Genomic DNA, 137,211 nt, shown 5'->3' with positions numbered 1-137,211 from the left:
AAGTGGCCGAATTTAAAGAATTTGAGCGGCGGTTTAAATTTAAGCCGCGGCTTAAATATGGTTGGTTCCACTTAAAATTGTATCAAATGTTTCAAGATTTAAGCCGGCGCTTAATTTAAACCGGGTTTTGGCAGATTTAAACCGCGGTTCAAATTCTTTAAATTCCATCTCCGGATAATTATTTGTTCCGACTGATTGGATTTACCTAATTCTAGCAATCATATCAACAGATAAACTTCGAGATTCTGGACTATCAAAATTATCGGTCCTATAAAAATATGACGTTTTAAAAAAGAACTTAAAAATTTTAAAATCCAAATAATGCTTCTTGTTACTCTAAATGAGTTTAGAAAGGTTGAGACAAATTTATGAATTGCTGTAGTATAATAAAGGCTTAACATTTTTTTTCTCAACAAAATTTAAACATTTTTTATGACGCAAACCAATTCGAAATTTAGATTTGAAGGAAAGAAGAAGATGGTTAAGAGATGGAGTTAGAAAACATAACAAAATATTCTCGATTCTTTCTGATTTTTAACTTAATTAAGATTATTAATTTCTTTAGTATTTGACGGTAATGATTAAACTATCTTACACATTATTGAAGATTATCTTGTTCAACTTAATCTCTACTTCACTGTTTTCACCACTTAAGCGGGAAAGAACCTAAAAAACAAAATACAATAATTAAATCGACATTTTGATTAAATAATCAGTTTTTTGTTACTATCGACCAAGGTTCCAATGCAAAGAAAGGTAATTGCAGTTGCGTATTCTCTGCGTACATATTGAAACCAGTTTTTTGAAAATTTTGATAATACACATGATAGTTTCCTATGACCAGAATAATAATTAAAAGATTTTTTATGTAAAAGATGGATCCCATGTCAGACTGTGACATCCGTCTTGTGTTTACATTACCGCCCAGAGACAGTACACTGCAGTACAAAAGATGAAATAACTTTCCTTGCATTATAACCTTGCCTTCGACATTTGTAAAAGATAAAATTCCAAATCTACTTAATAATTTCCATTTTCGGCGGAATTTGTTTGTCTAAACATAAGACACAACGGCGTTTATAATTAATTACCGATACAAACAAGTCTAAAAAAAGTAAATTTATTTGAGATATATATACAGATTCAACTGGGCGTTTGAGCAGAAAATTGTACTTCACAAAAAAACCGTTACGAGTATAGCAACGCTTTAAAACACTACCTAATCTAATATAAACATCAACAAACCTGATTATGGCTTCAAATGTAATACATGGTGACCAAAAGGTATCCCCCCCCCATAAGATGCCTCTGGTGACTCTGATACAAGGGTTTGTAAAAACAAATCACATAAATTTCTGAACTAAACTTGGATTAAGACGACATTTTAGGAGTTCTTTAAAGAAAAACAATTATCAATATGTACCTGGTTCTGTATTCTTGCTCGGAGAAGATTCCATGAAGCTGAATTTTGGTTTTCATAAACTTGAAGCCAAGGTTCATCGACGTCAAACTTGAGACGAACTGTCACATTTTCAACTAGAAAAAACAGGGTTTATTATAAAGAGATGTCTTACATTGTACTTTCAGTACCAAGTGAATATAAGTAAGGTATCATATACGAGATATAATTATCGATGCTGAACAAAATATTAAAATTTCCAAATATACACACTTCAAATTTGCACCTGAACATTTATTTCCAAACTATTATAAATGAGAGTAAGTCCATTCAACCATTAGGGATCAGTAACATTTTGTATAGTACATTTTCGTATAGTAACATTTTGTATAGGTAACATCTCGTATAGTACACTTTGTATAGGTAACATTTCGTATAGGTTACATTTCGTCTAGATAACATTTGGTATAGATAACATTTCGTATAGGTAACACTTAGGGTAATTTTTCGTATAAATGTAAAAATAAAGATGAAAAATGAAACACCAAATATCAGCTATTTTTGTATTCATATTTAATGTTACATGTTCATTTTTTTACAGTTTAATTAATTATCAGATTTTTGAAGTTCATGAGCCACCAGCTGCAGATATTCTTTGTCAGGTAGAACGCCAAACTGTTCAGCAAGTAACTTAAGACGTTGATGATTGGCCATAGTTCTCTCCTTCCTTCCTGTATTTTGATGCAGATCCTGTCCAGTTGCATTTGAAAACAGGATTCTTCTAGACTCTGACTCTGTCTTGATAAAGGCATCTATTACTTTCCAAACATTTGGATGCGGACCAACCTGACTATTCCAAACTCGATTAAAACACTCGAGGCTGTTGTTTGTGGCTGTTCCATCTGCAGAAACAGTTGACCATTGATTCCACGATTTTATTGCAAACAATGGCCGCCGACGACTCTTATTTCCACTCCTGGTTGTAGACTTATTTCATATCCAGGTTCTGGTGAAGTAGTCTCCAAACACTTCTAGTTCCTGGGAAACTTCCAACCATTCTTCATCCCCAACCTCCTCATCTAGGTTGTTCTCCACAGAGGTCAATATTTGTTCTTCATAGAACCTGATCACTTGTTCAACAGGAACATATGACAAGGCATACATTTTGTACAGAATCTCCTGAAACTTGGCATTCTGACAAAAGAAACTTTGAAGACCCTTGTCTTTGATCTGATTCCATATTGCTGCACGAAAGTGAAATTGGCAACCAATAGTTAACATTTTTTCCAGTACTATTAAAGGTATATTTATGATAGTTGTTATCGATTATTGCATCCTTTCCACGAGTAGACTTAGTCAGTCATATCAGAGACATGGTTGAGGTTTTTGTAATTTTGCGGATTTTCTTTAAATGGTTCGCAGTTTTCTTAGTGAAATATTCATGATTTTCTTACAAAAATATCTCGACGTTCTTTAATTTTTACATTTATACGAAAAATTACTATGGATGTTACCTATACAAAATGTTACCTATACGAAATGTTACCTATACGAAATGTTACCTATACAAAATGTTACCTATACAAAATGTTAATATACGAAAATGTACTATACGAAAGGTTACTGGTCCACAATAGCATCAGATAACCAGATTTACATAGCACCAGATAATTGCATCTCATGGTTTTGGTAAATTAAATGATACCTGAACCAAGTATTGATAAAACCAAATATTATAACCCCTCCCCCCCCCAAATAAAAAATGGAAAAAAAATGCCTTTTATAAATTGTTTTTCACTTCCAATGAAATCTGCATGTAACTGTTATAATTTTGACATATGATTAAGTACATTTGAACTTGTTGACAATTTGTGTAAAATTGTACATTTTGTAAACATTTTTGCTACAAAATTTTATATTTCAAAGTTATAACAAAAATCTAAAATATTTTTAAGAAGTTAATCTTAAATGTCGTCTTAATTTTCAACATCACCTTTTAACAGTTATAGGACCTCATCTAAAACGACAGAAATGCAATATGTCTAAATTGACAAAACGAACACGCATTAAACATGGGTCTAAACTTCAATATCCATGTGTAAACATGAATATAAAATCTAAACTAGAGAACTAGCATTAGTCTAAACTAACCTGGAGAATTCGAACCGTCAACATCAATGAAAGGCCCTGGAAGGGGTCTAAACTTGTAAGACGGGAGTTTCATTGATGGGTCTTGTTCATCCATCTTAGCATTATCAAAGTTAGTGTCGTCAATTAATGGCTCTTGAATCATAGAATCCTCGATCATAAGATCCTCAATCATAGGCACAGTGACAGGTTCAAGTTCATCTTTAGTGTAGTTATCAAACTTGAGTTTCTGTAGAATACATTCATGTAGAAGATCCCGAGCATGATCAGCCTTCTCTCCAAGGCTCTCAACAATATCCAAGATAACCTTCTGGTAAGGATCAGGATCAGACAAGTTTCCAGAGTTGAGAATACTGCCTAGGCTATTAAAGCATCCCAGAAGAAACTGATGATGCTGAGGTGAGATCTCCTGTAGAGTCGTGGACTCCAAATTAAGAAGCATAGATTTAAGTTCGGTTTTTCGCTCCAGATTCAATTTTCCAACGGATGCAAGAGATAAATAAATCTTTTGAATAATATCCGTTTTCCAGGACGTGTATGAGTTGTGAGTGAACTCCAGGATCTCCTGGACGTGCTCTTGGTTGTTTTCCAGGCTGAGGAACAAGGAGCTACAGAGCTCCAGATATTCCCCCGAACCCTTTAAATTAAATAAAAGTTTAAAAATTCCAGAAAGTTTATGTTAGTTAGCTACCAAGATTAAATATGTTCTTTATTAAAAAGCCATTGGTTATAAAAGAAAAAAACTTGTATTTATAAACACTTCACTATACCTTGAATTTGTCGACCCCTTGATCTACTAAGTTAAGCAGTCCAATGATATTCTGGAATACGGAGTCCAAAGCAGAGTTACACATCTCCTTGTGTCTTCCTGCAACCTAAAGGAAAGAGCAGTTTAGTTCTCTAAAATTAACAGTTAGATCTAGAAGATTTTTACATCTATTTTTAAAATAATTATCCAGTAATACAATGAGCTTTCATTAAAAAGGGGCTTCAGTTATGAAATTGATAACTGAAAAAAATATTTGTTGCTTAGAGATAGTCACAAAAAAAAGTAAAAATACCATTTCTTGCAATAAGAAGTCCAAAAATCTGAGCAGTTAAGAAACCATTTTACTGCTTTAATTACTGTATTTACCTGAAGCATTCTCTCCCGAGCCTCTTCTCTTCCCATCTCTAGCTGAAATCCTGAAGATTGTCCGAGGACGGATCGGAGATGATCTAACTCTGGCCTAAGACTATACTCAAGAGTGTGAAAGCAGTTCAGCTGGGTTGAAACTACAATATTCTCCAACTCCTTAATATCGGCCTCCAGGTTATTGTACATGCTGGTCAATCCATCCTTCATCTGCTTTTTAACCATAGCTCCAGTCTTATTACTGCCAACTGGAAAATAGGGTATGTACAATATACATGTTTATGAAAACAGTCTTTAAAAATTTATCTGATCAAAAATATGGAAGATATCGTCGTTTTTTATTGCTTGAAGTGATAAATACTCACAACTTTTTCCATTGTATTTGGAGCAAGAAACCTACAAGTCCCTTTTATACTATAACTTCAATTGATAATGATCAATTTGTAGCAAGAAAGGGATAAGTCATTAATTTTTCTTAGACAAAGCTTTCAAGGGAACCCTACCAATGTGTAATGTGTATTGAACATAAATGGAGGGTCACTTAAAATATTGCTTAAGTCTCTGAATTGATTCAAATCGAGAATATACCTAGCCTTCAATTCACTACCTGAACGATTATGGGCTACGGCAAAGAAAACGACATTTGTCTAATTTCAAGTGAAAAAAAAAATCTATTCTTAGGTGAAGTAATTTGAGGGTTTTTTAATTTCAAAATTTTACAACAAGAAGGGTCAGTGAAAAATATGTTATCAATTTTACAGTTAATTTATTTTTTTTATCTATATATTAAGGAAAACAATAATTTTGTGCAAATTCTGAACATTTCCTTGAATTTTTTTTTATTTCTTACTAGATAAAATTTACATTATCAAGTAATCAGATGCCTCAGCTGTTAACTTTAGAAACTACAAGTTTATTTAATTACTGGCCATTCAAAATATCTTTTCTCTGATCGAACTTTCATTGTAAAATAAAAATCAAATAAGTTAAATCAAAACAGCAAGATACTAAAAATAAAGAAGTGACCTGTATCAACAGAGAAAACCGGTTTCTCCATCACCTCTTCCTCCTCCAACCTCTGACACTGCTCCTTGAAGGAGTTGAGAACCTTGTCTCCTGTCTCCTCTACCTCGTTCAAGGACAACAAAACCTTCTCCTCAAACCTTTTCGTATCCACTACGGAGCCATTGGAAAACAAAGAATAGGGGGGTCTTTAAGGAAACATATACTCCTAAGAACATCTCCAGAACATAAAGACATGTTTACCTGAGGATTGTGTTTCATTTACATCAAATGCTTTCATTCCTGAAGATGGTCCAGTTGATACTTCTGAGAACTTATAAGAAGCTTCTGAAGTTGAGGTTAAGTATTCCACTTTCTTTCTCATAGTGGGGGAAAGTTCAAGGATTCTAGCCAGAGTAGTTGTTGGGGCTAATGTTGTTGTTGATCTTACAGTGGTGGAAGGTTCATGAGATGGTGTGCCAAGAGTTGTTGAAATTACTAATGGGGAAGCTGGGCTAGATGTTGTGCCAAGAGTTGTTGTTGATATAACATCAGTGGAGGTTGGACTATTTGTTTGTGCAATGGTTGAAGGAATTGCAGAAGTAGTTTTATGATTTAGAAAAACTGTTGGGACTACAGTCATAGAATCTGTTGACGTCAGAGCTTGACTGAGTGTTATTGTTTCTGATCCACTGAGTTTTGAAGCAAGAGTTGAGACTGAGTTTGTGGATATTGAGCCTTTAGCACCTATCCTCATCAATCCAAAGCTGCGACGAAAGGTTGGTATGAAGTTTTGACTGCGCATGCTCAATATTCCTGAAGGTAAGTTCTATCATTTCCAATGCATGAGCTTTTGTATTATTATACCGAGTTGATATAAAAGTGAGTAGAGCTTCTAATTGGGCTTGATTGTGCTCAAGTTCTAGGTTTAAACTTTTGCAACTGAAAAAGAGTTCTCCTGAGTTTCTGACCTGCTCCAGCTGCTCCCCGGCCTGCTTCAGCAGTTCAATCTTCTCCAGGTACAGGGGCTCAACAGCAAGATTACAGGACTCCTTAGTGTTGAAGAGATACTGCTCTATTTCTGGTATAAAAATATCAACTTCGGCTTTAAACTGATTGTAGTCTTCTGTCTCAAGGATAAAGTTAAGGTCTAGTATTGACTCCTCTATAAGTGAGTGAATGGATGTGAAGCAAGTCTCTAGGGAGTTGAAGACAGAGTCCTGGATCTTCTCTAGTTCTTCCTCCAACAGGTTCAGTAAATTATCTGTTCCTTCTTCCATACTTTTCATTATCTTTTTAGCCTTAGTCATATCAATCTTCAAGTCAGGAACGCCAGCAGGGTCTAAAATAATAAAATAATTTTTCACAGAATCTATCCAAAAGCAAACTAAAAAGTTAAGAATAAGATTTCGATGGAATCACTCACTTCTAAAAAGTTCATAAATCAAAAACTGAAAAGTAAAAAGAAAACAAGGACATTCAGAATTTGCTTTCGAGAATTCGAAGAAGCTTTAGAAGAAAAACAAACTGGGACTTTCTTACCCTATACTTAACTTTCCCATTGTTTCTGATCCACTGAGTTTTGAAGCAAGAGTTGAGACTGAGTTTGTGGATATTGAGCCTTTAGTACCTACATTAGCTGTTTCATTAGTTGTTGGGGCTAATGTTGTTGTTGATTTTACAGTAGTGGAAGGTTCATGTGATGGTTTTCCAAGAGTTGTTGATATCAATAATGGGAAAGATGGGCTAGATGTTGTGCCAAGAGTTGTTGTTGACATAACATCAGTGGAGGTTGGACTATTTGTTTGTGCAATGGTTGAAGGAATTGGAGGAGTAGTTTCAGGATATAGAAAAACTGTTGGGACTACAGTCATAGAATCTGTTGATGTCAGAGCTTGACTGAGTGTTGTTGTTTCTGATCCACTGAGTTCTGAAGCAAGAGTTGAGACTGAGTTTGTGGATATTGAGCCTTTAGTACCTACATTAGCTGTTTCTTTAATTGTTGACTCTGTGCTTGTCAAAACTTCAACAAAAGATGTTGTAGTTGCTGAAGCTTCACTTTTTAAATCAAAGATTGTAGAAGCTTCAGTTACTGGATCAGCACCAGAATTGTGGTTATTTGTAGGTACATATGTTGTTGATTGAGCGGCCTTAGCTATTGAATAAGTGCCTAAAGGAACTTCTGTTCCTGCATTAACTAGAAGATCCCCATTTACTAAATCAGTGGCTGCTGTAACCACAGTTGCTGAATCAGCTGCTTTAGCTTCAATAGCTGCTGTGGTGATAGAAGTAGAGTGAGGTATCAAAGGACCTAGATTAGGCAAATTAGTGGCTTCAGCAACCATTATTGCAGAATCAGCAGTTGAAGCTGCTATATCTTCAGAAGTGGAATCAGTGCCAACACTGCCTCTTGTTGATAAATCAGTGGCTTCTGTATCATCCACTGCTAAATTAGTGGCTGCTGTAGCATCAGCTGCTGGGCCAGTGGTTGATGTAGCTTCAAATACTGCATCTTTGGCTGCTCTAGATTTAAAAGTAAAATCAGTGTTTTCAGTTGCAAATTTAATATCTTTTGTATCATCAGCTTCTGGAGCAGTGGTTGCTGTAGCTTCAATTGCTGCACCAGTGACTACTGTAGATTTAACGGAAGGATTAGTAACTACTGAAAGATTAGATACTAAATCAGTGGTTTCTGAAGCCTTAGTAGCTATATTCATTGCTCCTAGAGCTAAAGTTACTGAATCAGTGACTGCTGGATCAACAGATACTGGATCATTAGTGGTCATATCTTCAGGTATAGAATCCCTCGTTGATGAATCAGTGGCTTCTGTATTCTCAGTTGTTATATCAGTTGCTGCTGTATTCTCAGTTCCTGAATCAATTGCTGATAGAGCATCAGTTGCCAAATCAGTGGCTACTGCAGTATCAGCTGCTGAAAAAGCTTCAATTGCTGCATCAGTGACTGTTGTAGCTTTTCTAGTAGTAGCAAGAACTGCTGAAATTTCTCCTCCAGAATCAGTGGTTTGTGAAACGTTAGTTGCTGTATCAGTATCTGCCGGAGCAACAGTTTCAGTTGCAGCAAGAGCTACAGTTACCGAGTCATTAGTTTTCATGGCGTCAGGTTTAAAATCTCTGGTTGTTGTAGCTTCATATGCCAAATCACTGTCTGATGTAGCTTTGGGAGTAAAATCAGTCCCTTCTGTGCCTCTAGTTACTGAATTATCTACAGTTGCCAAATCAGTGACTGCAGAATCATCAGTTGCTGCTTTATCCTTGGTTGCTGGATCAGTAGTTGTTAATGCATCAGATGTTAAATCAGTGGCTGCTTCAGCATTAGTTACTGAAAATGTGGTTGATGAATCTTTAATTTCAGCATCAGTAGCTGTTGCAGATTCGCTAGAGGAGACAATAATTGCTGAAAATTCAGCTGCAGAATCAGTGCTTCCAGTAACCTTGGCTGCTAAATCATAGATTTCTGTGGCCTTGGTAGCTTTAATTATTGAATCTTTAGCTCTCATATAAGTAGATGTAGAATGGGTGGTTGTTGAACCTTTAATTCCAAACCATGATGTGGATGTAGTTTTAAGTGCTGCATCTGTGGAGGTTAAGTCAGTCCACACAGTGCCTCCAGTTGCCAAATCAGTGGTTGCTGTATCCTCAGTTGTTGATGTGCCAAAGGTTGCTAATTCAGTGGAAACAGTATCCTCAGTTGCTGAATCAGTGGTGGCTATATCCTCAGCTGGTGAATCAGTGGCTGCTGTTTCCTCAGTTGCTGAATCAGTGGCTGCTGTCTCTTCAGTTGCTGAATCAGTGACAGCTTTATATTCAGCATCTGAATCTGTTGCTACTTTACCCTCAGTTGCTAAATCAGTCAACGATGAAGCATCAGTGGCTGCTGCAACCTCAGCTGCTGAAAAAGTGGTTGATGTAGCTATAATTTCTGAATAAGTGGCTTTGCTAATAGAATCAGTAGTTTCTGCAGCCTTGGTTGCTATATCAGAAGTTTCTGTAACCATGGTTACTAAGCCAGAGGTTTCTGTAGCCAAGGTAAATAAATCAGTGGCTGTTGGAGCTATAGTTGCTGAATCAATAGCTCTTGTAGCATTAGATGTGAAATCTGTGGATGTTGAAACTATCACCGAATCAGTAGCTGATGATTCATCTGTTGAAGTCACATCTGTGAAAGTAAAATCAGTGCCCTCATCGCCTCCAGTGGCCAAATCAGTGGCTGCTGTAGCATCAGTTGGTATATCTATGATTCTAGTGGCATCAGTTGGTAAATCTATGGTTCTAGTAGCTTCAGTTGATGTTGAGGTTTCAATTTCTGAACCAGTGGTTTTTGTATGTTTTGTAGCTGAAACAAGGATTGTGAAAGCTTCCAATTCTGAAGGGGTTAATAACCTTTCGGTTTCTGACTCAAGTGTTGTTAAATCTTTATTTACTGAATCAGTGGTTGGAAACTCTTCAGTTTCTGAATCAATAGTTATTGAAGCCTCAGTTTCTGAATCAATAGTTATTGAAGCCTCAGTTACTGAATCCAAAACTGAAGAAGCATCAGTTGTAGAATAAGTTGCTGTAGTTTCAGATGCCAAATCAGTTTTAGTGTAAGACCCAGTTGCCAAATCAGAGGTTGTTAAAGTTTCAGTGGTTTTAGTTTCAGAGTTGGCAGTTAATGGCGTCTCACTGAATAAATCTGGTGTTGAAGTTTCAGTTATTGACTCAGCTGCTATTAGTTTCAAACTTTCTGAATCTGTTGTAATTTCAGCTAATGTGGTGTTCTCTTTTAATGATTTGGTACTTGTCTGAACTTCAGTTTCTAAATTTGATATAGGTGATGAAGATGTATGAATATGTACATATACCAAAGAAGATCTTTCCTTACTAGTAGTTGTAAAAGCATTCAGTGAATCTGAGGATTCAGTTGTAGATGCTGTATCAGATTCAGTTCCATCCAGGTTTGTATTAATTTCAGTTTCTGGAGTAGTGTCAGAGTTTGTTTCCCAGGTTGTATCAGATTCAGTCTCAATATTAGTACCAGGGCTAATTCTTAAGGTTGTATCAAAGGTTGTATCAAAATCAGTTTCAATAGTTGGTTCAGAAATAGGTAAGTTCACCACTGATACAACTTCAATGGTTGATTCTGAAGCTGTTAATGCTACATCAGCAGCTACCAGAATTACAGAAGATTTGGGGGAAAGTAGAATTTTATTGGATGCTAAATTATTAATTATAGTATCAGAGGGATTTGTTAAGCTTAATGGAGGAAGAGCTACATCAGACAAAAGTGCATCCTGTTGTGGTGGTACTGGTGGAAGAGATACATCAGACAAAACTGCATCCTGTTGTGGTGTTAATAGAGGAAGAGCTACATCAGACAAAAGTGCATCCTGTTGTGGTGGTATTGAAGGAAGAGATACATCAGGCATAAATGCATCCTGTTGTGGTGTTAATAGAGGAAGAGCTACATCAGATAAAACTGCATCCTGTTGTGGTGGTAATGGAGGAAGAGCTAAATCAGATAAAACTGCATCCTGTTGTGGTGGTACTGGAGGAAGAGATACATCATGCATAACTGCATTCTGTTGAGGTGGTAATGGAGGAAGAGCTACATCAGATAAAACTGCATCCTGTTGTGGTAGTACTGGAGGAAGAAGTACATCAGGCATAAATGCATCCTGTTGTGGCATTAATAGAGGAAGAGCTACATCAGACATGACTGCATCCTGTTGAGGTGGCAATGGAGGAAGACCTACATCAGACAAAACTGCATCCTGTTGTGGTGGTACTGGAGGAAGAAGTACATCAGGCATAAATGCATCCTGTTGTGGCATTAATAGAGGAAAAGCTACATCAGACATAACTGCATCCTGTTGTGGTGGTATTGAAGGAAGAGATACATCAGGCATAACTGCATCCTGTTGTGGCTTTAATAGAGGAAGAGCTACATCAGGCATAACTGCATCCTGTTGTGGTGGTACTGGAGGAACATCAGACATAAATGCATCCTGTTGGGGTGGTAATGGAGGAAGAGATAAATCAGACGTAATTGCATCCTGTTGAGGTAATGGAGGTAGAGCTTTATTAGACATAACTGCATCCTGTTGTGGTGGTGATGTAGGAAGAGCTACATCAGACACAACTGCATCCTGTAGCGGTAATGGAGGAGGATCTCGATAAACTTCATGAACATCCATGGATCGTGCAAAGCTATCAGGGATTATAGATCCTAAATATTAAATGATATGATTTTAAATTAATCAAATTGACCATTTAATGACTTAAAACAATGTTTATAATTTTTATAAATTAACAGCAAAAAAACTAAATATGTTCAATTTCAAGATGCATCCAACAAGACAATTTTACTTTGTTAAGTCCTAAAATCTTAGATAAGTGAAGTATAATTATTCATATGGCCTTTTTTGTCATCTATAAATAAATTTTTTATTGGATTCAGAGGTCACTGACATTGAAGCCCAGAAAAAGGTGCTAAAAGTCAAACTTCAAAATGAAGGTCCATGACTTCTTATCCATATAGATAAACTGAAGGTGACCACATGTCTATATTTCTAGGCTGAAGCCAAAAAATGATCTATCAAAAAAGGACAAATAATACTTAAACTGTTACTACAATTTTGGCTCTTTTTACATTTTCTGTAATACCTTTCTTGAAGCTTTTTTCTATTCTAACTAGGGAATGGGGAAAATAAAGAGGCATAATTGTTTTTGTTTGTCGCTTTTGCCGAAGCCTTGTGCAGTATAGAAGAACATATTGGATGAAAAATTATTAAAATTTAACTTGGGATAGGCACGATTAACAGATTCTTTAGTTTTTGCAATAAATGCACAGAATTTAATGTGAACTAACCCAGGGACAATGTGGAAAATGTATACAAAAAAACAACAGCAAAAAAAACATTCAAACAACAACAAAAACTTCCAATTTACTTCCAATTTAGACTTTTTTAAATGGCCAGAGCAAGCACTTACAAAAATCAAAAATCACTTTAAAATGTCGATTTTTTATTTCGAAGAAACATGTCATTGTGGGTAATTGGAGTAAGGCCTCAAACTGCTGAATATTGCCCACATGCAGGGTGGCCAAAACTTTAAGAAAAATCCGTACATTTATGATGAAAACGAATCAATAAATCTGTACATAAAATCTGTCCAGTCTCTACATTTTTTTTGAAAAATCTGTACAATCTGTACATATAAGGAAAAAATCCGTGCAAACAAAAAACATTCAAAATCAAAAAAACATAAAAATCTTGACAATTAATTTCTCATTTCTATTAACATTAATTTTTCTTTGTGTTCGTATACGAGCAAAGACATTGCTTTATAATTATTATGTAAGCTATTCTTTTTATTTTCTGAATTGGGATGAGTTTCCTTATTTGTCTAGGCTTAAAACTCATTATTTAGAAATAATGAATAACCCTATGTATTAATTCAGTAATCCTTGACCTTAAAATTTGATAAGATTTAAAGTTAGGATTATATTTATGAAATCTTTTGTTTATGAACACTTGACACTCTAGAGCCCAATAAACATGGAAATCAAGTGACGACCTCAACGAAGGCAGACCACATTTCGGAAAGCTTAAAAATGTACAAGTAAATGATGACGAATAATTAATTCCCATGTTTATTGGGACGTGTATAACTTGACAAGAAGACCAGCATTGGTTGGTTTTAACTTTTTAAAGTCCGACTCTTTGTACTTTTTTCCGGTAATTGATCAACTTCAGATATATCTGAATTTTAATTATTAAAAATAAAGAAATTTTATAATGTTTGATATTAATTTGATTTTTTTACGGTCTAAGTCGTATGTTCCAACTTCCTCAATTTGTATGGGCGCTACGCTCTTCGGTATGAGACGTCTTTATCAATTTTATCCTTATAGACACAAAAGATAGAAGTAAGATTAGTAGCGATCAAAAGCGCTTTTTTATCGCATTAAGCCTATACCCCCTTTCATTTTTCGCGAACACTCCCTTTAAGTATGCACTCTTCTTTCTGGGCCTCACAATTTGATGTTACAATTATTTCTTTGAGTATATTTGAGTGATTTCAAGTTTTTAATTTTTCACGTTTTATTTTCAATTGCTCTTAAATTATGAAAAAATTTAACCAATTTTTTTAATTAAAAAACTAATAATCAGAGGTTTCATTTAAGCTTAAATTTTGGATAATCGATAATAACCCAAAATCCAAAAAATTGAAAGAAAAAATTTACGTCTGGAAGTAACTAAAGTTTTTAAGGTTTCAATGACACCTTGATTGTGAAAATTACAAAAATTGTTCCCTCAGTTCCAAATATCCCCAAATGCAAAGTTTTTTTTGTGGAACATCATGTATTTCTGGAAAAAATTCTCTAAAAGATGAAAGAATGAATTTTAATTGTCAATAAAAATATTAATCAACCATTTATAATTCGGAATGAAGATAATAAGCTGCACTTAATTTTGTCGAGACTTTTTTTTCATTCACAATTTTCATGCAAAAATTAGCTTTTGTTGAGTCAAAATCAAAAAAAAAATATATGTTTTCCGGGCTTAAAATCGGAATCCTGAAAATCCGGACAGTTGGAGACAATAAACATCCAATCCGTACAATTTGTTAATAAAAATAAAAAAGTCTGTACAATCCATTCAATCCGTACAATTTGGACACCCTGCAGTTAATAGTTTTTATTCGGAAAATTCATTGATCTCCCACCAGACAAATAGTTGCCCCAACTCAATATCAAAATTTCATAATTAATCCAATTTGAATTGAATGTTTCAAAAAAAATTTACACAAATTGTTAATTTGAATAAATTTGAAAGTTTAATTCTTAAATCGTTCTGAAAGGTACTGAACATGGGCCCACCCCTTATGTGAACGACCAAATTGTTCTCCACAGTTTGGATCAATCTTTATCAAACTGGACGATCATATATAAAACAACTTTGAACTAACAGGTTTCCCATATTAATACATGACCTTTATAATTTCTAGAAGAAAGGTTAAAACTGAACTTGTTAATTTTTTAGAATTACGTTCTCTTCAACAGCTTATTATTGAACCCCCTCTCTCCCCATAATTAGTATTTAAATATTTTAACATTGTCTTTATTCAGCAGAGATATTGCAAAAGATGCCGCAATATTTTAAGAGGCAAATTTTGCAATATTTTGTACTCCAATTTTTGCAACAAATATTACCTTGCACCATAATGGTTTAGTGCAATGTGAACGCCAATGTTAATTTGCAAGCAGAAAAGTGCCAAAAAAACGTATGTCTCAAAGATTTTAGAATTCTGATAATAATACTCAACATTAAGAACATGATTAAGCTTACCTATTGATTTAGTAGTTTTTTTAACTTTAGCTCCTGCTGTGACATTAAGTGATGATCCAATTCTATCAGTAGCCCCGACATCTTAAAAAAACAGAATTTTTGTTAGCTTGAACTTCAATGCTAGAACATGCCAAGGACAAAAAATGTGAAGTTACCATGTCAAACCCCAAATAAATAGTGTAATTTATTATTATTGCGCGTAATTCCTGAGGAAAGAGTTTGAACGTGTCAAGGTCTTATTACTTTTTATTTGAACATTGAAGGGGGTCCTTACATGATTATACTATTCCAGGTCATGTGAGGTTAAGAAAGATTGCCAATGAATATGAGGGATGAACGACTTGGATTGTTCAGAGAAATAATAAACGATTTTTTAAAATGAACGAAAAAAGCTAATGATATAAATCATTTGAATGAACTTGAAAAACGATTAAATTTTTCTTAATGACCGAATTTTTCAGAAGATCGTTTTTTTTACTAGCCAAACAATATTTCCAACAATTGTTTTTTGCTGAACAAAGGATTTTATTGAACAAACAAGTTTTACTAACGAGCGATTTTACTAAACAAGCGATTTTACTGAACGAACGATATTAATGGAAAACAATTTTAATGAAAAAGCATTAACTGAAAAAACGAACGAAATAGATGAAAATTGAACAATATCTTTAAAATGCACGAAATCAAAAACATTAAACATATGAAATGGGAAAAAGCCTGAAACGCCCATCTTTAGTTACCCAATAGAATTTAACTTAAATGACTTGGTGGGAAATTTACATTTTTTTAAACTTTTGATGTTAAAAATAATTTCAATGAGTGAGAAGGAAAATATTTAATGTAATTTAAAGTAAATAATGTAAAAATGAATGAGTCCAGAAAATTTTACTGATATGAATTTCCATCCTGAATGAAGTATAGAAGAGCTAAACACCTGAACCTTTGGAAACAAGATCAGCATGTGTTCTCTCCACTTCGCTTTTAGCTTCTGAAGCATTGACAGCAGCAAAAGTACCCGACTCATTTATTCCAGCAACTGTTGCATCACTGATGCCTTGATTATCAGCAAATTTGATAGATTTTGACTTGACATCACTTGATTGATGATGATATGTAGATCTAGTTATTGAAGGTTCTTTAATATGCTTACTTGACAAAGATTCTGTTGATGTAGAAACACTGTTGTCGAGAGGGTTCTTTACTTGCACAGCAGTAACAGGCAAAAACGAAAAACTGGTATTTGATTCTTTCATTTTATTGGTTTTGTTAGGTGGAGCATCCCGGTTAAACAAATCTACAGTTTTTGCAGGACCAGATGAGAGTTCTGGGGATATGATTTTGGGCTCAATTTCCTCAAGGAATCTTTTATTAGGTGCATCAACAGGGAACCGATCAATGATTACTTTAACTCGTTCCATAGATTTAGTGCGAACAGCATTTTCTAGGTTTAACCTTGCGCTCGGAAAATGTTTATAGGGTGACAATGACATTGGAATAAGTCTATTTGCAAATGTATCTTGAAACCAAGATTTTGCAGGAAGTTCAGCACCCCCGGTTTTCAGTGGTTCATCTTTGTAAATTGTGAATGTTTTGATTTGATTTTCTTCAGCTTTCATGGGTATTGTGGGCTTAGTGTTTTTTTGGGTTATGGCTCCAGTGGTTAACAGTAGTTCATCCTCAGTGGTTGTTTGGAGTGAAGCTTTAATGTTTGCTAGAGTTAAAGCATCAATGAATGATGGGGGCTGAGCTCCAATGGTTGATGGGGGCTGAGCTTCAGTGGTTGTTGGGAGATTTTCAGTGGTTGTTACAAGAACTTTAGTATTTGATGGTGGCTGAGCTTCAGAGGTTGAAAGGGATTCAACTTCAATGGTTGTAAGCGTTTCCACTTCCATTGTTACTAGTGGTTTGGCTTCAGTCATTATCAAGGATATAGCTTCAGTTATTGTTAGGGATTTGGCTCCAGTTGTTGATAAAGCAATGGATAAAAGGGATTGAGCTTCTGTGAGTGAAAGGGAATCACCTTCATTGGTTGTTAGAAGCTCACCTTTAGTTGTTAGAGCTTTGTCTTTGCTTTTTAGGAGTTCAGCTTCTGTGGTGGTTACAAGTTCACCTTCAGTTGTTTGAGGATCAGCTTCAGTTGTTGTTAGAGGCTCAGCTTCAGTGGTTGTTATAGATTCAACTTTTGTGGTATTTAGTAGTTCACCTTCAGTTTTTTGAGGGTAAGCGCCAGTTATTATTAGAGGCTCAGCTTTAGTGGTTGTTAGGGTTTTGGATTTAGTAGTTGTTAGGAATTGAAATTGAGCTTCAATGGTTGATGGGGGCTGAGCTTCAATGGTTAATTGAGGTGGAGCGTCAGTGGTTGTTGGGGGTAAAGCTTTAATGGTTGAAGCTTTGGTGGTATTTAAGGGGTCAACTTCAGTTATTAGTGAGGATTCAGCTTTAGTTATCTCTAGGTATTCAGCTCCATTTGTTTTAATGGTTATTACCATGGGTTCAGCTTCAGTTGTTAGATGAGCTTCAGTGGATATTATGGGTTCAGCATCAGTGATTGTTACTGGTTTGGCTTTAGTGGTCATTTCTATTGGTCCAACTTCAGTTATTCCTAAAAGTTCACCTTTAGTTGATGTTAATGACTCAGCTTCAGTTGTTTTTATTGGTTCAGCTTCATTGGTTGTCAGGGTTTCAGCTGTAGTGGTTGTTTGGATTTCAGATACTGTGGTTGTTAGGCTTTCAGATTCAGTGGTTGTTAGAGTTTCAGATTCAGTGGTTGTTAGAGTTTCAGTTTCAGTGATTATTAGGATCTTAGCTTCAGTTGTTACTATTGGTTCAGCTTCAGTAGTTCTTACTATGGGTTCAGCTTCAGTAGTTATTACTATAGGTTCAGCTTCAGTAGTTATTACTATAAGTTCAGTTTGATTAGTTTTTACTTTTTGTTCAGCTTCAGTAGTTATTACGATGGGTTCAGCTTCAGAAGTTTTTACAATGGGTTCATATTTGAGGTTTGTTAAGAGTTCAGCTTCAATGGTTATAATGGGTTTATTATTAATGGTTGTTATGGGTTCAGCTTCAGTGGTTGATGGTTGATCAGCTTCAGTGGTTGTTACAGGTTCGGCCCTAGTGGTCATCAAGATGGGTTCAGTTTCATTAGGTATAACTAAAGTTGTTGTTGAAGACTGAGAAACAGATAATTCTAGGGGTTCAGGTTCAGTTGTAGTTCCAAGTTCAGCTAACATGGTTGATGACAAAACATTTTTAGTGGGTTCAGCTTCAGTGGTTGATGGGTGATCAGCTTCAGTGGTTGTTACAGAATTGGCTCTAGTGGTCATCATGAAAGGTTCAGTTTCATTAGGTATAACTAAAGTTGTTGTTGAAGACTGAGAAACAAATGTTTCTAGGGGTTCAGGTTCAGTTGTAGTTTTAAGTTCAGCTACCATGGTTGATGAAAAAACATTTTTAGTGGATTCAGCTTCAGTGGTTGATGGGTGATCAGCTTCAGTGGTTGTTACAGAATTGGCTCTAGTGGTCATCATGATAAGTTCCGTTTCATTAGGTATAGTTGTTGTTGAAGAATGAGAAACAGATAATTCTAGGGGTTTAGGTTCAGTTGCAGTATCAAGTTCAGCTACCATGGTTGATGACAAAACATTTGTTATGGGTTCAGCTTCAGTGGTTGATAGGTGATCAGCTTCAGTGGTTGTTACAGGTTCGGCTCTAGTGGTCATCATGATGGGTTCAGTTTCATTAGGTATAACTAAAGTTGTTGTTGAAGACTGAAAAACAGATAATACTTGGGGTTCAGGTTCAGTTGTAGTTTCAAGTTCAGCTACCATGGTTGATGACAAAACTTTTGTTATGGGTTCAGCTTCAGTGGTTGATAGGTGATCAGCTTCAGTGAATGTTACAGGTTTGGCTCTAGTGGTCATCATCATGATGGGTTCAGTTTTGTTAGGTATAACTAAAGCTGTTGTTGAAGACTGAAAAACAGATAATACTTGGGGTTCAGGTTCAGTTGTAGTTTCAAGTTCAGCTAACATGGTTGATGACAACACATTTCTAGTGGATGATAATGTATCCAAATATGATAAGGAGATATTTGCCATTTTAACTGGATCTGACACTACTGCAGGTCCTGACACATAATTACAATTTTTAGTTTTCGGACATTTTGGAAAGAAACTTCAATATAAGGCATTTCAGAAATAGAAATTTGAATAAATTAGACAGGACATTTTACAGCTAGGACTTCATAGATCAGACCTTACATAGCTCAGACAGTTAAAAGATAATGACATTTCATAAATAAAAAAGACATTACTTCTATATTTGATGGAAATGGTAAATGCCCGTTTTTGTAAAAATTAAAAGTAATCTCCCAATTCTAAACTTAAAATAATTGACCTTATCCATGAATTTCATTCAATTATGAAATGTCCTGCCTATAGAATTTCCTGTCCTCTCAGATCAAAGGCTTTATTAGGATGTTAGGCACTTAATGCCAGATGATTGGGCGAGTTGCCAAGTACAACTTACAATTTGCCAGACAGAACTTTGCTTAGATGTAACAACTTTACCATGGGACACTTTACCAGTTAACAAGTTTGCCAGTAACAAGTTTGCCATGTAACAAGTTTGCCATGTAACAAGTTTGCCATGTAACAAGTTTGCCATGTAACAAGTTTGCCATGTAACAAGTTTGCCATGTAACAAGTTTGCTATGTACCAAGTATGCCACTTGACCATTTTAACAGTTGACCATTTTGCCAATTGAACATTTTGCCAGTTGAACATTTTGCCAGTTGAACATTTTGCCAGTTGAACATTTTGCCAATTGAACATTTTGCCAATTGAACATTTTGCCAATTGAACATTTTGCCAGTTGAACATTTTGCCAATTGAACATTTTGCCAGTTAATCATTTTACCATTTTGTCAGTTGACCATTTTGCCAGTTGACATATTTGCCAGTTACACATAGCCAGTTAACACTATGCCACTTATTAATTTGCCAAAAAACACTTTTCCAGGTGACAAGGGCCTCTTATAATTAACTAGCTGCAGAGCTATAAAGATACATTTCCTATAAGGTTAAATTTCCTATAAGGTTACATTTCCTACAAGGTTACATTTCTTTAATTATAAATTACGTTGAGTTAGGTAAGGTCAAGATAATTTATGGACCAAGGAGCTAGAATTGGAAAGGGGACCGAGCACTACAGTCTCCTAAAAAATATATAATAATGTGCTTATCTTGGGTTAGGTTGGGTTAATACAATTTCTGGGCCAAGTGCCGAGGCTATAACAGGCTAGTGGGCCAAGCATTGCGGCTACATGAATGTTAGATTAATACATAATTTCAGGTAATGGTAAAATTTGGCACATTTGATAATAGGAAGTGTAACTACAGAAAGTGTAATTATAAAAAGTGTAACTATAGAACGTGTAATTAAAGAAATTGTAACAATGGAAAGTTTAATTATACGAAGTGTAACTATGGAAAGTGTAATTATTGGAGGTGTAACTATAGGAAGTGTAATTATAGGAAGTGTAACTATGGAAAGTGTAATTATAGGAAGTGTAACTATGGAAAGTGTAATTATAGGAAGTGTAACTATGGAAAGTGTAATTATAGGAAGTGAAACTATGGAAAGTATAACTATAGGGGAAGTAGGAAGCATAATCCTAGCAAGTTTAATTACTTGGAGTGTATATAATGAAATGTAACTGAGCCTGTTCTATGTAATTATACAATTACATAGAACATATTTAATAATCTACACCAATTTTCAATATTCTGTTTTTGTATTTTATTTTTCATTACAGTGGAACCCCTTAAACTGTAGAATAGGGAGACGGCATTTAAGCAATCTTATGTGTATTTGATGTTAATGTTAAGTAACTATGATTACCAATACCTTAAATCAATAAAATAAGCAAAATGGGTCTGTGTACACTGTAGTGAACAGTGTACACTGCAAAAATCTTGGTTTTTTATTTCTTAGTTTGGACCATTTAATATCATAATTTTCTTTTTCCTACTGTAGATATTGATATTCTTTAATTACCGTTAATTAGTTCAAATCAAAAACCATTTGAAATTTCTAAATGGCAAAGAAGTACCAACTAGCAAATTGATAACTGGTTAAATTGTCAACTGGCAAATAGCCACCTGGCAAATTGTCAACTGGCAAATTGTAAACTAGCAAAATTGTAAACTGGCGAAGTTGTAAACTGGCGAAGTTGTAAACTGGCGAAGTTGTAAACTGGGAAGTTGTCAACTGGCAAAATTTTTCAACTGGCAAAATTGTCAAGCGGCACAATAGTCATCTGGCAAATGGTCATCTGGCAAATGGTCATCTGGCAAATGGTCAACTGGCAAAATGGTCAACTGGCAAATTGTCACCTTGAAAAGTTTACCTGACTATGGTTACCTGGCAACTATGCATATAGCATAGTGTCAACTGGCAAAGTGTTGCCTAACAACTGTGTCACTTGGCAAAGTTGTCAAATGTCAAAAAGCCACCCGGCAAGTTGATACATGGGAATCTTACGCTGTTAACTTGCCGCTGGCAATGTACCTTACAAATTTAAAGCAACTGCTATTTTTTCAAAAAAGGCGATGCTTCAAAATAATTTTTGGAAGAATGACTGAAATACTGGAACACAGGGTTGGAAACCACCAGCTTTGAGAGAGTTTAAGGCATTAAGAAAGCATAATGTAAAGAGGTCCAGGCTATTCCAAGTTCAAACCAGGCTGAGCTAAAACCCTATGAATGTTAATGTATGATGCTGAAATTTTACATACATCGTCCATTCGGCCGTTTAACATTTAGAAAAAAGAAAATTTAGGATCTGATGTTTTTGGCAATAATAACATTTTGACAAGTGTCTCTTTCCTATTTATTAATAAAAATTATAAAGGGTAGAGATCTTAAATACTGTTCGATTCACTAACTCAATTATTAAGACAAAGCACAAAAATTAGTAAAAAAATCTTAGTTGTCTAGCCCTCTCAATTATTTTGAAAACTTCCAGTTACAGAAGTACATTCAGATTTTAAGCAGAAGTCTCGTGGAAAAAAAAGGATCAACATTTTTTTTTAGGGCCCAGCCTTGCAAGAACTTCCATAACAGGTCCATATTTGTACAATCCAAATATAGGCTAATTTTAAATCTAAGTTTTTTTCGTAGCAAAAGCACTGTCAATGTGATAACAGTTTAAGTTAAGTCAAAATTATTCATGTGTCCCCTTCAGGGTTTATTGGAAAAAGAAAAAAACATACTGAAGAATTCATTTATTTTAAAATAGAAATCTTCTTGGTTGATAGAAGCATAAATGTTTAAACAGTACTGATATGAATCGGACATGCAACTCTTTCATTGGGGGGTAACTTAGAATAACATCGACTTCAGCTTTAACAAGTGTAAATAAAAAAATCTAAATAAAATTAAAATATTGTGAAAAATAAAATGGGATTGAGGATTAATCAGAATATAATTTGATTTTCATTAATTTTTGTTTCTGTTAAAGGGAGTGACCGGCAATGGTTGAACTAAGATTGCAATATTATTGACAATTTTTTAAAAATTCATTTGAGACCTATCAGACGTTTTTACGTTGAATATTTGTTTAGCAAGAGAGGAAATTCAATATTTTAAATCCTTATTGAGGAATGGGGGAATGGTTTTGAGCATCGGTTTTAAATATTATTCAAAAACGACGAAGAAAAATGTATCAAAATTTCTAAAGTAAACTGATTAAATGTTTAGGAACATATTTCTCATTAGAAATTTGTCAATAAATAAATGTTAGAATCAATGGTTTCTTTTTCATCAATATTATCATTTTCTTATTCTTTATGAATTTGTTCGCAGATTTCTTCAAATTCTTCAAATGTCGACTTTACATTAAAAATTCCCGAAAATCTACAGAAAAATGGGTTTTAATAATGAGACATTAAAGCAGTGTTTCGGATCCGGATCCGGATCCGGTCGGATCCGTATCATTTGGTCGGATCCGGATCCGTATCAGGAAACGTTGATATGGATCCGGGTAGCGCCAAAAATTAACCAAAACCATGGAATAAATAAATCAAAATGGTTCGTAAATGTAATATTTACATGACGAAAATTTTTCAAAATTATCTTTAATAATTTAATGTTTACATTTTTATAATAGTAATGACGACATTTTTAACTTTAGGATTACTATAGTTTATAAATTATAACCTTGCATAACATTTAATAGGGAAAATCCGATTCACAGAATCAAAAGTTACCTCGGATCCTTATCCGGATCCGGATCCATCATCACGGATGCGGATCCGCGGATCCGGATCCGAATCAAAATGATATGGATCCGAAACACTGCATTAAAGAAACCAATAACTGAATAAGATTACTTTTTTTCATTTATAAAAGTTAATTTTTATTTTTTCAGCCTGTTCCAAAACAACTTCTTTGTATACTGTGGATGTTTTGCTACATTTTTCGTGGAAGTCATTAAATAATTTAAATAAACGAATCTTAAAATCACCCCTCCAAAATGGACAATCTATGAGGATTGTAAAGATTGCATTTGCGGTCTTACTGAACAAATATTCACCGTAAAAACGTCTTGATAGGTCTCAAATGAACCCTAAAAAATGTTACTGCAATCTTAGTTCAACTACCATACATTGCCTGTCACTACTTTTGAACAAAGTTTTGGAAATCATATATTTAAAATATCTTAATTTTTAGAAAACATTTGTTCTCTTTGTTAATTAATAATAATGAACTGGCTTCTCATTTCTCTTTACAGAAACATCAGAGATTAAAATCATTTCTTATCGAATTCAATTATGAAAAAGCCGACTGTCTTTTATTTTTGACTCAAAATGCTACAAAAAAAGGGGGAAAAATGGTAAAACGTTTGAGAAAATTACCTATTTTCAAGCTTTGTAATTCCATAATTCTTGAATTGATTCCAATATCTCTCTTTTTAATTTCCTCCTCGAGGCAATGTTTGAGCTGTAGGCTTGTTTCATCGCATTTATTAACTAGAAGCTGAACATTATTTAGTAGCTTACCCCTTAGCTGAGGTGTGAACCCACTGCCAGCACTGATCAAACTTCCTTCAAAAATCATGGCGTACCTAAACTTCTGACCGTTTCTATCCCCTTGTTGAAGACTGCTTCTATACATACGAACCTTCATGCGTAGACTATATATCAGTGCCTGTATTCTATCCTCCACATCTTGCTGAGCAGAGTCTATTATTTTCCGCGCCATTTCCATATTTTTACGATAAATTTTTTCCAGATAAAAAGTTTGCTCCAATGCAGATTCTCTGAAGGCCACATTATTTATAAAAGTCTTGCACAAGACTTGAATTCCAGCTGAATCATAAAATGGTTGAATAAAAAGGTGTGCAGCATCAAGTAAGTCGAATATTTCATCGTAAAGTGACGTCTCCTGACTATTGCAATGATGAAGCTGACCCTTCATATATCCTTCACTCTGTCTTATCAGAAGACTAAGGCTTGACGTGCTTCCACTTGAAGAAGCAACCCTGGATAATGTTGGTCCAATCTGCATGCTAAGGAATTCAAAACAGTTTTCTTTGACTGCTAGAAGCCGTGTTTTCATTATAAATGCTTTTCTATCAATCATGTTTAGAATTTCCGAGCTCTTAGCTTCAAGATATTCAACAATATTTTCCTGTTCCGTAGTATGCATCATTTCAGACAAAGGATCTATTTCCTTCAAATCTAAACGACCGCCTATTTCTATTTTTAAAAAGACCAAAAACTGGCTAAACTTGACATAAAAAAAAATTCACACGTCTTTAGAAATTGGAGAGAAAAGGAAAGACAAAATTATATTTGAAGTTTAGATTTTTACCTTGGCGCCTTATCCGAGTTTTCAAATTCAAGTTTTCTTCCTTCATTTCAGATTTTAACAGCTTTCGGAAGTCAGCCTGACAATGAAAAATATAAATGGTAAAATGCATTTTGAAATGTTGTGGACCCATTATTAGCAACAGTCAGGATTCCCAACCGTTATCTTGCAGTTGTAAATTGGGCATGTGCCTCTATAAAGTTAGAGGCCGGATAGGCATGGTAGTTGAGCTGAAAATACAGTATTGTAGAGAAATATTGTAAAAAACATTTTAACGAGAGTAAAGCTTAGACAAATAAATAAACATAGATAGCTTATGTACGAAAAATCACCAAGAATTGTACAGTCCGCGAACTCATACTTGAAGGAGTGAAAGTGTACTTCAATGATAAGTGGGGTGGTTTGGTGTTTTAATGGATTTTATAATATAGTGTAAAATAACTCCGGGAATGGAACTATTTGAACAACAATATTTCACTGAGCAACATATCATATTGACGAGAACTGAAGAAGGACATGAGAAGGACCAAACTAACATAAATTTCTCTCTACAGAACTCATGTACACCACAAGTACACAATGACACAAGAACAGCCAATGTTCACAACCGACCTAGTTAATCTATATAATAGGAATATCTTTTAAACATCTCTGTACATTTATATCTTTCAAGATGAAAAATGTCGTCTTATGCGCAATCTATCTTTATCTATGGCGTAAAGTTGTTGAAATATTTCACCAGAGCTGAAAACTTTAGAATGGTGGATATCATAAATCTCATACTTTCATAAATTTCGAGATTAAATATTGCAGTAACTCTGCATGATTTTAAACTTCAGATTAATTATTCGACGGGATATCTGGATATTTCATTCTAAAGTTTTCAGCTCAGTTGTTTCCGACAAGAGAAGAAACGTTTCTTACCATTATTTAATAACCCGAAAAAAAACAGATAAATGATTGTAAAGACTAATTTCCTATTTAGGAAGATATTTCTAAAAGAAATTTTGGATTAAAGGCAATAGTGGAACCGTGGAATCGATTATTTCATTATCATTATTACCTTTGCTGAAATTATTTGCATAAACCTGCTAGATTTTAAAATGAATTTTAATAACTTATTTTCAAAGTTATAAGCTCATTATTTTTCTCAACCTGTTAGTTACAAGTTTTGTCCATGTTGTTTTGTCCATGTTGTTTTGTCCCTGTTGTTTTGTCCCTGTTGTTTTGTCCATGTTGTTTTGTCCATGTTGTTTTGTCCCTGTTGTTTTGTCCATGTTGTTTTGTCCATGTTGTTTTGTCCATGTTGTTTTGTCCATGTTGTTTTGTCCATGTTGTTTTGTCCATGTTGTTTTGTCCATGTTGTTTTGTCCATGTTGTTTTGTCCATGTTGTTTTGTCCATGTTGTTTTGTCCATGTTGTTTTGTCCATGTTGTTTTGTCTATGTTGTTTTGTCCATATTGTTTTGTCCATGTTGTTTTGTCCATGTTATTTAACAAATGTAAAAAAAACGTTTTTCTGAAACAACAGGTGAAATATTATAAACCACTTTCACTTTCACATGACAAATTTAGGTTTTAAGTTTCACTGATAATTTAAAGATTCGATGATTATCAACTTTTGCAGTTTTCCGTCCCCTTTTAGGCCAATATTTCAAACCTCATTTTCTCAAAAACAGCTACTCATCAAATTTGTTTAAAACATGTTTTGAAATCGTCTAATCCTATACTTTTAATATCCAAAAAGATGTTCAGGGAAATTATCAGTCCAGCCTAAAACCTAAATTTGTCATGTGTGCACTTTCCGCTCTAATTTTAAAAAATCTAAAATCATACTATCTCGGCAATTTGTAAAGCGTTTTTTTTTTAATAAGAAATGTAATCTTAAAAGAAACATTACACAAAATACAGTTAAAAAACATTAAATAAACGTACATTGCAATGTGTGCCATGTGTACAGGCCCTTTTTTTCAGAATTTTTTAGAATTATCAACGCGAAAAACTTCACCTCAAAGTTAACACTAAGATAATTGATAAGGGTTGATTACAAAAACAAGCTTTCTTTCGAGGACATGGTTCTTAAAAACCGGATCAAAACTATTTTAGCTTAATGGATCCCAAGTCATCCAGACTTAGCAAAGATATTCAGGATTCAAGTTCAACTAGACTTTACTTTATAAGAAAACATTTGAGGTAAATCCGTGGTGCTCATTTGAATCAATTATTTGGCATGAATTCAGAATATAAATAGCTAAAATGAAAACAATTAAAATTAGCGAATAAACAGAAAAATTATTTTAACTACTATACTACAAAAAAACATGCCTGTTCTGTCATGAATATCAACAATTTTTTCAAATTTTCAATAGTTCATAAGATCAGTAGTTCAAAGGACAGTCATCCAAACTTAAAACCGCTAATTTTTTATAAGTGTCGTCGTCTGATCCATGAGATTCTCTTAGCCTAGTGTTCAAAGAGTCTGGGCTACGTGATCCGGATCAGCTTTGTTTGCCAATTCGGATCTAGAGGTTAGAATCACTGAATAACTAGGAGTAGTTTATCTAATAATCGAACAAGTGCATGGCCAAGTGGGCACTCGAGAACTTGTCGAAACTAGTTCTAATACTCCTTCCTGAGTCCGAATTTAATTAATTCAAGCCGCGTCTCAAATCCCCAAAAAACCTGTTTTAATTGAGCGCCGCCTTGAATTTAGAAAAATTGAATACAATCTTAAGTGGAACCAACCATATTTGAGCCGTGCGTGGCTTAGATTCTTTAAATTCGGCCTCTGTTAATTTCATGAAACCTCAGCTATTAAAAAAGGGATTATAATTGAAAGCTAAAATCATACAGGGCGGCCACAGGGGGGGGGAAGTGCGTTGGTACCTGTTTAGCCCCCCCCCCCCTCCCACTGAAATTCTGTATCCGTTCATAATGATAATTACTGCATAGAACCCAATTATTAAAAAACGTTAGATTTGAATCCAAAAATACTTACATCTTGTTTTACTTGATCTGCAACTTTACGCTGATGAAGATCAGTTCTGTTGAAGTATTCTTCCGCGCTCATAACTCTGATAAACAAGGGTTTGTTCAAATTCTAAAATTAAAATGTTGAATCCAATAAGTTCTTTGAACTGCAAGTGAATATGGTCAAGTTAGGTTTATATATACGCTGCAACCCCAGAGTATAGAGAATATAGAAATCTGCAAAAATCAAGTACTTTTCACTTAATTGTTATTATAACAGAGGAATAAGTGTTAAACTCCAGATCCACCCATTCCCCCCCCCCCCCCCCACCCCTCTGTACTGGTACAAGATAAAAAAAATGAGTTTGAACTAGAAAACATTTTACTATCTTATTATAACCCCAACAGTCAATAATTAATAATAGTTAAAACTTGTGTGTAGAGATAATTAATCTTGAACGTTTGATCTCGATATCCAATGTGGGAACTTATAAATTAGAGGATCAATACTTAATCCCTCTAGTAAATTTGTCCCTTCAGGTTAGGCTCAGTAATATTTGTCATAAATACATTTACCACAATTACAAGTGTTACTTATGGCAAAAGTATTTATGGAAAGTGTTATAATGGCAAATGAATTTAAGGCGTAAGTATTGTGGCAAATGTAACTAAAACCATCACGGGATATCACAGAGGAATTAAATCTGCAACAGATGTCGATAAAATACTTAATCCCAAGATTAAAAACACAGAAGTTGTCAGCTCTAGTCAAATAAAGCAGTTTTGACAAGAAACGAAGATGAACAAATTGTCCCTTGTAATAGAAAACATGAATAGAAGAAATATCAATCTTCCACCCAGCTGACCGGCGCCAGTAGATATGTTGGCGCCATATAGAATCATGGCGCCACAGAATTCCTAAAAGAACATTATTAATTTTTTTTCAATCCATTTTAATTCAAATAAATAAAAAACTTCCTCAGAAAAATTGATTATTCATTCCAATGAGCAGCTAAGATTAACTATTTCATATTGTTAACTTATCCCAAAACAAATAAAAAAAATGTTTGAATTTTAATGATTTTTTAACATGTTAAACCTCCAATTTAAATTTAAAGTAAAGCGGGCTCAGGAGATCTTATCAGACAAACATCGATTAAATTTGAGGTAAAGCGGGTTCATGAGTTATGATCTGACAAACATCGATCAAAATATTGATAATAATATTGATAATAATATGGGGGGGTCCAAAAATCGTTCACTAGGACAGACCCGAGAAAATAGTCTAAAAGAGGCGCCAAAAGACATCTTAATAAAAAATATATTCATTACCTTTAATTACACCTCAAAAAGATTAAGAAGTTTTTTTACCAAACCGTCACTACACTACCGTACCAATTAACCGTGTACAGTGTACTGAAACAGATGTGTCAAATTCAAACTTGTTTGTGTACACTGTACATTTTTTATATTTGTACGCAATGTACTCTAGATAGTTAACCTCAGGGCCGCAGAGTTATCAAAATTCCAGGGGGGAGAACACATGTATCAAGGAAATTTTTTAAGGATTTAATGGGATTGGAGGCACTACACTTGCCCCCTCTACCCGGCCCATGACACATAATCTGAAGAATCTTTTCAATAAAGAGGAGAAGGAAANATGTCTATGTCTATATGTCTATGTCTATATGTCTATGTCTATATTTCTATGTCTATATGTCTATGTCTATATGTCTATGTCTATATGTCTATGTCTATATGTCTATGTCTATATGTCTATGTCTGTGTCTATATTTCTATGTCTATATGTCTATGTCTATATGTCTACGTCTATATGTCTATGTCTAAATGTCTATGTCTATATGTCTATGTTTATATGTCAATGTCTATATGTCTATGTCTATATGTCTATGTCTATATATCTATGTCTATATGTCAATGTCTATATGTCTATGTCTATATGTTTATGTCTATATGTCTATGTCTATATGTCTATGTCTATATGTCTATGTCTATATGTCTATGTATATATGTCTATGTCTATATGTCTATGTCTATATATCTATGTCTATATGTCTATGTCTAAATGTGTATGTCTATATGTCTATGTTTATATGTCTATGTTTATATGTCTATGTCTATATGTCTATGTCTATGTCTACATGTCTATGTATATATGTCTATGTCTATTTTTCTATGTCTATATGTCCATGACTATATGTCTATGTCTATATATCTATGCCTGTATGTCTATGTCTACGTATATAAGTCTATGTGTCTATGTCTATTTTTCTATGTCTATATGTCCATGACTATATGTCTATGTCTATATATCTATGCCTGTATGTCTATGTCTACGTATATATGTCTACGTGTCTATATGTCTATGTGTCTATATGTGTATGTATCTAAATGTATCACATAAATTTGCCTTACATAGTCTGTAATTGTAGTGTACAGTTTGTTCTAGCTAGTACAGTTGGCCTGGTACTTCAAATGAACCAGAGTGTCTATATGTCCATTTGTCTATATATCCATGTAATAATATGTCCATGTGTCTATATATCCATGTAATAATATGTCCATGTGTCTATATATCCATGTGTCATATGTCCATGTGTCGTATGTCCATGTGTCTATATTTCCATGTAATAATATTTCTATTTGTCTATATATCCATGTGTCATATGTCCATGTGTTTATATTTCCATGTGTTTATATATCCATGTGTCATATGTCCGTGTGTCTATATTTCCATGTGTCAATATTTTAATGATTATATATGTCCATAAGTCTATATGGCTATTTTCTGTGTCGTAGATAGAGAGCGCGGCGCTTGCAAAAAAAATGTTGTTTTTAAAAGATCAAAAAGGGTCAAAATTAATGACTTAAGACTAAAAAACTAGATTTTTAACTTATCACACATTATAGTTTTTTAAGATAGATATTTTGCATGTTTTGCATTATGTTTTTGAGAAGGTATTTTCATCAAACCAAAAACTGGAGGTATAAGATGTATAGATTTGAGTTAAAAAGTAATTAAATGTATTACTGAATATTTTTAAATCTCAATGTTACTTTTTGCTGTCCGATGGTTCATTTGAATCATTAATCTAATAAAAGAAGGGAAAAGATTAAGCTTCTCAAAATACAAAAAAAACCATTTAAACCCTATAATTTCACAAGACAGGATAGAAATAAGAATTCCCAAATAACTTATTTCAGGAAGCACCCACTTTTCCTTTAAATCCAAGAAAAAATAATCTTTTACACAAAAAATAGATTTTATGCCAATTTTCTCCCTTTTTTCCTTCTTTATTTCATTCCTGTTTCGAATTCTTAATAATTCTAATAAGTCTATATGTCTATATGTCTATATGTCTATATGTCTATATGTCTATATGTCTATATGTCTATATGTCGATATGTCAATATGTCTATATGTCGCTATGTCTAAATGTTTATATGTCTATATTTCTATATGTCTATGTGTCTGTTCGTATATATGTCTATATGTCTATGTGTATAAATGTCTATGCAGAGTGGGATGGCCTAAAATGTCTAACCGGACGTTTGATTGAAACATAACAATGGTAACATTATCTACGGGAAGGGATATTACGACAAGTCTTAGATATAAGGATCCAAAAAATGGATACTAGAAAACAATTTTCTCAGCGGATAAATAAGTAACTTGTAATAAACTAGTTTTAGCTCGTTTTCAATTTGTTATTTTTTATAATGAATTTGTCTCATTGCATATTGAATAAATAGCAAGTGTTTCAAGGGACTTTATAGAAATTAAAATTAAACCTTCAAATTAACAATTGCACCCTTAAACCTACTATACCTACTATTCCTTATGGTCGGTTTCAATTCATGAACTTTGATTGGTTTCCATTCACGAACTTTTTGTTGGTTCCATGTATGAACCTTTGGTTGGTTTTCTTTCATGAACCTTTGGTTGGTTTCCATTCATGAACCTTTGAATGGCTTACATTCATAAATCTTTGGTTGGTTTCCATTCATGAACTTTTGGTTGGTTTCCATTTATAAACCAACCTTTGGATGGCTTACATTTATGAACCTTTGATTGGTTTCCATTCATGAACCTTTGGTTGGTTTCAATTCATGATCCTTAGGTTGGCTTCCCTTCATGAACCTTTGGTTGGTTTTCATTCTTAATCCTTTGGTAAGTTTCCATTTATGAACCTTTGGATGGTATCCATTCATTAACCTTTGATTGGTTTCTTTCATGAACCTTTAGTTTTCAATCCTGAATCTTTGGTTGGTTTCCATTTTAAACCTTTAATTTGTTTCTGTTTCTGAATCTTTTTTTGATTTTCATTAATGAACTTCTGATTGGTTTCCATTCACGAACCTTTTGGTGGTTTCTTTCATGAACCTTTAGTTTATATTCCTGAACCTTTAGTTTATATTCCTGAACCTTTAGTTTATATTCCTGAACCTTTGGTTGGTTTCAATTACTGAACCTATGGTTGGTTTTCATTCCTGAACTTTTGGCTGTTTTCCATTTATAAACCTTTGAACCTTTGGTTGGTTTGCATTCCTGAACCTATGGTTGGTTTTCGTACGTGAACCTTTGGTCGGTTTCCATTCATAAACCTTTAATTGGTTTCCACTCATGAACCTTTGGTTGGTTTCTTTAATGAACCTTTGATTGGTTTCACTATTTTCCCGCGGTATTTGTTACTAAATACACCTATGTATTGTTTATTTGAGTCGGTCTCCTATTGGTTTCATCTCAAAATAAACAAAAAAGAAAAACAAAGTAATGTTTTTTCTACTTCGTGTCTCAACAGTGATAGCATACATTACATCCTGCTTTCTTGTTTTATATTCTTTTTTCAGCTAGAGCATTTTTCTGATATTTGTCTCATTTGTTGAATAAATTACATATCACAAAAAAGTTCGGTTTATATTTTTACCTTGTCAAATTGTTAGAGCTGAAAAACCTCAAATACGGTTGAACCAAATGCTTTTGCAGTTTAGCACTCAGGGTTCAATCTTAATATTGTTTTAGAAACTCTTTAAATAGAGTTAGGCATTGATATTATGCGTTTTTTAGATATTCAAGAATTTTTGGCTTTTACGAGTCTTCACAAAAAAAACTTTAAACATTTGTATTCTCTAAAACTTTTCTTTTACGAAATAAGGCAACATTTTTATTCCGGCAGAATATATATTTTTCAAAAACAACTTGATAAATTTTCAGACTTAAATCTTCTAAAATACTCAAGGTTTTGTATAGTGTAATTAAAGCAAAGGTACTGAATGTTTGTAACAAACTCTAAATTTTCTAATGATTTTATCTTTTCAACTCATTATCGTAGACCTCAAACTATGAATTTTGTTACAACAAATAATCTATATTTGAAAAATCAAAGGTTGAAAAGATATAAGGATGAGAAAATTTGAGTTTGGTGCAAAAACTTAGTTCCTTTTAGAAAATACAATTTTGAAATACGTTATTGTTAAACTTTAGAAATGTTTGTGTAATCTTCTGACTAATATCAATATTTAAAATAAATGATAACTTAAAATAAACTAGAATTTCAAAATTATTTGAAGAAAGAACAAATCTGTTTCGAAAATCTTGTTAACTGAAGAAAATTATCCTGGAGATTTTAAAATACACAATCGGCAATTCAAAACTAAAAGAATGTATAAATGTGTTAAATATGGATTTACAGTGATAACCAGAAAACTCTAAAATAGAAAGACGACTTTTAGAACCAAGATGCACCTATGAGCAGGAGACACAGTAATTGTGCAGTGTAAACAGACCTAATTCAAGTGTCTTGTATGACTATTTGCTTTGTAACAGCTTCAATCACAATTAAGAATTGCTTTGATGTCGTCTTCCTATTCAATTGTTTTCTGGTTATCACATTATAAAAACAAATACAGCGTGTATTTGTAAATATATATCTATACATATAAATATATTCCCTGTGTTTCTGCTAATGTATCTTTATACACCTAATGAACATTAATAATATACCGCGAAATATATTCGTTCATCTTTAAGTGTTTCCCCTACCCCCACCCTAGATTATTAATCTGAGCCCTCACCCTACACCCCCCTCCCCCCTCCGGCATCCAGTGCACTCAATTGCATCTCTAACTTGCACCCTATACGATCACGAAATATCAAATTAATGATCCGGATCACAGGGAGCTACAAATTATTTTTCTGTTTTCATTTTTGTTCTTACAATCGTCCTTTACGTCTTATCCTTAAAGATTAACTCTAAGTTCAAAGCTATGGTGGGCCAAACACGTTCCAGGACGGGCCGAGTAATCCTATAAATTGAATAGATTAGTATAGAGAGGAATTAACTCGAAAAATGTGTAAAACCGCCATTTTGTTTTACTGTTCCCATACTGTAACTGCAGGTTTTTGAATGCCATCTAACAATATTCTCTGCAATAATTCACATATAGAGTTTGATAAATAAAGATATTTTTGGAAATTTTACTGAATAATAAGAAACAATTTCTATAATAATTTCATATGTTTTGTTATCGAGAGCCAGTTCCAGCCGCGGCGCTCGTCCCCCTAGCCTGTCCTAGCCGCAGTGCGCGGTCCAGAAAGTGTCTTACCCTAAAATATATATTAATCTCTATCTTCTTATAATTCATTGTGGCATTCGCGACTAACGGAGTAAGGCCGCTCCCAGTTAATAAAGCAAATAGTTTTACCAGATTCTATTGTTTTTAGTTAACACAATCACTTAAATTTTAATGGCATAATGCGATATTGCTCTTTCTTCACTTATATCTTTGCGTCCAGTTAATAATTGCTCTAACGGGACTGTAAGCATAATTTGAAGTGATCCTCCATTGACAAATGACAATGCCTTATTCGCAACAGTACTCGTTAAAGCCTTGACTGATCAATTATGAATTAGATGTAAATATATGTATTATGTATAATTTGGAAAGGTAATTGTTTCACTACAAAAGTGACTGACGCATTTCTGCTGCAGGAAAACAAATAGGAATTATCAGAAATATAAACTTTGAAACCTAGAAAAACTACAACATTTTCCTCATTGATGAGAAAAAGGTAGGTTTCAATATTATCTTTCTGAATAGGGAATTGCCATTCTTTGCATTAAAAGGCCACTTGATATGACGATTACATACAGTCCCTTTCAGAGCATTTCTCTTTTCTAAACCTCAGCCCCCCCCCCCTCCATCGCTCCACTACAAAGAACAAAGAATTTCCGAAATTATCTTCCCCATTTGTGGAGGGGTTCTGTCACACCATTATTGAGAAAAATTGAGGGGTATACTTGGATATACTTGGATATATTTGGATATACTTGAATATACTTGGATATACTTGAATATACTTGGATTATGCATGCTAAGAGAGCCACATGCGTGGCCATGTAATTAAAAAGGTAAGATTAATAAGAAAAAGAAGACATGTTTTAGTCTACATGATTGTGCAGAGCAATATTTAATATGTTACAATGTTGTTCTTTTTCAAACAAGTATTTGAGGCTAACTGTTGTATCAGAGGTTTAAAGTTCTTTCGCCTAGAGAGGCTTAAAGGTCCAAGGGTGGAAAGGACCCGGCAGTTATCTCTATAGGAGATTTTAGGGTTTGGTTTGGGTGCTAAAGAGAAAATATCTTGTTCAAGAGAGAATTTCTTGTTAAAACTCAATGATCTGGAGGAACAGTTTCACGGTAATTTATTCAGATATTTAGTATCGGCGTCTATATAGCTTTATCTATCTATCTATCTATCTATCTATCTATCTATCTATCTATCTATCTATCTATCTATCTATCTATCTATCTATCTATCTATCTATCTATCTGGAAGAGTCCAGAATGACAGTGACAATTTATCCGTTTTCCAGAATTTGAATAATTTGACTTTTATCGATATATTTGATTAATGTTCTGCTAGGTCTAAATCGGCCAGTGTGACGAATATAAACTGTAAAACCATCTATACCACCACCAGATAGGGATAGATAAACCTTCATTTGGGTTAAAATTTATCTTGATTTGGAATATAGAATATAGAATATAGAAAATAGAAAACAGAATTTATAAAGATACAATAATATATATATATGTATATATTAAATATATACAGGGTAACAGGGTTTCTCACAAAGAATAATACTGTAGAGACGCCTGAACACATTTTATTAAACACTAATTCAATTGTAATTTGGTCTGCTGATGTTGTGTGGTTATTTTCTAGATCAATTAACAGCATCAAAAATATGAATGTTTAATCACGCACCTCTGACCCTTCAGTAATAGTAAATTCAACCTAAAGTCTGACCGCGTCAACCTTGTTGCACCGGCTAGTCCTATTAAGTGTCTGCTTTATTTACCCAACGTCCGGGCGATACAGTACAAACTGGGAACGGAAAGATTGACCCGGCTCGGAAATTCAAATGTACTACGGCTGCCTGTGTAATCTTTAAACGGTAAGATTAATTACAAACTGTAGCAGGCAATTATATTTGGTGAAAATGTTACTAACTGAACAAGAATATCTTTTTTGACAATAGGCTTAAATGGTTTCAATATCAGATAACCAGAGGTACATTAAAAACTAACAGTCTTTATATATGTCTTACATATAATTTTTCATTTTTTGTTGCTTTTTGTTTTTATTGATACGTGAAAAAGTCTAATTCAAATGTATTTTTCACATTTTATCTCTGCAGATCTCAGAAATTCAAATTACCTCGTTTACATTTCTCCTCAATGTGAGCTTAAGCTAATCAATTTTTGGTCAAACATAATATTGTTCTCTGTTTGTTTTGTCGCTTTTTTTTCACTGATACATGAAAAAGTCTTATTTGAATGTACGTAAAATATGTGCCTTTTTTATCATCAACCACATATACGCTTTCTGATACATAAATAAATTTCTCTATGCAAAGCTAGGGTGTCCAGCGAAAGGGAAAAATCGTTTCGCGAAAATTTCACATTTTCCGCGAAAAAAAATGTTCGCGATCATTTCCCTTCATATTCGCATATCGTTCGCGAAAAAAGTTATGCGAAAATTTCGCGAAAAAAATAATGCGAAACAAATACGTAAATTTCGCGAAAAATACAAAAATTTCAAAAACAAATTTACTAAAGAGAAATTATTTATATGACATAATAAAAATCCAATATTGAGCTATCAGAGCAGAGAATTCCACAAGTTCTTTTGAGCAATTAATTGATGCATCTATAAAATTCATGGTTTTCACAAAATTTTCGCAGTTTTTCGTAGTTTTTCGCGAAACGTTTCGTTCGATGGAAACCCTATGCCCTATGATTTTGATGATAATAAAAAATATTTCTAACCATAAATAAGTTTGGTAAGTCTGGTTCCAGGATAATTTTACACAAAAAATTTTCCGGAAAAAAGTCCTCTTATTGTGGAAAATGCATAAGAACAAAGGATGTTTCCAACCATGGAAGAAAAGGGGCTTAGCACACCCTTGGCTATTCTTTTTATGAAAAGTCCAAGACTTGGGACTTTAATTCCTGTGATCTTATTTCAGGAAAAAAGTCCCATCTATGAATCTAAAACTCATAACTTTGTTTACAGTGAAATGTTTACCTAAGATTTCAGAAAATTGGGACTTTTTTACCAGGTTTTTTTATTTTCAGGATTTTTTTCCTGCGACTTTCTTACATAGATAAGTTTAATATCATTGATTTTTTTGTTGGATTGATTTACCGTCTATAGAGGGTGGGAGGAATTAATGTGTGTGATAGAAAAGGGGGTGGGGTGGGGAAGGGCAGAAGGGGAGGAAGGCGTGGATGGGGTAGGGGAGATAAGGGGAGAAGGGGGCGTTCCCATAGATCTCATAAATTATCTGACCACTGGTACTGGAATTGACAATAAGTAGTCATTAGTTTAGTTTCACTTCTTAATATCCTCTTAACATATACTTCATTGTACTGTTTACAACTGTACTGAGCCCGAAATTTAAAAGAGTATCGTTGAACGAAACTCCCGAGTTTTCTTTTTTGGGGTCTTAACATTTGTGTAGATTTTTATTAAAGAGATTCGAAAAAAATGGAGAATGTAAAGAAACTAAATATAATAAAATTTCATAACAAAAATCTATATCCACAAAACTACCTAACCCCATTCGTAAAACCCGGGTTCTAAAACTGGTTTTCATAACGATACCCTGTCTTAAGTTTTGGGCTCTGCACTCTACCGTACTTTACTGTACTATACTGTACTGTACTGTACTGTACTGTACATAATGTTATAGATTATATCTCAAATGGCCCCAATTCACTGCCAGGCACTGAATTAACCTAATTCTAAGGTCTTATTAAGGGTTTAAGGGTCCAAGGACCCTGAGGGGAGGGGGGGGCTGCTGTAAACTTTTCTCCTTCAAAGTATCTCCAGATAATCCAAAGTTTTGGTTAAAGTGCTTTACACCTTACAGATCATCGTAAATAAATCTCATATTTTATTTGCATCATTGTTTTTTCTTGATAAAGGTTTACTTGCGCAGACTTTTCAGGCTTTTTTTAAAATGAACTCAAAATATCAATTTTTGAGAACGCCTTGTTCATTGATGTTTGGTAAGCTCCATTCATGCTCCCTCATGCTCTATTGCATTAAGTTTATTTTAAACTGCAATGATTTAGGCTGGTTTGACTGAACTTGAACCTTCGACAAGAAAAGATTTTTCTAAACATTTTTAGTTTTCATCCTCTTTTTCCGTTCACTACAAATTCCCCTTATTTCCCCTATAATACTTGAAATTCCCCCTGAGTTTCTCTTAAATATGATAAACTGCTTTCAAGCCACCTGGGCGCTCAGTTGACAAGAATGTGTTGTGTACAATGTCGTAGGACAGAAAAGAATCATATTTCATATTTTATGCTTTTCAAGATTTGGTAACAATCCCTTCCTTGTTCTGATTTATTTCTAGAATATTGACAGCTGGTAGTTTGATGACCACCAGGCCTGGATCTAAGAATTGTTCTTTTCCGGAGGAAAAAATTTGCTTGATCCATGCCGGTACAAAACGAACTGTATATGCATTCAGTCGTACCGTCCAGTCAGGCTACCTAGTGTAGAGTCGACCCACCAAATGTAACAAATGTAGCCTGGCAAGATAACATTGAATTACCAATACGATGAACTTCCCTAAAGAGAGATACATCATCCCCCAAGTAGGCTATTAACTGCCTTTTTAAATCAGAACTACCTCTGCAGATGTTCGGTTTTGAGGCTTAGAAAATAGTGGAACAAGGTAATAAGGTAAGGAAAGTTAATTGCGGTTGCGTATTCTCTGCGTACATATTGAAACTAGTTCTCTCTGGGCAGTGTTTGTAAACAAGAATAGATGCATCAGTGCTTCTCTATTATCCGAGGAGGATAAACATTTAATTTTGATAATTCACATAATAGTTTCCTATGACCAGAATATTTCATAGATTTTTTACGTGAAAGATGGATCCCATATGAGGCTGTTTGACATCCATCTTTTGTTTACTTTATAGCCCAGAGACAATACCATGCAGTACAAAAAATGCGTACACCTCTGAAATAACTATCTTTTCATTATAATTCTTTGAGTGGAACAGTTTCTCTGTTTTATTTCGGATTTATATTGCTATAACCATAAGAAAATAAATAATAATTAAAAACGTCCCTGGGAAAACTCCTGATTTTATTTCCTTCAAAATAATTGTAAATACACATATCCATGATATTTATTTCCTCAGGTCGGACTTCTTATCTGCCAGAAATTAGGGTGTTTTTTCCCAAATAATTTTTAGATGCAACTTTATTGGCAGTCATATTATAGTAAAATTGATTTCAAAGTAAAACATATTCGAGTAAAATAATTTTTTAACGAAATAAACTGCTATTAATAATACAGTATATGGAAGAAGACATTCAAAACTATTCACCAACTGTCATGTTTCGTGGGTCACCCTATAAAATAGAACTGAAATTTTCTTCCTATAACAGGAATATTATGCAACAAGGAAAGCAACATATTTTTAGAACACTAAACCTTTTGTTGTGGATTTTCCTCCTCTCCTTTTCTCTTTTTGGTTCCCNGGGGTGGGGAATTTTCTGATTTTTCCTAAACACTCATAGCCCTCCCTTTACCTATAAAACCGGGCTTTTATAAATTTGCAAGCTTTTCCTAATTCAACATCAGGTAATATTTGAAATGGTAAGGCCATGACGGCTTTTCAAAATTTTATCATTTATAATTTTTCGACCTTTTTCTGCAAACATTTTAACTATAAAACTGAATTTAGCTATAAAAAAATTTCAATCATTGCAAATTTGCAATTTTTTGCAGATTCTGGAAGTAGAGCACAAGAGCTTTCCAATGATGTTTCATTTGTCATATTTCGACATTAAAAATGGGATTTAGAACGTATACTGGTTTTCAAGTACCCAGCAGGGATAGGGTTAACCAAGGTACTAATGCAAGGAAAGTTATTTCAGAGGTGTACACATTTTGTGTACTGCAGTATACTGTCTTTGGGCGGAAAAGTAAACACAAGACGGATGTCACAGACTGACATGGAATCCATTTTCACAAAAATAATCTATGAAATATTCAGGTCAACGGAAACTACTGTGTGAATTTTTAAAATTATCAAAATTAAATGCTTTTAACCTCCACGGATACTAAACGAACAGTGATGCATCTCTTCTTGTCTACAAATTCCGCCCAGAGAGAACTGGTTTCAATATGTACGCAGAGTATACGCGACCGCAATTAGCTTCCCTTGCATTAGTACCTTGGGGTTAACAAACCGTGTTCCTTACGTTTCTCATACGTTAACATGAGTCCACATGAAAATAATAAATAAAGTGTTCACTGTTTAGATAATTTATTTATTTAGTTAATTAACTAATATTGTAAATTTAGAATACAGGCAAAAAATGAACTGTACAGAAATAAGATAAGTAATTCATTTTAATGAACTTTATGCTACAGTGGGTCCCATAATAAACAGGATAATTCAAGAACAGTTTTGGTAAACAGTATATCATCTTACAGTGGGTCCCATGATAAACAGGATAATTCAAGAACAGTTTTGGTAAACTGTATATCATCTTACAGTGGGTCCCATGATAAACAGGATAATTTAAGAACAGTTTTGATAAACAGCATATCATCTTAAATTATTGATAAGTGCACCGTTTCCGAAAAATTCTACATACGAGCTGATTTGTGTTTAGATTCTATTTTTAAAGGTGCTTAAAGGGATGTGAGACGTAATTTCAAGTGACTTTTTTATTAGTTAAAGGGGCTGTAAAGGAAAAATAAAAGGGGGTATAGGCTGAAACCTAACATTTCCCTTTTATTTTTCCTTTACAGTCCCTTTAAGTGGTTCAAACCTTCGTCTGAAATTTGTCTGAAAATCAAGTGTAGGGAAACCCAAGTACAGACAATTACTACTGGCATAAAAGAGTTCAAACTGACCACTTCAATTCTAAGCTAGAAAATTATGAATATCTAGACGAAGGTTGAAAGGGTACTGTTGTTAATCGGAAACTAAGCCACTTAGGTCTGCAGTCCATCTGAATCGGTAATTTGCTTTGTAATTTAAAAATGACTTATGCTGTAATAGCTAAATTTAAAGGGACTGTAAGCGTAACTACAAATGACCCTCAATGCAAAGACGGCAATGCGCGATTCACAACGGAAAAGCTTTGTCTGATCAAATATGGTCATTAGCTATAAATGTTTTAAATTTTGAAAACTGGTTATTTTTAGTTGCAGTTTCCCTACAAAAGGGACTTGCGCATTTCTACTCCTGGAAAACGTATATATGAGAAATAACAGAATTAATAACTTTTAAACCTAGAATAACAACACTATCTTCCACAATATTGATCAGATAAAGGTTTAAAGGGTACCGTTGTGAATTGGGGCATGTCATCTTTCACTTGAAATTACACTTACAGTCCCTTTAATTAGAGATTGGTATCACACAACTATATTATCTAATATCAAGAAATTATCATGTAATTATTGGGACACTCAGCATACAATAATATGTTAGATATAAAGCTCATGAGAGAAATTTGTTTAAATATTTTTAACAAACTTCTATATTGGTTTAACAATACAAGGATGAATGTATATTTTTGTCATATTCAGGAAATTATCAAAAAAAATCACTTTCTGTACATTGTACATCAGAAATATACTTGAGTAACTTTTACTGAACTGATGTACAGTAGATCAACTATTAATATGTTACCCAGCTCTTGACAGTTTACTGAACTGAAATACAGTAGATCAACTATTAATATGTTACCCAGCTCTTGACAGTTCAAATATTGCATTGAAAATACTTTTACTGAACTGATGTACAGTAGATCAACAGTTTACATATGAATATGTTACCCAGCTCTTGACAGTTTACTGAACTGATATACAGTAGATCAACTATTAATATGTTACCCAGCTCTTGACAGTTCAAATATTGTATTGAAAATACTTTTGTATGACTAATTATTTTGACATTGGCACATGGCAAGTATAAATACAGTGATAACCAGAAAACTCAGGAATAGGAAGTCTTTTTGACTTAAAATAAATGAGGCATAGCAAATGTGCAGTGTAAACAGACCCATTTCACTTAATAATTGATTTGATAACTTACTAGTAAAGCTTCTTGATTTGTAACAGTATTGAATGCACTTGAGTATTGCTTTAATGTCGTCTTTCTATTCTACAGTTTTCTGGTTCTCATTTTATTTATTCATTATTGGTATGTATTGCTTTGGGCTTTGAACAGGACAAAATGTTTTTGTACTGCTCCAGGCGGATTTCTTGCAAAAGTAAATTTAATTTTGGAAAAAAGTTGTAATTTTTCTCTTTAATTTGCAGAACTGAAGGGTAGAAACTTGGACTCTCCGACTACGCTGGGGCCTAAATAAAAAAAATAATAATTGTTTTCTTAAAACCAGGGGTTTATACTGTATCATATATATTTGTCAATTTGTAGATGATTCGGGGGAAAGAAGCAAAATTGGTGATTTTTCTCATACTTTTTACCCCAAACATTGATTTATTTTTCCCCAGTCAGAGAATTCAACCCTATGCTCCAAGCAAATATAACTCCTAAGGGAAAAAGTATTTTCAAAAGGGGGAAGGGGGTGAATTATTTTTAGAAAAAATATACACCCTTGCTTAAAATATAAAATAGTTACCCAAAGGTCGGATACAGGTCTGCATACTTGAGGAGTTGGACAGAGCAGGGGTGTAGGTTAGAGGAGGAGATTTAGGAGAAGGGGTGCAGTAAATTTTGGGCCCGATCGGTTCAGCCGTTTTGACGTTTATTGGATACAAACAAACAGACAGACAAACAGACAGACAAGCCAAATTTATATATAGAAGGTCTTCAGACTTGTTTGTTTCAAGATTAAGAACATTTTTGATTGGTAGCCTGGCCTGCCTGGGGGTGACATGGGATAACAAATCTAATTTATTTCCACATTAGTCGATGGTTCTATCCAACTAACCTGTTGACATGTACAGGTATTGGTACAACAATTTTACTTGTCTGCCCGGCCCGACCTCCAGGTGCTACCCCAGCCTTCACACGCTTCCACTTAGCTCGTCTATTCTGGAACCAAATCTTTACCTGCAACATTTTTCAAAACATTTTTATATCTCTAACAACTGATGTCGCACAATCTTTCATATTTAAAATTTATTTTTGAATTTTGCTAGATTTCACGATGAGCTTAATTAAATTAAATTAAATCTTATATATTTTCAATCATAACTCCTTTTCACGCACCTCGGACCTTTAGTAAAAGTAAATTCAACCTAAAGTCTAACCTTGTTGCACCGGCTGGCTTTATTTACCCAATGTCCGGGACCGGAAAGGTTGACCCGACTGGGAAATTCAAATGTACCTGAACTTCAGAAAGTCTGAGGGTGTGCGCTATCTGACTTCTCTCCGATAAACTCAGGTACTAAATTATTCATTAAATTAATCAATAAATTAATCATTAAATAAATCATTAAATTAATTAATAAATTAATCATTAAATTAATTATAAAATTAATCGTTAATTTAGTCATTAAATTAATCATTATATAAATCATTAAATTAATCGTTACATTGATTTAAATTAATAAATAAACTAATTATTCATCAAATTTATTATTAAAATTATGTTAACAAAATAAATCACTAAATTTATTATCAAATTTACAAATCCGTGAATTAATTTATCAATATGTTAATTAATCTTTAAATTAATTACGCACTAGGACTATGAATTTCTATCTTCTTTATTCACCTTTTTACTGTGAAATTCTTTTTCCAGTTCTAGCAATTGTTCACTTGTAAACGCTGTTCTTCTGATAAAAGAAATCAACCAATTATTCAATCATTCATTAGAAATATTTAACAATAAGTAAATTTTAGTTGCTATTTGGATATGGGCAGCAATATAAGCTGGGTAGTTTTTAAGTCTCCACAATGGTATATTTTATTGCACTGAAATCACAGAACACTATAAAAGTTAAATTGTTCTCACATAACTTCAAATTAACATTGATTTGCATCATTTAAAAGGTTTTAGGTCTCCATCCTAAAAAAATCAAAAAAGAAATGTTTAAAACAAAAAGAAGATGATTTTTTACCTGTAACTTTTTTAAAGAACTTTAAAGGGTGTTTTAATATCACAGGCTTTTTCCCCCATGTCTGGATTCGATAAATATCATTATCACACAATTTTTTTACCCTTCCCTAGTCCCTACTACCCCCTCCCTCCCCTATCCCTACCTTCCCCCATCTCCTCATCTTTTACAGATTTGTATACCTCCTTCTGGTTTTCCCATGTTGATGGGTATTATGAAGAAGACCCCCCTCTCCTCCTTCACCTCCCTCTAGATCACCTTCATCTCCCTCACTCTCTCCCTCATCAGGAATATCTTAATTTATTCTATCAACTTGTGCAATATTTCTAATTAACTAGGCCTCTAATAAAACAACAAAAAGTCAGAGGTTTATAACAAATGGTTTAAAAAGTATAACAAATAGTTAGAAATATATAAGAAGAAGTGTCATAAATGTATTAAAAATTGTGAGAGATTTTTAACAACTTCTTAATGACTGAGATATTCAGACAAAATTGTATAGTGCTAAAAGAGTTCCAAGCTTTGCAATAAAAAAGTATATCAATATATCTATATATATAATTTTGCTTGTCTGTTTGTTTGTTTGTATCCAATAAACGTAAAAACGGTCGAATCCATATAGATTCAAGTCTCGTCAAGTTTTTAAGGCAGAGTCGACTTTGAACTGTTGCATCGCTATAACTCACTTATACTTTTCTGTAGACCTTTACATGTACATGTTGGCAAAGTTCTCATAGATTTTTGGTTGAGAGCTTGAGACCTGTAAATCACAATGATCTGGCTCAAATTTTTTTATAATCCACGAACTTTTTGGTTTTTGTTTTACAATGTTTACAAAGAGAAAATGTTCACAATTGAAATGAAAGATGGGTGCGAAGCGCCCTAGAAGCCTAAGTTCGCTATAAATCTTTTTTACCTTGAGTGCTAGATATTTCAGGATTCTCCTGACTTAAATCTTGTTCTTCTTCTTCTTCAAACTCGGTTTTAATCTTCTCCTCTTTGATCAGACGCTTTCCTGGAACATGATTTTATAATTAACTATTTATAACACTTCTAGCTGAAGTGCCCGGCGTTGCCCGTGGAATCGAAAAATTTAATAAAGCCTTGAACGAGATAAGACTAAGTAAAAGAATGATTTTTTTGTAAGGTTCGAATGTACTATTTACCTTGTGATTCTAAGAGTTTGTTTCTATTAAACGTACTGCCAAGTGTACTACCAAGTGTACTGCAATGTTGTTGACGAGCACTCAGGGACAGCAGCATATGCGACAACATACCTAAATACGAGATCTGAAATTTTTAAAACTTAACCAAAGTGAAAGCCGGCTCTACGCCTAAGTAAAGACCAAGTGAAGACTCAAGGTTTTGCCAGACTTGGTTTTCAGTTGAACCGACTCAGATGGTTTTATCTCTTCTTAGACTTGGTCCTTTTCTTACTGAGGCGACGCTCCTCAAGTTATTTATAGTTTCTTTTAGGGATATAAATACAAAGGCGACCTTTCCTGACCTAATAATACCTTTTAAATTTCCAACTTGCATTTCTGGGTGGGGGGGTCATATCCCCTCTGCCCCAACCACCAGTTTCATTGATTTGTGCATTATAGAGCGGGGAGTGGATGTGGGGCAGGGTTTATTATTATTTCATGAAATAAATATGAATACCTGAATGTAAATTTATGGCATCGGGGTACGACATAAAACCTCCGGGAAATCCTGAATAAAAGAAATTCTGAAAAATATTTGAAGTACCGGACCTAACTTTAGGCAGCTAGCATTAAAGACAGGTCATGCTTTTGTGTGTCCTCAAGGTTCGTCCTCAATGTGCGTTCTCCATGTGCAACCTCAATGTGCGTCCTCAATGTGCGTCCTAAATATGCGGTGCATATTTTTAGAATTACCCTCCNTTCAACCTAAATGTGCGTCCCCCATGTGCAACCTCAATGTGCGTCCTCCATGTGCAACCTTAATGTGCGTACTCATTGTGTTTACGCATCTCTATTACAACAAAGCATGTTAACGGATGTTGTTCGCTAATATCAAATTTCTAGTTGATAAAGATAAATAAAAGAGAATACCTTAACATTAAATACGGCTAACATCAGAATATGAATATAGCTACCATAGACTAGATATACAAGATATGGCTGCGATCGAATAAGATTATACGAACGTTAAATAAAATATAGCTACCGGGAAATAAAAGATGGTTATCTGGAAATAAAAGATGGCTACCTGGATATGAAATATAGCGACCTATAAATAAACGATGGCTACCCGGAAAAAAAGATGGCTACTTGGAAATTGGAAATAAAAGATGGCTACTTGGAAATTGGAAATAATAGCTACCTGGAAATTTAAAATAAAAAATGACTACCTGGAAATTAGAAATAGAAAGATGGCTACCTGGAAATTAGAAATAAAAAGATGGCTATCTGGAAATTAGAAGTAGAAAAATGGCTACCTGGAAATTAGAAATAAAAAGATGACTACCTGGAAATTGGAATTAAAAATATGGCTACCTGAAAATTGGAAATAAAAAGATGGCTACCTAGAAATTAGAAATAGAAATATGGCTGCCTGGAAATTGGAAATAAAAAAATGGCTATTTGGAAATTAGAAATAAATAGATGCCTAGCTGGAAATTGGAAATAAAAAAATGGCTACCTGGAAATTGGAAACTAAAAGATAGCTACCTGGAAATCGGAAATTAAAAGATGGCTACCTGGAAATTAGAAATAAAATTATGGCTACCTAGAAATCATAAATAAAAATATGGCTACCTGGAAATTAGAAATAAAATTATGGCTACCTAGAAATTATAAATAAAAATATGGCTACCTGGAAATTAGAAATAAAAGTATGGCTACCTGGAAATTGGAAATAAAAAGATGGCTACCTAGAAATTAAAAATAGAAAGATGTTTGCCTGGAAATTGGAAATAAAAAAATGGCTACCTGGAAATTAGAAATAAAAAGATGGCTACCTGGAAATTAGAAATTAAAAGATGGCTACATGGAAAAAGAATATTTACCTGGAAAGGGTAAATCTGCAAGTTTATGACTAGATTCTATTCCTTTTCTCTCATGACTCTGATGAAATATTGGAAGATCTGCAGAGGGAAGAAAATAAGGGGGAAGAGAGGGGAATGGAAAGGGAAAGGTCGGGAAGGATGGAAGCGAAGGCGGAGAAGAGGAGATATCTCTATCTAAAAATAATTTTGCATATTTAGTTACAAATAAGTATCAATCATAAAACTGCGTTCTCAAAAAAGTTTCCCGTTTATTCGATGTTCGTAGCTATAAACAACAACACCCTTTAAACCCTGTACTAGATTGTACTACAGACAACACTGCCCTTTAAACCCTGTATTGGATTGTACTATAGACAACACCACCATTTAAACCCTGTGTTGGATTGTACTATAGAAAACACTACCCTTTAAACCCTGGATTGTACTTTAGACAACACTACCCTTTAAACCTTGTATTGAATTGTACTATAGACAACACTACCCTTTAAACCTTGTATTTAATTGTACTATAGACAACACTACCCTTTAAACCCTGTGTTGGATTGTACTATAGACAACACTACCCTTTAAACCCTGTATTGGATTGTACTATAGACAACACTACCCTTTAAATCTTGTATTGGATTGTACTATCTATAAACAACAACACCCTTTAAACCCTGTACTAGATTGTACTACAGACAACACTGCCCTTTAAACCCTGTATTGGATTGTACTATAGACAACACTACCCTTTAAACCTTGTATTGAATTGTACTATAGACAACACTACCCTTTAAACCCTGGATTGTACTTTAGACAACACTACCCTTTAAACCCTGTATTGGATTGTACTTTAGACAACACCACCCTTTAAACCCTGTGTTGAATTGTACTATAGACAACACTACCCTTTAAACCCTGTGTTGGATTGTACTATAGACAACACTACCCTTTAAACCCTGTATTGGATTGTACTATAGACAACACTACCCTTTAAATCTTGTATTGGATTGTACTACAGACAACACCACCCTTTAAACCCTGTATTGGATTGTGCTATAGACAACACTACCCTTTAAACCCTGCGTTGGATTGTGCTATAGACAACACTACCCTTTAAACTCTGTACTGGATTGTACTATAGACAACACCACCCTTTAAACCCTATGTTGGGTTGATAATATTGTATCTTGTACTCTAACTGGACAATAATATGAAACTTGAGAATATTAAAAAGAGCAAACCGGCTTTTTAGCGTTAAAAATATTACTGCTGATGTAAAAAAATTGAATTGATCTTTATATTAAAGGGACTGTAAACACAATTTCAAATTTGCCTACATTTATAGAGTGGCATGTCAGATTCCCATTTATAGAGTGGCATGTCAGATTCACATTTATAGAGTCGCATGTCAGATTCACATTATAGAGTGGCATGTCAGATTTACATTTACAGATTGGCATGTCAGATTCACATTTATAGAGTAGCATGTCAGATTCACATTNTAGCTCCCCGGCCACAAAATATATATATGTAATTGTATAGTCATTTTTATTAATATGAATATTGTTAACTTGTGGCCTAATAAATGATTTGATTTGATTTGATTTGAAATTTAGGAAAAATAATTATTTTAAATTGCGGTTTCTTTCACTGTGGTTCACCCAAACCATGCTATTGTTTCAGAAAACGCAGTGCAGCAAGCTATATAGTAGATAGATAGATTATGTTTATTGCTAAAATACATGTATCTGTGTACAGAACGAGTTTACAATTACAAATTGATGATTATATAAACAGTACAAGTATAAAGCATTTAGGTGGAAAATAGCTCTTGGCTGTTTTGTATACTTTTTCCACCTAATTTAAATAATAATAGAAAAACATTTCAATTAAATAGATTTAAGGAGAACTATGAAAGATCATGGTGCAATTTTATCTTATTCAAAATAGTTTATACATTTGTTATAAAGTACATACTGGGCTTTTCGATCATTACCCTCTTTAAATAGAGAGTGCGCGCCCCTTTCGAGAGTTATAAAGTCTTTTCTTTTTGTGCAGATTTGTCGATCAAAGAATTCAAGTTATGCTGATAAAAAAAAATGTCATGGAAATCATACATGGTAGATTGTTGGTCCTGCCTTAACTTTGAAACCCATTTTAATCCTTGGAATAAATGTATTTTGTATTTGCTATAATTTTACACTTTTTTGCGATATAAATTTTACATATTATTGTGTATAAGGTATTTTACGCCATATATTTACCATACTAAAGTGTATTAGGTATTTTACGCTATATATTTTACATATTAAAGTGTATAAGGTATTTTACGCTATATATTTTACGTATTAAAGTGTATAAAGTATTTTACGCTATATATTTTACATATTAAAGTGTATAAGGTATGAAAATATGAAGGATGACTTCGTTGTAATTAGTTTACGTGCATAATTATATAAAGTTGTAATCTCTGTTTTGTCTGTCTGTCTGTTTGTCCGATCATAACTGAGGAACCCACTGCACCGATTTGACTCAAATTTCAATTGAGGAACTCGGAAACCTACTAGAATGTTCCTAACTTTGCTTTGAGATTCTAAGTTGAGTGGATCGACTTTTATAGTGAAAATTTGGTTTCCCGATAAAATCGTTCAAGTGCGGGTAAACGGCGAGAGTAATTTTAGTAACCTTAGCAGGGCTGGTTTACATGTTAATAATTAATAAGATAATAATAATAACTAGCTGTAAGGCCAGGCTTAGTCGGTGGAATTTTAGAAACATTGGAAGAAAAAATATAAAATTTTGAAAAAATCGATTTTTTAGGGTACTCAAAGGTTCCTTCAAAAAATGTCAGTCAATTAGGTCTAGCCGTTTGTCAAGCTACAGCTAACACATATACAAATGCATAAGTATATATATATATATATGCAAGCTAAGAGCTTTATTATAAAATGTATTACTAATTACCTGAATTAAGTATTGAATCTATAGAAAACCCCCCGGATCCCCCGCTAGTCCCTCCAGAACTACATTTTTTATCATAAATTTCTTTATACTTCTCCATTCCGCTAAAATATAAAGAAACATCATTTTTAATTCTTTTTGTTCCGCTTCGATGGTATATAGATTATAGCCTCAAACATTAAGTGGATTCGTTTATTTCTATTTAAAAGTAGTAATATCGGTTTGTTTGTCTGTCCGATCATAACTTCTGAACCCCTTCAACCAATTTGCTTCAAATTCTAAAGCTAAAAATGTCCATGGTTCTACCAAGTTCTAAAATTGAAGTCTAAGGCAAAATTGATTTAAGGGATTCATGAGTTATGATCGGACATACAGATATACAGACAAACATAGATCACCACTGTAAATATATAAGTGCAATAGTTACTCTTCATGTGTTTTATTTTAAAATTGTATTTTTGTTTCAAGAAATTGTAAAACTTCTATCTTCTAACTAATCTAATCTAATCTTCTTCTACATATCTAATCTAATCTAATCTGCAGCACTTCTTCTTCTACATATCTAATCTAATCTAATCTAACCTGTAGAACTTTTATCTTCAATCTAATATAATATAATATTATATAATCTAAACTGATCTAATATAATCTAATCTACTCTAACCAAATCTAATCTAATTTACAGCACTTCTATCTTCTAACTAATCTAATATAATCTACAGCACTTCTATCTAATATAATCTAATCTACTCTAACCAAATCTAATATAATCTACAGCACTTCTATCTTCTAACTAATCTAATCTAATTTACAACACTTCTATCTTCTCTAATCAAATCTACAGAATTCTATCTTCTATTTAATCATTTAATCTAATTTAATCCAATCTAATTTAATCTGTAGAACTTTTATCTTCTTTCTAATCTAATCTAATCTATCATTGAATAATATCATTAATATCCAATCTAATCTAATATATCTTCAATGTTCAAAAGAAATCACTTGCTCTAAGTCGAATAATTCTTGTAAACTGACTCCTATCTCCGCACCAGGGGAATCCCCTGGCGCCCCCCCTCTCCCCTTGTATTTCCCCCGGTTAGCCGTGTAGCTGTTCTGTGTGAGCAGCTGATTATCTGTTCTATTGTGAGCAGCTGTTGTAGCTGTTATTCTGGGCCGCCGTGTATCTGTTCTTCTGGAGCAGCCTTGTAGCTGTTCTTCTGGAGCAGCCTTGTAGCTGTCCTGTTGTGGGTTGTGTAGCTATGTTGCTGTGTTGCTGTGTATCTGTTTGTATGAAGCTGTGAGCTGTGTGTGTAGCTGTGTAGCTGTTTGTATGAAGCAACCTTTAAAGCTCTGTTCAGTAATTATTCTTTTTTTTAAATGATCACAGGTGTGTTTATCTAGAATTTGTTATATTTTAAATTTGCTCAATAGCATATCCTATATTAGCCTTTGTTCTTCTATAATATGAATATATTCAGTTTTATCTCTTTCAAATTCTTCAAATTGTTGCATTTATATTCACGTCCCCTACAGTATACTTTACTCAATACTGTAATTACCTTAACTATATTTATTTTTAGTTTTTGTGGCTATGTATGTGGCACCGGCGGGCTGAATCAGGCAGTGCGGAGACGCAAATCAATCTACTCCATAATATGGAACCGATAAGTACTTTGGGCTCAATAAATGTTAACAATTCTCTTGATTTGTCTTCTTGTCTGGATGTCTATTTTGATTTAAATATGGACATTAATAATGATCAAGATTTACTTGATCATGACTCAATTGATTGTAAATACTATGATGAACAATCCATGATATCAAGTTTTTCATCTTCTAAAAATCCTATCGCCATTAGCATCAATATTCAGAGTTTATCCAGCAAATTTGAGAAGTTTTCTGATATGATTTCTAATTTTGAACTAAATAATTTGTTTTTTGATGTGATAGCAATACAAGAGACATGGGACATAAAAAATGTTAATTCTCTTACCCTGCCTTCTTTTCATGAATTTATTTCTAAAACTAGGTCTAGTTCTAGGGGTGGGGGGGTTGGCTTTTATATCAAGAGAGATTTGAAATTTAAGATAATTAAAGATTTTCTATCTTTAATGAACGCATCTTTGAATCGCTATGTATCGAGGTGGAATTTTCCAATAATAATTCTGCTCTGTTTATTTCTCTCTATAGACCTCCTTCCCATAACATCTTACCTCCGTCTGAACATAGCGAAGTCTTTTTGGAAACTCTCGAAAATTTGCTTTCTAACCTCTCTAGAGTAAATAAGGACGTTTATATTTTAACTGACAGTAATATTGATCTTCTCTCAATTAATTCAAATAAATTGAGTTCCGACTATTTTAATAAACTACTTTTCCATGGTTTTTGTAATACTACTTATAAAGCGACACGTTTCTCTAAAGATAACCACTCTCTCATTGATCAAATCTTATCCAAGTCTATTAATTCTAATTATAAAGCTGGAGTTCTTATTCATGATATTTCTGATCACTGCTTTCCTTTCTGTCAATTAAATATTAAGAGGAAAGTTGAAAAAAATACCCAGAAATCCTCTTGCTCGTTTTGTGAAGAAAATTTAAATAATTTTAAAAATTGTTTATCTAACCTTGAATGGAACGAAGTTCTTGATTGTAATGACCCTGATGTAGCTTTCTTAAGATTTTGGGACATTTTTTCGACTTTTTTTTATTTGAGTTTTCCATCCAGAAAAGTATCCTTTAATAAAAATTATCACAAAATTAATAAATTTATGACCGCAGGATTACTTATCTCTCGGAGACGTAAACTTGAGCTTTATAAAACTTACTTAGCTAGTCCTACTGAACTCAATTTTGCTGTGTACAAAAATTATAGAAATATTTTTAACCGGTTAATTAGAGCTAGCAAGGTCAGTTATTTTGAATCTCAACTTAAAATAAACCAGAAAGATCCTAAAACTGTTTGGAAGATTTTGAATGAATCCTTAAACAGGGTTTCCGCTAAATCTAGTATTTTGAGAGAAATTTCTGTGGACGGTAAATTGTTAACTGAACCTAATTGAAATTGCGAATTCCTTTAACACATTTTTCTCTGAAATTGCTAACAATATTCGCGCTAAAATTCCTAATACTTCTGTCAACCCAAATTCTTATACAAGGGGAAAAAACCTTGATTTTAATTTATCTAACATTGATCATTTATACGTCAAAATCAGGAAAATTTAAACAGTGCTTAAACATACCTTAGAGTTGTCGTAGAACGCTGATTTTTTGCATGTGAACTATAAATTATGCATACTGCAAAATTCAGTTTTATAAAAATCTGGGCAAAAGAGCGCGCGCACTTTTGGTGGAAAATGAACTTGAATTTGCTTTACAAACTTGCAATCCATGAACAGTTTTGCGCAAAAAAGCCTTAGGTCATGTACAGCTAAATTCTAGCTGCTTATTATAGTAGATTCAGTACTAGCACCGTAGCTTTACAGTGTAATACCTCTTTCTTCTGTGCAAGAACTTGCTCAAGCATTCCATCAAGAAACCTTACGTTGTCCTCTGTAGTTTGAGTTAGCTCTCTTAACAATAAATATAAGTCAACAGGGGTGTACAACAGGGAGTACAACAGTACAACAGGGGGTGTACAACAGTACAACAGGGGTGTACAACAGTACAACAGGGGTGTACAACAGTATAACAAAGTGTACAACAGTACAACAGGGGTGTACTCAAACCAACTTTAAACGTAATTTCCAGTGAGCCTCCATTTAAACAAAGGCATGTCAGATTCTTTACGGTCTTCTTTAAACATGTGCTAACAGTCCCTTTTATAAAGAAAATTAACTAGGAGTGGTAAAATTTTAATGATAATGAAGAAATTGACAATGATAAAATTGACAAAAATCAAAATTAAATGAATCTTAAGCACTGCTCTAAACTTTAGATTAAAGAATTGGCAACAATTTTCTGTAAGAAGTCCAACTGAGAAAAGTGATTTTCATAAATCCTTAGATCTGCACGAGTTCATTACGAACCGCCCAAATTTTTTTTTTTAATTGTGACTTTCTAATATTTTCCTGATTTCGTCCTTTAACTCCTGATCCATTTTCCGAACGTCGACCAGCATCTGAAAATTAAATGTATTAAAAGGACAGTAGACGTAATGTCAAGTGAACTTCCGTTTGATGAGCAACATTTCCGATTCACAACGGTACCTTTAATCGCTTTACTGATCAAGAATAAATGAGATTTCAATTTGGATTATGTATTGTTTTTAAATTGTGGGTTCCTCTTAAAAATGAGGGTTCACTCCTCCATTTTCCATGTATGAAAATGTCAAAGGAAAATGTCAAAATTAAAACCATTCCAAGTTAAAAAATGACATTATAAAGGTTAAAGGGTACTGTTTTATGAATTACTAGCTGAAGGGCGCGGCGTTGCCTTTGAAAAAAATTGAAAAACAATTTTTGAAAAAAAAAAAATTGAAAAATTTTTTTGGATTTTTATTTTTGCCCCTGCAGTTGCTTTCTGCTCATGGCGAGGTTCGGACCTTCCCTAAGTAGCTCATGGCTTCTCAGTTCGGAAGAGCGCTGCATAGTTGCTCATGACGATTCCTTCAGGGAAGTTGCAAAACATAGGATTTAAACGGTTAACAAGAACTCCATCTTCAGCTTATCTAGGCTCAACATCTCAGTTGAAAGAAGGAACACAGAAATACAGCCCCTGATAGGTATACAAGCCATGCACAATGATACCAGTTGTTTCCTCAGCTGGCTGTAAGGACTGTACTACTGTGGAAAATTCCACCTGATGGGACTTTAAGCCTTTCAACTTCCAATTTTGCATAGGCAGTGCATTTATGGGTTCTCCTTAATTCCGCCAAAGTCGGAAAGACTTTGAAATGGAGGAAAGCAGGGATCTTCTACTGAAACCCCTCATAACCTGCTCCTTCAAACTACATTATCTCCTTCCTTCCTGCTCAACAGGATGTCACAAGGACTACTTTGAGAGGCCTCAAAAAGTAGAAAATGCCCCAGTCAGGAAAGAGCTACTCTAAAATACTCAAAAGAGGAATTACAGAAACAAAAAGAAAAAAGAAAATTGATCAGGAAAACTGGAAGAGAACTCTCTAATGATAAGCTTTACACTGTCAACTTTTACCCTGTTAGCGAATGGAGAACCCCCTTTTCAGTTATCAAAAAATATGGGGCTGGGAAACGTTCCCCCCCCCCCATTTAACCCTGAATAGAGAATAACAGGAATATGTGTTTAAATGCTGACTCAGATATAATGTGTGCAAACAAAACAGTGTTCAGAAAAATGGGAAAGCAGGAGCCTCTCAACCTAGTTCTAAGTAGCAGCTCTGCAGCTGCTACTTAGACCCAAAAAAATATTTTTTTTTTCAAAATTAGGCGAAATATGGTGAAAGAAAGTGAAGGAACAAGAAATATAGAAAGGTAAACATTTGCAAAAAAAAATCCTCCAGAAAATGACACAACTGAAGAATAGTTCTAATACACAATAAAATAGATCAAATAAGCACAAAAGTATGTTCAAATGCATAAAAATATTCCTCAAACAAACAAAACTAGCTCAAATGCCACAAAAAATACTCTAAATGCATAAAAAATATTTAATTAACAAATGAACACACAAGTGGTTCATATTAATTCAAAAAAGGTTTAAATGAACAACAAAATAGCAAAAAATACACCAAAAAATAGTGCAAATAAAGAAAAGAAAATTTTATTGAACATAAAAATAGTTACATCGAGGTCATGGGGGGGGGGGGCATTCTTTAGAAAGACACTATGATTAAACCTGTAAAGCCGCGTTGCTTGGTTGGTCACCCTTGTCCGCTGTTCGTCTTAGAACATTTACTTCCAGATCCAGTTTGCTGGTCTAAACATTGTTTCACAATTATACTCCGGGGTAGTGCATCGAATCCGGATCCGGATTTGGGCATACTTGATCCGGATCCGCAAACATGTGCGGATCCACGGGGCAAATATTCACCAAGACCTAGTAAGCAGAATGTAAATTTCATTTCAATTTAAAAGGCGAAATGCAAACTGCAATAGAAAAATATAACAATTGCCAAAAATTGAAAAATTGCCCCAGGAAAAGCAAATCCCAGATGTAAGGAAGAAATCCATTTAGAAATAACGTATTGATCAATATTCGATAATTTAGATAATTGTTACAATTACCTTTTTCTCCAAATCATCCAGAAAGGCGGAAAATGTTTTGCAGTCTTTCAGAAATTTATTCACTGGGTCCGACATTTTTAACCAATTTCAAATCTGAAACGATAAAGTTTTCGGGCCCGTCCTAGTTTACAGACATAGTCTAACAAGACTTTGACCGTCCTGCTCTTGTGCGCCGGTACCCCCGAAAAAGTCGGGGCTGTCCTAGAGAATGATTTTTGGACCCCGCCCCCCCTCCTAACAGTTTTGTACATAACCTTTAATTTTAAGTTATTTTGTATTATTTAGGGTTAGGTTAGGTTATGACAATTTCTGGGCCGAGCCCTGCGGCTTTGACAGGCTAGGGTGCCGAGCGCTGCAGCCACGGGTTAGATTAAATTAAGACATTTCTGGGCCGAGCGCTGCGGCTGGGACAGGCTAGGGGGCCGAGCGCTGCGGCCACATGTCTTACATTTAAGATCTATGTACAAAATTGATAGGAAGGGGGGCCGGGGGGGGGGGGAGGGTCCAAAAATCGTACTCTAGGAATAAACCGGACACAAACTATCGGGCCCCGACACTTTTGGATTCCGACAAACATAAACAAGCAATGTCGGGTTCCGCCTGTCGGGCCCCAACCGGAATCCGACGCTACTATTATATTCCTGCTAGTGGCTTTGTCGGAGCTGTCCAGGAAAAGAGCCTCTCGTTTCGGCCGTCCGAATACGGGTCTCCTAGTCCTCCTAGAGCAGTTTAATTGGTCATTACTCAGAAAACATCACAATATATTTCTTAACGACTTACCAAAGATACCCCTGTCCTGTACCTTCCTCCACTATAAGATGATGACGATGATGATGATGACCCAGCGAGTAGGGTAAGCCCAACTCTAGTCAGACTCCACCTTACAAACAACTCATCCATCAATCAATCAATCAACGACTAATCCAAAAATCAATCAATCCTCTTTTTTAAATTTAACGAACCCGTTCACCTGCCTTCGGTACAACCTTAGCTAAACCAGTTTCAGACCGAACACTCCGTACACAACAGTACTAGGGGCGTCATAAGTAATTTCGATTTCTTCACTGCGCAATAATGCGCATAGAAATCGGCACAATTTTGTCGGGTTTTTGAATGCTCTCATTCCCGCGCGTTAGTTTATAAAATAGTTCAGTCGTCTTTTATATTTTCAAGGACTCTGGAAACTGACGCTTTGTCATCCGAACTACAGACACATCGGAATTAAGAAAAAAACGTAACTGCAGGCATATCGGGACTTTGGTTGGACTTTATGCAAGTTAATTTTGTTTCAAATCTAAATAAAATATTTTTTAAAAATTTAAAATTCATAATTTCAAAGCCATAATTGGACAACTTAAGAAATTGTGCTTTTACTTGTAAGCAAAAATCATCCTTTTTCGTTTTTCAGAAATACTTTAAAAGTAAAATTATTATATAGTTATATATTATTATATTATATAATCGTATTTTGATTGTATCTATCTATCTATCTATCTATCTATCTATCTATCTATCTATTTGTGTATTTGTGTCCTGCCAGAAACAGCTGACTCTGTTTTCGTCTGCGTCGCCTACATCGATTTCTTTGTGAGAATTTGGAAACTTTTTACTCAATTTCTTGCTACTTTTTTTATTTGCGGGGGTGTCCAAGAATCTGTACATGTATCTAACTTTTCCGCAGGCAAGGGGGCATCAAAAAATAATGTTCAATCTTTCTAAAATGCTTCAAAACAGCTGATTTGAATTTTTGTTGCGTAGTAGAAGATTTTGCTTTGTTCTCTTTATCTTTTATCACTTTGTTTAGTTTTTAACAGCAATAACGATAACATTTTTTATAATTGAATAAGATTAGAATTTTTTATAAAATATAATACAGATTTTTATATCTTTAGTTTTGGGTCGATTATAACCAGGCCATTTCCCATGCAATAAAGAAGAGACTTTTTTTAAAGCTTAAGGCAAAAATTTTAATATTTGATGAAAAAATTTAGTTTTTTTTTCGGTAACTTTTTGTCTGTTTTGGATTACTCCAATGTTTACAATTGTTGATGATGTTGGATGCCCCCTGCAAGGTACTGGACTGGATAATATATGTCTGGGGTGCCGAGAAAGCGAGTTCGTAGTTCAATTCTGGACGATATGCTCCAGGAGGAGGACCAATCTGCAACTTTGGAACACAGGTTTAAGATTTCATAGATTACGAGTTACGACCCCCCCCCCCCCGGGTCCGTCCTAGTATACGATTTTATAACCCCAAGCCCCCCCCCCCCTTCCTATCAATTTTGTACATAACCACTTATTTTTCAGCAAATTCATTGTTATTTATTTATTTATTATTTAGGGTTAGGTTAGGTTATGACACTTTCTGGGCCGAGCGCTGCGGCTAGGACAGGCTAGGGGGCCGAGCGCTGCGGCCACATGTCTTACATTTAAGATCCTCTTACATTTGAGATCCATGTACAAAATTGATAGGAGGAGGGGTCCAAAAATCGTATACTAGGAAATTACGTCCCCCCCCTCCTCCTCCTCCTCCTCCTCCTCCTCATCTTCATCCTCCTCATCCTCCCTTCCGCTACATTCTCTACATAGAACCAAGCCAATTTTTGCTCTTGCATTTCTTTTTCTTGGATGTTCCCAGTAGATTTAGTTCTCAATGTGAATTAACCAATATTCGGTCTAGGAAAAACATATAATAATCAGATTTTTTGTACAATTTGGAAAAATCTTAAAGACCTACTATTTGAGTAGTGAAGAAGAAACCCTTTTGTTAAAACCAAAGTAATTCCTTTCTAAAATTTGAAAATATTAATGGTTTGGTCGTTTTACCAATGTTTTTGCTGATAAAGGGACGCCACATTCAAATGAATTTTTAAATAATATCTTTAGTCCGATTAATGGAGCCTTAAGCAAGCCTTTCATTTTTTTGCGCCCCAAAGGTCCCCCCCCCCCCATTAACAGCATCTGTCTTTGGTAATGTTTTTTTCAGTATTAACCATTTTTAGTCCATTCCACTCAATTTAATTTCCTCCAAAATTTGGTGAAACAATAAGTTTTTTTAAATATTGATCGTTCAGTGCACGTAAGGCGATGAAGTTGCAGAAAGGACGAAGAACAGGGCGGGGAGGAACCCCCAGGAGCTCAACTACTTCTCCTGCTGGGATGGGGGAGTCAGGGGAGAATTCAGCAGAAGAAGGAGAGTATGTTCCAAATTCAGGTAAAAGGGGAGTTTAAATTTTAATTTTTAGGAAAAAATGCTTTTTCAACATTTAATTGTACATCCACCTCCAAATTTTGCATCCTTTTCCTAGTAATTCCCCCTACAATCATTTCCCCCTTATTTAGGGGATAATTCCCTAAAAAAGAAATCGAAGATCGGGTGGCGATGGGGGGGAATAATTTTCATGAGGAAAAAACTAATTTTTCAAGAAAATTGTCATTTCTAAATAATTATTATTTCCTGATAATTAGCATTTCCAGGTAATTGTCATTTCCAGGTAATTGTCATTTCCAGGTAATTGTCATTTCCAGGTAAATTTCATTTCAAGGTAATTGTCATTTCGAGGTAAATTTCATTTCAAGGTAATTGTCATTTCCAGGTAATTGTCGTTTCTAGATAATTGTCTTTTCCAAATTTGTGATTAAAAATAAATATAATTTCCAGATTTGGATCCGGCCTTCCTAAGGAAAATCAAGACAAGACGTGATTTATCAAAGACGGACCAAGAGGTAAAAAAGTACAAACCAGTTCATCACAAGAATGTTCCCATTGTTATATTTTTTATCATGATTATTATTGTTATTGTTATAATTATTAGGTATTAGGAATTAGGTATTAGGTATTAGGTATTAGGTATTAGGTATTAGGTATTAGGTATTAGGTATTAGGTATTAGGTATTAGGTATTAGGTATTAGGAATTAGGTATTAGGTATTAGTATTAGTATTATGTATTATGTATTATGTATTATGTATTATCATTAGTATTAGTATTGGTATTAGTATTAGTATTATGTATTATGTATTATGTATTATCATTAGTACTAGTACTAGTACTAGTATTAGTATTAGTATTAGTATTAGTATCAGTATATGTATTATGTATTATGTATTATGTATTATGTATTATGTATTATGTATTATGTATTATGTATTATGTATTATGTATTATGTATTATGTATTATGTATTATGTATTATGTATTATCATTAGTATTAGTATTAGTATTAGTATTAGTAATAAGTATTATCATTATTATGGAACCTACAGTCAAAGTCCCCCAGGCTTTATTACCTTGAGGTCCAGGGTTGAGTACATACAACTTGCAATACAAGTTTTAGAATAAATGTTTATTTCCTAAATAAGTCCGTTCCTAACAATATCAACTATAAGGGATGGTCACCCTTCTCTATCCGTCTCAACAGAGTTTTCAAGTCAATTAATTTTACCCTGGTTGTGACAAAAAATATTAAGAAATAACTGACAGTACCATTATCAGAATTTTTGTGTAATATGAACTACTAGCTAAAGGGCCCGTGAAAAAAAAATTGAAAAAAATGTGAAAAAAATTTAGATATAAATAGAAGATTAGATTTATATTTTGTTTCAAACTATTATTTTTTCCTCTTGGAGTTCTAAACCATCAATTTTATCAGGTTGTTAGACTAATTGGACAGCATCTCAGTGACTTAGGATTAAAGGTAAACATCTAATTTGTTCCAAGTCTTTTTTCTCCTAGGTTAGTAAGGATGACCATTCTATTGCGATGTATGATTTAAAATAGAGGCGATAGGATGGTTATTTTCTTAGTATAGGCAGGATTATTATTTTCAAATTAAAGTGCAAGTGATGTACTGATGAAAGAATCTAAATGTTGTCAGAATGATCATTTCTAATGTACTAAGAGTGCTAGTGATGTACTGATTGAAGAGTCTTAGTGTAGTCAGGATGATCATTGTTTCTATTAAGAGTGCTAGTGATGTACTGATTAAAGAGTCTTGGTGTTGTCAGAATGATCATTTCAAATGTCTAAGAGTGCTAGTGATGTACTGATTAAAGAGTCTTAGTGTAGTCAGGATGATCATTGTTTCTATTAAGAGTGCTAGCGATGTACTGATGAAAGAGTCTAAATGTAGTCAGGATGATCATTGTTCTTATTAAGAGTGCTAATGATGTACTGATGAAAGAGTCTGGGTGTAGTCAGGATGAGCATTGTTAATCTATTAAGAGTGCTAGTGATGTACTAATGAAAGAGTCTGGGTGTAGTCAGGATGATCATTGTTAATCTATTAAGAGTGCTAGTGATGTACTAATGAAAGAGTCTGGGTGTAGTCAGGATGATCATTTCTAATGTACTAAGAGTGCTAGTGATGTACTGATGAAAGAGTCTAAATGTAGTTAGGATGATCATTGTTAATCTATTAAGAGTGCTAGTGATGTACTAATGAAAGAGTCTGGGTGTAAACAGGATGATCATTGTTAATCTATTAAGAGTGCTAGTGATGTACTGATGAAAGAGTCTGGGTGTAGACAGGATGATCCCTCTAGTTCCACCTTCAGACACTGTATCATGAAAGGGGACTGGGCCGGAGCGGTTAACGGTAAGCTTCCAGGATTTCTATGCTATCAGTTTTAATTTGATAGCTCAGGCTTAGGTAAAATTTGCAGAATTTCTCACAAAGTTTGACATAGTTTTCCCTTAAAATAATTGGCAGATTTTTTCTAAAATGGATCATTTCCCCTCAAAATTAGCCGATTGCTGCCTTATTTTCTATTTCATTTTTGGCAAGTTTATTAATACCTTGTTTAACTACTTTTCGTTATTTAAAAATTAGCTCGGAATGAAACCCTGATGAATCAGTAAAAACAGATATTCTAAGAGTTGGGTAATTGGAATTAAAAGTACAGTTTATCACAGATATGAACGACGAATTTTTTTGTCATTAAATTAGGGTTCTTTTTCAACCATACAGTGGGTGTTTAAAAAGTGTTCAGAATTTCAATTTTGTAAAAATTAATTATTTAGTTTTGGATGATCTGAAGCATCATTTGGAGAGTCCTGACACAGTCAAGGAGATGAAATTTATCATACTAGGCATTCATTCAACAGCCATTTATTTATTATACATTCATCTTTCTGTCCTTCTGTTCAACATTTATTCACTAATTTAACATTCATTAATTATTCATTCATTTATTTATTTTTCTATTCATTTGTTCATTTGTTTATTTATTCAGTTATTCATTTATTAAATTTTTGTCATTTATTCATTTATTCATTCATTTATTTATTAATTTTTTCATTTATTCATCCTTTTATTTATTTATCCATTTATTCTACAAATATTTATTATTTATTCATTCATTTGAAAAATACTTATTCATTCATTCAACAATTATTTATTTATTTATTTATTCATTCGACACATATTTATTTATTTATTCATTCATTCAACAAATATGTATATATTTATTTGTTCATTAATTCATTAAATTATTCATTCATTCATTCATTCATTCATTCATTCATTCAACAAATATCTATTTAATTATTTATTCATTCATTTATTTATTTATTAATTCAACAAATTCATCACCTTATTCATTTATTTAACAAATATTTATTTACTTATTCATTCATTCAACTAATATTTATTTATTTATTTTTCCTAAGTTTATTGTTGATTTTTCTTATTGTTTTTCAAATGGCAACATTTATTCATTATTATTTAATAGCTAAAAAGATGTATATAACACTTCTTGCGGATTTTCAGTCTTCAATTTAAGTTATTGTCCTAACTTTGATTTGTTATAACTGTTGAATTTGTTTAATTTAGAACAAAAATATATTGAATATTTACGCGATGGGAAAACATTTGAGGCTCTGAAGGTAAACTATTAATATCTACTATTTAGATAAATAAGTTAACCAAAACTAAAAACCATGTGGTTAGTTTTCAACTAGTACAGAGGAAACGAGTTTCTAAAGCCCAGCAGTCACAGTTAAAGAGACTGTAAGCGTAACTCCAATTTTCCCTTCATGCAAAGATGACAATGCCCGATATACAACGGCCCCTCTAAATACTCTGATCAAGTATGTATTAAATATCCAATTTTTTTGTTTCTTTAAAACTATTTATTTTCAATTGCGATTTCTCTATGAAAGTGACTTGCGCATTTTTGCTCTTAAATAACAATAGCGAAAGTATTGGAATTAAACACTTTAAGTCAGAAAACCGAAGGTATCTCCACATTTTTGATGAGATGAAGGTTTCATGGGTACCTTGTAAATCGCTCATCACTTGAAATTGCGTTTATAGTCCCTGGTTTCCCACTAGGATTTACTTTATGTTGTTCAGGTGTTGCAGATGGATATCAGCCCCTTGAACCACAACATACCCCGGACCCATCATCTCTCCTCCCTCCTCATGCTCCCCATCAACGGACTGATAATAAGGTAGCTTGTCAGGGACACCAGTTTGCTGATAGATTAGCAACGGTCGATTCCGGGGGGGGGGGGGTAATCCCGTGGTACATCCGAATAACGTCAAAATGTGAACAATTTTTTTATTCTCCGAAAAATGTTCTAATTTTGTAAAGGGTTTGATTGATGTGTTGTTTTATAATAATAACGATACATTTTCCATACGCGTAATGGGTAAAATGATTTTTTCGATTTTTATGAAAAATTCTATCAGTCTTTTTTTAAATATTTAGTTTAACTGACATCCTTAGTGTCCCTGTAAGTGATTTTTTATTTGATATAAACTCCATTTTGCTTTCAGTAATCGACAATCTGAGAGTAGAAGCCATAATTCTCCGTTTACAAACAATAACTCTGAGTCTGATCATCTGTAAGTGTATTTTTAGATCAATTCCACGAAGGTGGGTGTGGGATCGGGGGCTAAGATATAAAGGGAAATCTGTGTTACTTTTACCCAAAAATCCATAGATTATCATTAATTTTCATCAAAAAATCTTTTATTTTTCTCATAAATCCACATTTTCACATTTATCATTTATTTTTCTCTTTTTAGCGAAAAAGGAAAACATTAAACTTTGTTCGTAAATTATTCCTAGAAACGGGGGGGAGGGGGGCGGGAGGTATGGTTTATTAAAATACTAGTTTAGGAACCCAGTGTTGCTCGTTTTAACTCCCTCCGTTTACCCGCGCTTGGTCTTTAATACCAATTTTAGCTATTTTTCTCTACAAAAATAAACCCACTTAACCTTAAAATCTCAAAACCAATTAAGAACATTTCCGTGGTTTTCCCGAGTTCCCCCAATCAAAATTTGAGGCAAATCGGCTAAAGGGTTCATGAGGTATGATCGGACATACAAAGAACAAACAGAGATTACTACTTTTCATGTACACATATTAACTTGAATTCTAGTTTTGAGTAAACCTAAATGTTTAACGTATTGTGTAGGCCTAAAATACTGGACAGGGAAGAGGTGATGGAGAAACTTCAATCCTTCCTTCCTCCCAGTGTCATGTTGCCACCCAGAAGGTATTTTATAGCTTATTTTCAGAAACCCTCTTAAAAAAATGTATGTATATGGGGAAGGGGGGGGGTTACAGAATGAATAAAGAGTGTCTAATCTTGGCATTATACAGGGTGTCCCAATAAACATGGGAATTAAATGACGACTTCTATATCGTCTTTGTTCCAAGCGGAATCATTTCGTAAACATAGTTTTGAAGTATTACACTTAAAAATGTAACACCGAAAACTACAAGTCTCCGGATTTCCAAAATGTGGTCTACCAATTTTTTACCTTCAAAATTAAGGAAATTTGTCCAGATTCCATTTATCAAAAATCAACAAAACTCAAATGTTTAATATCTCCGTCAATTTTAAAGATACAAAAAAGTAGACTTAATTTTGGAAAGCTCATTATACGTTCAATCTTTATTTTGATGCATTTTAAGTCCTTTATAAATTATCGGAAATAGAAGACGATATTCAAGTCGTCTCTCTAGTAATTATCTAACTTTAATTTTTATTTTGAGGTTTATTTGATTCAAACAGAGAAACCAAAAATATAAATTGATTTTCGACAAAAATGATCATTTTAGACTCCAGACCCTACTAAGTCAAGCAGTTGCTCATCAGAAGGAACACTGTATTTATCATAACAGGTATCAAATGCACAACGGGTTTTATAGGTTTAAAGGGACTGTAAGCGTAAGTTCAAGTGACCCTCCATGCAAAGATGGCAATGCCTGATTTACAACGGTACTTTTAACGCTTTGTCTGATAAAGTAAGAATTATATATCAATGTTTTTCTTTCTTTAAACTGTTAATTTTCGTTTGAGGTTTATCTGCAAAAGTGACTTGCGTATTTCTGGCTTGAAAGAATCAATGGGGAATAAACAGAAATAAACACTTATCAAGTCAAGAAAACAATGGTATCTTCTACATTTTTGATCAGATTAAGGTTTCAAGGGTACAGTTGTAAATCAGGCATTGCTGTGCCATTTTCAAGGTCTAGGATAGAACCAAGAATACCAATACCTTAGATCCACAGGTATTCAAACTATTAACATTAAGATGGGCATACATCTTTCACCAGCGCACCTCGTTTATACACTAGAGTCTTGCTTAATCTTATTTATTTAGTCTATAGATACAGGAACAAGAGCTCTAAGCCGTGAAACTGAAAAAACACAAAATCAGTCACGGTTGGATTATTTATATTAAAAATATTAAATGAATCGTAAAATAATAAACATGTAAAGTTTGCTAATAAAATTTGCTCCAGGTGTGTAATGTGAATATTTCATGACATATTAATGTGATTTAAAAATGCACTTACAAAGTTGATTAGGCCGGAGGTTAATAGCTCTTTAGATCTTAGCCAACATATCTCGTACACAACTAAAAATATCACGGTGAGTTCATTTGAAAGATATAGTATTTAACTTTCAATATGTGTCTTCAATTGTTCATAACTCGAAAGAATAGTTCACACTCATCACAAGAAACTAATATGTACCTATTGTTATCCCGACAGAGACTGGGGAATAGAAGGTACAGGTGAGACCAGCTTAAAGGTTACAGGACTTGATCTAGCACTCAGGGTTGTTAGGGGAGATATCTAAACAGGATCAAATTAGTTTATTTAATCCTTTGAGTAGCTAGTTTCAATCTGTTGCTCATCACCTTTTATAATTCAGCTTTATCTTCAAGCTGTGGGGTTTGGTGAGAAGTGTAGTTCTACTTCATCCAAAGAGAGATCGCAGCCACGGCGGAGAGATGGCAGCTACGTAGGAACACTTGCAGAGTCTCATGCTTCGTGAATCAACCTGAACAATAGTCATATAAAGATCTCCAGATCTTACAATTGCCATCTTAACATGGAGTTTCACTTATAACTACGCTCACAGTTCCTTTAAGCTTAAAATGATTGAGACAAAGGCAATATTGTCTGTAAATTAATATTCACAAAATAAATATTGGATTTGTTTGAATTTTGATTTAAAATATTTAATAAATTTATCCAGATTATTCGGCTGATTTGGAATGAAATTAAATGAAATACCTAGGGTTTCCATCGAAATTTTCGTTGAACGAAATTTTCGACCTCATTTTCGTTTGATAAAAATCGAAATTTTTCCATTTCGCATCAAGAAGATTGTATTTTTGCGAAAAAAATAATATTGTGAACGTTTGGCCGAAAATTTTAACGAATTTTCGCGAATGTCGTGAAAATTTCGAATGAATTTTGCGATTTTCGCGAAAAATTTTAACGAAAATGTTCGCGAAAATGAACGAAAATTTTTGTTTTCGTTCACATTTTCGTTGGATGAACGTAATTTTGGAAACCCTAAAACATATGTAGGTTGAAGGGGGGAAGGGGGAAGAATCATTTTGAGCCGAGAACTTTTACATTAAGTATTTATTTTAAAACTGGTATCCTAGACTCGGAGATAATGAACCCCCCAAGGTGTTATCAGTGGACCATCAATGTAGTAAGGAAACCTTCCCATCAGAGACTCTTCAGGTGACTTATCATAATTGATGATAAACGATATATGATATATTATATATGATAAATGATAAATGATGAATGATCATAAATAGTATATTATGCGTAGGAAGAAAGTGTAATAATCAAAATTATTGTTATAATATTGATTATTACACTTTCTTTCTACGCATAATAATATTATACCACCTTTACACGAATAATTATAATTATTAAACAAAATGGGTGACAATAACAAGAATTATTCCTGATTTGGCTACGTAGTAAATCCGACAAGAATGTGGTATAATAAATGATAAATGATATATGATATATTATATATTATATACAGGGTGTCCCACATCATATTAGATCGTCAATTGGTCTAAATTACGATTTTCGGGACTAATCAGAAAATTTGAGTAGAATGAATCATTTTGAAAAATTGAATAAGGCTAATATAAGAACTTGCTTGTAGAAAATGTTAGGTTTTTTGAGTATTATGGGTTTATTTTGGCGTTAACACTTGGAGATAATCTAATTTGATATGGGACGCTCTGTATGATATATTATTGATCAATGCTTTAAAAATTGATTAAGTATGTGGATAACTGTAGCTCTGCTTGGTTTAGGTTTTGAGTGAGCATGGGGACGAAGTCTGGTTCTGTAAATGGTCACCAAATGGAAAGCTCTTAGGTAGTGTTCGAATTAATCCATTTTCTTAAACAAAAGACATTTCTTAAGTCAGAACTTAGTGTTGTGAATATCGGGATAATCTAATTCATCTTCGATATCCCATGGTGGTCATACCCTGCACTCTGCTTTAATTGAGGGATAAAACATTTTTCCTCAAATTGATAAGCTCCAACCTCTGAATTTGGTTACGCTAATTTGAATTTAAACCCAACTTTTCTAAAATATTAATTCTCAATCGTCATATCCAACATCCATAATATCAGTGTTAAAATCATGTTTTTAAATTGTACTGTACTGTACTGTAAGCTGTCAAGTTTGTTTACATGTTATTTCTAGCAACTGGAAGCAAGGACTGTACAGTAATTATCTGGAAGCTTGATACAAATACACTCAAACTCAAAAGTGAAAAGGTCAGTAAACAAATTTATTTAAACCCCCCAAACTAGTGCTAAGATCCCGGATCCGTGGGATCTGCAAAAGTTTGGTATTTTTATCCGAACCCGGATTAAGGTGGCAAAATGTCAGCCGAAACCTGCCAATCATAACGTTTACTCACAAAGCAAATGACCAGCAGTTTTCAGCCAAAATAAAGGGAAACATTTTAGATAAATGTGGAAAATTTTTATTTGTTGAAAAATCTGAGTTATGATCGGACAAACAAACAAACAGAGATTACTACTTCTCTAAATATAAAGTTGTAATCTCTGTTTGTCTGTCTGTTTGTTTGTTTTTCCAAATATAACTCAGGAACCCCTTAACTGATTTGCTTCGACTTTTGATTGAGGAACTCGGGAAAACCACGGGAATGTTCTTAGCTTAGTTTTAAGGATATAAATTGAGGGGTCGACTTTTATGGGGAAAATAGCTTAAACCGTAATTTACGACCAAGTGCGGGTTTAACGTGGGTGTAGCTATGAGTATTGAGTACCCCGGGAAACGCTGGGTTTCCAAGCTATTTATATATTATATATATATATATAGAATATAGATGTCTATTGTTCAGGTACTGGATGGACATTCTCATGGAGTCTCCTACTTCTCCTGGTCCCCAGACTCTAGTAAACTGGCAGTATGTGGGCCCGAGGAGTGCCCAGATGTAAGAAATTTTATTTTTTTGGAACCACAGCACGGTAGTTTGTTTGTAGTTTGTGTACTTGTCTTATTTCAATGGCTGTTTCTAGATCAAATAAGACATAAGACAAAAGATACAATTAGGGTGACTCGCAAAAATTCTCCCAAATAAAGATTTAATTTATTCGAAAAAATAATGGCTTGTTCAACGGACTACTCAGGTAGTTCGATGTGAGTGTGTACACAATAGCACACCACCAACAATCTTTGAAACAAAGCAGAAGTCAAAGTATAATGTTGATTTCAATTTTAGTTTCATTTCAATTCAAAAAAAAATATTTTGGAAATATCTTAAATTTTTTGGAGAAAACCGGGAAACAATCAAAACTTTATAGTACACGTGCTATAATGTACAGCTAATTTAACTTTATTGCACGTTTATTATGAAATTCACGATGAAGTGAGTAACTATTATAAAGTACAGAATAGTTTTATAAAACGTTTAAAGATCTATAATTACTGAGTTTGAGCGCAAAGTCGACGTTCAAAATTATCAATTTGGATGCGTACGTTTCGAGAGTCGTATTTTTTAAATTATTAAATATCAAGACAAAAAATAATCTAAAAATTCTTCAGTGAACTAATTAGATGTTGAGGAACATATTTATTAAAAGAAATTTGTCTATAAATCAATGTTAGAATCAATTATTTCGTTTTCATCATTATATTGAACTTTTTTTCTATGATCTAATTAGTTTACTTTAGAATTTTTGTTACATTTTTGTCGTCGTTGTTTAATAATCAAAAAAAGCGATTCTCAAAACGTACCCACCCAAATTGATGATTTTGAACGTCGACTTTGCACTTAAACTCAGTAATTATAGATCTTTAAAACGTTTTATATGTTGTAAAAGAATCCTAAAAGATTTCTCTCCAATCCTTAAAGATCTCAGTTCAACCACCATACATTGCCGGTCACTTCCTTTAAACCTAGGTTTATATCTGGGATATAGCTGGAGGAAGAATAGAGAACAAGATATCTCACACCCAAGAGGATTCTTTAACGACTGTATCCTGGTCTCCTGATGGTACAAGGCTAGCTGCAGGGGGGAGCAGGTCAGTTAATTTTTTTCAATTTTTTTTGAAAAGTCGATCATTTTTCTTTCTGGATTACTTCATTTATAATCGTTAATATATCTCTTAAATTCAACTGTTTTAGAGGCCAGGCCAATTTTTTAATAAGGCTAAATGTATATAAATAAATCTGGGAGTAAAAGGTGTTTTTTTCTTGATACTTTAGAGGCTAATATTATCCTTTTCATGAGTTATTATTAATATTTTAGGGGTCAGTTTTACCAGTTTGATTCCCATGGAAACATAAACAATTCATGGGAAGGTGTACGAGTTCAAGCTTTAGCATACAGGTATACTATACACTAAACTGTACACCACACTGTACACTGTACAGTACACTGTGCACTAATCTGTACACTACAATGTACACTACACTGTACCAGTGCTGAGGATCCGGATCCGCTGGATCCGCATTATTTTGGCTCTCTGGATCCGGATCCGGATCCAAGCACAATTTTATTTTTCAAAATGTGCAAAACAGCGTTATTTTTTCCTTAAAAATATCTTATTTTGAATTGTTTAACAGATTTTAAAAATATTCTCAGGGTCTCAGGTTTCTATCTTGCTCAAATCTTAACTCAGACCCCCACCGTGTACCCCCCCCCTCTTTAATAACTAGAGAGGGGGGGGGGAGAAGTCTCCCTTTTCCCCATTGCAACTAAGCAAATTCAGTCTTCACAAATTAAGGTGTAAGGATGTGTAAGATTGAGGGGGAAAAGGGAGGGGGCGCACATATGCTAAAAAGATACAGATGCTAAGTAACATCTTGTGTTCCCACTATAAAGAGACTGTTCTCTGCCCTGAAGATATTCAAATCAGACCTAATGAGTTGCCTGAAGGCAGATATTCCAAACGCCCTCCTTCTACTAAAAGCTAATATGAATTAGACCTGTTTCTTTTTCATCCAATAAAGTAAAAAAATCATTATCATTTTGTGCAAACTAGTAGAAAAATAGTATAAAAAAATGTTAAAATGTTTAACATTTTTTTATGTATGAAAAGATATTTGAACTAAAATAAAATTTTGTTTTGATCAATGACCTGGATCCGGATCCGGATCCGAATCCGGATCCATTTTTTTGGAAAGCGGATCCAGGATCCGGATCCGGATCCGCATCAAAATTAAATGGATCCTAAGCACTGCACTGTACACTACACTCGACACTCTATACTTTACACTCTACACTCTACAATGTGTTTGTGATTAATTCTCGTTGTTCATGGTCATGGTCATGGTCATGGTCATGGTCATGGTCATGGTCATGGTCATGGTCATGGTCATGGTCATGGTCGTAGTCGTGGTCGTGGTCGTGGTCATGATGTAGTTCAATAACTGGTATAATAGATTTGAGTGAGAGTATTTTATTTTAGATCTGACGGTAAACACATCCTGGCTGCCGATACACACCATAGACTCAGGTTTGTTCAAATCGTAAGACCTCACTTCATTATTGATTTAGTATATTCACTTCAATTTTGGTGTGTGGGTGTAGGTCCTTAAAAGCTTGATTTGATTTGATTTAATAATCGGCCAGAGGTAAGGTTTTTTTAAGTTCATATGAGGTAAAATTCTTTTTTTGGGTTTTATTGCTCTAGTGTTATTCAGCTTTAAAATCCTTATCCCAAAACTTTTTACTCAATCCACTTAATCTTGCGAGTGTGTGTACGACAAAATGAGATTATATTCCAGCGGAAATCTCACCTTTTTAAAAAAAATCAAATTTTTAATTTGTAGATGTTACAACTTTGATGATCTCTCTGACCAGCCAATTATTCAGGAGGATCAAGCTATTATGTCTTTCACACTAGACCAGGTCAGTAACGATGGAGAAGTTAAAAATATTTTGAAGAATCAACAATCTCCGCCAGATTAAAAAAAAAATATCAAGATTAAAATTTTTTAAGTCCTATGTTGAAAAAAATGTATTTTTCTGTTGCATATTTCTCATAATTTTTATTATGATTTCAGTAGAACTTTTATTTGGTATATTTAGAAATAAGATTTTGGGCAGAGGTAAAAGCGGCAAACAATAAACATTACTTATGTCGGCGAATTGAATTCAAGAATAGCAAGACATGGTTTAAATGCATTGCATAGACATGGTTTCATATCAGTGATAATGAAGATTTTATATAAAACTATATTTTGAATTTTGAAATAACTGGAAAAATTCGAATTTTGAAGAACAAAATCGATTCTTTTAAACCTACTTTACCCCCAAGGACTCGTGGGTTTCCTCTCATAAGATTTCAGCATTTCAGCATTTATATTATATTAAAATATGGGATCCCTTCAAATTCGAGTCCATTAAGTCCAGCTATAGATATTATATATATAAATATATAATATAATAAAGTACACATAATAGTAATATATATATATTTCAGTTTTTAAACTTCACATTTTATTTAAAAAGAATTATACTAAACATAATGTTTCATTTCTCATAACGATCCTTAGTTGTCAAAATTCTTATATTATACATATATATAAGCGAAGAGGTTTATTAAATAGAAGATAATAGATGTTGTGTGTACCCTAGACTGACCGCTACGCGCTGTTGAACATTGCCAACCAAGGAGCACATTTGTGGGATATCAAGGACCGCTGTCTGGTTCAGAAGTTCAAGGGGATCACGCAGGAACAAAATATTATACTTTAACACAAATTATTTTTTTTGTTTTGTAGTCTTCAATCTGTGTATATTGCACCACCCGCCCTGGGGGAAAAAATGAGAAATTGGACATCAAAATTAAATTTTTTTTTTTAACCCTTAATTTTTTTGTGGGTTTATTTATTTTCTCAAATTCAACGAACGAATAAAACAACGATTTTTTTCTGGAGTAAAAAATGATTTTCAAAAGAATGGGGGGGGGGTGTTTTTCAAGAAAATATACAGTATACGCCTCTGAATGAATAAAAAGAAAAAATATTTTTTCGAAGTAAATTAAAATATTGTTAGAAGAACAGTGTGCGTAATTTAAGTGATTTTCCATACAAAGATAGCAATGCCCTTTTAACCACAGTCCCCTTAAAACCTTAAAGGGATTGTAAGAGTAAATTCCAGTGACCCTCCAATTTCAGATGGCAAAGCTCTATTAACAACTGTACCGAAGTATGAATGAGATAGCAATGTTTGTAATTTTGAAAAGTTATAATTTTCAATAGGGATATTTTCTTCAAAAGTGACTCGTGCATTTCTACCGCAGGAAAACGTAAAGAAATCATCAGAAATAGACACTTTTCGGCTTAGAAAAGGAAATTATCTTCCACTTTATTATAAAGGTGTCGTTGTGAATCGGTCATTGACATCTTTACATCACTGGAATTACACTTTCAGCCATTTAAATCAAAAAAACAAATGGAGAAGATAACATTGGTTTTCTAAGTCTAATAGTGTTTATTTCTGCACTGCTTTGCCATCTTGGTACAGAGGGTAAATTGATATTACGCTTACAGTGCCTAGAGTTAAATAAAAGTATATTGTTTTAACTACCCAGGGGTTCTACACAATATATTCAAGTTTTGGTGGATCTAACCAATCATTTATTGCCTCCGGATCCGAGGATATGAAGGTGAGTTTAATTAATAAGATCAAATATGCGCAGCAATTGTACTGATCAAATGTTCTTGAGGGATATGTTGACAGATATATTTTGTCATGAAATAATTGCGTTTGTGTCCGTTTCTGCTCTTGGTAATGGTATTTTACACTAGTTGTAGGTAGGTTTTGCATTATAGCCTTCCACTTTCAAGGTATATATCCAGTGATCCATTACTTTAAACCTATTCTGTACAAGGTACATATCCACCATGCTTAAATCTAACCTATTATGTAAAAGGTAAATATCTATCATGTTTAAATCTAACTTATTCTGTATATATATCGGTTTATATCCATAATGTTAATCCTATTCTGTACAAGGTATATATCCACCATGTTTAAATCTAACCTATTATGGATAAGGTATATATCCACCATGTTTAAATCTAACATATTATGTACAAGGTTTATATCTACCACGTGGACCGACCTGACCCTATCCAAGAGCTGAGTGGTCACACTAGAACTGTTTCCTGCGTCTCCTGGAATCCTGTTTACCACCAGGTGACAAATTCAAAGCATTAAATCAATAAAATTTGTTAATCTTCATCCCTATCAATCAATCAATCAAATTTGTTAATTTTCAACACTTAATCAATCAATCAACTTTGATAATCTTCAACACTATCAATTAATCAATTAATCAATCGACTTTCTCAATCTTCATCACTATCAATCATAACGAATTTTATTAATCTTCATCACTAGCATTAAACCAATAAAATTTGTAAATCTTAATCCCTATCAATCAATCAATCAACTTTGTTAATCTTCAACGCTATCAATCAATCAATTAATCAACTTTGTTAATCTTTATCATTATTAATTAATCAATCAACTTTGTTAATATTTAACGCTAGCGATCAGTCAATCAACTTTGTTAATCTTCATCAGTATCAATAAATCAACTAAAATTGTTAATCTTCATCACTAGCATTAAATTAATAAACGTTGTTAATCTTCATCCCTATTAATCAATCAATTAATTTTGTTAATCTTCTACCCTATTAATCAATCAATCAACTTTGTTAATCTTGAACACTATTAATCAATCAATCAACTTTGTTAATCTTCAATACTATCAATCACTAACTTTGTTAATCTTCATCACAATCTATCAATAAACTTTGTTAATCTTCAACACTAGCAATCAATTCATCAATCAACTTTGGTTATCTTTATCACTATCAATCAATTAATCAACTTTGTTAATCTTCATCATTATCAATCAATTAACTTTGTTTATCTTTATTACTATCAATCAATCTATTAACTTTGGTTATCTTTATCACTATCAATCAATTAATCCACTTTGTTTATATTTTTCACTATCAATCAATCACACTCCAACGGTGTATACAGGAATAGAATATTTGGTGTGAATATTAGGCACATGACACCGGCAAAATTATTCCAATCAACTTGCAAGCGCCATTTTACTTCCCTTCAACGAACCACATATATATACTATCTTCAAAGTCAAGTCTTCTTTCTTTTTATATCCTTCATTTTACAATGGAGAAAATAAGATCTCTAAATTCATGGCGCCCCCGTCCTTCGTAAATGCCCTTCACATATTTATGTAACCTTTGATATTACGTGCATTGTTTAGTTAATTGCTTCTGCCTCTGATGACAATACTGTTCGTATCTGGGGCCCTGCAGAGAAATACAGAAATCAATCATTCAAGAGACAATAACTGTCCGTTGTCTCCTTCAAGAGACAATAAGCTGTCAGTTGTCTCCTTCAAGAGACAATAAGCTGTCAGTTGTCTCCTTCAAGAGACAATAAGCTGTCAGTTGTCTCCTTCAAGAGACAATAAGCACGCACGCTAAACGCGAGCAAAATAATAAACTCCAGTCAATGACTCTTAAGCACGGTGCCATTAATCCTTTTGATTTAATTGTTTGTAAATGCGTTTCTTTTTTTAGCGCTTTACCGGGTACATTTTACATTTTATGATGAACGTTATTACGTTTTATAGTGTACGTTCTACGTTTTACGTTTTATGTTTAACGTTTTACGTCCTACGATTTAGTTTTTCTTTTTTTGATGATTCGATTTTGTCTCTCTCTCTAGCCCCGTGATTCCGTGTTTAAGAGTTGTGACTCCAAATTTTTGAAATTTATTTCAGACTTCAAGTGATGTAAAATAAATTTAAGTACAGATGTGCTACCTTCGTATTATATAGCATCTAGAAAATAATGTAGACATAATAAACAAATGTGGGATCAGGAGCACTTTTCCTATACAAATTAAAGACCCACGTTTTCGTATATTTTTTTTTTTTAGTAAAATTTTAGTTTTAAGTTTTGCTCCCATTTTTAGTTTTTTTTAGTTTAATTTGTTCTTAACAATTCTTTCTATTCAAGTTAAAAGTGTTGTTGGGATGCCTTTTACCATTTTTGTTTAACCATTGATTAAATAGTACTGATTAAACATTGTAAAATTACATAAATTTGATATGTAAAGATTTTATTCCATTTTCTGCACTATCGGGATAGTTTCATCAAAATCAGATGTATATTTTTGTTTTCAAGAATTGGCTACAAAAAAATTATTTCTAAACTTGCCTGAAGAACACTCAAATTGATTTCAAAAACTTCCCGAATGGCAGCTATAAATTATGAATAAATTAATACCTTTTGATTTTTATTTGTTAAATTTAAGTTTCAGATGAAAATGTTCCTATTGCTTTAGAGTGAACTGTCCTCAAATTTACGATATTAACCAGTTTGGATTATTTTTAAACCCGGTTTTTAAACAAAATGGCGGAGGAAACTTATGAGTTGTGCCTGGATGGGGAGGGACTACGAATCATTCCTGTCGGAGAGGATCAGGGGGGAGATCTTCAAATATAATTTTAACTTTGGATCACTTGGCAACAAAATTTTTTAAACATTTTAAAGTTTTAAGTTTGCTTCAGACATTTTAAAAAAAGTTTTCAATTGTCATTTAGCCAACAATTGACTTTATCATTCAGTGTTGATTTCAGCTTAATGTTTATTAAACATGATTTTAATTGTCAACCATTTAATTATCCTTGATTGTAACTGTTTTACTCTAGATTCACTTCGATTGTTGATGTTTTATCACTTTTTGTCTTAAGGGATTTTTTTCTCTTCGAATTTATGTTGATTAGAGGATGCAAATATTTTACAACAGTTCAGAAAATTATATTCGTTAGCATTTTTGAAGAACATGAATGAAACCCCTCATAGCATTTTTTATGTCTGTTTTGCAGAAAGATTTTTTTTCACTTTCAATCCAACCTTTTTTTTATTGTGAGAATCTTGGAAAATAACATGTTTATTACAAGCAAATTATCAGAAAAAATTGAATCTTTAAGAAAATTATGAACTCTGCCTAATCAGGTGTCAGTTCATATTCTTGCAGACGTCTCGGGAACTCAAATAATATCAGGTTTTAACATACTTTTTAGATCAGTGCTGGCATGAAACAAACCAGCCCCCCCCCCAAAAAAAAAATAAAAATAAAACCCATCTGTTAGTGGGCGTTTTTAGGTTTTATTAGGTTTTTTAGAATTTTCTAATTAATGGCGTTTCTTCACTCTTACAAAGATTTAGTCTTCAAGAATTAAGGTCTGCTATCAACTGTATTGATTTTTAGGAGTTTGCAGAACTAAAACTGACACTTTTGATCATTTCCTAAGACTTAAACCAATGATATTAAACAATTGAATATTGTTCGAATATTGATCATTATTTATAAAAAAAAGTATTCAACCTTGTCACTCTGGACAGTAAAACTAAGACTGGACTTCAAGACTAATCCAAATGTAGAAAACTTTTGAAGCAATCCATCATCTGCAGTGCTTTTTATAACAAGCATTAAAGATATTGAAAAACAGAGAACTCCATCAGAGCTGACGTTTTTCGGTATTTACTATAAAACAGTGCAGTGGTCTCCCTTCTTGAGCATTCGAATATCTACCGATTAATCTGAAAATCATAAATATGTATCCAAGTGAGAAAATAGAATTAGTCTAAAATTTATAGAACTGTAATATCAAAATATTGCAGTATTCCCCCTATGAATAAGGTTGGTGATATTATTGTATTTGAAGAGTATCTATTATGAGAAGAGCCTATTATCACAACATTATTAATTTTCATAACTATAGATCTCACCTATTGCTAAAATAGTCTTAATATTATTTAGTATAAATTTTACAAGGTTTTAACTACTTTCAAATTGAAAGCCCATAAACACCCAATAAAAACCCAAACTAGCCCACTGGGCTGTTTTTTTAACCCCGGGTTTTTTCCAACCCTGCTTTTTATATTTATGATTTGACTAAAGAGCTAAAAAAAAATCGCTCGTCTTAAGCTTGAAACCTTACTTTCCTAGTTAAATCTACATTTAGGAAAATTGAGTTTTTTACCAACAATTGTTTGCCTGTGTAAGTTTTCCATACATAACAATTTGTCGTTACTATGACTATTTTATTTTTCAATTAGTTTTTGAATTTATATCAAACCAAAAACATAAGTTTTTTATTTTATATTTGACGTTAATAAATTCCGACCTCTGGAATTTCATGGGTAACCTGGGGGTAAAATTGTGAACAAAAAAAAATATTTTTTTTCTAAATCGATTTTTTTAAATTGAACTTTTTTTCATCGGAAAAAAATTCAAGTGTTTCTAAAATTCTACGGGCAACGCCGAACACTTCAGCTAGTTATATATATTTATGAAAGCTGTTTTCAGGAGATCAAGTTGGGTTTGTAAATGCTGAAGAAGATTCAGGTCTCTCCACCCCACTCTTTCTTTCTCAAACACAGGTTTATATTTTAAATTCGGTTTCATCCTACCTACATAAAAAAACTACCTATTATGGGAAAAATATTTAAATACAATATGAAATAAAGAAACCTGATATAGAAAAGGAACGTTATGAGTTACAGGAACCTGATATGGGCAAGGGACGTTATGAGATATTGGAACGTGATGAGGGAAAGGGTCGTTATGAGTTAAAAGAACTTGATATAGGAAAGGGACGTTATGGGTTGAAGGAATCTGATGGGAAAGGGAAGTTATGAGTTAAATGAAAAATTAGGAAACGTAGTCAGAAAAGAATATTTTTTTTAAAAATTAGAAAAACTTTTTCTAAACTTTAAAAAACGGGAAAACTTTTTTAAGGAGAAATTTTTTTTTTCAGTCTATTTTGACTTCGCGTGGTTCTGAACTGAAACCAGCATCAGTACACAAGAAGAACATACATCAAGGAATAAGGTTAACTAGTAATCTTATTTTTACATTCCAATGAAGCAAGGTACTTCTGTAAAATCAGATTTTTAAGATCCAATCAGTAGAGCTTATAATGAAAATAAGAATTCAACTTTAGCAAGTGAAAGAATGAAGTAAAAATTCAGATTTTCTCTTCTCTTTTTTTTGCAACCCAATGTTGTAGACCATAGATAACTAACGGATTCTATTAAATCAATTAGTCTAAGTTAAAAATATCAAAGGTTTACACCATCAGGTTGAAAGGATATAGAGATTAGAAAATTAGAGTTAGTGGCAAAGACTAAATTCCTTTGGCAAAAAATGAAAAATCTCTGTTTTCAAAAGTTTGTATGTTTAGTGACGGTAAAGTTCATTTTAATATTGTTCAAAATGTCCACAATTATCAGCAGGACATTTTACGAAGAAAATAATATGTCTTTATCTTGAATCTCAGATTTCATACAAGTCTGTAGACCATATTTTCAATAGTTTGTGTTGTTTAGAATTTTTTTTATTATTCCTAAATAGTAATGTTTAGTTTGTATATTGAATACGGGAAGGAGTGGGTGGATGACCTGCTGGGCGGGATGTCGGAGTGCTCGGGATTCCTGGATTTCCCGGTTTATTGTCAGGACGGGATCAGCTGGTCAAATAAGCTGGTTCTAGGTAATTTTCAACTATTGGACTTCTCCCATAGTTCAATTTTCCTCCCAGAGCATTCCGAACCGGTTTATTAAAAATTTTAACTAATAAGAAATTTTTCGAAATCTATTCCTTGCGTTGTAATGTAAAAGTTGATCCCTAAACGAAGTGCATCCTTTTTAGACACTCCATTAGAATCTGTGAATAAGAATAAAGGGAATGGAAATAGCAATGTTCTGGCATGAGAAAGCCATCCATTTGCTTTGCAGACGGGTTCTTTATCATAGCCTACAAATGTACTCTCTTAGATTGCAAAGCACAAAGGCCGAGATTTTTATGTTATGTACTCTATATACCTTGAGTACTAATATTTGGTTTTAAACCTAAACCCTAAACAGACGCACACTCCTATGGTACGGACACACACAAATGCCATTTCCACCTGGACCCCTGCTTAGGATACCGTTCATAAAAAAAATGTTAAGGATCTCTCAATGTCAAGCTCAAGAATATACTGACAGCAGCTGGAGATGATTCTTGTCTAGTTGTGCCTCAGGTTTTTATTTTAATCATGCATTAATTAAAAGAAACAGATTTCGAAATATCTAATCTCTATTTCTTTTCCACCTTTGAGACTTTAAACTTTGATTAATGATCAAGAAGATTTTTAGATTTAAAATTTGGTGTTGATGATGATCGATGATCGATGATTGATTAAAGTAGGCGTTTGTTCCACTTTTAAAAAAAATATTTCGGTCTTGGTTGACCCTCTTCAGTTCTTGAGATTTATTTCTGTCAAGATTGTTTTAAAAAACTATAATAAAATAGTAAAGGTCTATGACCTCAGGTTGCAAAGAAATGGGGATTAGAAAATAATATTTCAAAGCAGAAAATCAGTTTCTTTTATTGGATTTTTCCAACTGTTACTAGCTTTAATATAGACGTCTTGGAAATTTGGAAATTTTTCAAAAAATATTTTAAGTTAATTATTTATTGTAGACTCCCACCTTGAGGTTTTTCGGAAAATCATTTTCAAGAAATTTTCTAGAATCAAAGCTTTAAGGATGACAATTTGTTTGTCTTGGACGTCATTCTTTTCTTTAAAAATCATATAAATATTAAACGCATAATACTTATTTTATAATTGCACAACCATAAAAGATCCGATGCGCTTTGGTTTTTTTATGTGCAAACCTAAGGGGGTTCTTGAACCCTTATGTTTCTTCATTATATGGAATCAGGAGGGATTCTGCATGATGTTGTTGATGTTGATGTTGATGTTGATGTTGATGTTGATGTTGATGTTGATGTTGATGTTGATGTTGATGTTGATGTTGATGTTGATTACTTACTTACTTACTTACTTACTTACTTACTTACTTACTTACTTACTTACTTACTTACTTACTTACTTACTTACTTACTTATTTGATGTTTAGGAAACAAGAAAGTTGCTTCTAAAGGTTGGAGAACTGTTTGAGTTTCCGATCAGGTTCGTTCAACCCAAGGTTATATAATATTTGGTTGGTAACTCTTGATGTGCTCCAATGTACGGAAAATGTCGTCTCCTTAGCATTGTTAGATAGAATCAGCATATGATGTCACTCTTACTTGTATAGTCAGTGACTTCATAGGTGGATTCTATCTATCTATGCTAAAGAGACGAAATTTTCCGTACATTGGAGCGCATTAATTGGGTAACCAACCTGAATAAAGAACCTTGGTTCAACCCTATGCATGCAAGTTCAATGTTCAATGTTCATGCACAATGAATATGTTCATAAAAGATCAGTTTTTAATTCACAAAATCATTCCAATTTGTATACTGTGTTCAACAAGTGGTCAGATATACAGATCTACCTGTCTGGGATGTTATTGTACTCGTTAAAACCCTTAGAATCAATGGTAATTTTGTTGTATACCATTTGCTTTAACTTTTAACTTTTTGACTTATGATCATTTCAATTCAGATATATTAGCTTGGAGGAGAGGGGTGGAGGAGTCCAAGGGAATCAAGTGGTCAGATACTCCTCTATATTTACCCAGCAGAGAGAGGAGTTCATTCACAAGATATCGTGGCAAACAGATTTAGCGAAGGAAAATATAAAATCAATAAAAACCCGCATTTTAACTTTTCAAAATTATTGTTTTAAAATTGGTTGATTGGATGAATTGATTATATTTTGTCTGGTGTCTAGTCGTATCAGTAAACTTGATTATATTGTGTCTAGTTTATCAGTAAACTTGATTATATTGTGTCTAGTTTATCAGCAAACTTGATTATATTGTGTCTAGTTTATCAGTAAAGTTGTTTATATTGTGTCTAGTTTATCAGTAAACTTGATTATATTGTGTCTAGTTTATCAGTAAAGTATCTGAATCTGAGGGGGTGATGCGCCCTTCTACCCCCGGAAAATGGGGTCGTCATGTTCAGGTCAATATTCTTTTATCAACTTTTTTTAAGGGACTGTAGACGTAATTTAAAGTGACGTTCAGTTTATTTTCCGATTTACAAACCTCGTCCAGTTTAATAATGAGAAATATTTCGTCGTTTTTCTTCTTAAAAAAAACGTTGAATTCTCACATTTTCCTTCATTGCTTCAGCATCATAGATCCGCAAGTCACTCTTTTAGAGAAACCTCAAAACTCAATAGAAATTGAAATCTAAAAAATAATAGGGATATTTCTTTCATTCTACAGTCCATTAATTGCCAAATATTGCAGTTTTAAGATGTCAACTCAGTTTACATAAATAGTTTACGCTCTTTTTTGTTATATTATTTAGTAATTGTATTTTTTTAAGGATGAGTCTGAAAATGTAGATGAAGGAATTGAAGACGAAAGGTAAGTTGCCGGCTTTAAATGCACACATACAATATACATTCATACAAACATTTAATCTGAATCATATTTGATGTTTGTTTTCGTAAACCCGCATTACCTCTGGGAATGTTTATGTGGTCGAAGGACGTCCCTAATCTGATTTAATAAGATTATCTGTCATATTTCTTTATTCAACCAGAGCTGGGTAGTTTTGTGTTGAATACTCAAATACCGTGTAGGATATCGAATAAAGATTAACAAAACATCGAGATCAAACATAAAGAGCAAGACTTGGATGAACCCCGATAGCGTAGACTTGGTCCAACCACTTCTCTTCAGCTTGAACTGGCGCACAAGAGAAGTGGTTGAACTATGTTTGTGTGGTTCAGCTACTTCTCGCTATTCATTAAATCTGGTCCTTAGGTTCTATTGTGATGCTTGTGGAAGATCTTTTCTGACAGACGGGATGTTACAGACACACATCAGTATTGTACACTCGGTTCGACCCACAGACTTCAGAAAAATTTTCCCTTGCCCGTTCTGTAACAAGAGATTCACCTTCAGACCTAATGTGCGTAAGCACGCCAAGCTGGTACACAGGAAACCGATTGAACAAGGTCAGTTAAAGGATGTATACGCGTAATTTCAAGTGACCCTTCATGTAAAGATGATAATTACCGATTCACAACGGCACCCCTAAAAGCTATGTCTTATCAAGGATGAATTAGATTGTCATTTTTTAATTTTGAATTTTAATTTGTTTTAATTTTAATTTGTTGACAATTCCTTTAACAAATTTTCATTATTGATGCAGCTGTGTCCCCTGTCCCTCCTGCTGGTTCGGTCAGCCCCACTGATTTTTCACCTTCTGTATCCCCTGAGCCGGATAAACTGGCCGCTAGAGCAACCAAGGTAACTTACCCCTAGACCTACTAAGGTAACTGACCGCTATAACTGCTAAGGTAACTGACCGCTAGAGCAACTAAGGTGAACTGACCTCTAGAGCTACTAAGGTAACTGACTGATAGAACAACTAAGGTAACTGACCGCTAGACATACTAAGGTAACTGACCACTAGAGCAACTAAGGTAACTGACCGATAGACAAACTAAGGTAACTGACCGCCAGAGCAACCAAGGTAACTGACAGCTAGAGCAACCAAGGTAACTGACCGCTGCAGCAACCAAAGTAACTGACCGCTAGAGCAACTAAGGTAACTGACCGCTAGAGCAACTAAGGTAACTGACCGCTAGAGCAACCAAGGTAACTGACAGCTAGAGTAACCAAGGTAACTGACCGCTGCAGCAACCAAAGTAACCGACTGCCAGAGCAACACTAAGGTAAACTAAACTACACTTGCAACCGAGGCCAGAGACATCGTACTTAGCTCAAATGGATGTCTTGAATGACCTAAAGTACGCCACTGGGGCGTCATTACGGTCTATCTAATGTATTTATTTTGCAAGGGTATGAGTCAAGAAGGCCCTATGGAGGCACTATGTAAAGTTTGTGGTAAATTCTCTAAGAATAAACGAGGATTGGTTCAACACATGCAGGTTATAATGATAACTATGATAATAATAATAATATTAATACTGCTCAGAATTTGACCAAAATGAGTCCGTACTGAAGCTAGAAAAAAATCTCCCTTATCAAAGACGACATGCCATATTTCTGTATTATGTCAGGAATCCACATAATGTTGGAAGTTTTTTACAATTTTTTTGCATAAGCCAAAAATATGTAATGAATTAATTGAACTATATAGAATTTTGATTATCAAATTGCGTATAAAATTGCCTTATTAAACAAATCTATATTTAAATGTGTACGTACATGGTACAACTGTAAATAATTTTAGCTTTTTACTGTGTCTCTGAAAGTCAGGTATTTTAAATCATTTTCCAATTTGGGCGAATTTTTTTTTTCGAATTTGTCATTTTCAAAAAAAAATCCAGCTATTTTCCTGGAATTTGTTTTCCAATTTTGATGTTCCATAACACATGGGAAGTATATTAGATGTGGACATTGTAGTGTGTATTTGTACTTAAAAATTATATTTCATTTCAAAATCTTTCTATTAAAACAGAAGGAGAGGGAGGATAGATAAATTTTGAAGGACTGTATTGGGACTAAAAATAATTAATTCATCTTTGCATTTTTTTTTACATGTTAACCACTTTTTCAGACAAATACTTTTTTTTATTACTTCAAGAATTCTTTGATAGAAATAAAAAATTTCTGTGAATGAATTTTTTTAAATGTCTTTTTATCCCATCTGTGTATGGTTTCCTCCGGGACCGGGCTCATCTTCTGAGCAGTGTGGATAATAATGATTATATTAATAATTATAGTATTTGTAATAATTACAGTGATAATAATGATAATATTATTATTTAAAGTATTAGTAATAATAATGATGAAACTAATGAAAATATTAATAATTATAGTTTTTATAATAATAACGATGATAATAATGATAATGTTAATAACTATAGTATTTGTAATGATAACGTTGGTAATAATTATTGTATTTGTAATAATAACGATGATAATGATACTGATACTGGTAATTTAAAGATGATAATAATTATAGTAATTGGAATAATAATAATTGTATTTTTCATTATTAATAAAATTATTATTGATTTAAACCCCAGTTTATTAAGGGTTCAAACTAATAACCTTTAAGGATACTGATAATGATTAAAAATACTATAATAACAAAAATATTTGTAATAATTATAACATCAATAATGATATTGCTTAATAATGATAAAGATAATGATGATGATAATTATTGTAATAATGATAATTCTATCTGTTATTAAAATAATAGTGATAATCTAGTGTTATTTTTGGCATATTGCCAAAATAGTTTTTGACCTAGGAGCTTATTTGCTTTTGTGTGCTTGACTGTTGGCGGTCATTATACAGTGATATGCCTAAAGAAGTGAAATTTCTGGCCAGATGAGAGACCAATTAGAAATCATATTAGATCTTAGATTTGAATTTTTGGCTTCATCAGTCATTTCCGAATTTTAAAAAAGACTGGTCTCAAAAAAAAAAAAAAATCAAGATTGACTCACTCAGAGACACTCATTATACAGGAGAAGAGGAAATAAATGAAGAATGAGAGTAAAGAAGACAAGAAAAATTGAAGCAGAATATTTCATTAATACTAAATTTTAAAAAATATTTGCTATTCCAAAATGTAGTCTGTCTTTAAACTTTCATGCTTTTAAAATACCAGAGATATGAAGATTTCTAGATTTCAACTTATTAAAAACTAAAACTGTCTATTTATTCATATTTCCAGTAACTTTAAAAGCACAAAAATGTCTTTTCACACTATGGAAACGGCAGGTGTTTGTAAGGTTATTTCTTGAATTTTGTTTCATGAATCATATCATGTTAAACTATGTAAAACCATTAAAAGCCTCAAAAAAAACATTCAAAGGTCAAAGAGGATTTTCAAGTGGTTTTTCAATTTGCATGAAATTTTGCCTCCTTGGGAATATCATCTAATTGCATAAGTTTAATCAAAATTGAAAATTTGTATTATGCAATGCGCTATGTGTCACTAATAGTTTTTGTTCAGGTTCATTATGGACGCGTGTTCAAATGTGAGGTCAGGGGGTGTAAAGGAAGTTTTACAGAACGATCTAAATTACGTCGACATATGGTTAGTTGATTTCTCAGATTTTAGTTTTAAAACTGATCCTCCAATTCCATAGTTTGTAAAGTACCCTTAGGGTTTCCAGGGAACGCAAACTTTTGCGAAAAAATTCAAAATTTCGCGAAAGTTTTCTTTCGAATTTTACCTACTTTTTTGCGGAAAGAAGTTCAAATGAAAAAAATATTGGACAATTTCCCAAAAAATTGCAAAAATGTTTCTCTGTTTCGTGAAATTTCGCATTAATCTTTTTCGCGAAAAAAGCGAAATTTTTCGCGAAAAAAAATGCTTAATTACCCTGAAAAAACGAAAATTGTCGTACTTTCTTTCAACGAAAGAAATGCGAAAAAATAAGTATGTCTGATTAAGGATTAACGAACCTCTTTTCTTTTCTATATCTGAAAATTGTGGTTTCTCTGTCAAAAGTGACTTGCTAATTTGTGCAGGAGAAACAATGAAGGAAATTGTTAAAATGTAACACTTTTTAGATAGAAAAGCGAAAGTGGAGGGTCATTTGAAATTACTTAATATTTTTGATTGCAAGGTTGTTCATACCGGGGAGAGGAAGTTTGAATGCCCGCTCTGCAAAACTAAATTCTCATTAAGGAAACTCATTTTAAGTTTAACATCTCATAAATGCTTTCAATCAAATACCTAGAGGTCGCATTAAAAAGAATTCTAATAGCAGTATTCCTTTGCTGTATACAATTTTGAAACACATTGGGAACTCAAGTCCCAAATACTAGATCCATTAAAAGTACAAAAAATTAATAGTATACTGTTTCAAAATAACATATGGATTGTTATAGTAAAATTCTAGGTTAAGGGTATACATTTTTTAAATGAAGCCGGTTGTTTATTTCTGAGACATTGTGTCTGCCGTAATATGATCATTGACCCCCTTCCCCAAGCAAATCATCTGCAAAGAAGACTGCTGTAACCGCCACTATGTTGGCTTAAAAGCTAGCTTGGGTTAGTCCAATTGAGCCGTTAAACAGCACAAACATCATAGGCCAAATGCTTCACCCTAGCTTGACCCCCTGTGTGTACAGTAGTTTATCAGCTGGTATAAACATAGAAGTATCAAGACTTAGGACACAGGAACAACTTTAGCTAACATTATTAGGATGAGATTACATGAAAAGACGACTTTTATGTAATTCAACTATCCTCGTAGATTAATAATAAAATTGTTATCCTAAAATGACATTCACCGTTTAGGCACAATTTAAAAGTGCACTTGAAAATTCACGAACGAGATGAGAAGGATGGAAGAAAACTGACTATCATGGATCAAGGTTATATTTGTTTGTTTTTTCATCTAAATAATCAAAGACTCTTTGTAACATTGATCTGCCATCAAGGGAACTATGTTGTACAACTGTAAATTCTTAAAGTTATAAATAAGTATTCGTGTAGTTAATTTATTGATTACGAGTTACGACTGAATTAGATGTGGCGGTTGACTTGAAGGAATCCAAGAAAATGGGGAAAACCTCACAAGGTAATTTTATAATGTTGGCTATTCCTATCATAGCAATTTTCTTGGCCACAAGTACAAGTTAATTATTTTTTTTTGTTAATAAGTTTAAATATAAGATAAAGTTAGTCTGCACAATAAAGAGAATAATTTCAAACTTCTTCTTAAATCTTTTTTTATTTTTATATTTTAAATTTGTGCCGAAAATTTGTGCAGCTGAAAAATATTGTACAAAACAGTAGAAAATGTACAATGCCGCAACTAATTCTTAGTGCAATGCGCAAAACCTATTTATTTGTTTAGTAATGGCGGATGTTGACATGAGCCCAACTACGGAGGATATTGAGATGTTTATTGCAGCTATGGAGGGAGAACCTATACAAATATAATCCTAAATCAATAATCATTAAATATTTATCAAGGCTTCTAGAGATAGAAACTTTTGAACAGACAGAATCATTCAAACTTAATCGTCCTTTGAGGAGAAAATGAGCTAAGCTTATTCCATAAAATTCATATTTATGGCTAATTGACCGATGCAAATACATTTTTAATTTTCTTTAAACATTTTTAAACTCTCTGAAGTATTTTATAGTGAAATTTTTAATTTTGTCAAAGCTCAAATTTTCAAAATTCCTTTTTTACCGAATTTTGCAATGCGCGCAAAATATTAAACATCGGAATGCGTTATTTTTGATCTGAAAATAAAGGCGGAAAGCATTAGTTAAGTTGATTATGTACAACGTGCATTATTTTACTTCTTTGTACCTGGTTTAAAGTAATATGAAATAAATAAACTTGTACCAGTTTTGATTTGTACACTTTGTACACATTTTTTTCTTCGGTTTCAAACTCTTATTTCTTTCTCGGGCATGCTTTGCCCATTATATGATAATTTAAAGTATTTTAACAGTAATAAAAATCAACATCGAGAGATTTAATTTTCGCGTAAATATTTTATACAATACAGGGAACATGAAATTCTAATTTTTTAAACTGTAACAAATATAAATATTTTAATTTTTCATTGGTTGGCAATTTGGAAACTCAAATTAATTTGAATAGTATGAAGATAAAAATCTTGACCAAAAATTATTCTAGCTTCAAGGTTACCCACAAAGGGTGAGATTTCAGAGACGACTTTACACAGTGATGAGCATTCTGTTGTTTCATTTTTAAGTCGTTTTTATTTATTTTTTCTTTCAGGGTTCAAATTTTGGCAAAGAATAAGAAAAACGAATGTTTTCTAAAGTGTTAATTCTAATCATTTACTTTTCTCACACTTGGTCAAATTGGTCAAATTTTGACCCTGGCAGAAGATATAGGTAAAAACGATCCTGGTGTACTCAAGGAGTATGAAATAGAAGGGAGATACAACTGACGCGGCCCGCCCTACCATATGATTATACATGCTTTGCAGACGCGGTACTTCATTTGAATAAGAAATATTTATCTGATGTACAATTACCACGTATACAATAACCTATTCTGAATATTTCTTATACAAATGGAGTACCTGTCTGCAAAGCATGTATAATCATATGGTAGGGCGGGCCGCGTCAGTTGTATCTTCCTTCTATTTCATACTCCTTGGCTGTGCTGTACTATCATTTCAGGATATTTTTCTATTTATTTTTAATTTTTTAGGATAAAGATATTTGAAAGTTAAAATATTGCAATCAAACTTTGACACTGTTTTGACATCTTGGAAGTTTTATCAAATTAACGCGATCCAAAACCATAAACAACGCTAATTGTACGGTAGCAGAGTGTTTCCTTATAATCAAGATTGCCTCCCGAGGCAGAATTGTTTTTTTCTTTGGCAAAATATTAAATATTAGCCATTTTAAAGACTTTATTCAAGGCATAAGGTTTAATCATCAAGAATTTTTAATGATTTTAGATTTTCTTTCCTGTCTTATCCTTTTAGGTATAAACTTGCATTAATTTGAAGCTTATTAATTGCTATTACATAAAGATTAATTGCTGTTACATAAAGATTAATTGCTGTTACATAAATATTAATTGCTGTTACATAAAGATTAATTGCTATTACATAAAGATTAATTGTTTTTACATAAATATTAATTGCTGTTACACAAAGATTAATTGCTATTACATAAAGATTAATTGCTTTTACATAAATATTAATTGCTGTTACATAAAGATTAATTACTGTTACACAAAGATTAATTGCTATTACATAAAGATTAATTGCTATTACATTAAGATTAATTGCTATTACATAAAGATTAATTGCTGTTACATAAAGATTAATTGGTTGAAAAGTACCAAGAGAAAGTGAAAATTAAGGTTATGCTATTAATCTATGACAAAACAATTTAAAATTAGTTATTTTTTTAACAAAAAAGCTGTCTTAATTTTCCAAGGTTTTGATCACGATTTTGAAGCAAAACCTGAAGGGGGTGTTTAAACAACTCTTTGTTAAACAATTTTATTTAAATCCTTTGAATTCCCCAGGTTATTTCCCTTGAATTGAGAAATCAATAAAGTAAGGAACTTGAAACATATTGATATTACAATTGTCAAAACCCACATTGTTAATCAATAATTTTTAAAATATGCATTATTGTTATATTGTTAATGTTAACCATCATAGCTTCACAGAAGCAAAAAAAAACATTAACAAGAATGTTTATAAAAAATATAATTATCCATTAGAATAAAAAATAAAAAATAGAAGCATTCCTATATGCAATAGTGCTAGGACAACCATCAAAAAAGGAAAATGTTTAATAATTTTTGAAATAAAATATTAACATTTTTCTTTTTCTTTAAGACTGGGTTAGGCCTCAAGTTCATATGGAATTCAGTGAGAACCAAAAAATCCTGGAATAGGAAGACGACATTAAATCAATATTTAAGCGTATCTCCACTTTGCACACAGCTGACACTAAAGCAAAATTCGAGAAAAAGTCCTCTAGATTGGACAGCTTATATAATTGTACTCAAATAACAAGGAAACCACAACAAAAAGACAATAAAGAATGCCTTGTATAACTCCCATAAACTTGGTCATTCTCCCTCTAAAAATGAGGATGATAAGAAGAACAAGAATAAAGATGATGAAAAGTAATCCAATACTGCAACCCATTCTGTAAGAGTTGACATATGTGTCTTGCTGAAAAATGATTTTGTTCAAGATGACCGGAATTGGAAGTATGACGGTTGCGTTAAATATATTGGATCCTATTGAAAAGCTGACTGCAACGTCTCCATGTCCCTGTCTTGCCATCAGAACAACAGCTATAAGCAGAGGTATATGGGAACCCAGAGCCAGGACTGTTATCCCTAAAATACTAGTTGGTATGCCTAGTACAACCCCTATTGTAGAGGCCCACCATATCATCAAGTAAGAGAACCCCATGATCCAACCAATGCTGACAATGAATGTAATAGGAAAAAGATTTTTTAAGATTCGAATTTTGGGATCTGGAGTTATAATCCACATTGGGATGACATAGGGTAAGGACAGGATCCAAATCAGCCTTGACAAAAACCGTAGAATTGCGCTCGTCTCTTGCTGAGTTGTTTGAATCTTCATCTCAGGGGCGCTATCATCAGGTTTACAGCACTGAACTTCAAAGACAGGTTTTTTATCAGGATTGAATTGGAATTCATTATTTTCTTCAACATTTTCGCTCCCTTCTTCAGTTTTCTCTGCTTTCTTGCAGCAGGGCCTGCACACACTTTCAATTTTTTTTCTGAATGACATGTACAAGATGTACATAATATACCAGAACAGCAGAATCAATCCCTCCCACCATTTAAACTGACTATCCACTGAAAACAGTCCCAGTAGAATAATGCTGACCGCAAAGAACAACATATCTCTTATCAGTGGCCCTGCTTTCAGAGAACAAGGTTTTGTGCATGCAAAGGCGCATGTTAAAATGGCAAAGATAACATTTGCAACTGAAGATCCTACAATGGTTCCAATGCTCACCTCTCTCATGGAAACAAAGACTCCAATGATGGAAGTGATAAGTTCTGAAAGTGCCCAAGCTGCTGGAAGTATGATTGCTCCGGATATCTCAGGAGAGATATCAAATTTCTCAATGAACACATCGATGCTAGGTAGGAAGAAGTGATAAGTCACAAGTCCAAGGGCAAAGAATACACAATTTAACCCAATAATGTAGAGAACTATGGCTCCATCTTGAAGCTGCTGATAATTAAATAGTTCAGCAGGAAATGGGTAGCTGTCAGCAAAGCTTTCATTTTCCTGTAGGGTTAAACCAATCAATCTTTAGATTACATACAGTGAAACCCTTAATAACGAATGCATCGGAAGAATTTATCAAATGTCGTCTTGACAATTTTTCAATGAGTTTTATACTATATTACGTAAATTTCAGTATTTGCGAAAATAACTTTAGATCGTTTTTAAACAAATCCCAACCCTACTCTCTAGCACTAGAATTATATCATTTTCTTCTCAATATATTTCGCCAAAAACTTTGGCATCATCAGGAGTTAGTCCTATAATATAACAGATATAAGCAAAAAATAAAAATAAAAAATACAAACACAGCAACTATAATAAATACAGAAGAGAACAAAAATAAAAATCTTTTTTATGTAAAATGGAATTTTTCAAAATGAATATTGTCAGAACACATAAAACTTAAAAGAAAAATTAGAAAACCGTACCTTACTCTTTTGCGAAAATAAATAAATAGCCATGAAAATGCGGGAACAGTTTCAAAGAGTTCCATATAATCATTTAATTAAAATACTAAATATCTGCAACATTCCATTATCAGAAAGTGAAGAATACGACATTTGATGAATTTTTTCGATGTATTCGTTATTAAGGGTTTCACCGTAAATTTGTTTAATTTGAATAATATTAAAAAATATAGACTAAATACATGATATCCAGTACATAAATACATGATATCCAGTACAAACCGATCTTTTTCTTTAAATTTTTTATCCTAAATTTTTTAATTTGAAGTGATGAATATATAATTCATTGGATTAAAGCATCTTACAGTAAAATCTTGCCAAGTTATATAGCTACTGTGACAACACAACGTTTATCCTATTATTACGATCAGATTTGGACGCTCTGGCGATCAGGAACATTTTTGAGTCGGAAAGATATCAGGTTTTAATTTTGAAATAAGTGAGCAGTCCTTTTTAATGATTGATTGTTTTTTCTTGCCTGAAGTAAGTGCCTGGAAAGAAAGCTTTGTTCAGAGCCTGTCTGTCCTGCATGTCCACTTGGCAAGTAGAGGAAACAAACCAATATCAAGGGAAAGATAAAGCGATCCATTTTTTTCTAAAAATATCAAAAAACTTTTAAAAAGAATGCTCCAATTCTTTTAATATCGAAGACGACTTAGTTTTCTCTCACATGTCATGTTCCTTCCTTTGGACGATGAAGGGATCCCCCGAACGCCAGGAGCCTCCGCTATGCAGACACAAGTCTCCCAAATAGGCAGACCAAGCCTCCGCTATGCAGAAATGAGCATGCGCAAAATGTGCCCCTGTAATACAAGAGGTTTTTAAACTTGTGTTTTAAGTTTTAGTTCCTAATTATGACTAATATAATGGTCTGCATAGTGGAGGCTTACTGAGGATCATAATGAGGCGTGAAACATTACATTGTGTTTAGTATAATTATTTTTTAATAAAATGTGAAGTTTAAAAACTGAAATATATTTACATATTAAGTTGAAATCTCTGATTGTCTGTTTTTTGTGCGATCATAACTTGAGAACCCGTCAACCGATTTGCCTCAATCTTGATTGGAGAACTCGGGATAGCCACAGGAATGTTCTTAGTTTTGTTTTAAGATTCTAAGTTTAGTTTCCCGGTAAAAATCGTCGATGAGCGGGTAAACGGCGGGAGTAATGAGTACCCTTAATCCTGTGCAAGGCTGGGTCCCCATGTTAGTATATATATAAAATTGTAATCTCTGTTAGTCTGTTTGTTTTGTTTGTTTGTGTGATCAAAACTCAGGAGCCCCGGGACTGATTGGATTCAAATTTTGATTGGCCGGAACTCAAGAGACCCAGGGGAATGTTCTTAACTTTGTTTTAAGATTCTTAGTCGAGAAGGCCCACTTTTAACGATAAAAATAGCTAAAATTGTAATTTAACTCCCAAGGTACACGCTGGGTTTCCAACCTAGTATACATGTGTATTTTATAATTGTGTATACATGTGGTGTTTAACCATGTTTATTAACAGAAGAGATCCGAAACAATTTGTATTAAAAAAATATGAATTGAAAAGCTGCTCTGGTTACTACTTTTTAATTATTTGAATATTTATACATATATGTACAGGGTGTCCTGCTGGAACTGTTATAATTTGGAATTTTTCCAATCTGTAAAAAATTGAGTAATCAAAATATGAGCTAATTCTGTTGCATACATTATACAAAGAATATTCACAATTCTAATAACAAAAACTGCGAAAATTCAGATATTTCATTTGAGCCATATTCCAATATAATGTTTTCTAAAGAAGCCTATATAACTAAATTTGTGCATTTTTTCGTCTTAGAATTGCGAATTTGGAACCCCTAAATGTAAACCCTGTAATCTGTTTTTTTGTTCTCCTTCTTATTTCTTTTTACTTTTTATAAAGGAATAATTGTCTGTTCTTTTCATGGGGAATATTTTGTTTAAACAATATAATAATTTTAAAGAGACTGTTTACGGATATGAAAGTGGAAAGATTGATAGATATATCACTCTTTTGAGGAGTTTTAGATCGAAATTGTATAGACAGTGTGTCCCAATAAACATTGGAATTCAGTGACGAATTTGATTTTGTCTTTTAAAATAATTCTTTGATTTAGTATGGTGATACTTACTGAGAAAGCTGTAATTCCTAAGATTTTCGTCTGCTATGTTTACAATTTGTTTGTTAATGTTTTGACTGCATACGGTTGTACTTAGTAAAACAAGAAAATTACACTATACACACAGAGTAAACTTGTCCCTCTTCACTTACGGAAGGGGGGGGGGGGACATTCGGCCATAAACCCCGCCAAAGACTGTGCTTGTTTTAACTTTTTTTTAATTGCATAGATCTAAAACATTAAATAAAATTTTAAAAATCTCGACGTTCGGGAGCAGAAAAGATATTTAGAGACGTTTTAGACATCTTTATAGCCATACCGTTTTCATAAAAATAAACTATAGCAGATAATAAAATCAAGTATTACAATGCTAATTCATAAAAAACGACATCGAATTCGTCACTGAATTCCCATGTTTTTTTGGACACCCTGTATCTGTGAACCATTCATTAAATGAACGATGAGTTTTGTCAAATTCATGATTTGTGAATGTTTAAAAAGTTTTTTTGTTAAACGGAAACGCCTTAAAAGTTAAAGCGGAGATGTATAAAAAAAAAGAGGAAACACCTCAACTATAAATATTGGGAAACGACTCAAAAATATTCAGAAATCCATCACCCTTTTCAAGTTTTGAAGGATTTCCCAAAATAAAACAGAAATTCCTCGAAAGGGGTTTTTGAGGCATTTCCATGGTGAAACGTTTTGTGGTAAGGCGTTTCAATTTTAAATCATTGGTAAGACATTGCAAGGTTTGGAGAAGGTGTTAAATTGCTCGTTTTATACCGAACTTATGAAAGTTTTCTATTTAATAATCCTTTAGTTAGAAAGGATATTTATATATAAAGGAATTGAGTCTTTGGAACATAATCAAATATGTAAACCTCAATATCTTTATAACTCGATCTTGTAAACCTTTGATATTTCAAACTCAGATTATTTGATCTAACAGAATTCATAGTTTGAAATATCTAAGGTCTGCAACATTTGGTTCCAAAGATATAGTGATTAGAAAATCAGAGTTTGTGGCAAAGACTCAATTCCTTTGGCTTGTCTGTCTGTTTGGGTGTTTGTTTGTTTGTTTGTTTGTATCCAATAAACGTAAAAACGGCTAAACCGATAGGGCCCAATTTTTTTGTGGGACCTCACGGAGCCCCAGGGAAGGTTTATGAAAGATCAAAATTTCAAATATTTGTCTCCATCAAAATTCGATCTTCTTTAAATTTTTGAAAATTTTGAAAATCCACGAAATTTTTTGTGAAAATCCGCGAATTATTTTTGTTTTGTTTTACGATGAGAGAACATGTTCACAATTGATTTAGAAGATGGCCGCGAAGCGCCCTCTAAGGCTAGTATATTTAAAAGCTCGTAAGCTGGAAAGAAAACATAATCCAAAATATCTATATAATTTTAACTCTGCTGTGTAACAAGTTTGAAATCCAGTTAAAACAAAGACTTTTTGTCCGATATAGATGTCTCTCTCCCATGCACATGCAACCTGCACAGAAATATCGAGAGCAGAGACACCCGGCAGCCAACTAATCGTCGTTTAAATTGCATTGTTTTTCATATATAATACAAATATGATAAAATATATTATAAAATATCAACTAGTATTCAAATGCGTCGGAAAAATTCGATGAAATTAGCTTCTTATATATTGCTACTGGACCACTGGTACGCAAGGCTCTATCAAACTAACTCAACAGAGAGAATTGGATGTATTGTGTTGTGAGTTTACAGAAAGCTACAGGTTGGTTGCTATGGAAACGGACCAACCAAAGAGAATAGAATATATATTAGAGTGGAATTTAAAAAATCCCTCGTTACAAATTTTGTCAGTCCCTTTCAGCCTGAAAGGGAATTCAAAGTGTACAAATCATGTAAATGTTCACAAATTATATGCAGTAGAGTACATTAATACAGTATGTTCCCTAGACATATCCATTTCAATTTCGAATTTTTTAAAGCTGTAAAATAAACTTTATAAAATGAATTAGGTAAATAAAAGCATCAATTGATTTATAGTTATAACGGAAAATCATCGTTTGTAAAGTGGCATAGAGTCTATGTGAAATTATCATTGGTCAATTATGAAACCAGCCTTTTTCATAATTTGGTTTTCTTTTAATATTAATTTTAGATTTTCTATAAAGTGATGTTCCAGGGCCCAAATGTGTGAAGTACATCTGCAGGATGGAAACAGTACAACAAAATGGCTGTTTTACACTTTTGTCTAGTAAATTACACTCTAATATATATTCTATTCTCTTTGGGACCAACACAGCTTTTTGCAAAACTAAATTTTTAACTTATTACACATCATAATTTATCAAGATAGATATTTTGTCTGTTTTGGATTAAAATGATGTCATAATCGTACTGATACCTAATTAAATTCTAATCAGAATGAATATTATGTAGAGGTTTGAGTTACTCTTATATAGAATAAATGTATTATTAAAAATGTGTGAGAGTAGCCAATATGATAATGATGATGAGATGATGAGATGTAATAAAATGATGAGAGTAGCCAATATGATAATGATGATGAGATGATGAGATGTAATAAAATGATATAAATAAAATGATGAGATTAGCTAATATATATTTTTGCTAAATGGATAGTGGCATCAAAAAGAATGTAAATGCCTTTAAAGTTCAAGAAAAGCTCGAGCATAAAAATCTATAGCATTCCCATGCAATCTCTATAACCTTGAGTATGAGTACAAAGTTTTTCCTAAACCTGCCCATATGAGGGAGGGGTGCAGAGCAGCCATAGGCCCCACTGAATGACCTCTGGAGCCTCCTGATACGAAGAATGAGCTCCGAAGCCCAGGAAACCCTCTCCTTGTCTCTCCCTACGTCTCCAAGCCTCTGCCATTCTGTCTCCACGCCCTGCGTTTTGGTCTGCACCAACAAAAGGTATTTTACGTCCGAAAAAAATACTTTTTTTCAAATAATCTCAACATTATAGCATGTTTATTAATGATATTAATAATTAACACATTTCTAATAATTATATTATAAGATTGAAAGTGAAGTTTACGATTCTTTAAACTATTGTGGATTCTACAATGAAGAGATAATATCATTTTGATTTTTGGTTAAGCCATATAAAATAGACTGATTTAATTAAAGCTAGACGATCCCAAATATAATTAAGATATTCCTTGAAAGAAATGAAAATCATGAATACAAAAAAAACATGATATTTTGTCTTGTCGCACAATAGTCTCTGAAGTCTCATGGTAACTCTGTACTTAAAACTTTGAATTACTTAAGCCGGAAGCCGGGGGCTGGGGGATGGTTATAGGGGTCGAGCTCCAAAACAGTTCTGATATCCTAGTAAAATATATCTTTTTCTTTAATTGCCTAGCTCACTTAATATTTTATATTAAAGTGTTTTCATATATAAATAAATTTACTAAAGAAGTTTATTAATTTATTGGATTAGATTTTCATCTCTTATCAATAATATAGAGTTTAAAATTAAAAATGACTTTAATAAACATTAGGATAGCAGAACTGATATGGAGCACTTTTTAAAGGGAATTGCATTGCCTGTGTGTACCTTTTAAACATAAAATAAAAAGAAAAAGGGATGCCTTATCAATGGTCAACTGATTTATTTTATACTGTAAAGAGAATATATATTTATCCCTGTGCAGTCGAGAGAGAGGACACACATGAATTAACACATTCTTCCCCCTTCCCCCTTTCCCATATACTGATGACATTTGGTTTACCTTCACCCCCCCCCCCCCTTATTCCTAGAGTCTGTCAACCATATCATCTATGTCCATATCCTTTAAAGTTATCAAACAAGTTGGCACACCTGCAGCATGCATACAATACAATACTGTCTACTGGTCTACTGGTCTACTGGTCTACTGGTCTACTGGTCTACTGTTCTACTAGTCTACTAGTCTACTAATCTTATAGTCTACTAGTCTACTAGTCTACTAGTCTACTGTCTACTTGTTTACTAGTCTACTAGTCAATTAATCTACTGGTTAACTGGTCTACTGGTCTACTAATCTATTAGTCTACTGGTTTACTAGTCTATTGGTCTACTAGTTTACTGGTCTACTGGTCTAAAGGTCTTATAGCGTAATTGTCTACTGGTCTACTGGTCTACTGGTCTACTGGTCTACTGGTCTACTGGTCTACTGGTCTACTGGTCTACTGGTTTACTGGTCTAAAGGTCTTATAGTGTAATGGTCTTATGGGCTACTGGTCGACTGATCTTATAGTCTACTGGTCTACTAGTCTATTTTCTTTTTTTTTCTTCCAAGTAATCTTTTCTTCTATAAATCATACTCAGTTCAATTTCTATGATCGCTTTAATTTTTCCTTCACTATCACATATTATTCATATTTTTGCTTTAAACAGTTAAAGATGTGACACCACTTTACATACCCAAAACCTTAAATTATCTCTGAAAAAATTGCTTTTGTGTCTATGAAATTACATATCTATGAAAATTCTTCTATGGATTTATGAAATTACCTGTCTAGAAAAAATCTTCTCTGTCTATGAAATGTCCTGTCCTGTCTATGGAAAGTCATATATCTGTCAAATATCCTATTTTTGAAATGTCATGTCTATGAAATGTCCATTGTCCAATCAACATTATGCATATGAAATATCCATCTATGAAATGTGTTGTCTATGAAATGTCCTATCTATGAAATGTGTTGTCTATGAAATGTCCTTCTATGAAATGAATATGACACCCAGATTTTACCTGCTGAATATCTCCAGGTTCAGATTAGTCCTGCTGAATATCTCCAGGTTTAGATTAGACCTGCTGAATATCTCCAGGTTTAGATTATGCCTGCTGAAAATGATCCAAGTTCAGATTAGACCTGCGCAGAAGAGGAAGTGTTATAATTGAAGATATGGTGGATTCACATTTGAACTACTCCCGTTTGAATGTTCGTTTGAACTATTGTTCATTTGAATTATACTGACATGACGTCATATCCTGTAGTTCAAATCAACACATTTCTTGCTCATTTGAACTATTTTTCTACCGCAATTAAATTTTTAAATTTTTTTTATAATTTGCATAAAGTTAGTTCATGACAATTAATTAGATAACAATTACAAAGAAATGTTTCAAATAAACATAAAAATAGTTTAAATTAACAAACAAAATAGTTCAAATGAACATAAAAATAGTTTAAATGAACATAAAAATAGTTCAAATGAAATAGTTCAAATGAAAAAACAAATAGTTCTGCAAATTTGAAATATAGTTCAAATGAGAAAAAATATTTTAAAGGAAAATGAACATAAAAATAGTTCAAATGAAATAGTTCAAATGAAAAAAAAATAGCTCAAATGAGGAAAAATATTATTCAAATGAATTTAAAATAATTAGTTTAAATAAAAAAAAATATGTTCAAATGAAAGTTCAAATGAACAAAAATATAATTCAAATGATGAAAGAATAGTAATGAAAAATAAACAAACAAAAATTTCGAATAAAATAGTTATAAAACATATAAATAGTTCAAATGTGATAAATACTCCTATACACCCGACGTGATTTTACCCGGCCCCTTTGTCTGTCTTCTCCCACGCGCAGACGCTGAACTCCAACATTCGAGTGTGCGAGGTGGGGAAGACTTCACTGCAGATTTTACTTTTTGACATGACCACCTTTTCAAGAATTTTCAATTAAATTAGTATTTATTTAGGGTTAGGTTAGGACAGGCAGGGGGCCGAGCGCTGCGGCCACAGGTTCCGGTTAAGTTATGACACTAATTCTTTTATTATGGGTTAGGTTAGGTTAAGACACTTTCTGGGCCGAGCGCTGCGACTAGGACAGGCTAGGGGCCGAGCGCTGCGGCCACGGTTAGGTTAAGTTATGACACTTTCTGAGCCGAGCGCTGCGGCTAGGATTCAATCTCGATCTACAAATGTCATCCCCCCTTAATCATGCTTTTAATTAAGCACGGCAGTGAAGTCTTCCCCACCTCGCACACTGGAGAAGCTGAATTGGAGTTCAGCGTCATGCCTCCTCCCACAGGCCTTCAGGCCCCCGAGGCCCCCTCCCCTATAATTACTTCAGCTGATCCACAGCATTTGCACTATTTTTTTTGTCCATTTGAACTATTTTTATGGATCATTTGAATTACTTTTTTGTTCATTGTGACTATTTTTTTGTTCATTTCAACTATTTTTTTTGTCAATTTGAACTATTTTTTTCTCATTTTAACTATTTTTTGTTCATTAACTATTTTTTTTGCCTTTTTCATTTGCAATATTTTTTACTCTTTTTAACTTGTTTTTGTTATTTGAACTATTTCATTTGAACTAATTTTTTTGTCATTTGAACTATTTAAGTTTGAACTATTTTTTTTAATTCATTTAAAAGCTATTTTTTTGTTCTTTTTAATTCTATTTTTATGTCCATTTGAACTATTTTATTGTTTATTTCATTTAAAATATTAATAGTGCAAATGAAAATAGTTCAATTGAACTAAAAATAGTTAACAAATGAGCAATATATTTACTCGTTTGAAATTGTTCATTTTAACTATAACATCACGTGGTACCACGTGCAGTAGTTCAAACGAACAATAGTTCAAATGAACAATAGTTCAAACGGGAGTAGTTCAAATGAGATAGCATCATTTAAGATCTTGATCCCGTCCCTTTAACCACCTACATCATGAAAAACAAATCATATGAGGAATTTATATCAATCAGAGTTTAACAGAAGGTACATTCATAGATTTATTAGGGGGGTGGGTTGTTCAACCAGTGCCACGGTGCCACCCCCTTTTTACGCCTTGTAAAGAGTATAACAACTAGTTAATAACGATAGTTCATGCGAACGTTAGTCCCATTGATACGACACCATTTTGATTAACTGATGGAAAATTTAAACATTTAACGCGGCAACGGTACGACATTCTTATTTAATTTCGATCCGTCTAGATCCGATAGTGTAGTTCAGTCACTATAGTTGACTTTCGTGTCTAGTTCATTTATACATTTGGTCCTAGCTTGAATGTAGACCCTAATTATCCATTTTTTTTTTGTAAAAACCTGGCTAGATTCGTCATATCGGGGATGAAACTGAATGAGTTAAGAAATGCAGCTGCAGCCGCAATTTTAAAACATGAAATTCGTGAAATAACTTAAGCCACAGACATCTGCATTCTGCAGTCTGGCTCTGCACAGTTTCAATTACATCGTTCATATAAAGAACTTTCAAAGTACTTATCTCATTTGAAAACTGTTTTTGTAAAATCAAATTTGAACTGATTGGATGGGAAGTTTGGCACCAGGGGCGTACTCAGGAATTTGTTCAGGGAGATGATCAATTAGTTTTATTTTCGATGGAAGCTTAGCACCCGTTGGGGTTTTCTTTTATTTGTAGGTTAGTTTCAGAAAATGGGTCTGTCCTAGTATACGATTTTTGGACCCCCCCCCTCCAAAAATCGTTCTCTAGGACGGACCCATTAATGTAAGCCTTATACATGCCAAATAGTAATGCTTGATTCAAAACTATACCTTTGAAATCTTTATTTGGAATTGCAATAATAAGGAAGATATGGTCGTTCTAGGTTTTAATTGTAATAATTCCTATTTGTTTTTCTGCGCAAGTCATTTTTGTAGAGAAACCACAATCAAAAATAATCAGTAGGAGTTTTCTAATTTGATTTCGGCAGATTTTTGAGAGAATAATATTCAAATTTTAGAGAATAGTAGTTATGAATCCGTCCTCAATAAAATAATTAAGGTGACATTTGCGTAGCCTCAGATAGTTTCCTAGATTTCGTTTCGAATGGTTCCCGGATTTTCTCCAAAAAAATTTATGATATTTCTAGAATAGTTTTTTTCAATTTAAATGAAAGTAAAAATGAAATTAGCTTCAGATTTTTTTCTTCTGCTCTGTTAGAAAACTTATATCTAAAATTCGTTGCATCAAAACAAGTGCATAAACATTTCATAAAATTACCTTAAACACTATTATTTTGGCACGACGTGTTATAAAGTTTTGACCTCTTAAGCAGAAATATAGTTTTTTTTAACTTCAAAATTATAAATGATTTTAATGATATATCATATATATATATCACATATATCATTAATACACTGGGGTTTAGAATTTCGAGATTTTTTCCCCCGTGGGGTATACTTTTTGATACTTATCTCCGAAAATTCATTTTTCCCCAAGGCAACGAGAAAAAATCTTTAAAAAATTAGGGTGGGGGGATGGTTTTTCAAGAAAATATACACTCCTTAATAACTTGTGTTGGTCTAAACTTTAGAATCTGGTCTAGGGATCTGGATTTAATGAATAGCAAGAAATGATTGAGCCGGGTGGATAAAGTTGAACCATTTACCAACGTCTAGGCGGTTCAACGATTAGGATAAACGATCTAAAATTCATTTGTAATTGATTTTACGGCCACTAGGGTTTAGGGTGTACCATTTATACAACTATTTTAGATTTTTGATTTACTTAAGAGAATTTTTTCCCGTACATAGAAGTCCCCTGAGCACAAAAATACAAAATATAAATCAACCTGTTTACAGCTAAATGTAAATCTTGAAAATTTGATTTAAGTTACATAAAAACTTTTTTTCTAAAATTTTTGTTTTAAAAATATTTTCGAGGTGAAGACCCCTCCCTGAAACTTTAACTCATAATTTATTTTAAAATTTATGTTTTAATATTTTTGTTATTGTCAAAATTCGAGTACCTTAATTATGCCATTTTGATTAATGATTAATCACATACTTGCAGACTGCAGTCACATCAGAGGATGAATGAAATTTTTTTTGAAAAAATTATAAATATTAACAGGATCTATAAAGTCATGATAAAAGTGTATATCTGCGAATACTATTGAATCTTGATATAAATTCTAACAGGATTTGACACAAAAGATGATTTATCGAATAATCCACCCCTCCCCCAGCGCCAGCCCCTCCCTTCCTCCCCCTCTCTCTCTCCCTAGACGAAGACAAGATAAAAGATTAAACCATCATTCAAATAAACACACAATAGGCCTGTCAAGCTTGAGGACTCTTAAGTACCGTCAGATACACGTTTCAACAATTTTCATTCAAACTTTCATAAGGACCTAAATAGGTGGTCGCCGAAAATAGTAAGGAGGTAACAGATAAGTGAAAGAGAGAGGGAGTGATAAATAGTTATAAGAAAAGATATCTAGGATTATTTACAGAAGTATCAAAATTGATTAGACTATTTTAGAATAGATAATAGTCACGAGACTTAGTCAATTTGAGAACTCAGAAAATTAGAATTAAAGAAAAAGAATTTTAAGAAAAACTTGTTAGATATTTCTTCCGCGTGGCACTTTGTCAAATAGGAGGAGAAAATTTAGTATTGATTTAGGGTATTCAAGGGACTGTTCTCTTATCCTCTTATCTTATTTCAACTCTATTTCTATCCTTCTTTGTCAGAGAATAAGGCGAGCAATAACATTTTCTACCCATACTAAACCCTACGTAAGATCTCCTATCCCCCCCCCCTTTATCATCCTGAAATCCTACTCTTGATTAGCCTAAATATTAGTATCACATTTACAAAAGTATCCAGTAAGGGTGTTAACTTGAATTTTAGAGATTAAGAATATTGGAAACCTAAAATTTGATAAATATTTTTATTAATGGTCCTTTTAGTTATTATAAAGAATGTCAACTTTTACATAAAGCTGAAATAGACATCTGAAGTTTATATATACACTCAGGGGACATATTAATACGGGAAAAATATCTATTTTTCTTGTTTTGATCACCCTACGGACCACTTCCCTCCTTAACATTCTATTCCTTATAGAACCCTGGCAAGAGGAAACGAGATGATTCAGTCGATGATCCTGACCAACCTGGACCTTCAAGGTAGAGTTAGCATGATGCTAATTTTTCTCAATTTTGAGGGAATTTATCACACATTATATTTCCGGTTGTAGGGTGATAAAGTGACTTATTCACACTGCTATTAAGATTTCAAATTTCATACCTAGTAATTCCCGTTGCAGGGTTATAAAGTTACGTACAAATGTGTCCAATTTACACCATACTGTTATCTAATCATGTTAAACCCATCCTAATCTCGTAATTACAACTAGGAACGAATCAAATTCATCAGAAAAACCTTCACCATCCTCTTTGCATCCTGTAGATACTCCCTCCACCTCCACCTCCCACCTGCCACAGCCTGGATCTAGTTCAGATGAAACTATTCAGTTTCTCAAGCAAATATTTCCCTTGAAATCAGAACAGGAACTCAAGGTACTTTAGGGATCTTTATCAAACTCAGAAATTTATTGTTTGTTTTGCTAATTTTTTTTACGAAAAGTTTTTGTTTGTTACAAATTCTTGTCCATCTTTTTCAAATCTACCATTCAGTGATAATTTAGTTTAGAGGTATTTCATAAGTGATTAGAAGTGGTATTGCGTATTTTCAATATTGCAATGCCCGAATCACAATGATACCCCTTATTCTGCTCATTTTTAAATGTTGTTTTTTTACAAAAGTGACTTGCGCATTTCTACTTCAGAAAAATATACGTGGATTTTCAGAATTAAGACTTCTAAGTCTATAAAAAAAAACGACAATATCTTCCATATATATGATCTAATTAAGGTTTCAAGGGTAACGTTGTAAATTGGACTTTGTTATAGTCCATTAAAATTTTCTGTGTTGTTCATATTTTTCCCAATTTCATCCGAGTCTGGGGAGCTAGACTACTGCGGATCCAAAGCTTTAGTCTGATGTTATTTCAGGATAGTTTATCAGAACATCCTGGATTAGGAAGAGATGCATTGGTCTCACTTCTGCTGGATGATTCAGGTAATTGGATGGGATGGGGGAGGGGAGGGGGGTTATTATGCATTATTCAACCTTTAGACCAAATATAGGGGGTGTTAAGTAACTATATGTAAAATTTAGTAAAAAAAAACGGCACTCAGTGCGAAGCATTCAAAAAGACAAAAATTTGTATTTATACACTTTTTCGGGAAATAAAATTTTTTTACTAAACCATGGGTTCACTCGACCTCGGATTCTTAATTTCCCTGTAAAGTGGTAATAACTTAAAACAGGTTTGTATATCAGCAATATAGTATTTACCATTATTATTCAATAGGGTGACTTAATCTTTATATATACGTTGCTTGGCCTGTCTGGGTGGTTGGTTGTTTGTCTGTATTCAATAAACGTAAAAACGGCTGAACCGATCGGGCGCAAATTTTGTGTGGGACCTCACATGACCCACGGAAGGTTTATGGATGATCAAAATTTTGAAAATCAGCCTCCAACGTGAACTTTTTTGTTCTTGTTTTATAATGTATACAAAAAGAAATTCGTAACAATTGAAACTGAAGATGGGCGCGAAGCACCCTGAAAGCCTAGTATTTATTATATTTTTTAACTTTAGTGGATGGAATTGAGCCTGAACCTGAGAAACCAAATGGGTTAAAACTGACGGTAATTTTTAGAAATTGTAATCCATTTAGAACTATTCATTTTGGATAAAAACTAGAGATGGGCATCGTTTTTGTGAACGAACTAAATTTTTCTTAAACGATGGTGTTCAGAAAAAACGATCTGTTCATAAAAACGAACGAAAAAGAAACTAAAACGAACGATTTGAAGTTTTTCGAATGAACTTGAAAAAAGCTATATTTTTTTACTGAACTAACAAATTTTCCGCAAGATTCTGTAAAAACCTAATTTTTGTCTGAACAAATTTTTTTTTTGGAAAAAAATTTACAAAAAACTATCGGGGTTTTTTTACTCGAACAAACTTTTGAAAAAGTTATCTTTTTTTTACTGAAAGAACGATTTAATTGAACGAAATCGTCCAATAGAAAACAAACAAAAAAGATGGAAATAAACAAAACAATAATTTTGAGAATGAACGAAACCAATTTTTGTGAACTATTGAAAAAAATCGAAAAAAAACGAACGCGCCCATTTCCAATAATGACTTAACTGTTTAAAATATGTCAAAATAAAATCGAATTTAATATAGGAATTAACAGCTAATATAACCCTGGATGTCTCAGTGTCTCAGGTAACATTTTTGTAACTAAATTTTATCAAAACAAGGAGGGGGTTGAAGTTTTAATTTTCCATTTGATTTAATTGAAAAAGATTTTTTTCTCATTTAAAAAAATTAAGACTAAAAATAAAAATTGATGAAGGGGCATTGAAAACAATTATGGACCCATTGGTCTCCATGACTTTTAATTTGAACATTTTTATGGACTTGGTTGGTTGGTTAATAGTTTGGTTGGTTGGTTGGTTGGTTGGTTGGTTGGTTGGATGGTTGATTCATTGATTGATTTTTCTAGCAAGTACTCGATGATTCTGATGTTGACGAAGTTGTGTCGAGTGCAGATCAGGATACTGCATTTAACAATCTTTGCGGAATATTCCCCCACCTTGATCCAGAATATTTAAAGGTATTATTCCCCCACCTTGATCCAGAATATTTAAAGGTATTATTCCCCCACCTTGATCCAGAATATATAAAGGTATTATTCCCCCACCTTGATCCAGAATATTTAAAGGTATTATTCCCCTACCTTGATCCAGAATATTTAAAGATAATATTCCCCCACCTTGATCCAGAATATATAAAGATAATATTCCCCCACCTTGATCCAGAATATATAAAGGTATTATTCCCCCACCTTGATCCAGAATATAAAAAGATAATATTCCCCCACCTTGATCCAGAATATATAAAGATAATATTCCCCCACCTTGATCCAGAATATTTATTTAAAGGTGTTATTCCCCCACCTTGATCCAGAATATTTATTTAAAGGTGTTATTCCCCCACCTTGATCCAGAATAGTTAAAGATAATATTCCCCTATCTTGATTTATCATTGTCGTATAGACACTTCAATAGAATTTTAAACCCTTGTCGTATATACACTAAAATAGATATTTAAACACTAGTCGTATATACACTAAAATAGATATTTAAACACTAGTCGTATATACACTAAAATAGATATTTAAACACTAGTCGTATATACACTAAAATAGATATTTAAACACTTGACGGATAGACACTAAAATAGATATTTAAACACTAGTCGTATATACACTAAAATAGATATTTAAACACTAGTCGTATATACACTAAAATAGATATTTAAACACTTGACGGATAGACACTAAAATAGATATTTAAACACTTGTCGTATAGACACTAAAATAGATATTTAAACCCTTGTCGTATAGACACTAAAGTAGATATTTAAACCCTTGTCGTATAGACACCAAAATAGATTTTTAAACCCTTTTCAGTTTTCGTATATACACTAAAATAGATATTTAAACACTAGTCGTATAGACACTAAAAAAGATATTTAAACCCTTGTCGTATAAACACTAAAGTAGATATTTAAACACTTGTCGTATAGACACTAAAATAAATATTTTAACCCTTGTCGTATAGACACCAAAATGGATATTGAAAATTTTGTCGTATAGACACTAAAATAGATATTTAAAATTTTGTCGTATAGACACTAAAATAGATATTTAAACACTTGTCGTATAGACACTAAAATAGTATTTAAACCCTTGTCGTATAGACACTAAAATGGATATTTAAACACTTGTCATATAGACACTAAAATAGATATTTAAAATTTTGTCGTATAGACACTAAAATAGATATTTAAACACTTGTCGTATAGACACTAAAATAAATAATTAAAATTTTGTCGTATAGATACTAAAATAGAAATTTAAACCCTTGTCGTATTTACACTAAAATAGATTTTTAAACACTTGTCGTATAGACACTAAAATAGATTTTTATTTAAACCCTTGTGGTATAGACACAAAAATAGATATTTAAACCCTTGTCGTATAGACACTACAATAGATTTTTAAACCCTTGTCGTATAGATACTAAAATAGATATTTAAAACCTTGTCGTATAGACACTAAAATAGATTTTTATTTAAACCCTTGACGTATAGACACTAAAATAGATATTTAAACCCGTTTCGTATAGGTACTAGAATAGATTTTTAAACCCTTGTCGTACAAACTCTAAAATAGAACTTTAAACCCTTGTCGTATAGACATTAAAATAGAACTTTAAACCCTTGTCGTACAGACACTAAAATAGAACTTTAAACCCTTGTCGTATAGACACTAAGATAGATTTTTAAACCCTTGTCGTATAGATACTAAAATAGATATTTAAACCCTTGTCGTATAGACACTAAGATAGATTCTTAAACACTTGTCGTATAGACACTAAAATAGATATTTAAACCCGTGTCGTATAGACACTAAAATAGATTTTTAAAACCCGTGTCGTATAGACACTAAAATAGATTTTTAAACCCTTGTCGTAGAGACACAAAAATAGATTTTTAAACCCTTGTCGTATAGACACTAAAATAGATATTTAAACCCTTGTCGTATAGACACTAAAATAGATTTTTAAACCCTTGTCGTATAGACACTAAAATAGATTTTTAAACCCTTGTCGTATAGACACTAAAATAGGTTTTTAAACCCTTGTCGTATAAATACTAAAATAGATTTTAAACCCTTGTCGTATAGATACTAAAATAAATTTTAATTGGAATAAAATATTAAATACTTTTTTGTCTTTTTCCATTATTAATTACTACAGTTAATGTTAATTACTAAAGTTAATGTTAATTACTACAGTTAATGTTAATTACTAAAGTTAATGTTAATTACTAAAGTTAATGTTAATTACTAAAGTTAATGTTAATTACTACAGTTAATATTAATTATTAAAGTTAATGTTAATTACTCCCGTTAATGTTACTTACTACAGTTAATATTAATTACTACAGTTAATGTTAATTACTACAGTTAATGTTTATTACTACAGTTAATATTAATTACTAAAGTTAATGTTAATTACTAAAGTTAATGTTAATTACTAAAGTTAATGTTAATTACTACAGTTAATGTTAATTACTACAGTTAATGTTAATAACTACAGTTAATATCAATTACTAAAGTTAATGTTAATTACTAAAGTTAATGTTAATAACTATAGTTATTGTTAATTACTACGGTTAATGTTAATTACTACAGTTAATGTTAATTACTAAAGTTAATGTTAAATACTAAAGTTAATGTTAATTACTACAGTTAATGTTAATTACTACATTTAATGTTAATTACTAAAGTTTATGTTAAATACTACAGTTAATGTTAATTACTACATTTAATATTAATTACTACAATTAATGTTAATTACTACAGTTAATGTTAATTACTAAAGTTAATGTTAATTACTACAGTTAATGTTAATTACTACAGTTAATGTTAATTACTAAAGTTAATGTTAATAACTACAATTAATGTTAAGGAGAAAGCTGTGATGTATGAAAGGGATGAGGAGGGGATGGAGGAGTTCATTAATTCAACAGTTGGTAAATCAGGCTTACCTACGAGGTAAGCGAGGGAGGGGTTGCGGCACCGCCATGAGCCCCGTAAAATGGTTTCCAAGCCTCCAAATTCGCAGATGAGTATTTAAAATGACCTGGCGCTACCAGCGCTACCCTAAACGTTAGAATAGATATTATAGAAGTAATAAATAACATAATTTAAAGGTAGATGTTGCGCCAGGGCATTTTAAATGCTCTGCAAATCCAGAGGCTCTGATCTCCATCTTGGGCAGACCTACGGATTAACTTTCTCTTTGACATCCTGTAGTTGTGCAGAGTTAGCTTTGATTTAGTGATCAAGATTTTTAAAAAAAGTGCCCATGTTTGATATCGAGATTAAACGTTCAAGATTAACGATTGTCCACATAAAAGTTCTATCCTATATTGTCTAATTCAGGACTTTTGTGTTGAGAGTCTCGGGATTAAGAATTTATCTCAATCTTCTGGAGACCTGTAGATTAATCTATTTCCTTTTTTTGTGGGCCAACCCTGCAGGGTTAACTTTAATTAAGGGATCAAGCTTTTATTGTTTAAGTGCCGATGTTCGACAACGAGATTAAACGTTTAAGATTAACGAAAATCCACATAAAAGTTCTGTCCTATTCTAAGTCAGGACTTTTGTTGAGAATCTCGGGATAAAGCATCGATCTCTATTTTATGAAGATCTTTAATATTTCGTTGTGGTCTAACCATATGGAGGGATAAAGCATTGTACCTTTAATTCAAAAGTGTCAAAATTTGATATCGCGATCGAACTGAACGTTACGTTACGTTACGATACTTCACACAAAAATTGCGACCTCTTATTGTCTTGCAATTCAAAAGTATCTTTCAGATGAATTTAAACAAATAACAGCCATTTTAACATAGTCAAATTTCTTGTTCCGAAGTTTACTTAAAGGGACTGTTCGTAATTTCAATTGACCCTCAATGCAAAAATGGCAATGTACCAACGGTACCAAAAGCTTTGTCTGATCAATTGTAAATTAAACATCAATGTTTATAATTTTTAAGATGATTATTTTCTATTGTGGTTTCTCTGCAAAAGTGAATTGCGCATTTCTACTGCAAAAACATATACGAATTATCACAATTAAACACGTCTAAGTCTAGAAAACGACAATAGCTTCCACCTTATTGATAAGATAAAGATTTTAAGGTACCTCAGTGAATCGGACAGTGCCATGTTTCCCTGTAGGGTCACTTGTGCAATGTGCAATTGTTAATTGTGTTATTTATATGATCAACTGAGCAAAACCTCGGATCATTTTCATTAAAATTTTGGGGATCTTTTATAGAAATAACTCTCAATGGGTCAGACAGAGGCCGAATTTTAAGAATTTGAACTGCGTCGATGAACCGGTAAGGGACCGCCAATAACCGGTTCCAAATTTTGCGCCAGTTCAAATCTTGAAACTCCTATTAAAATTTCCAACTGAACCAACCATGTTTGAACCTCGTCTCATGTTTTGACCGCGAATCAAGTTCTCTAAATTCGGCCTCAGTTTTTCGGAAAATTTTAGGATTATATATTAAAATTATCTATTATCACATTTTTGTATTTCTTCACTTTCAATTTTAACGGACAAAAAGTTTCAAGGAATTTTTTTGTGATACTATTAAGTTTTAAAAATGAAAACAATATTCCAAAAATTGCAAAAATACCATGGATTATAATTTCATGGAAAAAATAAGTTTTTAAAAAAACTTGCACGTTTACAGAATGATGAGAAAGGCTAATATTTTTTTAATCACATTTCTAGATGAATATTAATGTGTTATTAGAATAGATATCAACTTTTCTCTGTTATATTTTGGGAACATTTTTTTTTATTTAAAAAAAGCAGTTGTATTTTGGGAACACTCTCTTTTTATTTGAAAAAAATAGTTGTATTTTGGGAACACTCTTTTTATTTTAAAAAAGCAGTTGTATTTAGGTAGCATTTTCTTTTTATTTAAAAAAATCAGTTGTATTTTGGAAACACTCTCCTTTTATTTTAAAAAGCAGTTGTATTTTGGGAACACTCTTTTTATTTAAAAAAAGCAGTTGTATTTTGGTAGCATTCTTTTTTTATTTTAAAAAATCAGTTGTATTTTGGAAACACTCTTTTATTTAAAAAAAGCAGTTGTATTTTGGGAACACTCTCTTTTTATTTTAAAAAGCAGTTTTATTTTGGGAACACTCTTTTTATTTAAAAAAGCAGTTGTATTTTGGGAACACTCTCTTTTTATTTAAAAAAACAGTTGTATTTTGGGAACACTCTCTTTTTATTTAAAAAAACAGTTGTATTTTGGAAACACTCTCTTTTTATTTAAAAAAAACAGTTGTATTTTGGTAAGATTCTCTTTTTATTTTAAAAAAGCAGTCGTATTTTGGGAACACTCTCTTTTCATTAAAAAAAGCAGTTGTATTTTGGGAACACTCTCTTTTTATTTTAAAAAAGCAGTCGTATTTTGGTTACACTCTTTTTATTAAAAAAAAACAGTTGTATTTTGCAGGAAGGATTTTGAGAAGAGAGAGGCTAGAAAGAGGGACATTGCCAGGATAAAGAAGTTAAAGGTAAAAATGGGAAATTTTTTAGAACAATATTGAAAGGGGAGAATAATTAAATATTTGATGCGGATCCGGATCCTGGATCCGTACTGGAAAAAAATTTATCCGGATCCTGGTCATGAACTTTTCTTTAAGATTTACTGGATTTTTTTAACAAAGCAGAATGGACTAATAATTTTTTCCGCTTATTTTTATGCTAAAACTTAAAGAATGGAGGTGCTACGGGATCTACTAGATCATCCTACAGACCCATGGGGGAAATCCTGGATGGAGATTCAGAGGGATGTTGGGTCCATTGCAATGTTCAAAAGCAGGAAAGAGTTACAGAAAGCAATGTCAGATAGAGCTGTGAGATTTGTGGTATTAACCAAAAGAGGCCATTCCTCTGCTGTTGCAGCCTCCCAGCCGTGGAAGTGGTTCCGACTTCAGGGTTTCGTGAATGATTCCAGAGCGAGTAGGACTCTGTGCAGAGTTCGGGCTGGTAACGCAGAGCTAGGTAACAGATACAAAGATAGGTACGGCTGTACCCATGTTTTGTGCCCATGGTGTCTCTCAAAAGGTGTCCGTCCCAGGCTGGTAGAGTCTCACGTGATCCTTATCTGCCCATGCGTAGCGGCACAGCGTAGGGATTTCGGGATTGCAGATTTTCACTCGACCTATGTCGCTCACGGTAAGAAACCTCTATGGCAGATTCTCAGGGCTTATCTTGGGGGGATGGGTCAGACCAAGTAGTCTTACTTGAAAGAGGGAGGAAAATGGCAGTGTTGTTGGAGTCATGGCTGGTTAAAAGTCATGAAGGTGGTCTGTAGGGCGAGAGCTTTCAAGGTGGCTTTTTTGTCAAACAATCCTAAATCTTATCTTATATCTTATGTTTAAACCATTATCAAATAATAATCTAATAAACTTTGTATTAACTTCATACTGGGGTAGTACCGAGATGGACTACTCTGGGGGACTGTTAGTGTGCAGTTGGGCGGTGACTTTAGTCATTGGTCTGTACTTCGACAGTTGGCCACACTAGACAGTGTGTCACCAATTGGTACATTAATAGCCAATGTGGCTATTTTTGATGAGGTCTCAGCCCTGACTTCTACGGAATGATGGTTGATTGTTTGTTTGTTTGTTTGTTCAGAGATCAGGAAATTTTTATAATATCTCTTTTTTCAATAGTTCATATTTTGTTTTTAGAAGTAAACACGTTTTTTGGGCAGTTTTTGTTGATATTTTTCCCCTTTGATCTGGATCTGTGGATCCGCATATTTTGCGGATCCGGATCCAGGAAGCTAAAATATTGCGAATCCAACGGATCCGGATCCTAAGCACTGCCACAAAGGGTGAGACTTCAGAGACGACTACGGAATTTATACTGTCTGTTTCTTTATATTTATGACTTTCTGCATCTGTAAACTTGTTTCTTTCTTTGCCAAATCATTAGAAAGGCCCATGAAAAGACTATCTTCAAGGCAGGAGACTTAATTTTACCTTTGAATTGTCATATTTAAATAGTTTCAGGTCGTCTTTACAGTCTCATCCTTTGTGAGTGACCCTGTAAAAATTTATAAAACTTGATTTTTTCCTTCTTTTTAGTATATTTTGTTTTCAAAAAGAAAATAATATTCACTTATCCCTAAAATTAAAGATAACAACACCTACTGTTCAAATATGAAAAAAGGATTTAATCCTTATAATGAGTGTTAAATTTACATCATTAAATATATTAATCTCTTTATTCTCTTGGTACGTATTTTTATTTTTCATACTGCTTTTCTGTAAAAGATTACCCACCCGTTTTCAGATTGTTTCCTCCGATGGACAAAAAATTACATTTAGTTCGCGGATTTTCATATCTTTTTTCTGGAGATTTTCAAATCGGATAAAATGTGTCATCGTGACTAATGAACCACAGTAATATTACCGGAAAACACAAACTTGAACACACTTAAATATCTCTTTAAAGAATATTTCTGAAAAATAAATACAAAATCGCAAATAGTTCCCCCAAAATAAAACTCTTTTTAAATTTGTTAACAAAAGCGCACTGGAAGTTCATTCTAGAATTTTAATGACGATCGAATTTTGATGGAGACAAATATTTGAAATTTTGATGATTCATAAACCTTCCCTGGGGTCCCTAGATGTCCCACAAAAAATTTGGGCCCGATCGGTTCAGCCGTTTTGACGTTTATTGGATACAAACAAACAGACAGACAGACAGACAAGCCAAATTTATATATAGATTGTTTGTAATATTGTAATTTTGTAAAATTCTTTATAATTTTGTAATATTCTTTGTAATATTGTAATTTTGTAGTATTGTTTTGTAATATTGTAATTTTGTGATATTGTAATTTTGTAATATTGTTGAATGTTCAGGTATCTGATTTCCTGAAGGAATATGAGAATCCAATGGAACATTTCAACTCCACAGCTAAACCTGTTACAGATTCATACAAGGAATAGTTTCAAGAACAAATATTTCAAAAAGGGACTGAGAGCGTAATTTCACGTGACCTTCCATGCAAAGTTAGAAAATTTCCGATTCACTTGTGGAAGATATTTTCGTTTTTCTAGGTTTAAAACTGTTTAATTGTGATAAACCCTTTATGCTTTGCATGTAACTTGTAGAAAAACCACAATTGAAAATAATAAACATTGATATTTGTTTCATACAAGATCAGACAAAGCTTTTAAGGGTACCGTTAGAAATCAGGCATTGCCACTGTTGTCACTTGAAAATACGCTTACAGTCTCTTTAATTACAAAGTGATGTGTTTAAGTTGCGAGAAAAAAATGTTGACAAATTTCCCTGTTGCGCTTTTAAGAGGCACTATACGATTAAAACCGTCCTGCTGAGTTGAATTGTATAACACAGGGTTTCCCACAAAGGATGAGACTTTAAAAACGATATAATACTCTGTATATATGAGTAACTAAATGTTAAATTTGATTTGCGCCAGAAATAAAGCCTTTTTACTGGTTTGGGCAATGAATGAAAGTAGTGTACAGTACACTGTAACGGTGCCGTAAACAAGAAATGTACTTGTGACTGAGAAGATTCGTAGAGTCACCTCTGAAGTCTTATCCTTTGAAGGAAACCCTGTTTTAATTGATAAAAAGTTGCAATATTATAGCAGAAAAATGTATGATTTGATTTGGCCATCGGAAACACTTTACGGTGGGTATTTTTTCACATATTTTAAGAAACTTGATTCACTAGGCGAGCTGCAAGAAGTACTTGAGGAAGAAATTTTCTTCATCTCAATCTCAAGACGTCATTGACAGGTAATTGTTCAAGTTCTTGTTCTTGTTCTTGGTTCATGTTCTTGTTATTTTTCTTGTTCTGGTTCATGGTTCATGTTCTTGTCATTTTTCTTGTTCTTTTTCTCGTTCTTTTGATTTTTCTTGTGATTGAGATTTTGGTTGTTCTTGTTCTTGTTCTTTTGCTTGTTCTTGTTTTTGTTCTCTTTCTTTTTATTTTTCTTGTGATTGTGCTTGTGCTTGTGTGTGTTCTTGTGCTTGTTCTTGGCCATGTTGTTATTTTTCTTGTTCTTGTTCTTTTTCTTGTTCATGTTCATGTTCATGTTCATGTTCTTGTTCTTGTTCATAGTATTGTTATTGTTATTTTTATAAATTGTTATTGTTATTGTTATTGTTATTATTACTGTTATTATTAGCAATTAAACTACAGCAAATGGTTTTTTTAGAGTTGTGTATTTTATGCAAGGTGTATTTTCATCACAGTTTTGCTGTCCTGAGGCCGAATTTAAAGAATTTGAGCAGCGTCTCAAATTTGATACGCGGTTCAAACATGGTTGGTTTCACTTTGAAGTTGTATTCAGTGTTTCGAGATTTGAACCTGCGCTCATTTGGAACCGGTTTTTGGCGGATCAGTGACGCGGTTTAAATTCTTCAAATTCGGCCTCTGCTTTTGTTTTTGCTTTTCGGTTTAGTTTTCGGGATTAATAAGATCTTTCTTAATGTAGAGAGCTGAAGGATAAAAACTACCATTTTCTACCGACATACAAGTGTTTAGAATATCTTCCATCAACAAGGTGAACTATTTTAACAGTAAACACGGATACATATTTTATTGAAAAATCATTGCAAACCCAGGAAATCGGCACTGGTTTATTGAAGACGACATTCATATTATTACTTAATCTTTTATATTGAAATATACATTAATTCAACCTAAAAATGATAGTATGATTTAGACGATGTGTAACTGAAAAACATGTTTACAAGTGAACTCTTATTTATATATTTCATCATTGTTCCTTGTTGAAAATCTGCACTTTAGATACAGTGTGTTCCACATCATATTAGATCGTCAATCGGTCTAAATTACGATTTTCGGGACTAATCAGAAAATTTTGGAAGAATGAAACATGCTGAAAAATTGAATAAGGCTAATATAAGAATTTTCTTGCGAAAAATACTAGTTTTTTCGAATATTATGGTTTTATTTTGGCGTTAAAACTTGGAGATAATATAATATAATATGGGACGCTCTGTATATCCGCATTCCGCAAGTTATTTATTTTGGTGGTTATTCACTTGATCTAACGTCATCGGAACTAACGTTATTTTCGCTTTTGTTCACATGGACATGTTTTGATTGAGTTTTTTTTCTAGTTTTTTATTCTATTTTAAGATTATAATATTTTTCTTTTTGCATTTAAATTTTTTATATCACAATTTCTTGCAAATAAATTTTAATCCAAATAATTTCCTTTATGCTGTTCAAGTTGGTAGCCCTTGTGATGTAATCTTTGTTATAATTACTACATTGGGAAGCAAACATGTTAGAAGCATACACAATTGTCTAAATATTCAACAGCTCAAACAACATTAGGTCGGACATTTTAGCATCTTAATATAGAAATTCTAGCAGCATAGATTTAATGTCGTCGTTCTTATACCAGTGCCGATTAGGGTTTCCAAAATTCTTGCATGTTTCCGTTGAACACGGTTACCTGGGAACCGTCTATGCAGTCCAGAGGTTGGAAATAAGGGAAGGAGGGTGAGGTCAGCCCAATCACCTAGATCTGGATCAAGGTTAAAGGGGGGGAAGCTCACCAAGGGGTTTGCCTAGATAGAGTTGTTAGAAGTTATAAACTGTGGTAAGAGTGTATACGCCATGAACTGAAGGACCGTCCCAGATGACTTCAAGTTGTTTAACTTTAAGATGTGCCATCTTTAACCTAAACAACAATGAAAATATTATTTTTAGGGGTTTTCATTAAATTTGGGAAATTAATGATTAACTGAGGGGGAAATAAATGAATTCTGCTACGGATTCTCCATATCGATATGATAACAATCAAATTTTCTTTTTTCAAATCTACAATATTTGAGATCAATCATGAATAAACATCAAGGCACATTCCAAGGATACATTCAATTGATTCGAGATACATTTTATTTTGTGATTGACATGTGGTTTTCTCTTGTTCTTAGGGGGCTTGAAATCCAGTTTATGGTTTATCATTTCATTGAATTATTTTACATTATAAACAGAATTTCAGTATTTTAATCCAAACAATTGGAATGAAGCCAATGCAATTAATATAATAGTTTTTCCAACCCCTTAATATAACATATTAAAAATCCAAAATTCTCAAAGTAAGCATTATATTTTTTTTTCAATTAACTACTAATTTTGGTTTGTTCTCTCAAATTGTCACAGTTTTATGAAAATAAGGCAGTTGTGCGCGCTTTCCGCGTTGAATTACAAGAAAGAGAGATTAGTATATATTTTAGGGGTAGGGGCCGAGCGCCGCGGCTAGAACTGCAGACTCTCTCTGTCTTGTAATTCAACGCGGCATGCGCGTAACTTCTTTATGCTTTTGCCTAAAATTAATAATAAGAACTCCACTGTAGGAAAGGAAAACGAGGTGGTAGACCTGGGCAGGAGGAAGATGATGTTGAAGGTTGGGATCCAGGATTCTTAAAGGTTAAATTACATTCATACAACACGGGTTGCTTATTTATGGTGATTATGGGTAGTTTTGAGGCTCCCTTGATATAACGTTATAACTCTCTTTGCTATAAGGCAAATGCTTTTAAATCATGTTTACAGAATTAAGTAATTCATTCCTCAATTAATCTTAAATAAATACAAATGCACAAATATATATATATATATATTATATATGCTACATTCATACAAAATACATATACAATATAAATTGTGCAAACAAGTATATACTGTAATAAGATGTTTTGATTTTAGTTTTGCATTTGAATGATTTTCAGGAATATATTTTCTTAAAATTGGAAAATAAGATCCAGGAAGCATTCAGTAGAGCAGAAGAGAATAGGACTAGGAGAATACAGGAGGCGAAAAGGTAAATGAAGGATATAGGATATACGGGGTTATTGAGATACAGGACACGGGTAGAGATGGGCTCATTCGGCTTTTTTTCATTTCGTTCGTTCATTGTTCGTAAACGACGCATTTTGTAAATTTTAAGTTCTCAAAATTATCATTCATTTTCCTTCTATTTCGTTCGTTTTCTAACTGAACGATCGTTTAGTAAAATCGTTAGTTACTTAAAAGCGTTCATTTAGTTAAAAACCATGATTTTTTAAAGTTTGTTCCAAAAATTCGTTTGTAAAGTAAAAGATCGTTTTTATTACAAGTTCGTTCGAAATTTTGTAAATATTATATAATAAGAATAATAAGAATAAGTCCGACAATCTGAATAAAGTCAAAAGTTTAAGTAGTACTGTTGTGAATCAGAAACTCGCGCCATCATACGTTTACGAGGGAGCGAAGGCAAGCCAAACCATTTCTTTTCAAAGCCACAATATCTGGCCAACATTTCAAAAACTTTTTTTTTAAATATCTGGGCATAAAAGTTGAGTGTTGCAATGATTACACGATGTTGGAATCTTCAAATCCATGATTATGATGTCAAACTTTAGAAGTAAAATTTCGGCCAACGTTATGGCTTATTTCACGATATTCACTAAATAGCAAAATATTTGGTAGACTTACCTTTCAATTTTCCCATGGAACCTGCCGGTCAAATTCTAAGGTATGTATATAACCTCTTATTCTTTATTGGTTTCAATACAAGTAACAAAAAAGATTATAGTTCTATAAAGAATTTTTTCGATTTACAAAATTTAATCTTTCATTGCTCCTCTCAAGTGACCAGAATCGAAAAATAAGGTTTAGACTCTTAAAAAGAATAAAATTAGAAGGAAGAGGTTCGGACGAAAAAAATGAGAAGAATGTGGCTCGGGCAAGAAATTGTTGTCTCCCCCCCCCCGTGCCTACAGTGCCATATAAAGTAAACGAAGATACTGCAGATAGAAAAAAACATAATTTATGTTTTTTGCAGAAACGGTGGACTGTTTACCTGTGCCTGCTGTTTTGATGATGAATGTCTGATCACAGAGGTGTTCATGTGTCAATCAGGTTTAATTCTAGTTATATATTCAAGTACAGAGGTGTTCATGTGTCAAGTAGGTTTAATTATATTTGTATATTCAAGTACAGAGGTGTTCATGTGTCAAGCAGGTTTAATTCTAGTTATATATTCAAGTACAGAGGTGTTCATGTGTCAAGCAGGTTTAATTCTAGTTATATATTCAAGTACAGAGGTTTTCATGTGTCAAGCAGGTTTAATTCTAGTTATATATCCAAGCCCGGGGATGTTCATGTGTCAAGCAGGTTTAATTATATTTGTATATTCAAGTACAGAGGTGTTCATGTGTCAAGTAGGTTTAATTATATTTGTATATTCAAGTACAGAGGTGTTCATGTGTCAAGCAGGTTTAATTCTAGTTATATATTCAAGTACAGAGGTTTTCATGTGTCAAGCAGGTTTAATTCTAGTTATATATTCAAGTACAGAGGTGTTCATGTGTCAAGCAGGTTTATTTATATTTGTATATTCAAGTACAGAGGTGTTCATGTGTCAAGCAGGTTTAATTCTAGTTATATATTCAAGTACAGAGGTGTTCATGTGTCAAGCAGGTTTATTTATATTTGTATATTCAAGTACAGAGGTTTTCATGTGTCAAGCTGGTTTACGATTAAAATTTTTAAATTTTTTAATCGAAAATTTAAAATAAAAATTTTAATTTAAAAACATAAGATTTGTTTTCCTCTCCGTTCAGATATTATCTAATAAGTGGATGAAAAAGATTTGTTTAAAAGAGATGGGGGGAGGGAATAAAAAATATCTATTAGATCTTTTAGATCATATGTTCTGTGGATTGTGTATACGGCGGGGTAGTGAGGTTCAGATCGGAGATGGAAGGACAAGGATAATCTGTTTCCAGGAACAGTGTGATAATGAGATAGAGATGCAGGTTAAAACATTTATATTCGGTTCAAATTCTAGTGTTAATTCCTTTTGAAGGGAAAAGTCTAGGAAGCTAGTCCTTTTGCCAGTATTGAAGGTGAAGGTCTAATAGAAACTTATTTCTAGATCTTGAAGCAAATGTTGAAGGGGAAGGTCTAAAACAGAAACCTATTGCTAGGTCTTGAAGCAAGTATTGAAGGGGAAGGTCTAATAGAAACCTATTGCTAGGTCTTGAAGCAAGTATTGAAGGGGAAGGTCTAAAAGGTCTTGAAGCAAGTATTGAAGGGGAAGGTCTAATATAAACCTATTGCTAGGTCTTGAAGCAAGTATTGAAGGGGAAGGTCTAACAGAAACCTATTGCTAGGTCTTGAAGCAAGTATTGAAGGGGAAGGTCTAACAGAAACCTATTGCTAAGTCTTGAAGCAAGTATTGAAGGGGAAGGTCTAATAGAAACTTATTTCTAGGTCTTGAAGCAAATGTTGAAGGGGATGGTCTAAAACAGAAACCTATTGCTAGGTCTTGAAGCAAGTATTGAAGGGGAAGAAGGTCTAATATAAACCTATTGCTAGGTCTTGAAGCAAGTGTTGAAGGGGAAGGTCTAATATAAACCTATTGCTATGTCTTGAAGCAAGTATTGAAAGGGAAGGTCTAATAGAAACTTATTTCTAGGTCTTGAAGCAAGTATTGAGGGGGAAGGTCTAATATAAACCTATTGCTAGGTCTTGAAGCAAGTATTGAAGGGGAAGGTCTAATAGAAACTTATTTCTAGGTCTTGAAGCAAGTATTGAGGGGGAAGGTCTAATATAAACCTATTGCTAGGTCTTGAAGCAAGTATTGAAGGGGAAGGTGTATGAGAAACTAATGGAGAAAAGACAAGCTGAGGATGTGGTGAATGCTAAAATTCAGGTATTTAGTATGTACTACATACGCTTCATAGGACATTACGCTAGATAGACTATTTTCCTTCCAGGGGGGTTGGCATAGAAAATTAACCCCCCCCCCCAAAAAAAAAAAACCCAATAGGACCCGTTTTAAACAACTCACCTGAAAGTTGGCTTTTTTGGTTTTATAGTTTTTAAAGGTTTTTAAAATTTTTATTAGTATTTCTTTCCTTTACTCAAAATGGTAACTTTTAAGAAACAAGGTCTACCATTAACGGTATTGATTATTAGGGAGTTTACAGCACTAGAACGGACACATTTATTCATTTATTGTCCGAAGGCTGAAAGTAGCCATCTTTGTCACTTTGGACACCAAAACGGTTTCTGCTTTTAGACCAGACAAATTTTATTGTAGAAAACATTTGCAGAAATCGATCATTCCTGAAGTTTTTTATGTCAAACTATTCGTCTTAAGATTTTTCTGATTTGCAGGATCTGGTTCAGTGCCCCCACTGCACCTATGCTGTTATTATGCCAGACAAGTAACAATTATTTGACAGAAAGAGACAGAAAGAGACAGAAAGAGACAGAAAGAGACAGAAAGAGACAGAAAGAGACAGAAAGAGACAGAAAGAGACAGTAAGAGACAGAAAGAGACAGAAAGAGACAGAAAGAGACAGAAAGAGACAGAAAGAGACAGAAGGAGACAGAAGGAGACAGAAAGAGACAGAAGGAGACAGAAGGAGACAGAAGGAGACAGAAGGAGACAGAAAGAGACAGAAAGAGACAAAAGAAAGAGACAGAAAGAGACCGAAAGAGACGGACAGAGACAGACAGAGAACAAGACAGAAATAACAGAACGGCAGAAAGAGACTGAAAGAGACAGAAAGATAGACATATCGTGCATTGAACAAAAAAGTGTCTGCTAATGTTTATTTAAATGAGAATGGGCCCGTGGGGTTTAGAATTCATTATTGATTGTATTCAGTGAGAAACTAATCAGATGTGGGAATCCTGACTGTGCTAAAGTTTCTTGCAGACTATGTAAGGTAAACAACATTTTTTTTCATTTTTGTTGAAAATCATATATTTTTTATGAGCCAGAGGGACATTTTTTCTTGAAAAATCTTTTTTTACCCCCACTCGGAAATAATATTTATTTGGTTTTTTTTTCGCTGAATTGGGAAAATAAATCAACTTTGGTCAAAAGTATCTAAAAAGATGATGAAACTTGCTTTTATATATGTCCTATATACCCTTCTTCAGACCTTAATTAGTATAGTCCTTCGGGTGTGGGGAGTGGAAAAAGGGCACCCTAATATAATCTAAATACAGAAGGAAAAATAATTACTTATCTAAATACAGAAGGTAAAATAGTTACTAATATAAATACAGAAGGAAAAATAATTGCTTATCTAAATACAGAAGGAAAAAATAATTGCTTATCTAAATACAGAAGGAAAAATAATTACTTATCTACATACAGAAGGAAAAATAATTACTTATCTAAATACAGAAGGAAAAATAATTACTTATCTACATACAGAAGGAAAAATAATTACTTATCTAAATACAGAAGAAAAAATAATTACTTATCCAAATACAGAAGGAAAAATAATTACTTATCTAAATACAGGAGGAAAAAATAATCACTTTATCTAAATACAGAAGAAAAAATAATTACTTATCTAAATACAGAAGGAAAAATAATTACTTATCTAAATACAGGAGGAAAAAATAATCACTTTATCTAAATACAGAAGAAAAAATAATTACTTATCTAAATACAGAAGGAAAAAATAATTACTTATCTAAATACAGAAGGAAAAAATAATTACTTATCTAAATACAGAAGGAAAAAATAATTACTTACCTAAATACAGAAGGAAAAATAATTACATTTTAATTCTGTAACAGCTCTTGAATATTTAATGATATTTGTCAGTTATTCAGTGGTGTGTATTTTTCTGGGGGGGGGGTAAAAATATGAATCTCTGAACTAATATTTACCCCTGTAATTAGGAGGAGAATCATTTACCCCTGCGATGTGATGAGGTAGAGAAGGATGAAGAGGTGAAAGCAAGAACTAAACTAGAAAACCAGATGACCGAGGCAATGGTCAGAATATGTCACAAGTGTAAGAAGAGGTGAGATTAGATCATGCATTTTTCTCAAGTGGGGTTTTATCAACTATTTGCTTTGATTGAAGCATTGGAGCCAGTGCTCCTTTATGCCGTACTGTTAAAGGCGGCAGTCCCAATTTGGTCGTAATATTGATTTGTGCACGTTTGATGGGTTTTATATTTTATTTTTGGCAATTTGAATTTGTTCATAATTCGTCAAGTTTTTAATTTAGGAGATAGGGTTAAATTGTTATTTTTTGTTGTTAATTTTTTCTCGAGAAACTCTTGGATAGCCATTTTAGGTAATCATGTCATAGGGTTTAAGTAATCAACTGAGAGTTAAAATCTTTTAAACATAGTTATTATTTGAAATGCTAAGGTTTATGTCACTGACTTTGGATGTGCAGATCATTATCAGCAGAACGGTCATAGACTTAATGCTATAGATGCTTGAGGCTTATAGACTTCCCGTAGAAATTCTGTGTCTTTTTACCATAGAGAATAGAATATATAGAGAGGAATTTACTAGAAAAAAGTGTAAAACGGGCATTTTGTTGTACTGTTTCCATACTGCAGGTGTACTTCACATATTTATGCTATATAACCTTTTGGGCCCTGGAATATCATTTTATAGAAAATCTAAACTTATTGTTAAAAGAAAACTAAATTATGAAATAGGCTGGTTTCATAATTGACCAATGATCATTTCACAGACTCTATAGACTTCCACTTTACAAACGATGATTTTCCGTTATAACTATTAACTATAAATTAAATGATGTTTTTATTCACCTAATTCATTATAAAGTTTAGTTAACTGTTTTAAAAATTCGAAATTGAAATGGATAGTCTAGGGAACATACTGTATTAATGTACTCTACTGCATATAATTTGTGAACATTTACATGATTTGTACACTTTGAACTCCCTTTCAGTCTGAAAGGGACTGAAACAATTCATACCGAGAGATTCTTTTAATTCCTCTCTAATATATTCTATTCTCTATGCTTTTTACATTTCCAGGAATGTGTAATATAAATAGTTTGAGCGCTAGGGAAGGTTGAAAAAAAGGGTAAAAAAAGTATTTTTTTAGGGTTAAAAGCTAAAATAGTAATAATAGTGAATGGGAGAAGCCTAGTTTTTTTTATGAAACTTTTAAAAATAATTTTGTAAAAAAAATACTCTACAGATTGACCCCGAGAAGTAAAACGTATTCAATGACCTCTTTAAATGACGAGTTCATGATGTACACGGGGTTGTACAATTTTCAGCTTTACAGTCTGCATTAGCGATCTATATTCTTGTATGTCTATGTTTCCGAATTTGAAATGCGCATAATATTTCTAAGAAAAAGAGATAAAACATGAAAATTTTAAAAATTTTGATTTTGGGAGTTTACAGTAATTTCTTCAATACAAGACCGTCCGATCAGAATTGTGCGAATGGTTTTGAATTTTCTTTTTGATTGAAATATTTTTTCTACGAAACAAATGCACAAACCCTCAGTGGGTGGTTGGCTCAGTTCCAATATTGCTGATGCCTTCTCAACAAGGTCCGCTGAGGTTTTTCTAAAATTTAAAACATGTTTTAGATTTTTTAAGACGGAAGGATGCAATCTGATGCACTGTGACTGTGGTGCCACAATGTGTTATCTTTGTAGGAAACCGGTTCCCGACAATTATACTCATTTCTATGGTAACACACTAGATACAGACAATTATACATATTTCTATGGTAATACACTAGATACAGACAATTATACTTATTTCTATGGTAATACACTAGATACAGACAATTATACATATTTCTATGATAATACACTAGATACAGACAATTATACTTATTTCTATGGTAATACACTAGATACAGACAATTATACATATTTCTATGGTAATACACTAGATACAGACAATTATACATATTTCTATGGTAATACACTAGATACAGGCAATTATACTCATTTCTATGGTAATACACTAGATACAGACAATTATACTCATTTCTTTGGTAATACACTAGATACACACAATTATACATATTTCTATGGTAATACACTAGATACAGCCAATTATACTCATTTCTATGGTAATACACTAGATACAGACAATTATACTCATTTCTTTGGTAATACACTAGATACAGACAATTATACTTTTCTATGGTAATACACTAGATACTGACAATTATACTTATTTCTATGGTAATACACTATACAGACAATTATACTTTTCTATGGTAATACACTAGATACTGACAATTATACTTATTTCTATGGTAATACAATAGATTCAGACAATTATACTTATTTCTATGATAAAACATTAGATACAGACAATTATACTTATTTATATCTATACACATTTAAATGAAGAAGAAAACAGTTATTGACCATTATCTACACAATTCTATATAATTCCAGATAATTATATAATTTATAGGAATTATATTTTTATGTGAAAAAAACAGGCTGTAGTAACATTAGAGATACAGTTTTTATTGTAAAAAAATACTATTCTAACAGAATCTGTGGAAGCCAAATTAAAGAAGACATGAGATTCATCTGGTTTCCTTATTTGTGTAAACTCTGAGCTAGAATGAGTAAAACCTTGGGTTGTTTTGATTTTACTAAAAAGTTCATTCTAATTCTAGAAACCAATATAAATTCTGTGCTAATAACTCTATGCTTAATCAATGCATGATGAAAGGAAATCAATAAACTCCAGTAATATAACTTTCGTGAAAATAGAGATAAATCTTGTCAGCTTTGCACCTGCATGCTTGCAATCCTTAAGGGACAGAGAAAAGATTCTCAAAGTTCGGCTTTCTAGTCCCTGAACCTTACAGGACTCATCCTGTTTAGTTACGTACATTTTTGTTAGGCTCTTTTTTCATGGCCTATTATTATAACAGACCTACAATATTGAAAATCAAAAAAAAATATTGACAATTAAAAATACTTTTGAAGGGACATACCGGCTATGTAAGGTAGTTAAACTGAGTATGCTCTGTTGTGGACAAATTCTTTAGAATTCATTTGAGGTCTGCCCCCCTCCCGGCTCCCTATCTACGCCCTTGATGAAAAATTAAATATTCATGTCCCTTATTGATAAATAGAATGCAGGTACAAAATTAGCACTAATTTATCTATTATTACAAGAGTTATTACTAATTACTGGAGTTTATTGATGTCTTTTTAAATACTTTCTCTGTCAGTTGATTGTTAATAATAATAATAGATAATGTACGCAGCAGGGTGATTACATTTACTTATTAAACACTAGCTGAAGTGCCCGGCGTTGCCCGTGAAGTTATTAAAAAATTGAATTAAAAAAGATCAAATCGATTTTTATAAAACATTTTTTGTATTCGATTTTTTTAATTTCCCGGGCCACGCAACCTCAACACGAGAAGTTGTCTCACGCTTTGATTTATTCGGTTTCTGCTAGATATTCTTAGAATTGTCGTATTCCCAGGTTGTGTAATGTAATCTTATTTCAGGTATTGGAGCAAGTCCTAAACCAAATCTTTGTCCTCTGTACTCAGACAATGATAATCTACACAAGGTTCTTTCTTTTTATCCATCTTTATATACTAATACAAGTTTTTTTGTTAATACTTTAGACCAAATATCAGCTTTTATAAGATATTTCATTAGTGTAAGTGTATATTTTCTCAAAAAATTATCCCCCCCCCCCCTTTTGAAAATGTTTTTTCCCCCTAAGACATTTAAATATGCTTGCACGAGAGAGAGAAAAAATAAGAGTAATACTCGCTGAATTGGGGGGGGGGGGAATGATTTTTTAGGATAATCTCAATTAATTATTGGGTAAAAAGTATCAAAAAAGTAGAAAAAGTTGCCCTCCACCTTAGTTGAACCTAGATTAGTTGATCTTTATCTTCTCTAAGGCTGAAGTATTGAAAGCTGCAAAGAGCGGGAAGGTTGGACTAGAAGGAAAACTAAAGAATGATCCAACTCTTAACATTGATCAACCTCCTCCAAACTATGATCCTAATAAAATCTACGCTAGAGGGGTAAGTATTTGCTTGTCCGTCTATCTTTAAACGGCTTAACCGATTGGGCCCAAATTTTGTGTGGGACATCTCAGGGAAGGTTTATGGATTCTAAAAATAACCAAAAATTATCTCCCTAAAATTAAGAACGATTTAAAGTTGAAATAGAATATACGCCCTGAATCCTGATAGCCTAGTTTTTATACGTTTTTAATGCCCAATTTCGGCAATTAAAACCCTAAAAATTATCTCAGACAAACCTAACTTCTGGAGGAAAATATCTTATTTGATGAACTGGAGTTATTGAATTTTTGATGAACTGGGGGAATAATTGGATGTATTAAAAGTCATGTATTTATCCTTTCATACATAAGATTTAAAGGGACAGACCGGCTATGTAAGGTAGTTGAACTGAGTATGCAGTATTGTGGAGAAATTCTTAAGGATTAATTTGAGACATATACAACTTTTTAAAGATTTGTTAATTCTGAGCTTGAGCACAAAGTCGACGTTCAAAACTCTTACATTGGGGGTGGATATGTTTTCAGAATTTTTTTTTTTAATTATTAAATAGCGACGACAAAATATGTAAACAAAATTCTACTGAAAACTATTAGTTGTTTAGGAACAGGTTGGGAAAATAAAAATTAACTTTTATCATCGAAAATAAGTAATCTTATTCAATTATTAGTTTCTATAATCTCTCTTTTATCAAAAAGATTTTCTTCAGATTTTTGGAATTTTTATTTAAAAGACGACATTTGAAGAAATCTGCGAACAAATGCATAGAAAATAAGAAATTCAATATAATGATGTAAAAGGTAATAATTATTTCTAACATCGATTTATTGACAATTTTCTTTTGAGAAATATGTTCCTAAACATCTAATTAGTTTACTATTGAATTTTTACTATATGTTTCGTTGTCGTTATTTAATAATTTAAAAAATCGATTCTGAAAACGTACCCACCCAAAATGATTTTGAACGTCGACTTTGCGCTCAATCTCAGTAATTTTACATCGCGGAAACGTTTTATATGTCTCAAATGAATCCTGAAGAATTTGTCCACAACACTGCATACTCTTTAAATACCTTACAAAGCCGGTCTATCTCTTTAAGGTTCTTTAATAAAGATCAAAACTTTATCAATATTTTTGTCATAATTGGTGGTTTTAGGGGCCCGCAAATCTGCCCCTATAGTAAAAGTAAATTCAACCTATATGAAGCATAAAGTCTGACCGCGTCAACCTTGTTGCACCGACTAGTCCTGTCCATAGAGCTAGGTACAGTACAAACTGGGACCGGAAAGGTTGACCCGGCTCGGAAATTTAAATGAACTACAGGTGCCCGTGGGGTGGGGGGGGAGGGCACAACTTCTTCTAGGGGGTGCACAAAAAATAATTTCGCGCACAAATATGTCGGCAGAAATGAGAAGATTTTTTAAAAATATTGGCAGAATTTTTGAACATTGGTTGATGTTGTAATCTATATTGGCAGGTTGGTAGACTCAGGGAACTCGTTCATGACACGCCATAAAGGGTCTGTAAGCGTAATTTGAAGTGACTCTCCGATTCACAACAGTACCCTTAAAACCACTTTTTGATAAATCATGTGGTAAATAGTGTCGTTTATCTAGGTTTGAAAGTGTTTAATTCTGATTATTCCTATATGTTTTCCTGCAGTAGAAATGCATAAGTCACTTTCGTAGAAAATCACAATTGAATATAGTCTGTTTGGAGTTTACAACGTTAATATCTTATTCATACTTTATCAGACAAAGCTTAAAAGGGTATCGTTGTGAATCGGGCATTGCCATATTTGTATAGAGGGTCACTTGAAATTACGCTTACAGCCCCTTAAAATTTAGAATGATTAATTTCACACCACCAAGAACTGATTGTTTCCTGCTTAGGGTTATCAGCACGGTGATGAATATTCTGATGACGAAGAAGACGGAAATGAAGAAGAAGAAAACGTAGAAGAAGAAGACAGCGAGGATGAAGAAGGAGGCGAAGATGATTATTATATACGACGACATCAACCTTTCTACAACTTAGAGGAGTATGACGGGGGCAACGAGTATGCTGTGCAAGCCGCTCTTCATGATCTAGGTTTACGTTTTTAAATTACAAAAGGATTTTCTTTATAAAAAAACAAGGCTTGAATGATAACAATAAAAGGTTTAAATGTTGTTTTGTATTATTAAACAGGACTTTTTAAAAAAAAAAGATTTTGTTCTCGAGTAGAGAAAGAAGTTGAATTTTAATTTAAATCAATACATTTTATTGTTACATCATTACAGCAAAATTGAAAATAAGCTTAGTATTTTCTTAATGTTGATGAAGAAGATGTTGATGAAGAAGATGTTGATGAAGAAGATCTTGATGAAGAAGATCTTGATGAAGAAGATCGTGAAGATGTAGAATATTTCGAGCTGTACGATGGCGCTAATGAGATGCCGGAAGACGACTTTCAATCACCTGCACATGATGACCATTACTACTCTAACCGTAAACACCATTCTGACTCTGAACAGTACTCAGAGGGCGATGCAGAACAAATGGATGGAATTGTAGTCGGCAATAATAATGATGGAGATGTTAGTGATGAAGATGTTGATGATATTGATGATGAAGATGTAGATAATGAAGATGTTGATGATGAAGATCTTTTTGGAGAAGATGTTAATGATGAAGATGTTGATGCTGAATTTGTTGATAATGAAGATGTTGAAGATGAAGATCTTTATGGAGAAGATCTTAATGAAAAAGACGTTGATGAAGAAGATGTTAATGAAGAAGATGTTGATGTAGAAGAGGGACACACTTCTCAATATGAAGAGTATGATGATCATACTGACGCTTTTAATGAAGACTTCGATGAAGACCACGACGATAATGGTTATGATTGTGATGATCACGATTATTTTGAAATCTAGCATTATAATTGTCTGAACTTTTTACATGAATTTTAAAAAATTAAAATATCCTTTACTGTATAGACGGTATTTAAAGGTTGCTCATAAGTTGATAAAGTGCCTTATAAATTTGAAACTCAAAAAATCTTAAACCAATCTCTGAATTTAAGATTTGAGATTACATGCATGTATGTGAATTAAAATTATGTTGTGATAAATTCAGTCAAAACTAAATAAATATAAATCGTATTCTTTCTTAACAAGTTTTCAAAATATATTTTTCATGTTAGGATAAAATTTAAGTACACTTTTTTGGTTTATAGAATTTCTCGGTAAGATTATTGAAAGAAAAGTTTACTCTACGATTAAGATAGTGATCCATGTTTTCGGTAAGAAACTAGTTTTCAGAAGTTTTTTTTCAATATATCAGATATTTAACGGACCAAATAAATTATCAAGTACAATAGGTGGCAACAGAGAAATGAACCAATTATACACTACGTCACAAGTGTCAAATAAAACAAGGAAAACGAAATTGTCTCAAATTAGTTGACATGTTTTCCAAGATTAAATAAATAAGTGTAAATACAGAAACTAAAGAACACATTAAATTGCACTTATTTCACTGTAGAATAAGCACTTTATTTTAAAATTATCACTATTATTGACAATTTTGTCGGACATAAAAACTAAATTGACACTTGTGACGACAGAATACAACTGTACTGAGAGTGAACAAATTCTACGTTACGTTACGTTACGTTGTACTTAACAATCTATTTGCAACGAACAAACTACTGTAGAAACTGGAGAGGACATCCTCAACGAAGCTTTCAGTGTAAACTTCAGTGATTTGCAGTACACTGACCCAGGAAATATTAGGTTTTAGTGGAGAGTGATGACTGATGAGTTAACTACATCCACCTCGTCGCTGAAATTAACTCGATATATTACAGGATGTCTCACGAAACATCACAGTAGCAAGACGATTTGAAAGTCGCCTTTGAACTTAAGAATTTATTTGTGACATTCAGTCGTCAACTTACTTTCACATTTATGATTCTTGAAACAATAACCGAAATATTATCCTAGTCCTGGCATTTCCAGAAATTTGTGGTTTCTGTTTAAAGTTAATCATAAATGGAAAAGTTAATTGACTACTGTGAATCACAAATAAATTAAAAGTTCAAAGACGACTTTCAAGTCGTCTTGCTACTTTTTCATATTTGTGGTAATCAAGAGTATTCGATGTTGTTACAAAGTGATTAGGTTAACTACGTTGGCAGGCTATAATATCAATTCGATGTAATGTAAAGGGTGTCCCAATAAACATGGTAATTCAGTGACGAATTCGATATCGTCTTAACAAGTTATTTTTTGATTTAGTTATAGTGATACCCACTGAGAAAGCTTTAGTCCGTAAGATTTTCGTCTATGTTTTGACTGCATAGGGTTGTACTTAGTAAAACAAGAAAATTACAGTATTCAAATAGAGCAAACTTGTCCGTCATCACTGTTCATCTTGCAAAGGCATTATAGACACCTTTTCAGTCATTTACCGTTTTCAGAAAATAAATTATAATAAATAATAATATTATTGGCTTTTGAAATTATGTATTACAATGATAATTCATAGATTAAAGACGATATCGAATTTGTCACTGAATTCCCATGTTTATTGGGACACCCTGTAGCCTACTTTTTTCACCGACAAATTTTCATCCCCCCCTTCAAAGTTTGTTGCTGGCATAATCTTCTAGTAAATAATTGAGATATTATGCATTTCAAATATTTGTAATCATTCTGCATTTTGTATCCGGAACAATTGTTACACTAGCTGTACCACCAAACTGAAACACATACTCCTCACAAGCTATACCTGGATAGGCTAAGCAGGCATGTAGTGTCATGGCACGCCATTCTACACTTCCACGAAAGGTTTTTTGACTGCCATCTAACGTCCACTTGCTGGATATAAACTCAGTCAGGGGTTAAGTTTTACAATTTTTAAAGAAATACTCCGACTTTAACATAAAACATAAAATTATGAATTTAGTCTATAATTGAAGGTTTTCTATATCGTATCCAAAGGATCCTTAAATATTCCTGAATACAGAGGACTGTTGATCGTGTTCTCCAGTTGTACATAATTGAACCTGCTGGGGAAAATAATGCATTTTCTAGTCTTTAATAGATTGTGTACAGACAATGAACAAAAGTCTTCAAAAGTGGGTTTCTTAGTTTCAATTAAAAAACTAATCTAACTTTTGTATGCTCTACACTCGCTACACAGATTAAAAACAAAGTATTCCAAACAGATTCTAGTATAATAGATGGCAACGTAGAATTTGTACACTCTCAGTATACAGTTGTATTCTGTCGTCACAAGTGTCAATTCAGTTTTTGTGTCCGACAAAATCATTAATAATAGTGATAATTTTAGAATAAAGTGCTTTTCTTACAGTAAAATAAGTGCCATTTTATATGTTCTTTAGTTTCTGTTTTTACACTTTTTTATTTAATCTTGGGAAACATGTCAACTAATTTGAGAAAATTTCGTTTTCCTTGTTATATTTGACACTTGTGACGTAGTGTATAATTGGTTAATTTCTCTGTTGCAACCTATTGTACTTGATAATCTATTTGATGTATTCAGATAGAACACTAGATGTCGTCTTTTCAAGATTCAGGGGTTTTTCGTTCACAATAACACCCGGGCCTGTAAGTAAGTTAATAATATTTTTTGCTTTTAGAAAACAAAATTGTATTATTTTATTAAACAGTTTACTAGGACGACTTGAATCTTACAATAAGAGGTTCAAAAGACGTTTTTAAATTTTCTCCGAGTTCCCTCCCCTGTATCCGAGTCCCCCCCTCTGTATCCGCAAGTGGTTTGAAGAGAGAAATGTCCGTACTCCGAGATTATTATTTCCATATCTACCTTTCTACTAAATAGTTTTCCTCCAACCCGTGTCTGTGTAATACTTCGTTTGGAGGTTTGTATTCTCGTAGATCATCCTTTAGTCTTCAAACTAGAGCCTTACAAAATCATACTCTTTATCATAGCATCTGGTGTTTTCAAAACAATAAACATGATCACCCACAAAGCATCAGACTTCAGAGACGACTGTACGGAATTTATACTGTCTGTTTCCTTACATTCATGATTCCCGGCAACTTGTATGTTTCTTTGCCAAATCATTAAACAAGCCATTATATCACTAACTCTAAGATGCAGCAAACATAATTTAACCGTTGGATCGTCACAATTCGTCTTCACAGTCTCATCTTTTGTGGGCAACCCTGTGTTAATTCTTGAAGGTGCAATCAGCGTAATTTCCAATGTTCCATTATTTAACAACAGTACTTTTGTCTGGACCATGAAGATATCATTTTATTATCGGAAATTATATTCTTCAATTGCTTATTTATGCACCAGAGACAAGGAAGAAAATGGATAAAAAATATATTTTCAAAATAGAAAACTTACTCATTGTTGATTCGATAAAGGTATACCTGGCATATAATTCATAAATAGAGACTCCCTTGAAAGTACGAATAAAATTCCACAAGTATATACAATAAAGAATGTATTTTTTTTCAGTTAGAAAATACAGGGTGTTCTTTAAATCTTACAGGGATTGTATTTGCATTTTTTGACATTTTGAACACCCATAAACCCTCACTGGGGTCATGTGAGGTCCACACAAAATTTTGGTCGATCGGTTCAGCCGTTTTGATGTTTATTTGACACAAACAAACAGACAGACAAGCAAAGTATGTATATATATTTATATATTTTATACAGCCAGTATTTATGAAAGCTTTTTTAATGAAACTTTTTTAGTCAAGGGCAAAAGTGAGATTTAAAAGTATTTTTAATATTGGTGTCCACCCCAGGATGGGGCACGCGTAGAGGGGGTCGGGCCCCCCGGCCCCCCCCCCCAGTATGCCCGTGAATTCCAGACAGTGCACCAAAAAGATAAAGTAAACATATTTAAAGAAAAATAAACATTGTTATCAAATATTATTCTTTATAAAAAGCTTCTTTATAAGATATTATATTTCGCCTTGTTAGACCTATAGTGTCACACAATCTTAATCGTCCAAACCAAGCCTATCAAAAAGTACATTCATCCCAAATATATTAATTAATACAATAGATGACAACAGAGAAATGGACCATATATACACGACGTCACAAGTGTCAAATATAACAAGAAACGATATTTTCTCACATTAGTTGACATGTTTTCCAAGATTAAATAAAAAATTGTTAAAACAGAAACTAAAAAACCCATAAAATTTGAATCATTTCACTGTAAGATAAGAACATATATCTAAAATGATCACCATTATTAAATTTTTTTTTCGGATACAAAAACTGAGTTGACCCTTGTGACGTAAGAATTCAGTTGTACTGAGAGTGTACAAATACTACGTTGCCATCTATTGTACTTGACAATCTATCTATTTACAAAACAGACATAAAGATTAATATTTTATTTTATCCAGAGAAAACATGCACATTTTTAGTATATAAATATCTGATGTGCACGAAGCTGCCCTTCGAATTTTGAAGAAAACAAAAATAGATTTATTTAGCCTATGTAGCCACCAGGGTACCCATGGGTTTCCTCAAACAAATCTTAACCAATTTGGTCCAGCCGTTTGGCCGGCCAGCTGTAGCATAACATATATATATATATGAGCACAGAGCTTTATTATATATGTTAGATACCCTGCATATTCAATTATATTTATAAAATAGTTTATTAGATTCGATTAATAAAATGTTAAATATATCCTTTTTAGTTTTAATTCCATAATACATTTTGTTTAATCAAACATTTTTTTTATTTATCACAAAAAGTTATTAATTTTCAATTTCACTTTTTTTACCTCATAGCATTTCTAATTGAATGCATTTGTTGTTAATTAGTTGTTAATTAGTAATGTAGTAGTAAAATGTATTTTTTATAAACTGTTTCAACGTTATACTCTTTAAATCATTTAAGTATCGTCTTTTTTCCCTTTTTCACTAAACGCCTTTAAAAGCACCCTAAAATCTATTTGTTTCCGCATGTAAATTACGTGAAATCATCTTCCACTAATAAAGTACGGCCCTAGTGATACAGCTTTTATGAAACGGATTATAAAAAATAAAGTTCAAATCCAAGTAAAATTGTTAAAACCCCATTGATTAATTACCGATTATACTGTTTAAAAAGAGCTGTGTTTTTTTTGTAAATCCTTCTTCAAAACTTATGTTTTTTTATTAAGAATTTTTTTCTAATTGCTGATCTAAACCTTTCATTTATTGGAATATTGATTAATAATGTTCAATGGATTTTTCACAACTACCTCATTTATTACGGAGCCAAAGTGGATGAGTAGGATGTGTAGGATGGGTAGGATGAGTAGGATGAGAGGAATGGGTAGGATGGGTAGGATGGGTAGGATTGGTAGGATGGGTAGGATGAGTAGGATGGGTAGGATGGGTAGGATTGGTAGGATGGGTAGGATGAGTAGGATGAGTAGGATTAGTAGGATGTGTAGGATGAGTAGGATGGGTAGGCTGAGTAGGATGAGTAGGATGAGTAGGATGAGTAGGCTTAGTAGGATGAGTAGGATGGGTAGGATGATTAGGATGAGTAGGATTAGTAGGATGAGTAGGATGAGTAGGATGAGTAGGATGAGTAGGATGAGTAGGATGAGTAGGATGAGTAGGATGAGTAGGATGAGTAAGATGAGTAGGATGAGTAGGATGAGTAGGATTAGTAGGATGAGTAGGATGGGTAGGATGGGTAGAATCAGTATGATGAGTAGTATGAGTAGAATGAGTAGGATGGGTAGGACGAGTAGGATGGGTAGAATCAGTATGATGAGTAGGATGAGTAAGATGAGTAGGATGAGTAGGATGAGTAGGATGAGTAGGATGAGTAGGATGAGTAAGATGAGTAGGATGGGTAGGATGAGTAGGATGAGTAGGATGAGTAGGATGAGTAGAATCGGTAGGATGGGTA

The 137,211-nt window shown here is 33.0% G+C and overlaps 8 protein-coding genes and 2 long non-coding RNA genes across 12 annotated transcripts in view; 5 read left to right on the top strand and 5 right to left on the bottom strand.

The window, feature by feature from the left end:
* The window catches only part of LOC111695481 (uncharacterized), a 55,493-nt gene extending 26,179 nt beyond the window's left edge, over positions 1 to 29,314 (bottom strand). Inside the window, exons 1-16 of the mRNA XM_023464825.1 lie at positions 29,213 to 29,314; positions 28,695 to 28,798; positions 27,909 to 27,984; positions 24,915 to 24,990; positions 23,957 to 24,781; positions 15,969 to 19,163; positions 15,035 to 15,115; positions 7,306 to 11,910; positions 5,933 to 6,422; positions 5,709 to 5,893; positions 4,683 to 4,930; positions 4,318 to 4,422; positions 3,551 to 4,184; positions 1,424 to 1,536; positions 596 to 666; positions 206 to 268 (exon numbers count right to left, since the gene is read on the bottom strand). Of these exons, the coding sequence (XP_023320593.1) occupies positions 206 to 268; positions 596 to 666; positions 1,424 to 1,536; positions 3,551 to 4,184; positions 4,318 to 4,422; positions 4,683 to 4,930; positions 5,709 to 5,893; positions 5,933 to 6,422; positions 7,306 to 11,910; positions 15,035 to 15,115; positions 15,969 to 19,163; positions 23,957 to 24,781; positions 24,915 to 24,990; positions 27,909 to 27,984; positions 28,695 to 28,783 (10,856 nt within the window). The 5' untranslated portion in view covers positions 28,784 to 28,798; positions 29,213 to 29,314. The remainder of the gene's footprint in view (positions 1 to 205; positions 269 to 595; positions 667 to 1,423; positions 1,537 to 3,550; positions 4,185 to 4,317; positions 4,423 to 4,682; positions 4,931 to 5,708; positions 5,894 to 5,932; positions 6,423 to 7,305; positions 11,911 to 15,034; positions 15,116 to 15,968; positions 19,164 to 23,956; positions 24,782 to 24,914; positions 24,991 to 27,908; positions 27,985 to 28,694; positions 28,799 to 29,212) is intronic.
* Positions 29,315 to 43,402: 14,088 nt separating this feature from the next.
* LOC111695480 (homeobox protein GBX-2) lies at positions 43,403 to 50,624 on the bottom strand. The gene is made up of 9 exons (XM_023464824.1): positions 50,528 to 50,624; positions 47,579 to 47,752; positions 46,210 to 46,260; positions 45,714 to 45,824; positions 45,464 to 45,562; positions 44,730 to 44,841; positions 44,205 to 44,265; positions 43,815 to 43,874; positions 43,403 to 43,537 (listed from the first exon to the last, which is right to left on the bottom strand). Exons 1-9 carry the CDS (start codon positions 50,622 to 50,624, stop codon positions 43,403 to 43,405), a joined length of 900 nt encoding a protein of 299 aa, XP_023320592.1.
* A 3,332-nt stretch (positions 50,625 to 53,956) lies between these two features.
* LOC111695492 (uncharacterized) lies at positions 53,957 to 56,818 on the bottom strand. Its single transcript, XM_023464839.1, has 4 exons — positions 56,727 to 56,818; positions 56,338 to 56,418; positions 54,594 to 54,643; positions 53,957 to 54,095 (listed from the first exon to the last, which is right to left on the bottom strand). Exons 1-4 carry the CDS (start codon positions 56,799 to 56,801, stop codon positions 53,972 to 53,974), a joined length of 330 nt encoding a protein of 109 aa, XP_023320607.1. The 5' UTR covers positions 56,802 to 56,818; the 3' UTR covers positions 53,957 to 53,971.
* A 1,435-nt stretch (positions 56,819 to 58,253) lies between these two features.
* Positions 58,254 to 76,869, top strand: LOC111695483 (WD repeat-containing protein 26-like). Of its 3 annotated transcripts, none has more exons than XM_023464829.1 (25): positions 58,254 to 58,407; positions 58,799 to 58,906; positions 59,801 to 59,940; positions 60,388 to 60,452; positions 61,378 to 61,422; positions 62,214 to 62,322; positions 62,748 to 62,816; positions 63,559 to 63,611; positions 64,081 to 64,178; positions 64,507 to 64,575; positions 65,152 to 65,232; positions 65,802 to 65,864; positions 67,649 to 67,730; positions 68,327 to 68,390; positions 68,727 to 68,800; positions 69,394 to 69,486; positions 70,456 to 70,577; positions 70,805 to 70,885; positions 71,967 to 72,014; positions 72,331 to 72,409; positions 73,139 to 73,237; positions 74,097 to 74,171; positions 74,606 to 74,704; positions 75,813 to 75,899; positions 75,962 to 76,869. In XM_023464829.1, the coding sequence occupies exons 2-24, from the start codon at positions 58,818 to 58,820 to the stop codon at positions 75,897 to 75,899; spliced, it is 1,884 nt and encodes a 627-aa protein (XP_023320597.1). In that variant the 5' UTR covers positions 58,254 to 58,407; positions 58,799 to 58,817; the 3' UTR covers positions 75,962 to 76,869. The 3 variants fall into 3 exon arrangements, 2 of the variants coding, with proteins under 2 accessions (XP_023320597.1, XP_023320596.1); XM_023464828.1 differs by having other exon boundaries at positions 75,813 to 75,906; positions 75,938 to 76,869; XR_002763881.1 differs by having other exon boundaries at positions 58,255 to 58,407; positions 75,813 to 76,059; positions 76,335 to 76,869.
* LOC111695485 (uncharacterized) lies at positions 66,194 to 66,987 on the bottom strand. Its single transcript, XR_002763882.1, has 3 exons — positions 66,723 to 66,987; positions 66,543 to 66,604; positions 66,194 to 66,383 (listed from the first exon to the last, which is right to left on the bottom strand). It is a non-coding gene; the product is annotated as an uncharacterized LOC111695485 (long non-coding RNA).
* Positions 76,868 to 80,687, top strand: LOC111695484 (uncharacterized). Its single transcript, XM_023464830.1, has 6 exons — positions 76,868 to 77,040; positions 77,575 to 77,623; positions 78,932 to 79,005; positions 79,383 to 79,456; positions 79,989 to 80,116; positions 80,578 to 80,687. The coding sequence occupies exons 1-6, from the start codon at positions 76,969 to 76,971 to the stop codon at positions 80,670 to 80,672; spliced, it is 492 nt and encodes a 163-aa protein (XP_023320598.1). The 5' UTR covers positions 76,868 to 76,968; the 3' UTR covers positions 80,673 to 80,687.
* An 832-nt stretch (positions 80,688 to 81,519) lies between these two features.
* Positions 81,520 to 88,884, top strand: LOC111695494 (gastrula zinc finger protein XlCGF57.1). Its single transcript, XM_023464842.1, has 12 exons — positions 81,520 to 81,584; positions 82,063 to 82,189; positions 82,452 to 82,526; positions 82,896 to 82,936; positions 83,339 to 83,532; positions 83,730 to 83,827; positions 84,382 to 84,471; positions 86,517 to 86,600; positions 87,136 to 87,197; positions 87,813 to 87,889; positions 88,045 to 88,095; positions 88,375 to 88,884. Exons 3-12 carry the CDS (start codon positions 82,485 to 82,487, stop codon positions 88,458 to 88,460), a joined length of 825 nt encoding a protein of 274 aa, XP_023320610.1. The 5' UTR covers positions 81,520 to 81,584; positions 82,063 to 82,189; positions 82,452 to 82,484; the 3' UTR covers positions 88,461 to 88,884.
* Positions 88,885 to 89,592: 708 nt separating this feature from the next.
* On the bottom strand, positions 89,593 to 93,454 carry LOC111695493 (sodium/potassium/calcium exchanger Nckx30C). The gene is made up of 2 exons (XM_023464840.1): positions 93,263 to 93,454; positions 89,593 to 92,317 (listed from the first exon to the last, which is right to left on the bottom strand). Exons 1-2 carry the CDS (start codon positions 93,371 to 93,373, stop codon positions 91,013 to 91,015), a joined length of 1,416 nt encoding a protein of 471 aa, XP_023320608.1. The 5' UTR covers positions 93,374 to 93,454; the 3' UTR covers positions 89,593 to 91,012.
* A 9,141-nt stretch (positions 93,455 to 102,595) lies between these two features.
* Positions 102,596 to 107,375, top strand: LOC111695488 (uncharacterized). The gene is made up of 7 exons (XR_002763883.1): positions 102,596 to 102,671; positions 104,742 to 104,803; positions 105,034 to 105,196; positions 105,692 to 105,758; positions 106,345 to 106,394; positions 106,942 to 106,983; positions 107,264 to 107,375. It is a non-coding gene; the product is annotated as an uncharacterized LOC111695488 (long non-coding RNA).
* An 81-nt stretch (positions 107,376 to 107,456) lies between these two features.
* Positions 107,457 to 131,434, top strand: LOC111695487 (uncharacterized). Its single transcript, XM_023464835.1, has 19 exons — positions 107,457 to 107,482; positions 110,298 to 110,383; positions 112,876 to 112,936; positions 115,304 to 115,384; positions 116,148 to 116,212; positions 116,914 to 116,982; positions 118,814 to 118,886; positions 119,189 to 119,280; positions 120,283 to 120,359; positions 121,137 to 121,258; positions 122,071 to 122,157; positions 122,625 to 122,674; positions 123,121 to 123,181; positions 124,155 to 124,279; positions 125,847 to 125,950; positions 127,754 to 127,818; positions 128,162 to 128,287; positions 130,181 to 130,379; positions 130,608 to 131,434. The coding sequence occupies exons 2-19, from the start codon at positions 110,310 to 110,312 to the stop codon at positions 131,204 to 131,206; spliced, it is 2,130 nt and encodes a 709-aa protein (XP_023320603.1). The 5' UTR covers positions 107,457 to 107,482; positions 110,298 to 110,309; the 3' UTR covers positions 131,207 to 131,434.
* The last annotated feature ends 5,777 nt before the right edge of the window (positions 131,435 to 137,211 follow it).

The sequence above is a fragment of the Eurytemora carolleeae genome, unplaced genomic scaffold, assembly GCF_000591075.1.
Source record: "Eurytemora carolleeae unplaced genomic scaffold, Eaff_2.0 scaffold226, whole genome shotgun sequence".
NCBI lineage: Eukaryota > Metazoa > Arthropoda > Copepoda > Calanoida > Temoridae > Eurytemora > Eurytemora carolleeae.
This window is presented reverse-complemented; position numbering and strand designations above follow the sequence as displayed.

Coding starts and splice junctions, on each gene's coding strand:
- LOC111695480 (XM_023464824.1), bottom strand. CDS start 50,624: ATGGAGAAGTATAAAGAAATTTATGATAAAAAATGTAGTTCTGGAGGG. Junction 46,261..47,578: donor TGCAGATTTACCCTTTCCAG/GTAAATATTCTT, acceptor TCTTTTATTCAG/GATTTCCCGGAGGTTTTATG. Junction 45,563..45,713: donor CAAACTCTTAGAATCACAAG/GTAAATAGTACA, acceptor ATCATGTTCCAG/GAAAGCGTCTGATCAAAGAG.
- LOC111695492 (XM_023464839.1), bottom strand. CDS start 56,801: ATGTCGGACCCAGTGAATAAATTTCTGAAAGACTGCAAAACATTTTCC. Junction 56,419..56,726: donor TGGATGATTTGGAGAAAAAG/GTAATTGTAACA, acceptor AACAATGTTTAG/ACCAGCAAACTGGATCTGGA. Junction 54,096..54,593: donor GAGTTAAAGGACGAAATCAG/GAAAATATTAGA, acceptor TTTATTGTTAAG/AGAGCTAACTCAAACTACAG.
- LOC111695483 (XM_023464829.1), top strand. CDS start 58,818: ATGTCTGGGGTGCCGAGAAAGCGAGTTCGTAGTTCAATTCTGGACGAT. Junction 60,453..61,377: donor TATCAAAGACGGACCAAGAG/GTAAAAAAGTAC, acceptor CAATTTTATCAG/GTTGTTAGACTAATTGGACA. Junction 72,015..72,330: donor GATACACACCATAGACTCAG/GTTTGTTCAAAT, acceptor TTTAATTTGTAG/ATGTTACAACTTTGATGATC.
- LOC111695484 (XM_023464830.1), top strand. CDS start 76,969: ATGGCGGAGGAAACTTATGAGTTGTGCCTGGATGGGGAGGGACTACGA. Junction 77,624..78,931: donor GGGAACTCAAATAATATCAG/GTTTTAACATAC, acceptor AGCTGTTTTCAG/GAGATCAAGTTGGGTTTGTA. Junction 80,117..80,577: donor GTCAAATAAGCTGGTTCTAG/GTAATTTTCAAC, acceptor AAAAATGTTAAG/GATCTCTCAATGTCAAGCTC.
- LOC111695494 (XM_023464842.1), top strand. CDS start 82,485: ATGCGCCCTTCTACCCCCGGAAAATGGGGTCGTCATGTTCAG. Junction 82,937..83,338: donor GAAGGAATTGAAGACGAAAG/GTAAGTTGCCGG, acceptor TCTGGTCCTTAG/GTTCTATTGTGATGCTTGTG. Junction 87,198..87,812: donor AAAACTAAATTCTCATTAAG/GAAACTCATTTT, acceptor TTCACCGTTTAG/GCACAATTTAAAAGTGCACT.
- LOC111695493 (XM_023464840.1), bottom strand. CDS start 93,373: ATGGATCGCTTTATCTTTCCCTTGATATTGGTTTGTTTCCTCTACTTG. Junction 92,318..93,262: donor TTTCCAGGCACTTACTTCAG/GCAAGAAAAAAC, acceptor TTAACCCTACAG/GAAAATGAAAGCTTTGCTGA.
- LOC111695487 (XM_023464835.1), top strand. CDS start 110,310: ATGTATGAAAGGGATGAGGAGGGGATGGAGGAGTTCATTAATTCAACA. Junction 119,281..120,282: donor AGAATACAGGAGGCGAAAAG/GTAAATGAAGGA, acceptor TGTTTTTTGCAG/AAACGGTGGACTGTTTACCT. Junction 121,259..122,070: donor ATAATGAGATAGAGATGCAG/GTTAAAACATTT, acceptor ACCTATTGCTAG/GTCTTGAAGCAAGTATTGAA.